We start from the raw sequence: 117,079 nt of genomic DNA, 5'->3' as shown, positions 1-117,079 counted from the left end.
TTTTACATGTCTAGACGTGAACTATATGACTGGTGTGACTGTCAGAGAACAATTTATGTGAGTTAAGTTTCACTGAACTCGGTAACCTTTAATTGTCTCACATCGTTGCAGCTATTTTATGCATTATTAACCTCTGCTCTGCCCTGTTCTTTTTTGCCCTGCTTCTAAATTAATAGCCACACAGTATACCTGTCCCCATAGATTCAGGTGATGACTCACCTCTGGACTCTCCTGTCAGCTCTGCTGGTGGTTTTGTCTGCAGCAGAGCCTGTGACCAGCCCCCCGGACAATGAAAACGAGGTCCTGAAACACCCTGAGGCACAGTTCACCAACAGCCAGGCAAGTGACGGGGGAACAAGGACGCTCATCACTATGCAAGAGAATCTGGTGTCTTATAGTCATTAGCGTGCTGCTGGATCTACTTTGCTGTAATTGTCTAAACTTATTTGCATTCACTGGGCATCATTAAGTGGTAACCAATCCATCTGCCACTGAAGAAGGGTAAAAGGGATCATGAAATTGGCTCAGCAGTTCCCTGTTTCAGTGTTGAACATTTGTATAATAGTCTGTGAAGTCCATGTTGGATGCTGACTGCATAAATAAAATTCGGTCTGTTCTCTTCTGTTTCAGAACCATGTGATTGAGAATGCTATTGGAAATCTCAGCGAAACTACACCAAGCTACAAACTTACTACACGTGAGCTTCTTTGCCTTTTGTTGCTTGCTCTTTTTACTTGCCAGGCATCTTATCCTGACGTTCATCTTTATTCTCATCATCTAAATCAACAGCCCTCCTCACTACCACAGTTTCCCCGGGCCCCAGTCCTGCCCCTCCGTGTCCAGGGAACCAGGTGGTGCTGGGCGACAGCGCTGGCTGCGGCTGTCCTTCTGGCACGGTGGAGGATGGAGACAACTGCACCTGCACTGTGGGCTTCACTCTGGAGGGAGCAGAGTGTCACGGTGAGAAGGAGCTCAGCAGAATCAGTGCTTAAAGGTGCTACATGTAGCATTTTAACATCACTAAATCATTAATTACACATTCATTTTGAGACATATAATTACTGGAAACAAATTAGATGATTGCCGAGAAGGGTTGGCAGCCTCTACTAGCTTCTACACTGCACTTTCAATTGTGTGCCACCGGGACGGATTTTGCAGAAGAAGCAAAGATCCTCTTTGCAACTGGAAGTAATGGCATTTATGGAGAATATGGTCTTAATTTGATGTGTGAGATAGCAGCTGCCAATTGTCTAGACAATTATCATGGTCTCATTTGTTTACTGTAATTATACCAAGGAATCACTATTAATTTGACAATGATATATTGATGTTTCCAAATGTTACATGTAGCACCTTAAACACAAAGCAAACATTTGAATCATGTTTTATATATCTTATTGTGTGCAGTGATCTGCGTTTAGTACAGTTTATTATCTTCTTTCTCCTTATCAGATGTTGATGAGTGTGAAGGAGAGGGGACAGGACTGTGTGGTCTCCACGCCAACTGCACTAATACCCCTGGCTCCTACTCATGTAGCTGTCTCCGTGGTTACCTGATTGGTGCTGCCGGATGCCAGGGTAAGTGTGTGTGTGTGTGTGGTGTGTGTGAGAGAGAGAGAGATTCTTCGTGTGTGTGTGTGTGTGTGAGAGCATGTTCGTTTCTGAGTTGGATGGAGAGTTTTGACAGATGCTAAATTCTTAATTTTTCCACTCTGCATATCCAGTGTATGCCTAGTCATAATGCATGTCTGCCTCATGTGTTTTACAGATATAGATGAGTGTGCACTGGCTGCAGTGACAGGTCTGCAGGCCTGTCAGGGTAATGCTGAATGCCAAAACACTCCTGGCTCCTTCACCTGCTCCTGCCCTTTGGGATATGTAATGGCTCCTAATGGACAAGGCTGTGTAGGTGAGGGTCGATTTTCCATTTTATTTTATTTTTTTATCTTATTTAGCTTAGATCCCATCTCTTTTTAAAGGGGGATCTGGCCAAGACAGCAGCAAAATGGAAAGTTGCAGACAGGGAAATTACATACAGAACAACAAAATGTAAAAGTAGCCTACAATAAAGTAGAGAGAATTAGAAGGAGATGGAAGGAGGGGAAAGCTGGGAGGTGAGAGGAAAGTGTGAGAGAGAGAGAGACAGAGAGAGACAGAGAGGGAAGGAAAGACAACCAAGAGGAGAGGGAGAGAGAAAGTTGCAGGTGATTAAGTGAAATGCGAATTCATAGCAAGCATCTTACTAATAACATTGGCAATTTCCAATAGAGTCATGTTCCAAAGACCTGACAATCTCTTCAAATTCAGTGAGAGTTCCAGTTGATTAAGTTTCAAGTCCTTTTGCAAAATATTCAAAGCAGAGGGGCAGCAACCATGAATGATTGTTTTCTCCAGCTCTGTTGGAGCTTTGGGTATGTTAAGCAAAAGAGAGTCTTGGGACCTCAGACTATAATGAGACCCACAGTTTATATACATATGACAAAAGCTTCCCTAAAATGGACTTATATATAAAAGTAAGCCAGTGACTGCGTCTAAGCATGGAAAGAGAAGTAAAACCAGCCCTAGCATACAAATTGCAATGATGAGTCAAGAACTTAAAATTTGTATCAAATCTCACAGCACCATGATAAACCATGTCTAACAACCACAGACACTGGGCTGATGCTTTGAAAACAACATCTTTGTTTTGTCTGCACTTAGGACAAGCTTGAGCTCACAAAAACTGAGACTGAATCAAATTAAATGCAACTTTCAAATGTTCAAGAGCCTCATTTGAATGGTATATAATCATGTCATCAGCATAAAAGTAGAAACATGCATTAGGCACATTTTGACCAAGACTATTGATATGAATAGTGAACAAAAGAGGACCCAGTACTGATCCCTGAGGCACACCCATGCAGACATTAAGAGATTTTAAAGTAAGTCCATCAACTAATCCAAACCAACTGTTACCGGGTTGACAGCTAAAACTGATACACCCATACTAATAAGCATTTCCCTCAATATAGTGTGGTCAACAGTATCAAATGCATTGTATAAAAAAGAGCTGCACAGGAGTGTTTATTGTCCAAGGACTCAATAAAATAATTTACAACCTTTAAGGCTGCTGTAATTATACTGTTGTGTTGTTAACTAAAATCTGATTGATTCTTGAATAATATATTGTCTGAGCCTAAAAACTCCTTCACTCACTAATGTTTCCAGTGTCTGAGCAAGGACAGGCAGTTTAGAAAGAGGCCTATAGTTATTTACAGGGGGAGGACATAGGCAGATTTCCAAATGCAGGGTATTTTGTTTACAATGTTGACCTCTGGTGTGCCTGACTGTGGAATGTGGATGTATCATGGTGTACAATGACAATTTTACATTTTTAAGCATTTTATCTGACACTGATACCAGTTCAACACAACAAATGGGAAATGCAGTTTCTGAATAATAGACAGACAGAGATTTAAACTCCAGAGATTTAAACTCCTTGTTTTTTTCTATAGATGTGGATGAGTGCAGCTTTGAGGAACAGTGTCGCCGTGAGCTGGGGAATGTGTGTGTGAACACTCCTGGTAGCTTTGTATGCCAGTGCCAGCCGGGTTTCAGAGCAGAGGCCCCTGCCTGTGTTGGTAAGTCTGCCATAAGCTTCACCACACCTGGTTAAGTTTGAGATCAAGATTTTTATCTGTTCTAATGAGTTCCTCATACCTGAGTTGCCCCAGTCCTAATAAGCCAGAGCACTGCTGACAGGATTGAATGCTTTGCAGGCATAACACGCTTTAATCTGCTGCTTTGTTGCATCTGTGCTTTGTTTCTCTGTGTGGTTGTTTATCTTTCCCAGCCCATCTCATCTCTTTATCCTTTACATTGATGAGAATGTCCTTTCCTTTCTGGCCCTCTCCAGTTTTGGCTCTGTTAATCTGACACTTTGTTTCATCTTCTTCTTTTTGACTTTTCCCTTTTGTTTTGTTTTTCCCTCTTCACTTCTGCACTTCTGGTCTCTGGTCCCTCTTAGGTCCTGTGTGTCCAGACTACTCTGTGTGTCAAGGTATGATACACTTTCTATGCTTAACACATACTGCTTGCTTAATAATTGCACAATTTGTCAAGATAACAGCCAAATGCTTTAGCCAAGCTTTCCCATTTGCCAGTGTTCTTGCTGTGAAAGATAATGTTTTCAGGTTTTTCTCTATATATGATGTCAGTTTTGATAATGACCATCGATGCTACTCTATGTTCTATAGCTGTTGTTCTCAAAGTGGGGTCCTGGGACCCCCTGGAGTCCTTGAGGGTCCCCACAATATGAGGAATAGTTTAATTCACTAGAAATTTCCTAATTAGACAATGTGGGTGTCCTGTTCAAATCATAGGTTTCAGTACAGTCAATACACAGTCATTACAAAATCATCAACAACAAAAATCTTCCCATATCAGAGCATTGTACTGGCGACAGTTGGTTTCTTTACTGGCAGTAGAATGTTTCATCACAACTAATTTCACAGCAATAAATAAAAATCCCCCATGTGCCGTTCTTAAAAGTGTTTCAAGTGCGCCCTTTCCCCTACTTCTCTCTGTCTCATTATGTCCCAGATGTGGATGAATGTAAGGAGAGTCCTGTGGTGTGCGATGGTCAGGGTGTGTGTGAGAACACGCTTGGGAGTTACAAATGTGTTTGCCGGCCAGGTTACCGGGGAAACGGCACACACTGCGAAGGTAAGCAATTAGTGTTGTCGTCCCTCTATGGAAAACTCAGTTTCCTGTACACTGGTTCAGCTTCCTTGTGTATTTTAATGCATGCTTTTATGCCTGCCACGAAAATTGCCCTGTGCGGATGAATAAAGTTTACGGAATAGAACTGAATAGAATTTTTAATTGAGTAAAAGGATCTCTGTGTTCTCTCTCTCTCTCCCCAGATGAAAATGAATGTGCATCAGGTTATCATGGTTGCGACACCAATGCTCGTTGTGGCAATATAATTGGCTCCTATTTCTGCCAGTGCTACCAGGGCTTCAATGGGGATGGCCACTCTTGTTTTGGTGGGTGAGCAGTGTGTGTGTGTGTGTGTGTGTGTGTGTGTTCACTTGTGCATGCTCACTTGCGCATGTATGTGTTGAGTGTCTGCCAACAATTCTTATGTCATGCAAATAATATATAGGTGTGTCAGTAGTACTTTGGTATGCAACATTTGCAAGACACCATGTCCTTCGGGATTGTCCTTGGTTACAGACATTGATGAGTGCGCACTGGGCAACGGCCATTGTGACCACAACTGTACCAATGAGCCAGGAGGATACAGCTGCCAGTGTGCCACAGGCTACCAGCTACACCGGGATGGACACAACTGCACAGGTAAAACAAAAGAAAGAAAGAAAGAAAGAAAGAAAGAACTTTTTGCAATGGACTAGGGTTTGTGTGTAAATGAAGATTATTCACTGTCACTGAAGGGTCAGCAGCTCCAGGAAGTAACATTAATCAGACAGCCAAGACCTGGGTCAAATAGTATAATCTCCGTCTTTTCTTTTAACCTACTTGGCGCACCAGATAGGTGAGATTTACCAACTTAAAATTCAGATAGTTTGGCATAAATTGTCAACCTCAGAAAAGTACACTAATTGGACTTTCAAATATTTCACACTATGCACTGTAGAAAACTCTAGACAGGATCCAGAGTTTGCGTAGTAGAGTAAAATAGTGGAGCAGGTGGAGCCATGCTGAAGCCCACAGCTGCAAAAAAGACCAGCCCATATTGCATTATATGTTCATGAAGCACGGCAGCATGAAGCCTGGGGTTGTCATTGCCAAGAAGAGGATTATGCAGACGTGCCCCATTACATGCAATACAATATCTTCTTAATGGCACAGTTATTTGAAAATCACCATATGGGAACTATTAGAAGAAATAAAATTAGCTATTGAGACTATAACTTCTGGGCCTTGGTCCCATTGACTTGTATTGAGGTGGGTGGAGTTCCAAGTTATACTTCTGGCAGTCAATAGAGGGCAATAGAGGAATTGTCTCTCCCAGGACTGCATTATCTCCAAAAGCCAAGGCCAGATTTGCCCCCCCCCACCATACGCTCTGTCTCTCATTGTATTATCCTCTGTGGGAAACCCCACCACTCATCTGGTGCTCCAAGCTGGTTGAAACAAGAGCTAAAACCTACTTGTAGATACTTTCTGACCCTGGCGTAGACTCTTTTTTTTGCCATGAGAAAATAGTTAACTGAACCTCCCTCGGCTCTCTTATATTCAGATGTGGACGAGTGCTTGGCACTGAATGGGACGTGTGAGCAGGTGTGCACCAACACTCAGGGATCCTTCCAGTGCTCCTGCAGGTCCGGCTACCAGCTGCACATCGATGGCCACAGCTGTGTGGGTCAGTTACTGACACTCATCCACTGACCTGTGTTTATGGATCCACTCATTACCAGTTTTAAGTCTGTTTTTTAAACTGGCTGAGCCTTAGCGATTTACCAGTATGGTGCAGATGCAAAAACTGCCATGAATGTGTTATCTCTCTGTCTTTCTCTGTCTCTCTCACTATCTCCGTTTGTGTGTGTGCACATGTATGTTTGTATACGTTAACAGTGAAGTGTGCGAACATGAAGTAAAAGAACATGCAGCGAGTTCCACAGAGAGATGAGGAAGAGGGTGAACTTAGTCAGGTATCTGTTGCACAGGAGCAATGAGGGAGTCAAAAAGAAAGAAGATGTTTACCTCAATGTCTCTGTATGTGTGTGTGTGTGTGTGTGCTTAGACATTGACGAATGTAAGCTCCAGAACGGCGGCTGTTCCCACGGCTGTACCAACACACCTGGAGGACACACGTGTCACTGTCCACCTCCACTGCTTCTACACACGGACAACCTCCGCTGCGTCAGTATGTTCCTCATTGTGTGTGTGTTTATTATGTAACCCGGCATGAAGGAAAAGTGTTAGAGAAGGTGCTACATGTAGCATTTTACCATCGATACATCATTACCACATTGATTTTGAGACATTAGTATAATTAGTATAATCAGTATAATCAGTAAAGTGAAGCTATGGATTGCCTCTTTGTGACAGGAGGCAACAGGGTTTATGGGAAATGTGGTCTTAATTTTGAGAAACATTAATACAAACAATACCAGTGGTGTGAGATAGAGGCTTCCAATTGTCTCGACCATTATTTTATGGTAATTATACCAAGGTATCACCCTTAATTTGACAATGATATATTGACATTTCAAATTGTTCCACATAGCACTTTTAACTCAGAGTAGACTTTTTTAATCATGTTTTATATTGCATGGCTTATCGTATACTGTACTGTATTATCTTTTCACTATTATCACCACTACTACTATTATCTTCTTTTCCAGATGATATATCAGATGATAGATTAATTTGACAATGATATATTGATGTTTAAAAATGCAACACGCAGCATCTTTAACACATTACAGTTATGTGTGAGTGTGTGTGTGTATTTCCCTACAAGAACAGCCTAATACTCTTCATTTGATTTTCTTACCGTAGCCTGTACTCTATCACTGTCAAAAAGTGTCCTCAGCCTGAGAGTTCAATTTCCCCAAACGAGGAGAGTGTTTTAATGGATAACATGCCGTGTATGTAATTTGTCCTTGTGCATATAGTAAATCTTTTTAATGATCACATGTTTCTTTCCCACCTGGTCAGATGTTACATCTTGTGAGCTGAGAAATGGTGGCTGCGACCACACATGCACTGTGAGGGCTGAGGGCCACCTGCACTGCAGCTGCAGAGCAGGATGGAAGCTGGGTGCGGACCTGAGGAGCTGTCTGGGTGAGGCTTCATTTTCACTTGATCAGTCGGTACGTCGCTCTGCTTGTTCACACTGCGAGCAACTTTGTTGATGGGTCGCTCTGTTCTGACTGATTGTGGGCGTTGCAAGAGGCTCTGATTGGATCTATGTAGTCGTCTCTGGCAGCTACAAAAGAAAATAAGCCATGTATTTATACATTGCAGGATATTCTCAGTGATTTTGTGTTGTGTTACTGTTGCTTTTATTGAACTGCTAACTTTATTTGATATTAGGTCATAGCTCTGCTGCCAAGTTTGATAGGCTATGTTAACATTACGCGCATATAATATTTAAAATTAAATAAAATAACTTTAGAGCTTACCATCAACTGTAATGATAGATGCAACCGACCAACCCAGCATAATTTTTTAGACATTTGCTCCTGTAGTCTTTCAAATAAAAGTTCTAGAGAACTGGAAAGCTTTGAATGGCTGTAATCAACTTCTCATCCATTTTGCACTTGCCAGGCAGAACAAACAAAATCACATCAGGAAGGATAGGAAGGTAGGAAAACAAAGAAGTGTGGGAATCTGATTGGCTTTAATTTGATTGGCCGATGACCGCAAAAGGTTCAGCTGTGGACAACTCTTGGCTGACCACTTCTTGGCAGTTTCCCTGGCCGCTCAGCTGTAAAGGAAAAGACTGGACCACCATCCAGTCTGTTCTTGTTGATTGTGTTGCGGTGTGGAAGCATGGACTGTCCGCCTGTCTAACTGTCCCTCTGTCTCTCTTTTTAAGATGTGGACGAGTGTGGGGACTTCACAAATGGAGGCTGTGAGCAGCAGTGTGTGAACCACCCCGGTGGGTTCAACTGCACCTGTAGGGAAGGGTATAATGTTCGAACTGACGACCTCACCAAGTGCCAGCGTGAGTCAAACGTTATACATCTATGTTAATGCACCAATCAGGATGAAATTTACAAAAAAAATGGTTGAATTTGTATTGCAATAGGAATTGCTCTTGGATGACATCATTTCTCACTTTATTTGGGTTTTAGTATCACCAGTTCATAAAGGAGTGATAATGTGTATAATAACCTTTCCACCTTTCCAGCGGTGTGTGACACTCCATGTCAAAACTACGGAGTGTGTGTTGCCCCAAACAGCTGTGACTGTCCTCCAGGCTATCCTGGTCTGGGCTGCTCAGGTACAAACCTACACATGTGTATGTTGTACGTGAATATACTGTATATATGGAATTGTCAGCATCATAACATTTGCCATTTGGTGGATGCTTTAAAGGATAAGGCTGGTGTTTTTTAATGCATTGCTTACCGTCAACAAATCCTATGAAAATAACAAAATCAACAATGCGTTTGCTGTACTCCCGTTACTTTCTGACTTCCCACGTACCGTTTTTAGCCGTGCGATGATGAAATATGTTGCCCAGAGCAACGGCATGGCTCTGTGACGTGTTTTTTATCCTTTTTTTTATACAATGGAGTTCTATGGCTGCTGGGACATGGCTGCATTGGGCACCGGCTACATGGACGAGACTTGTTGGCAAAACAAAATCATTGCTGATTTTGTTATTTTCATAGGATTTGTTGACGGTAAGCAATGCATTAAAAAACACCAGCCTTATCCTTTAAATAATGGACTTTATTTACCGAAGACCAATGACATGTCGTCGGTTGTAATAATCGTGTCAGAATGGAGGGGGTGAAATTTCATTGTTTTTCCACTGATAAAGACAGACATGACAATAATAAATGCAATAATTTATAAATGTAATATTATCTTATCTGTTTAGTAATTAGGAACATTTTTTTCCCTTGAAGATGAAGTACTTTTGGATAGTTTCACCCACCTTGAAGTGAAATACTGAACTGCATTGGTACTTTTTTACTCCTTAAGGGTTTTCACCGGAATACGGAGACAGGCTGTGAATAAGATGTAGCGTGTTATGTATATATCATGAAATGATAGATTGAGGAGTTTAACTGCAGACCTCAGTCATGTCAGCGATGTTGGTGGCAGAAAGCAAGGGTCACATCCTCCAAGGACTTTTTTAAATATCTTTCCTTTTCTTCCAAAGGTCCTAGTCGTGTTTATTTATATAGCGCTTTATCACAGTCAAGTCTCAAAGGGCTTTACATACCATCATATACATGTCATATACCACACTGTAAGTCATGGATATGTGAAGTGCATGTTGGTTGTGTGTTTCAGCCATGTGCTCCCCGCCCTGCGCCCATGGAGGAACCTGTATGCGCTGGAACAAGTGTTTGTGTCCTACTGGCTGGACTGGAGCTGGCTGCCACACAGGTGAACTGGCTCTGACATCATCACACAGTAGAGGCCCATACAAGAACTTTATTGCACCTTTTTTACGCTCGATCAAACTTATGACTCCTTGTCTGGTCTTACCAATTCAATTTGGTCTGTATGGGTATTTGTTGTGGTGATTAGTTATGTGTTTTATAGTGCTTTAATGCTATGTATTTTTATTGTTTTTATTGTGGTTTATTGTTTTTTTATGATGTGTTTATATTCTGCTGCAAACCAAAATTTCCCTTGTGCGACAATAAAGTTTGAGTTGATTTTTCTTTTATCTCCCTATTATTTCATCTTTATTTACCCTGGTCCCACATTTAATTTGTTTTCCTCTCTCTCCTGTTCATCCCTCTTTCACTCCCCTGCCTCTCTCTCTCTCTCTCTCTCTCTCTCTCTCTCTCTCTCTCTCTCTCTCTCTCTCTCTCTCAGCGGTGTGTGAGTTGCCGTGTGCTAATGGTGGTCGCTGTGTGGGGCCTGAGTTCTGCCAGTGTCCCTCTGACTACATCGGCCCCCAGTGCCTCTCGCGTGAGTAACAAAACTATCAACACATCTGGCATAGATGTATCCAGGCCATCCAGGTGCTTGTGGGTTGGCAGCTAACTTGCTATCACCTCTACCAGTCTGTCTCTATGCTTGTTAGCTATACCAAGTGATTCATTCCTACAATTTTATGGTGTTTTGTCAGTGGAGACAGTGAAAAATGTAAAATTTCACATGGCTAACACCATTACAGAGGGAAAAAAAATAGTTCACTAATCATCTAAAAACCTACAATCAGCTGATAAGTGTGTTACCTGCAAGTGTCATTTTCCTGCTTAGTGTGTGTGTGTGTGTGTATGTGTTTTTTCCAGCCCTCTGCACACCTGCCTGTCAAAACGGGGGGAGATGTGTGGATGTCAACAAGTGCACATGTGTCAGTGGGTGGCAGGGAGCTCGTTGCCAGATAGGTGAGGTGTCACACTCTGCTACTGTGTCTGTCCAGTGTCGCAAAACTGAAATATTACTGCTGGTCTGTGTCTCTCTTGGTGGTCCAGTGGTGAATACAACGGTTGGGTAAACTATGATCTCCAGCTGGTGAGCACCATGATGTGAATATAAAGAAAAACACAATTATATTTTCAGAGTAGTATTGAATTTGTTTTTCTAAAAACCCTAAAATCAGAAACTAGATCAGTCTGTGGGCAGAGGGAATTCATTCTACTTCCCTCTGGCCACTGATCACAGATAGAGGCCTACAAGGAAAACAAAACTCAACAGTCCTTTATCCCCATGGTCATATTACCATAAAACAAACACGCAGGAACCCATGGAGTCCAGCTGGTCTAGTCCACTGCTGTTTGGATTTGGATGTTACTCTGGGTCACTGTCCGCTGTAACCTGTAGGTTGTATTGATTTCCCAAATCAAATCAAACCAATTTTTCCAAACTAAAACTAAACTAAACTAAAATAAAATGATACTATACGAGTTTATACTATAAATATTTACTGTATATTGGCTTAAAAATGTTGGTAAATGTTGGTCCCTCTCTCTCCTCAGAGCCTGTGCAGTGTCAGAAACCATGTAAGAACGGTGGTGTGTGTGTGGGCCTCAACAGATGTCGCTGTGCTAGTGGATTTACTGGGAGTCTCTGTGAAACCGGTGAGTCTGTGTGTGTGTGTGTGTGTGCATACCTACCTGTATGTCTGTATGCGATAAGACCTTTGCCTTGCACTAAGACTGTTTGTTTTTCTGTGTCTGTAGCGGTGACCACGCCCTGTGTGCCGCCTTGTCAACATGGAGCCACCTGCAGTCCTCACAACACCTGCACCTGCCCAGAAGGCACCGCCGGCCTGCGCTGCGAGAGACTGTAAGTAGGAACAACAGCGACAGCAAGAAGAACGCTGTCTGAGGTGATAATGGCTTTTCTGTGATCCACTGTGAGTCTCCTGCTCACTGCTGGTCTGCTTTTTCAGTCAAGTTTTCTTTTGCCGCATCTTATCAGTAGTGTACAACTATTTAAAGGGGCAGTAAGTAATCTCGGCCTTTCATTGAACTCTTAAGGGATTGCAACAACATCAACAGGTCTCTGGCACAGCTTACAGTGGCCTGTAATTGACACTAACAATAAAGTCCCATTTTCACAATAGAGACGAGTAAGCCAGGTAATTAGAGCAGATATCCAACAGAAACGTCTACTGAAGAGGTAATATAGCACAATTAGGGATGGGACAATATATTGAAATTCAATATATTGTAATGGAAAAATGTGACATATATACATATCTTGGGGCAGAAAAATTAATTGCGATATTATCTACATTTTATTCTGCTGTAGTAATCACAAATGAGATGGCTGTCCCATCACAGTTTCACAAGCCTTCCATTGAAATTATATTATTTGCACTTTGTAATGACATTTTTAAATTATTACATTGTAGCAAGCCAATGCCCTTGCTAGAAAGATTTGTGGCCAACTAATCATGGTGGAGTCATTGGTATTGATCAAGGCAGTAAAAATATTACTTATCGCACCTTTAATTCTCATCTATTTGCCTCTCTGTGTGTGTGTGTGTGTGTGTGTGTGTGTGTGCTAGGACATGCCCTGTGGTCACCACGGTGGTGAGTATGGCTCGAGCGGTGAGAAAGGGGTTTAGGGAGAGTTATGTTGACCGCTGTGGACCCCTGGGAGTTCAGCTGTGCACCAAATACAGGTGACCAAGCATTCATAATCTCACATCCTCCAGATCTGGGTCAAATAGAGTAGAAATCATAAAATAATTCATTTTAATGTGCGTGGAGTGGAGTTCCAGATGGCTGGGGTTTATGACAAGATTGTTTAGTTAGTGTAAGATGAGATGTTGATAGTATACTAAATTGACTTTCATGTACATTCCTGTTGTATTTTGTCTTGTATCTGTATTATTCATGCACTAACCACCCATCTGACACCTAAGTAGGCTAAAGCACGCCATAAAAATATTTGTAAATAGTTCAAGTTCATTATAAACCATGGCATAAAAATATGAAATGAGATGCATGTTACAATAGAAATTTTAAGACCTGACATGAATACTAATTTAAAAATAAAATGATATACATAAAAGATTAAGTTAGATCACAATAAAACAACAGAACATGAGCTGTGGCAGCAGCATCATATTAGTTTGTACAAACAGCATCTAGCCTAATTCTGCAATTCTTTCAGTTACCAGGAAGCAATTAAATACGACTTGAGCCAACTCTGACACATTAATACAAATGTACACACACACACACACAAACGCAATAGTACTCAATCTACTGTGTGTGTGGTTGTGGTTTCAGGATAAACCAGGCACGTGTTTACCTGCAGGCCTACAGGGTGGGCTACAAAATCCAGTGTCCAGACAAGAAGGGGAGATGAATCGAACTGTAAAGACGCTTTATGTTGCTCCTCTAGCCGAGGAACACAACACAACACAACACTATGGCTGCACCCACCAGGCAACTTTTTGGGCAACATGACAAGGCAACATTCCTGCTAATGAGAATTGGAAGTGAGACAAAGGGTAAAATATGAAATAAAATATAACTGAATCAGTGCAAATGTGCTGTGGCATCACCTTGGGCAGTTTTGCCTTTCACTGTTGCCTGAAAAATTGCCCAGTGATCCTCATTGGGGAGATCAAATTCAAAGAAAAGTTTTTTTTTTTTTACTTTTTTAATTTTAATGGGACAATTTTCCTCACCAGACATTATGTATCATGTGGGAATGAGATTCTACATCTACCTAACTTGCCAGCTTTAAGGCCCATTCACATCTAGAACAATAACTATAAACATAACTATAAACTATAATGATATATTGTTGCTCAAGCATTCACACTACAACGATATCTCAGCAAACGAAGCATCACTGCGGTGAGCTCCTGAATTCTCCCGCCCCCATCTTTCTTACAACTTTTATTTGATTGGTTGAAAATGTTTTATCGTTGTCTCTGCATCTGAACAATCGCTCAGAGATTGAACCAGATATATAATTATAGTTATCGATTTGGATCTTATTTTAGTTATAGTTATCTTTATTTATCGTTTTAGATGTGAATCAGCCTTTACACTAGCATTCCCCCTGGGTTTCATTGAGGAATGGTTATCATGCTTACAGACATTTTATGAAAACTGAGCAATGAATGTAGAAACATTTTTCACACATTGAGACATTGAGTCTGCTGAAGAAAAACAGCCAACTAAAATGTTAAATGTTGAGGTATTTCTTTAAGACGGCCCCCTATGTTGAAGTGAAGAGACTTGACTGTACCATAAAGGCTGTTTAATTAGTCTGTGACTAAGTGGGTGGACAGATATTTGTTTCTAAAGTCTGGGCTGTATATTATCACATATAGTTTACATTTCATGAATTGTTCAATGAATTCATTATTTGTAATGTTTGTATATGGCAGCTGAAAGCGATTAAATGCAACATTTTTTTTTATCTTTATACAGAATGGTCTCTTAATACCCTGAAGGATTTTATATGAACACTAGATGAGGTTCAGTGTCTAATGATGGTGACAGTAAGAAAGAGTCTGTTAAGAGAATGTTACTGCAAGTTTCTTCTCAAGAGTTAAATTGGAGATATACTCAAAACGATAAAGATTAACTGTATTCACACAATTGGGACACTCATACCTTTGTGAGTTAACTGGGATGCCATACTTCATTGATATTGGCAATGGCAATTTGTATTTGCTCCATGTTATTCAAATTAGAATCCGAGCCATCTTCAGATTGAAGAGTTGCAATTTTAAATCCCAGTCAAATTATACAAAACCTCTCAGTTTGCCACTCAACACCCTTAAATTAATAATAATGCTATCACTCTAATATCCTGTTTGGAAGGTCAGTGGTTGATAACTTTGTTTTCAAACTACAGTACAGTTATTGTGTTGTTACTGTGTGCTTGACAGGATATCACAACCTCTAACCCAATTTATGTAAGCATCTTACATAACACACAATAGCAGTAAATCTCTTATGTGACTACTTATTAACCTTTGGATGATTAGCTTTGGTTTGACATAACAGAACTGCAGTGCATGTATGTGTAGCGTATCAGTACACAGTATCTGCCCTCGTATCCCACATATGGAAGTCCATGTCCTTGTTTGCCTTCCATATAAACTGTATTGTATCAGCAGGTCATAATGCTCTTTCCAGCCCTAACTGGAAGACAACTAACACACCATACACTGACACTGATAAGATCCAGAGGTTTGCAAACATTTTCCCCTCCACTCCCCTTCAGGATTTTACATAAAACATGTATTTTTCTCTAATTAAGCCTAAACAACAAAAAAAGCCTCTTAATTCAGTGTTAAAGTGAAATGCACACACAGATTGCTAAACCTGTGTAAGTTATTCTGATGTAGTGTTGTACTTGTGTTGATGTTGTGCCAGTGCCTGTGTTTGCTCTTGCTGGTTGGATGGCAAAAAATCTGCAAAATGCATGGAACAACTTGACATGATATGAAAAACTCTACATACCGATGCTGATGTGGAATTCCTTCAAAACTGATTTTTAGGGCCATCATTTTTTTTAACAAACACAGGCAATGAAATTTGATAACATTAGTAATGTATTTTCCTTGGTTTTGAGAAATAATAAATCAAAACTCATGAAATAAACACAAATACTACTGTTGCCAGCAACAACAACCTAAAAGCCAATTCCCCTTTAACTATTTTTTCAGTTTCATTCTGTTACACCATCCAGATAAGTTGCTTAAATCTCTGATGACAGTGTGGTGAGCCAATTTCTTTGTTTTGTTTTGTTTTGCTTTTGTGACACATCTTTTAAAGATGTGCACATTACTCCTTGACTAAGACCATGAAAAGAAAACAGTAAGCAAGAAGACAAATCTTCAAAGTATATCAGAAATATATTATACGATAATACATCATCTATAGAACGCAGTCTCAAAAAGACTATTCTGAAATTCAACTGGAAAGCACATGAAAAAGATTATGACTGGCGACAATCATAAAAGGAAGTGTGAGGGACAGAATCACACTTGACGCAGGGCGGCGCAGATTTCATAGAAGACGGGTGCCAGAGTGATGCCGAGTCCAAGACGGGCTTCACCCCGGCAGGCATGGAGAAGGTGAAGCTCTGCATGAGGGAGGTGAAGAAGAGGAACAGCTCCATCCTGGCCAGGCTCTCCCTGAGACACACTCGTTTACCTGGAGGGAAATCAAACAACAACAATAATAATTTATCAGTTAAATGCAAGTTTATAAAAATTTATTTTCAGTGACAGTACAGTAGATACAAATACAAAGTCTTCAACATATGAACTGAGCTATTAATGCAATGGTATTACGGAAGGTAATTTGTCTTCTGTACAAACTACATCTCATGCTACATCTCCTGTACTATATGAACTCATCTTTCACATTACTAATATCTTGTGTTGCTCCTTACCAGCAGAGAAAGGGAGGAATGCAGCTCGCTTCACAAACGTGCCCTCCTCATTCAGAAAGTGTCCTGGGTTAAAGGTGAAGGGCGTCTCCCACTGGCTCTTGTCGAACAGCACTGAGGTCAAATTGAGAATTATTGTAACACCCTGAGGATTGGATTGCAATAACAACTTATTAAAGAGTAACACGGTATATGGTGGGAAAAATCTGTCTGAATCTTTCTTTCTTTTAGGGGCACCAGGTAAAATATTAGGAATTAAGAATAATGCCAAAACACAGCTGAACTGTACTTTTGGACTTTAAACTTCAAATAATCTATAGCTATTAAAGAATTAGATTTTTTGCAAACTGCATGCCTGCACTTCCTCTCACGCCTTGAGGAAGTGAGCAGCCTACCTTGTGAATCTCATTCAGGTAGCAGTCGATGTAGTCTCTGGGCTCGGACGGGTCCCAGTCTTCCTTCGATCTCTATTCTCATCAAGTCCGTGATGTCAGCGTAAACGTGACGGATGGTGTGGTGCGGACCCGGCAAACGCCTCATCAGCACCGGAAAGGAGTTGTACAGCTGCACAGAGGAGAGGACAGCAAACAAGATTGTGGGCAAGAGACAGTGTAATTGTAAAACAACAGAGGTGGGCAGTCGAGTCACATGACTTGGACTCGAGTCAGACTCTAGTCATAATTTTAATTGCTTGAGACTTGACTTGATGCATGAAGAGAAGACTTGAGACTTGACTTGGGTTCTGGTGACTTGGGACTTGACTTTGACTTGTACTTTGATGACTTGGAAAGATTTAGAATTTAAATTCTGTTTTCTGAATTTGTTTGGAATGACTGAATTTATTGAAGCTGAAACTGATTACAGAAATCAAAGTCATGATGCTCTTGCCAAGTGTTTATACTAATAAAACGACATTACATTTAAAAATAAATTGATACTGGACTCTTGACTTGTTCTTTTGACTTGACTTGATATTCTACATTTAGACTTGGGACTTGACTTGAGACTTGTGCCTTAGAACTTGAGACTAACTTGGGACTAAGTTGACTTGGTCACACCTCTGTAAAACAATATTTAATGGTGGTAGCCTATGACATAAAATGATTAATCAATATTATTTAGGTAATCGCATACAGTAAAGTACATACAATTCGCACACATGCATGAATGATAAACTGTTTCCATGATGTGGGAAACATTGAGCTAGAATGGTATACAGCATTAAAGTTTCATGAATAACTTTGAAATACAACACCTGTGCCCAAATGGAGCCTTCAATCTGGAGAGCAGTGTCAAGCTTCCTCATCAGTTTCATCAACCTCTCATTCCCGTACTCAAAGCGATGACCAAACACCAGGGAGCAGATGATGTTGGAGACAGCATTGTTGATGATTAAGTGTGGATCAAAGGGCTTACCTGCACAGTCAAACGCACAATTATCAAATTAAATTGTGTGTAGACAAGATGGGTGAGATGCTTTCCACCCTACGTATGACGTCAGATCACTGTGACTCAACATTTCTGTAAAAGTTGGTGATTTTTGCATCTGATCTTTACCTTTATGGTCAGCAATTTCTTTGGACAAATACATAAATTCATCCACTATGGCAGATTCCAGGGATTGCTTGCCAACTCCAAAGTATTTGAGTGTGAAGAGGGCAAAGCGCCTTTGCTGTTTCCACATATATCCATTAGTAGTGAATAGTGATGACACCTGATGAGAAAAATGACCACGGCTGAAATCTAGATTAAGAAGAGACTGAGAAGAACAGGTGTTGATATAAAAGAGCTCAACATCTCTGTCTGTCTGTAGTCAGAGCTGGAAAGTAACTACTTACAACTACTCTATTAGTGTACCTTGAGTAGCTTGTTAGAGTAACATTACCTTTTGAATATCTTTATGTCTTAACATTATTAGTATTTACTTCTACTTAAGCTTAATTTTTAGACATAAGAGTAATCTTCTCATTAGCTTTGTTAATACGATTGAAAATATTTTCCCATCAAATTCCTGGAATGAACCACACCACAATAAAGGATTTTTTTTTTTTTTTTTGGGATAACAATTTTTGAATATGCACAAAAGATTGAAAATAAAAAAGCATTTGAGTACTTTTTAATAACAACCCTTTAAGTTCTCTTACTTTAGCTACATTCAACTGAACTACAGCACTTCCACCTAAAATGTCACTATTCCTTCTACCCCAAGTAGAAATTGTGCATCATCGCTGAACCGCAATTGCCCAAAAGATACTCTATCTTCTTTCTGCACAGTAAGAAACAAGTCTTCACCCTGACTGGGGGCCAGATCATCCTGGAGGGGAAGTATTGGGCGGTCTGCCAGGCTGTCTCCCTGGGTCAGCAGAGCCTTTCAGGATGCCGAGGCCATTCAGCACCACCATCCACGTGGGGCCCATTCTCAGGCTGTACACGTCTCCGTACTTCTCTGTTAACTGCCAGGAGAAGAATACATTAGAGGCAAAAAGGGTATACATGACTTACGCCTTGAGTTGTGAGTGTGTGGTTGAAAAGTGGCAGAAAGTTTCTGTACAATTTCCGTAAATCACTTTTAAATGTTTTTTTCCGACAGCCACAAAGCAAATTTTCCAGTGGTAATAAGTGTTGTTTTTGCAGTGACAATTAGTTGGAGTTTACGAGTGTTTTATTCATTCAGAGAGCTGATATGGCTCTGAGGCGAGTGCTCAAAACTATCTAAAGTGTTAAATTAACTTAAATTTTGCAGTGCAATGTGCATTCAGATGTGTAAGTGCCAAATAATTTGGAAAGTGAATGTTGCTTTCTGAAATCGTCTGTCCTTAAATTAGACTTTACACAACAATTTAAGCAGACCTGAAAACATCACATCCCAGAAGTTTCATTTTACACACAGTTCTTCATTTCTCCATACAGTATATTTGGGCCTGTAGTGGTAAAAATGATAAAACCCCATTTTCTACTGTGGGTAGAAATACTTGGCTACTGAAAGTCTAGTCAGTGTAGTTATATTTATTTATAGCCCTTTATCACAAGCATGTCTCAGAGGGATTTACATACCATCATATACATAATACATACCACATATACATCATCAAATACACACTACATCGTATACATCATATACATGAAAGTAGCACGATTCTTCATCTGAGCAGGTCTTACCTGAGTCAGATTCTCATGGGTCTTATTGAAGTCGACAGAGAAAATGTTCCCCACAAAAGGTAAAGCCCAAGGACTGCTGCCTTCACCTGCTCAAAGCTATATATCAAGCTACAGGGTTGGCCTGGTTTGGTCCTGGTCCTTATAGTATATCAGAATGGGCATCTATAAAAACAGGGGGCAATAAAAATTACGTTCATCCTTCCCTACGAAACATTGCGCTGCTGCGCCATGAATGAACATAAACACTTTTCCTGCGGAGTCTGAACTCTGACCTCGACTCAATCAACAAGGGGCGGAGCGTCGTAATTGAGCGGGTTTCCCATAGCAAGCATAGGATATCCTACTGCATGTTACATAACGCTTTACTTCACTGGTGAAAGTACAGTATGAGTCCCTGCTAAGAAAAAAAAAAAAAAAAAAAGTCTTAACAGTAATTACAGTGCTATTAAAGAAACGAAAGGAAAAACTTGTCTAGGCCGATATGAATCCTTAATATTTCTGGAACTCTATAAAGCCTTCTATCCTCAATGCAACTTCCATAAATAAAGCTAACGTTATCGGTGCTTGAAGCATGTTTTCTTTTATTTATTTATTTTTCTTTTTATGAAATTACCACCTAATCCAAAACATCTCTCTTGACACCTGCAGGTGTCAGTAGAGTAAAAATCATAGCCTATTTCTTCTGGTATAAAATAAAATTTCCCTAAAATGGACAAAATCTGCTTCAAAACTGTGTTAATTTTTCTTGTGTTGGCCTGAGGCAAATTGCTTAGTGATATTGTATATTTCCTGGTACTATAGGCTGCAATACACACCTGTTCCAACTATATAGGCCTAGTGTAAATGTCACTCCCCATGTGTAAATATTGACACTAATATCATGACCCGTGAATGTTTACTAATCTTATTCTAATGTATAAAGCTAATGGAATACACAGCATTACATTTACATTTTTAATTATAAGCATTATTAGGCATATTTATCCATATTATACTTGAAGATGGGAAGGACTACTGTGAAATATTTTCTCATGCATATGCATCCTGGGCGTTTTGTTTTACAGAAATCCAAAACAGTAAAACAAAAGACATGGCATGAAAAACATCATCAGAAACATTTAAAAAATATATCATATGTATCACATTTTTATGAAAGGAGACAGCAGAAATCTTTGAAACATGTATAATACAGAATAATACAAAGTGCCTGTTAGTAGTACCTAGTAGCAGTGAAGCCAGTATAGTGAAATTCAAAAGAGCCACAAATTGGGGTTCGACCGATATGGGCTTTTGAAGGCCGATACCGTTATTTTTTTAATTGATACTTGCAATAGCTGATATTTTATGTCTTTATATTTGCCATGCCAAAAAATTGTTCAGTGTTCAGTGTTTTCCCCAGAATTGTATTCCTGTCAGTGAAGTAAAGCTTCTGAAACAGCATTTAATCCATCATGGGACACTAAAACTCTCCACTGAAACTGATACTAATAAAAATCTTTCAGGGTTAGCGGCTCTTTAGGGCAGGGTGACCCACCACACCTATTAAATGGCAGGGAAACTCTGGGATACCTTACTACCTTTAAATTAAGAATGAATTTACAAAAATCATTATTGAGCAATAAAATTAATAATGTTCAAAGCACATTTCATTGCAGATATAATAGCCTGTTTTATGTAGCTGTGGTTATAAAAGAGACTCCATCAAATCAGCAGTTGATCACATGACTGGCTGACATCTGACCTCTAATAAAAGGGCTCAATGGCACAATCATACATGCTGACTACAACAAAAAAAGATGGTTGTTGGTTTTTGAAGGGCTTTTCCATTGGACAGAATTACTCTTGACGCAGGATAGCACAGATTTCATAGTGAGCCGGTGCCAGAGTGAGCCCAAAGCGGTAGTCAAGTGAAGGCTTCACACCAGCAGGCATGGAGAAGGTGAACCGCTGCATGACGGAGGTGAAGAAGAGGAAAAGCTCCATCTTGGCCAGGTTCTCCCCGAGACACACTCGTTTACCTGGGACAAAGAAACATCCTCAACTTATGAAAGAAACAAACTGAATGTTTATTTGACAATGGATGATTTCTGGCAAGTAATCACACTGATCATTGACAACCATGATGGTAATTCTCATAAGGGCGTTATGATTATTTTAACCATAATTTAAAGCTCTGGAAATTGTCACCAGCCTGGATTTATGGCAATAAAAGTAACATGAACAGCTTTCCATAATATACATACTGAATGTGTTGATATTTCAAATCAGTAATGATTGGCTCCAGTCCCCTGTGACCCTGAATAGGAATAAGCAGGTGAATGAATGAGTGAATCATTGTGTTGCTCCTTACCAGCAGAGAAAGGGAGGAATGCGGCTCGCTTCACAAACTGGCCCTCCTCATTTAGAAAGTGTCCTGGGTTAAAGGTGAAGGGCGTCTCCCACTCGCTCTTGTCGAACAGCACCGAGGTCAAATTGGGAATTATCATAACACCCTGAGGATTCGATTGCAATCAAAACTCATTAAAAAGCAATAAGGTATGTGACATAAAACTCCTTAAAATCATTGTATCTTTTACAGTGCTAAATACAGCACATTGTTTGAGAAATTACCTTTGGGACTGTGTATCCTCCCAGCTGGATGTCCCTGCTGGTGACACGAGGCAGGCTGAGAGGAACTATGTTGCCCATCCTCTGGACCTCATGGATGACAGCATCAGTATAGGGCAGAATGGTACGGTCCGCCATGCATGGCTGTCTGGATTGTCCAATCACTCTGTCTATCTCAGCCTGGACCTTTTCTATGGAGCAGGAGAGGAACAGATAAGAAGGGCATATTTCATCAAGAGGCTAGCTAGGCTAAAGAATTTCATGATCTATCTAAGTTTACTTTTCGACCTATTATAGCCTAAAGTAGGCTACTAATATTTTTTGTGCAACAAGCCAGTAATATTTTATTGGCTCTTGCACAAAATAGAGAGCCTAAGTCCCTCCCCTTCCGGTGGACCACCATGGGACCTTATTTCGGAACAGCGAGAGACAAATAATTGTTTGATCCCCTTTGAATTGTGCCATTAATTACACATATGATGTTTTATCAATTTAAAAGATAATTTTGCAAGTCAAGAAAGTCGCAGTTTGTTGTAAAACTGGTGAAGTATAAGACTGTAAAAATATGTAATTAGAAAGACTATACACCCAAAAGTCACGCAAGTGACGTCATAACTTTCTCTCGCCACAAGCTACCCAGAGCCCTCTCAAGTCCCTCTCAGATAGCAGTAGTATTATACACAACCTGGAAGGTAGACAGTAAGAACGGATTTAAACTGGTTTAGGATAGTTTTAGTACAGTGGGGGCTAACGTTAACGCGATGCCTGTGTGTTTCGTATGCTTCGTTCCATGTTGGTGTTGGTGACGTATATTGTGCGAGACGAGAGATGTCGTTCACTGAGCGGTTTCACACAAAACTAAATGTTACTTTACTGTTTTACGACAAACTGCGACTTTCTTGACTTGCAAAATTATCTTTTAAATTGACAAAACATCATATGTGTAATTCATGGCACAATTCAAACGGGATCAAACAATTATTTGTCTCTCGCCGTTGACTACCGTACATATTTTTTCCGAAATAAGGTCCCATGGGGGACAGCGGAAGGGGAGGGACTTAGGCTCTCTATATACAGCCAAGCTCCGCCCCCTGAACTACCCCTTTGCGTTTGGAACTTCTTTCAGTTTAATTGACACAACCATGGAAGAACATGCAGCTGCCAAACCATGGGCCAAACGGCCGGCTTTGCAAGATACCTCTGCAACAAAGCCAAAAAAAGCCTCAGTGTGAACCCAAAAAGGCCAATGACAAAGCCTGCTCCAAAAGCGGACATTGCTGCAGCATTTCAAAGGTGGACTTCCAAGACCGATGTAGAGATGGCCGTTTGACAGGTAAGCCACCTATGATGTAGCTAACGTTAGCCACACAAACTAGCTAGCGTTAGCTAACGTTTCTTGTTGATGCAACATAGCAAAAATTAGCTCGCCATAGCTTCGCTGTGCATCAATAAATATCCCTCAAGCAATATGCTCACAACCTGTTACTAAAGCGGCTAAAGGGTATTGGGTAAATTTGGTTAGTGTTAACAGCTTGGGCTGCTAGACCTCTGGGTTAGCTTATAGCACGACATAGCTACATTGGCTAGGTGGTGTCTGTTTATGTCAATTTCACGCAATGGTAGCTCAGGGAGATGGGAGGGGCGGCTGGGGGCTTTGGCTGAGGCTTGTGGAGGAGCACACAAGTTTGCTGATGTTGTTGTAGTTCGTATGGCTGCCGTTAGATGCTAAAGACTCCATATTACTGATTGTTCCTTAAAACAAAAAAGAACTGTAGAGAAGAGATTCTTCTAGTGGTGACAGTGCTTGCATAGATTGTCTGGAGCAGGAAGGAGAAAATGGAAACTGAAAACAATGCTGGAGTGTTTCAGGACATCAACTCCTGTGCACATCAGACCAAAGAGCTTCATTGGCTTGTTCATTGATCCTACCCTGAATCTCGGGGTACTTTGCCATGTAGAGGAAGGCCCAGCGCAGGCTGGTGGATGTGGTCTCAGAGCCGGCCACAAACAGATCCAAGGCACAAATCACCAGGTTATCCTCATCAAATGTAGTCTAAGCATCTCTGTTACTCTGAGAATGCAAATACTGAACATTCAATACTGTAACAGACTGTAAAAAAAACAAACAATTAGAACAATTAAATGTCATTGATATTCCGAATATAAGGTCATGATAGCTCGTTGATGGTAATTGTGAATTTACTTTCATGTCAGGGTTTTAACCCTTACTGGAAAGCTTTTTAAACCTTTTAATATTTTGCTTGGAAGTTCTACTATAAGTTAAAGGGGCAGATCATTGGTGTTAAACTGCCTGATCGGTCTCACATCTTCCATAAGAGAGCAACTTCTAAGGCTCGAGATATTTTACAATGTCCTCTTCATCCTTTGTATGGAGAATTTGAGCTCCTACCCTCCGGATGGAGATTTAGACTACCAAAGGCCAGGTCTAACAGGTTGAATAATTATTTTATTTCTCAGGCCACCAAACTGTTAAATGCTCATGATGATCCAGCTGATGATTAGTTTCCCATTTAACTACTGGGGGCTGATGATGGTTTTAGTGATGGCTAAACATACTCTAGGTTTCTTGTTGTCACTTGATGTATTCATGTATTCATGTATTTTATCATGTTTTTTGTATCTGAGTCCGTGTGCCTATGTCTCTGTGTGTTCTATGTTTTATCTGGCTGCAAGACAAATTTCCCCTCCGGGACAATAAAGTTGAAGTTGAAGTATGCTGGTCGTGTTAAGCGCTTACAAGAGTGCAAAATTGCACATTTGAGCTTTGAAATTTCACTACCACCTACTGGGAATGATGCCAAAATCAAAAGATGATATATCATCATAAGCAATGCATCACAAGCAAATTATTTTTTTACTCATGCTGTATATAAAGTTTAATTTTACGTTCAGTGTAATTGAAGTTTTCTATTGCTAGTCACCGTCTGAATCTCCGTCAGGTAGCAGTCGATGTAGTCTCTCGGCTCTGTGGGGTCCCAGTTGTCTTTGTGCTTTTTAAGCTCTGCTCTTATCAAGTCCTTCACCTCATTCCAGATGTGCTGGACTGTCTGGTGTGGCCCCGGCAAACATCTCATCAGCAGAGGGAATGAGTTGTAGAGCTGCAGAATTGAGTGATAACAACGTAATGATGAGAGATTTCTGCAAGCGGTTCTAACTAATTTGCGACAGCCTACTTAAATGTCAGTGCAATGCTAATGTATCCATTTACAAATCAGCCCTCATGCATCATGCGCGTTTTCCATAATATGAAGTAACATTGTCTTGAGCTGGGTATAAGTATAATACATACCTGTGACCAAATGGAGCATTCAATCTGGAGAGCCGTGTCAAGCTTCCTCATTACTTTCATGAACCTCTCATCCGCGTACTCAAAGCGATGACCAAAAATCAGGGAGCAGATGATGTTGGAGACAGCATTGTTGATGATTAAGTGTGGATTAAACGGCTTGCCTGGACAGTTAGACAGTTCTATGTAAATTGTGTATGTATTCATTGTGTATCTATTCATTCAAATGTATCATTATGCATTCACTATTTACCTTTATGGTCAGCAATGTTTTTAGCACAATATGTGAATTAATCCAAGATGGCAGGTTCCAGGGACTTCTTGCCAACTCCGAAATATTTGAGGGTAGAAAGTGCAAAACGCCTCTGCTGCTTCCACATATGGCCATTAGTGATAATTACACCTGAGGGGAAATTTTCAGGGGCTGAATAAATTTGTCATCAACAGTAGAAAAAGAACCTGAAAATAAACTATGCTTCACAGTTCATGCTTTTTAAAAAAAAAAATGTATCTTTTATTTTGTTTTAGTATTTATTATTTCAAGAGAAACTTCCTAATAGGATTTAAATTCATTGGACAAATTTTCATAATTCCAATCTATTGCTAGATTATTATATCTATCCATATCTGTTGTTATTATGCACTAAATGTACAAAATATTAGGGATGAGGTGAATCGAGCCATTATCCCTTATTAATTTCCCTTATTAAATTAATGTATGCATTCATCATTAAGGTTTAAGGCGCTACTGAAAACGATTTGAAAACAAATGTGCGCTTATCGTAAAGATAACAGATATATTTTAAACATCAGGCTCAAATTAAAATGGGAAGACAAATATGTGTGCCCACAACACACAAATACAGATTTCCCAAAGGTTAGAGGAAGGTTTGTTTGTTCCTCACAGCCTCACCTGTCTTTTGTCGACTCTCCCCTTCTCCACATTTCCTAGTGCCAAGTCAGTAAGATTTACTTTAGCGAGGGAAAGTTTTTAACCATCTTTCTATCCTTGTATTATCATTGTAAACTTTCTATCCTTGTACTTTTGGATCTTAGTGCTATATTTGACACTGTTCATCATGCAATACTATTAGATACACTAGAAAATTGGGTTGGACTCTCTGGCCCGGTCTTGACGTGGTTCAAAACCTTTGTCTTTGTCTCTATTGGTGACTTTGTCTCTGAAAGGGTCAGTAGGATGTGGAGTTCCACAGGGCTCAATCCTCGTCCCTCTTTCATTCAACCTCTATATGCTTCCCCTAAGTCATGTCTACAGAATTTGAATGGATAGAACGGTCCCTTCCATTCAAATCAATGCTCCTGGATGGTCGGAGCGGCGGCCATTTTTATGTGTACCATTCCATAATATAAAACCTCCTTGGTACCATTGGCCTAGCTTCCGTATAATCCAATTTACAGCAAGTCGCAGCAAGGACCAAGCAATGGAAACCAAGGAGGTTCTAAACCAAGGAGGTTCTACATTAACGTGGAAACTTTGCTTTGCTTTGATTGATTGATTGATTGATTGATTTTATTTGTGGATTAGCAGACAAAAACAAAACAAAAAATCCAAAGGATAACATGTTAAAGTGAAAAACACTTATTTCCAACATGGTCCCAAGATGTTAAAAGACTGAACATAAATCTGTTACCCTGTTCCATAAAAAAGTCCTAACCTGACTTCTATAAGCCCCTCTCATATTTAAAAACTTGATGTGTAACTGAAGGCTGTTCCACAACATGGCATCAGTGTAAAAAAAGGAACTTCTAGCTGCATTATTCACTCGAGGCACTTGACATGAACGCACACTGGCCCTGGTATTATAGTTATGCTGAGTATGGACCATTGTTATCTGAGAACACAAGTATTGAGGAGCGTACCCATTGATAATATTGTACATATGATATGTGTCTGACCGAGGAGGAAGCCTGATTGTCAGCGAGCTCTGCCCTCAGCTCCGCTCTCAGCTGCGCTATCCCCAAAACGTCTCCTGCCGCCGACCCTGGAGAAGCATTAGCAGTTGACTATCCACTGCGAATATTGGCTAGCCAGCTGCTAATATTGGCTGGCCAACTGCTAATATTGGCTAGCCAAATGCTAATGTTTCTCTCTCGGGCAGAGAGGAAACGGAGAGTGGGCAGGTGCCTTCCAGACATAGGTTACCCTCTTCACCGGGGTGGGAGGGCCAAAAGCACCTTTGCACTCTGCTCACAAAAATAAGCATATCTCAAAAACTAAAAGATGTAGGCTACATAGTTCAAATAAATTTTGGAGTGTTGAGAAATATTTTGTTCATGTTCCTAACATTTACAATTTCTGTGGCTAAATATGTTTAGTGTGTGTATTTGGCAAATTTTGGTCAAAAAGCGTGTCCAATTTTGTCAGATTTTTTATTTATGACACAATTTCAATATTTTTTCCAGTAATTATGGTTTATTGATTTACATAGCCTTTTAGCTTGGATTGTGCAGATTTTAGGGATATGAAACATTTGAAGATACTCCAAAAAATGACATCACAGTAAGCAAAAATACCAGTGTAGGCTCTGGCGGACCATTTCTATTGCAGAGTATAAAGGGTTAAAGAACATTTTTTATTGCAATGGCAAAGAAATGTAACAATATATAATAAATTAAACCAACCAAGTCAACTACAATAATTTAACAGTAAATAACAGTTACAATACTAATAAATAACAGCAAAAGAAATACCAAGTGCAAAATTCTAGACTTCGACTCTTTTACAAATTCTTCTACTCTTCTTCTTAAATAGTTCTTTTGCAGAAATATAACCATGTCTGCTTTGCTGGCAGAATATGACTCCTCTCCTGAAATCAACATCAACATTTTCTATTTATTGTGACATTCTAGTTATTAAAAGTTTTATATGAGCCAAACGCATTTGTCCTTAATTACTTTTCACGTGTTACATATTAACAAATAACTGACAGTTTGTATGTACCGGACGTTATCGGTACTGAAAACTTTTATGACCCGCTTCTTCTTTTATCTGATTGGCTAAGCGACCAAAATGTGACATTGACGAGCGGCGCTGCTGTTCTGACTTTCGTCCAAAAGTTGGAAGGCAAGTCGCACGGGAGAGGAAAGCGGCAGGTTTCGGAGCACCGGAGGGCGGATATTTCAATCGGCAGCTCAGGCATGGCACCGAAATGAGGCACCGAAATCTGCGTTGCAATTCGGTCCGGTAGGTACTGGTCGTACAAACCGATGCCATAGTGGTACCGGGTTTCGGTACCCAACCCTAGCTATATCACTGTTGGTAAGTCATCACATTTTATTCATTTAACGTTAGTCTTATAACATTACAAAGCTTACCCACTCAGGCTGTGTGGCAGCCGGTGTGACACACTTTACGGCCTTAATGGCCAAACTTCCGTTGTCACCATAGAAACTAAACATAGGCGCCATTTTTTGGTGTAGCCTACTAGCCAAAATACCATAGTGGAAACAGTGGAAAGGCCATTCTATCCATTCAAATTCTGTGGTCATGTCATACTGAAAAACAACATTCATTACCAAAATTATGCAGATGATACTCAGCTCTATATATCTCTTTTTCCTAGTGACTTTGGTCCTGTATATTCACTGATTTAGGGCAATGAGGAAATTAATGACTGGATGTGCCAAAACTTTTTTCAACTAAATAAGGACAAAACTGAGGTAGGCTAATTATCTTTGGTACTAAGGAACAGTTAAATTAGTTAAAGTTAAATTAGGGCTCACCTTGATTCCTTGACTTTCAAGAGTAAAGACCAAGCGGAATCTTGGTGTTATTGTGGATTCCGATGTCAATTTTAACAACCATATCAATAACATTACAAGATCAGCTTTTTATCATCTTAAAAATATAGCGAAAATAAGGGGTCTTATGTCAAAACCTGACTTAGAAAAGCTGATACAAGCTTTCAGTACCAGTAAGTTAGACTACTGCAATGGTCATTTGTCCGGTCTCCCCCCCAAAAAAACCTCTGGGGTGGATACAGCTCATTCAGAATGCTGCTGCCAGTGTTCTGACTATGGATTAGCCTCTATGTGCGTGATAAGTCCTCTCACCTCGACTGAGTGATATCTCCTCCTGGAGAGGAAGTATTGGGCGGTCTGCCAGGCAGTCTCCCTGGGCCACCAGAGCCTCTTTCAGGATCGGGAACCCATTCAACACCACCATCCACATCTGACCCATTCTCAGGCTGTACACGTCTCCATATCTCTCTGCTAACTGTAAGGAGGTTTGAGAGAGGAGGAATAGCATAGCCCCCCCAAAGATGTGTGTATGTGACTGGAGAGTAAACAAGTTTGATGGTAAAGGTAGTTACAGGCCGAGATGTGGTACAGCCAGGAAAAACAGTATCAAGAGACGGAAAAAAAAACATGCTGCTGAAGATCTTGGTTAACACGTGTAATAAGAATCAGATAGTTAAATGACAAAAAGATGTACCCTATCAATTAGCAGTGTTGACACAATTTTAACATTTGACATAACCTCTGTTAATACCTGAGTCAGATCCTCGTGGGCCCTGTTAAAGTCCACAGTAAATATGTTCCCCACAAAAGGTAATGCCCAGGGTCCAGGAGGGAAGCTGCTTGGCCGGCGGTTCTTGATATAATCTGCTATGAGGAAGAAGACCACAGTGAAGAGGAGCAGACTCTGAGCATCCACCCAACGAACAGAGGATCCAAATACAGAAGAGACTGAATCCATTTTGCAAACAAGGGCTTCGGCCCTTTTCGATGAAAACAGTTTTAACTTCCTGCTGTGTGAGAGAAGTTTGGTGTTGTTGCTCTTTGCCACACGACAAAGGCCTATGGGTATCTGCCAATCAAATGCTTCTTTTCCTTGACTTTGACCTCTTTGTTTGTGAAAATCGAACATCAAACATTGTTAATCAGTTGCCCTGTTATAATGCAACTATGATGGAGTCTAACTTAATAGTAGGTTAGTCTATATGGTGTGTTGCCTGGTGTTAACTGTGCAGACAGAATGTCAGCAGTTAAATAATGTTTGTTTATCAGCCAACAGCAAAGGAAATAATTGAAGTAATGGACTCTGTTTCCAAAATGTAGGTTCTCATTGTTGACATATCACAAACTAAGGTATATTGCCACCTGTTGCACAGGAGTGTGTATTGTTTTTTGCAGTCTGATGATCTCTTACATTACTTAACACTGGCCATATTAATTACTAATCCTTCTAATCCTGTATTTCTGTTATATCATAAAGCGAAATACCACTCATTAATTAATTTGTATTTTATGGTATGAGACAGACCAATCAATATTTGTTAATATGAGCATCTGTGTCCCAAAGCCAGAAACCAGAAAACTGAAATGATTGGCTAGTAATATAAACTAGTGATGTCATCAGGATGTAAATTAGGAGCTGTGCTATAGAGAACTAGAAGGGCACTCTCAGAGCGCAGACCTCCGCCAAGGTTCGTGCTATTATTGCTTGTTCGTGAGTCGGATCCGGATCCGCTCCAAAATTTAATGGGTTCTTCCTTGGCCCATGCTACACCCTTCCATGAAGTTTCATGAAAATCGGGCCAGTCGTAATCCTGCTAACAGACAAACAGTTTGGGTAGATTTTTCTGGTTTAGAAATAATAGAGCTGTAATTGAGCACAGCTCATTTGTCCAGGCTGTAAACACTCAAATGAGCACCGTGGATCTACAGCATCAGCCTCCTAATCAGCAATGGAGCAGCTCCAGGTTTTATATCTTGACAACATCTCAGGTTTGAGGTTTGAGGTTTAATATTCTGGTGATTTCTGCTTTGAGAAAAAGTGGTTCATTTCATTTGTTCATTTGTAAATACTAACAGGTAAATTCAAGGTAACAAAATTTAGGCTAAAATTTGATGATTTAAACACATACCAAATGACAGGTTAAAATGTGTTTCTTCATGATATCCCTCCAAGTGGTGTGGTATAAGCTAACGTTTGAGTTTGAGTAAGTGTCTGATGTTCTGGCAGCCATATATAGCTTACTGCATCTTGTATAGACCTATATGCCTATGCTGTGAAAACAATTTTTTTGGAAAAAATCAATTGCATTTTTATTTACCATTCTCATCCTTAAATGTAGTCTATACCTTGCACATGTATTACTCAAACAACGTTGCAACAAATGTTCATTAATATGGGTTTTATTTTGAAGGTTGTTACCAGAAGTTCCATGATTTTATTTTTGCTGACTTGATAGTGGTCCAGTGAACAACTTTGAACATGAAGACCCCCAACTTTGTACATGAAGACCTGCAATGCTCAAGGTGGTTCTTTCCAATCTTCTTCAAGAGGAGTCTGAACAGTTTAAATATCATGTAGGCCTACTGTTGGACCACTTGTAATTGAATGTCACCCTACCTTATGCCAACAGCCCTTTTCCTTTTACCAATGCCTTCGCTGCTCTCCAGCAGAGGTATGGCCAATCTCTGGGTAGTGGGTTCAAGTCACATGTTGGGTGGTTATAATGTTGTCCTTTATAGAAAAAGCAAGATAGCCTCCACTATAACCCCCTCATACTGAAAATATGTGTTCCTGGATCCATAGGAAGCGTTGGTGAAGTGCATCAATCAAATGTCATATACTAAATGTTGAATATTCTATTCTAGGATCCCTTTGAGACAATGTGACAGAAATGTGAAGAGGCAGAGCATTGCGGCCACACTCGGGAGCGACTGGAGCAATGTGAGACCAGAGTTGGCTCTCGGTCTGCGACTGAGGAGGACTGTACTGAGGAGCTCTTTGACTTCCTCCACGCTCGGGACCACTGTGTAAGTGTAATATCTGCTGGTATTCAACACTCACCATAAAATGGCAAACACACATGATGGAGTCAAGAGTCATGATTAGATGAATGTTTGACTGTCAAATTTCCAAATGTTGTGTTGTCCCTACCACAGCTAGGCCATCAGACGTCAGACTACTGCTGTTAGCAGTAGAATCAAAAGCATCTCACCAGAGATGTAAAGCTACTTTAACACTAGCTCTGGTATATGCTGTCCTCTCTTGTATGGAGAGAGCGTCATGCCAAACTAACACACTGGTATTTTAATGTGGCCATTTTTGATCAGCAAATGTTACATACCTCTTAGAATGTCATTCAAGACCTTCTAAAAATGTAGCATACAAATGATCCTCTAAGTAGCTTGTATTTCAGTAAAATCTCAATGTTTCTAACTCGTTGGCCTGTTATTCCTTCGTTGTCTTTGAATTTCTCCGAACTTTCAGCGTACTCATCATCCTATTGGGTCCCCAGTAACATTTATATTAAGGCTCTATCATTGGGGTTTTCAGGTGAAATTTTCTCCCTGTATGAAAGGAATAACTACGAGGGGGCTTCACAAACCAAATTTCCTTTAACAAGCAAAAACAGATACAAAACTTGACATTTTATTGAAAATGGAGGTATGTAGGACTTGCCAATAAGAAAGCCCACATAAAAATAAAATTGTCTTAAAATAAGTCTTTCACTCCCTGCACTTGATTACAGAAATTGGTCCTTTGTAGATATTTCTGTACTGGCATCAAATTTAGATGCAGATGAATTAGAAGTGGATGTAGGTATTTTTAGGGTTAGCAGCTCTTTAGGGCAGGGTGACCCACCACACCAATTAAATGGTAGGGAATCTCTGGGATACCTTCACCTACTACATTTAAATGAAGAAATAATATACAAAAGTCATTATTGAGCAACTAAATGAATAAATGAAATGTTCATAGAAAAGTTCATTGCAGATTTAATAGCGTGTTTCTATGTATCTGTGGTCGTAGAGGAACCTCCATCATATTGGCAGTTGATCCCATGACTGCCTGACATCTGACCTTTTAATGAAAGGGCAATATCGGCAGATTGCTGACTACAAAAAAAAAGATGGTTGTTGGTTTCTGAAGGGGTTTTCCATTGGACAGAATTACTCTTGACGCAGGATAGCACAGATTTCATAGTGAGCCGGTGCCAGAGTGAGCCCAAAGCGGTAGTCAAGTGAAGGCTTCACACCAGCAGGCATGGAGAAGGTGAACCGCTGCATGAAGGAGGTGAAGAAGAGGAAAAGCTCCATCCTGGCCAGGTTCTCCCCGAGACACACTCGTTTACCTGGGACAGAAAAACATCCTCAAATTATGGAAGACAAAAACTGAATGTTTATTTGACAATGGGTGATTTCTACTAAGCAATCACATGGATCAATGACAACCATGATCTCCAAAGTAAGTAAAAGTTAATTATATAGCGATTTTTTTTTTACAAAGCACTTCACAAAGAGAGAATAAAAAGAAAGACGACATGAAAGACAAAAGGACACATGGTAACAAAACAGCTTTAAATATAGGCAAACCCTTAAAAGGTATCTTAAAATAACACAATCATACACATATATAAAGTACACATGCAACATCAAACATTTACAAACCCGAGCCCAAACCTATTAAAATACATACACAAGATCATACATACGCACAAATCATAACCAAATAAAAAAAGAAACCCATACCACTTTCCATTAAAAGTCTATAAAAGTCCAGCGTATAAAAGTGGGTTTTTTAAGAGTTGCGTAAAAGAATCAGCAGACTTCGGTTGGGGGAGACGATTCCCAGAGAGCTGGGGCCAAAACTGCAAAGGCACAGTCTCCCTTAGTTTTGAGGCTGGGGCTGGGGATGACTAGTAGGCTTTGATTGGAGGACCTAAATGACCTTGCAGGCCTATACAGAGTCAGCAGTTCACAAATATAATATAATCAAGGCCTTGTAAGTGATTAAAATAATTGTTTTTTGGTGTGGCTTTTTGCCTTTTGACAGTGAAGCAGTACAGATTGACAAGAAAGACAGATGACATGCAGCAAAGGGCACAGGCCAGATTTAAACATGTGCTGGTGCGATTAGAACTGTCACTTACTGATATGCACTCTACCAGTTGAGCCACAGGGGCACCCTAAAAAAAAATCCTAGAATTAAATTTACTTGACGGGCAGCCACTGCAGTGAGGCGAGAATTGGAGTTATATGGGCCATATGGTTAGTCCTATTTAATAACCTGGCTGCCGCATTCTGGACCAGTTGTAGCCGAGCCAAGGCTGCCTGGCTAAGGCAAGAGAATAGGGCATTGCAGTAATCTAAATGTGAGAAAATGAAAACATGAATTAGGCGTTCCAGATCTTTGACAGATAGCACTGATCTAATTTTTACAATATGTCTTAGTTGGAGAAAACAGGATTGAACTAGCTTGTTGATATGTTGCTCAAAATTCATTGGTGCTGGTCAAACATAACGCCCAGATATTTAGCGGAGGCCTTAATGGTAGGAGCTAGAAGGCTAATATGATGTTGATGATGTTCGCTAGCCAAACGATCAGGGCTGATAACAAGGACCTCAGGTTTGTCTGACATCCAGTCCTTAATAGCACCCAAACAGTCATGAAGGGTGATTAGATTACCCAAATTATTGGTCTTAACAGATAAGTACAGTTGAGTATCAGCATAATATTTGATTTGAGATACAACCAAAACTATTGAACTTGACTATCTGACCCAAAGGAAGCATAGTGAGATATATTGAGAACAGAATAGGTCCAAGGATAGAACCCTGGGGAACCCCGCAAAGTAGAGGAGCAGATGAGGACATGGAAGTGCTACTGGAAACCATGAAATATCTGTTAGACAGGTAGGAGGAGAACCATTCAGAGCAGTGGCTGAAATACCAACCTATTTGCTAAGCCTATCAATGAAGATGGCATGATCAATGGTGTTGAAAACAGCGATTAAGTTGAGAAGCACTAAGTTGGAGTAATCACCGTTATCAGCACACATAAGGATGTCATTAGTAAGTCTAAGCAGGGCAGTCTCAGTACTGCGTTTTTGATGGAAACCAGATTGAAATTTATCAAAAACGTTGCTACTATTTTCTCCAGTATTCTGTAGATGAAAGGAAGCTTAGAAATAGGTTTGTAATTATTAAGAGGAGAGGGATCATAGTCGGATTTTCTAAAAAGGGCTTTATAGGAAGAGGAGCTGGTTGTTATGCCAACCGTTGTGGTAAAAAAGGAGATAGTGAATTAGTGGCATCACTATTACTTTAATCCTAACTTGAAGCTCTGCAAATCTGACTTCCTGGCCCCGGTCCTTTCTGTGTGGAGTTTGCATGTTCTCCCTTTGATCATGTGGGTTTCCTCTGGGTGCTCCGGTTTCCTCCAGCAGTCCAGATTGGAGACTCTGAATTGCCCATAGGTGTGAGTGTGAGTGTGACTGTCTATCTGTGTTCACTCTGTGATGGACTGGCAACCTGTCCAGGGTGTTTCAGCAGGCGAATGAATGAGTGAATCATTGTGTTGCTCCTTACCAGCAGAGAAAGGGAGGAATGCAGCTCGCTTCACAAACTTGTTCTCCTCATTTAGAAAGTGTCCTGGGTTAAAGGTGAAGGGCGTCTCCCAGTCGCTCTTGTCGAACAGCCCCGAGGTCAAATTTGGAATTATTGTAACACCCTGAGGATTGGATTGCAATCAAAACTCATTAAAAAGCAATATGGTACATGACGTGAAAACTCCTTAATTGAACATCATTATATCTTTTACAGTGCTAAGTAAGTCGCATTGAGAAATTACCTTTGGGACTGTGTATCCTCCCAGCTGGATGTCCCTGCTGGTGACATGAGAGGGCAGGCTGAGAGGAACTATGTTGCCCATCCTCTGGACCTCATGGATGACAGCATCAGTATAGGGCAGGTTGGTACGGTCTGCCATGGATGGCTGTCTGGATTGTCCAATCACTCTGTCTATCTCAGCCTGGACCTTTTCTATGGAGCAGGAGAGGAACAGATAAGAAGGGCTTATTTCACCAAGAGGCTTTCTGGCTACATCATAACAATTTATAGAGCAACTTTCTAGGACTGCATGGACAGTGCCATGTTGGATTCCTGCTAGTACCAAGTAGCCAAGTAGATTTGTCTCCCTGTTGATCTGCAGCAATCAACCAGTTTAGAAAATCCTTCTTGTTTTTTAACAGTTATATTTTTGAGTGAGTTCTTGCGGCATATGGCCATGCTACCACTGATGTACCATATAAGTCAGCATGGAGTAAAAAGAATTACATGATCTAAGTTTGCTTTTCAACCTATTCCCAGTAGGGCTGCACGATATTGGAAAAAACTGACATTGCAATATTTTTTTCTTCTGCGATATATATTGCGATATGAAAAAATACAGGAATTTTCACCAAATGACTTGAATAGCTCTATCAAGCCTTGCCCCTTTAAGAAGGTGGCCTTGTGGGTAACCTGCGCGGGTGACGTAGTAGGAAGTGAGTGTGTTTTTAGCCGCAGCCAGAGCGAGTTGCAGGATGCTAAGTGAGTAAAGTTACCATAGTTAGCGGGAAAAGAGCTTAGAACGTCACCGAGAGGCCGTGCATTATGTTCGCTGCTGTACCGAAATAAAGTGCCAGTTCTCCACTGCAGAGTTGGTCCAGACTCTTAGTAAAAAGCTTGTTACCAGCTACGAGCCAGGCTAAGCTAAAATAGGCTAGCACAACACCAGAGGCTTCCCAACTACGGTTCGGAGCCGCGAAAGCTGGAAAGGTAACATACGCTACTCTTATAACAAACCCTTAAATCGGAGAAAATTATGTTATATCAGACAGACTTCTCTTATAGATTAGTCATGGAAAATGAGAACCATGCGAGTTTTCCTTTTTGTATCAAGCAGCAAAAAAGTTGTAGCATGACGTGTTTGAGTTAATTTGCCTTACTTGACATCGCACGTCCTGCGATGTGACTATTGCGCATATAACGATATATCGTGCAGCCCTAATTCCCAGTACTAAACAGTTCAGTAGTCCAAACATAATTAAACTTTAAACAAAACAAAAAAACTGGAGAGAAGAGATGTTTCTTGTAATACTTGTGAGTGGCTTGCACAAACTCTCTGGAGCAGGCAGGAGAAAATGGGAACAGAAAATGACAATTACTAAACAAGGCTGGAGTGTTTCAGGACATCTGGCCAGCACATTTTCCAAAAAAAAGTGTTGATTTTTCAATGGCAATTTTATTTAGTGTTGACAAGTGTTGATTGGATAGTTGTTCGTCCACTCATAGAGCAGATATGGCTATGGAACGGCTTTTCAGAAATATCTAAAAATGTAAAATGGGTGTTAGATGGGTTTGGACTTTGGCCGCTGGACGCTGGCTTAATGTTGATTTTACACACTACACAGTTAAATTAATGCTGCCAATTTTGCTGTTTGGTCAACACCTGTGCACACCATTGAGTCAGACCAAAGAGCTTCTTTGGCCTGTTCAGTGATCCTACCCTGAATCTCTGGGTACTTTGCCATGTAGAGGAAGGCCCAGCGAAGGGTGGTGGATGTGGTCTCAGAGCCGGCCACAAACAGATCCAAGGCACAAATCACCAGGTTAACCTCATCAAAAGTAGTCTGAGCATCCCCTTTACTCTGAAAATATATCCAAATACATTAGAATGAACTGTTAAAAAAAAAAAAAAAAAAAAAGTCAGAACACTTACATGTTGGCATTAACCCATAACTACTAACTACAAGCCAAGGTCATGATAGCCTTGTTGATTGAATTTACTTTCAAGTCAGTGTTAAAAACCTTTTAATCCTTACTGGAAAGCTTTTTAAACCTTTTAATATTTTGCTTTAGTGGACTAAAGTTAAATATTAAAGGATAAGGCTGGTGTTTTTTAATGCATTGCTTACCGTCAACAAATCCTATGAAAATAACAAAATCGGCAATGATTTTGTTTTGCCAACAAGTCTCGTCCATGTAGCCGGTGCCCAATGCAGCCATGTCCCAGCAGCCATAGAACTCCATTGTATTAAAAAAACGATTAAAAACGCGTCAAAGAGCCATGCCGTTGCTCTGGGCAACATATTTCATCATCGCGCTGCACCGGGCCAGCCGACTTTTTCCTCAAACAACTTAATAAGCCGGCTGTAAAGACGTTTGCGATCTCAGGAAAGTAGTTTTGTAGCTCCGAAAATAGTCCCCAGCGTAATGAAGAATTTGTTCCCATTTGAATTTGATTTGGTAATAACTACAACAGCCTGACTTTTCGTGGTAACAGTTAGCGATTTTTAAAATTGAAACTATGTCTTTGTGAGCTGTATTTCAAGGTTTTTAGCTTACAATTGGAGCCAATGACATCCGGGTTGACGGCTAAAAACGGTACGTGGGAAGTCAGAAAGTAACGGGAGTAGAGCAAACGCATTGTTGATTTTGTTATTTTCATAGGATTTGTTGACGGTAAGCAATGCATTAAAAAGCACCAGCCTTATCCTTTAAGTATGCTGATAGTGATAAGAGTGCAAAATTGCACATTTGAGCTTTGGACTATCACCACCACCTACTGGGAATGATGCCAAATGTAAAAGCTATGTCAGTTTGATACCTTAGCAGTGGATAGGTCTACTATGTATGTGAAAACAAGAAACATATTGCAAAAATGTTTTGTTTTTTTCATATCATCTTAAGCAATGTATCACAAGCTTTCCGAATTTACTTTTTACTTATGCTGTATATAAAGTTTAATTTTACATTCAGATAGTGTAATTGAAGCTTTCTATTGCTAGTCACCGTCTGAATCTCCGTCAGGTAGCAGTCGATGTAGTCTCTCGGCTCTGCGGGATCCCAGTTGTCTTTGTGCTCTTTAAGCTCTGCTCTTATCAAGTCCTTCACGTCATTCCAGATGTGCTGGACAGTCTGGTGTGGCCCCGGCAAACATCTCATCAGCAGAGGGAATGAGTTGTAGAGCTGCAGAATTAAGTGACAACAATGTAATGATTAAAGATTTCTGAAAGCTGGATAAAAGTGTTTCAAATAAATTTGCGGCAACCTACTTAAATATCACTGAATATTGATAATGTATCCATTTACAAATCAGCTCACATGCACCATGCACATTTTCCATAATATGGAGCAACATTGTCCAGTGACCTTAAGCTGGGTATATACCATATACAGTACATGGCCAAAAGTATGTGGACACTTGCTCATCAAACATCTCATTCCAAAATCATGGGCATTAATGTGTAGTTTGTCCCCCCCTTTGCTGCTATAACAGCCTCCACTCTTCTGGGAAGGCTTTCCACAAGATGTCGGAACATTGCTGCCTTCCTATGACGTTGAAGGTCACTGAGCTCTTCAGTACGGCCCATTCTACTGCCAATATTTGTGTAAGGAGATTGCATGGGATTTTATATACCAGAATCCACTAATTAGCGCTGTCTGTATACTTTTTGCCATAGTGTATATATTACTTACCTGTGCCCAAATGGAGCCTTCAATCTGGAGAGCAGTGTCAAACTTCCTTATCAGTTTCCTGAACCTCTCATCCGCGTACTCAAAGCGATGACCAAAAACCAGGGAGCAGATCATGTTGGAGACAGCATTGTTGATGATTAAGTGTGGATTAAAGGGCTTACCTGCACAGTTAAACAGACAATTATATGTAAATGATGTATCTATTCATTCCAAATGTCTCACTATGCATTCGCTATTTACCTTTATGGTCAGCAATGTCTTTAGCACAATATGTGAATTCATCCAAGATGGCAGGTTCCAGGGACTTCTTGCCAACTCCGAAGTATTTGAGGGTAGAAAGTGCAAAACGCCTCTGCTGCTTCCACATATGGCCGTTAGTGAAAACTACACCTGAGGGGAAATATTCAGGGGCTGAACAAACTTGTCAACAGTAGAAAAAGAACCTGAAAACCTAAGCCTAATCCTAATGGGAATCAAATTCATTGGACAAATTTTCAATCTATTACTAGGTTATTAAATCTATCCATATCTGTTGTTGCTATACACCAAACAAAATATTAGGGACAATATTAGTGATGTTAGGGCTCTTTTCATGCTCTATACTGATGAGGTGAATCCAGGTGAAAGCCATTGCCCCTTATTGATTTCTCTTATTAAATCTATACCAATCACAAAGGAGGAGATATAGATAAAGAGAGGTAGACGAGTTAGAGAAGGATTTTTAAGCTCTGAGACAACTGAGATGTGAATTGTGCAAAAGGGGCTGCAACTAAATATCAGGAAGATGTCCCTAATATTTGGTATATTCAGTGTACATGACTAATGTAAGCATTCATCAATAAGTTTTAAGGCGCTATTGAAAACTTTTTGAAAACAAAAGTGTGCTTATCTTAAAGATGACATAGATATATCTTAAACAACAGGTTCAAATGAAAATAGGAAGACAAAGATGCGTGCACACAACACATAAATACAGATATTTCCCAAAGGTTAAAGGATGGTTGTCTGTTCTCCACACTTCCAAGTGCCAAGTCAGAAAAATTTACATTAGCAAGGGCAAGTTTTTAACCTTCTTGAAAGTGCAAACAACCTCACATTGTGTCAACTGTCACATTGACTGGGAGACAGAGCAATGTAATAAACAGTATATTCATTCATCAATGCTTTCCTATGGATACAGTATTATTAACCACAACAGTCACAAAATACTGTGTGGAGAACTGTCGATACACAAGATTAGCCTCTGTGTGCATTGTAGATGAACTATTAATATTGAAATTTCAATAATAATTATTCAATTATTAGTTGATATTCCAAGTTAACTTTATGAGACTGATATGAGACTGATTTTTCTTACGCCGCAGCCGAGGGCATCACGAGGAAAATTCAGGTCAGTCAGTCAGTCAGTCAGGTAACGCTTAGTGAGATGGCCTCTAGAGGGCATCTTTGACTAAGAGATGGCCTCTTGCCTATGGGCTAAATGCCACATTGACTCCCATACACTGATAATGCCATATTGGATCTCACACAGCCACACTCTTTGCCGTCAATTTACAGACATCCACATCTTCTGCTGTCCTGCAAACCATAACGGTAGGTAGCGTTATTACCTGTGGTATGCACTGGGACGTAATTTCCACTGGGGATGGGGGGGACATGTCCCCCCCTCTTTTCAAAATCCCGTTTGTGTCCCCCCCACTTTTTTAACCGCAAAAATCGTGCTTAATACGCTACTGTTTGGCCAGCTGTCAGATTCTGGCTGAGAAAGTGAATTGAGCTGCTGATTGTAAGGTCCTGATATACTCAAAAAAAATGCCACGGACGAGTAGCGGACACGGACAGCCTGCCTACACGGTTCTATAGTACATTTTGGCGTCAGTGTTGACAATTTGGCGACCTTGACGCTAGACTTAGCGACTTTTCAGAGCCCCCTGGTGACTTTATTTCTCAAAAGCGACTAGCGACAAATCTGGCGACATTTTCTGACCATGGGAAGCAATGTTAAAGTGTTGAATCCCAAAGCATTTGGCAATAAATTGGTACGGCTGATGCCGGTTTGCTCTACTTGCTTGTCTAATCAAGAGAGGTCTGATGGTCACAGTGTAGCCCCCCTCCCTCCGCTGAGAGCAGGGACTGTAAAATAGGGTCCACTTGTAATTTCTACTGGCGTACGCCGAAACTGGCCCGGGTGGGCGGAGTCAGCACTTATATTAAAACGGGCTACGCCGCGGCGTGCATAACAAGTGCAGCATTATATATTGATATGCAAATTATCGTATGACATCATCTGGTGACTTCTAGCGACTTTCTGAGCAGTATAGTATAGTATTGACAGTGCGTGACTTCTAAAAAACTTCTAAAAAAAAAGTTTCATATTCTTTGATACATTTTGTATATGTTTGTTGTGATTGAAGTTGCAAATGACACATCTATCGATAGTGCCACAATAATGTAGGCTACCATATATCTGTTAGTCCTATTCTTCAAAAATATATATATATCCATAATTGAATAACTCAACATGTGAAGTTCAGTAAAGTTGTGGGTTAAACAATACAGAAAGTTTTCTTATGCATATACTATTCTGGCAGAATTTAGCATGATGACCAACTTAATTATTTCCCGGATTTGGTTACCGTAGTCCCTAAATGTATGTAGAAATGCAGGAAATGGGATTCAAATAGCAAATTTTTTTCTGGGATAGTACCCCCAGACTCCCCGTTTTATTGTGTCCCCCCCACTTCTCAAACCAAAGTTACGCACTTGGGTATGCAGTGTTTCCCACACATAGACTTTACTTGGGTGGGCTGCCCAGGTATATTAACAGCCGCCGAAGTATATTTGGCGACCCATTTTAGCATTTTTTTATTTTTATTTTTTATCCGTCCGAGAGAACGACGCCATCCGCGATCGATTAACTAGTGGACAATCTCCCCTCGCTCTACCCCTCTAGGGTTTCCCACCAAGGAGGTTCTATATTCCACACACAGAAAACTTTATATGAAACTATATAATCATAAAACTGCGTGTAGCGCATTGATTCGCTCAGCCCCTAGAGCTGAGCGAATTTTTTGTTCTGTTTTTTGTTGTGAATCCATTTTGTAAACAAGGGCTTCGGCCCTTTTGGATGAAAACTGTTTTTCCTTCCTGCTGTGTGACAAAGGTAAATCTGATGTTGTTGCTCTTTGGCACACCACAAAGGCCTATGGGTATCTGCCAATCAAATGCTACTTTTCCTTGACTTTGACCTCTTTGTTTGTGCAAATCAAACATTGTTAATCAGTTGCCCTGTTATAATGCAACTATGATAGCTAACTTACAGTTTTTCACAATTGCTTACACACATTTTCTGAAACTAGGGCTCATTTTCTCAAAACTCTAAACACAAAACCAGTAGCACAAAATGCAAAACTCCACAAATCACTGGCTAAATGAAACACTTCATTCAAAACCATTTTATCTCTTTTCAAAATGTTATTGTGCAATAAAATGACACACACAACCATCAAATGAATACATCTTTCTAACAACCGACTACACACTGATGTGCTCAACAGAAAACACTACTATGAATATCTCATCAGTAGGCTTATGCCTTTTGCAAGTTCAGAGGTACACTCATGCACAGTAGCCTGTTGTAAAAGACTGTTACAGTATACAGTAATATACTGTAGTAACACACAAATACTTTATTTCAATCACAAATACTTTATTTCAACACTTGAATGTGTTGGATATGTGAAGTGCAGTAGGATAAAAACCAAAAAAAAGCTTTTCTGTAAAAAAAAAAAAAAAATTTGAAAAAAGACTGAAAAACAAATGAGGCTGCATCCTGCCTCCTGTTTGGGTCGGACAGCACCTCGTCTACATCACAAGCCAAGGCTTGTCGTCTGATCAGTTCTGCAGAAGGTCTAAAAACATGATGTGATTGGTTAGGGTACAAGAATAATTCTATTTTTCAATATGAAATGACACATTACTGTAACATTGGCCAACCATCACTGAGTAGCACAGGCCTACTGATGTGTAGGACTACTACTACTACTACTGCTACTACTACAGTATACTACAGTATAAAGAACAGTAACATGGTGTAGAGATTAGGCTACTTGCCTGTTCTCATTTCTAAATATCTGGATGATGGAAGCAGCAGTGAAGCTCAGGTTGGACTGGTCTCTCTGCCCAGCCTCCCTCATGCTCAACCCATGTGGACCACATGGTGAACCAAAGTGACCCGGATCTCATCTGAGATAACTGTTCTCCTTGCTCTTCTTTGTCCTCGTCCTCCTCTTCCTCCTCTTACTGTCACTCCTCTTCCTCTAGCTCTCACTGTAACATTGTTCTCAAAAACAAGAGAGCTCACCTGTGGCCTTTTTTATAGAGCTAAAGTTCTGATTTCTGAGTGAACAATTCAGATATTAGTGTTTATATGTGTGATGAGTGGATGTTGCCAATTGGTAAATGAATTTAGGCATTTGGGATGGCAGTGCTTCCAAATGAACACATGTGATTTTAGTTTTTCAATGTTGTGCCTAATGTAGAGAATGAGAGAAAACTACACATTACTGTGTGTAGTGTTTTGCAAAAAGTGTGATAGAGAATTGCAAACTGAGTGAAAAGCTGAAAATGTGCTTGTAGGTTTGCAGACTTGGTTTAGGGATTTGATACATGAGTTTCAGGTTTTAGTGATTGTGTCCGAAGTTCCAGTTTTAGTGTGTAAACAATTGTGAAAAACTGTAACAAGCAAAAACAGATGCAAAACTTGAGATTTTATTAAAAATTGAGGTATGTAAGACTTGCCAATAAGAAAGCCCACATAAGAATCACATTGTCTTAAAATAAGTCTTTCACTCCTTGCACTTGACTACAGAAATTGGTGTCATCCTTCAAGTCCTTTGTTGATATTTCTGTGCTGGCAGAAGGGGCAGGGTGACCCACAACACCAATTAAATGGTAGGGAATCTCTGGGATACCTTAGCCTACTACATTTAAATGAAGAAATACTATACAAAAGTCATTATTGAGCAACTAAATGAATAAATCAAATGTTCAAAGAAAATTGATTGGCAGTTGATCACATGACTGGCTGACATCTGACATTTAATGAAAGGGCAATATCGGCAGATTGCTGACTACAAAAAAAAAAGATAGTTGTTGGTTTTTGAAGGGCTTTTCCATTGGAGAGAGTTACTCCTGACGCAGGATAGCACAGATTTCATAGTGAGCCGGTGCCAGAGTGATCCCAAAGCGGTAGTCAAGTGAAGGCTTCACACCAGCAGGCATGGAGAAGGTGAACCGCTGCATGAAGGAGGTGAAGAAGAGGAAAAGCTCCATCCTGGCCAGGTTCTCCCCGAGACACACTCGTTTACCTGGGACAGAAAAACATCCTCAAATTATGGAAGACAAAAACTGAATGTTTATTTGACAATGGGTGATTTCTACTAAGCAATCACATGGATCAATGACAACCATGATCTCCAAAGTAAGTAAAAGTTAATTATATAGCGATTTTTTTTTTACAAAGCACTTCACAAAGAGAGAATAAAAAGAAAGACGACATGAAAGACAAAAGGACACATGGTAACAAAACAGCTCCCTGGGGGATGACTAGTAGGCTTTGATTAGAAGACCTAAATGACCTTGCAGGCCTATACAGAGTCAGCAGTTCACAAATATAAGGGGGCAGGCCATTCAAGGTCTTGTAAGTGATTATAATAATTGTTTTTTGGTGTTTTGACAGTGAAGCAGTACAGATTGACAAGAAAGACAGATGACATGCAGCAAAGGGCACAGGCCAGATTTAAACATGTGCTGGTGCGATTAGAACTGTCACTTACTGATATGCACTCTACCAGTTGAGCCACAGGGGCACCCTAAAAAAAATCCTAGAATTAAATTTACTTGACGGGCAGCCACTGCAGTGAGGCGAGAATTGGAGTTATATGAGCCATATGGTTAGTCCTATTTAATAACCTGGCTGCCGCATTCTGGACCAGTTGTAGCCGAGCCAAGGCTGCCTGGCTAAGGCAAGAGAATAGGGCATTGCAGTAATCTAAATGTGAGAAAATGAAAACATTAATTAGGCGTTCCAGATCTTTGACAGATAGCACTGATCTAATTTTTACAATATATCTTAGTTGGAGAAAACGGGATTGAACCAGCTTGTTGATATGTTGCTCAAATTAATTTGTGCTGGTCAAACACAACGCCCAGATATTTAGCGGAGGCCTTCATGGTAGGAGCTAGAAGGCTAATATGATGTTGATGATGTTCGCTAGCCAAACGATCAGGGCTGATAACAAGGACCTCAGGTTTGTCTGACATCCAGTCCTTAATAGCACCCAAACAGTCATGAAGGGTGATTAGATTACCCAAATTATTGGTCTTAACAGATAAGTACAGTTTAGTATCATCAGCATAATATTTGATTTCAGATACAACCAAAACTATTGAACTTGACTATCTGACCCAAAGGAAGCATAGTGAGATATAGTGAGAACAGAATAGGTCCAAGGATAGAACCCTGGGGAACCCCACACAGTAGAGGAGCAGATGAGGACATGGAAGTGCTACTGGAAACCATGAAATATCTGTTAGACAGGTAGGAGGAGAACCATTCAGAGCAGTGGCTGAAATACCAACCTATTTGCTAAGCCTATCAATGAAGATGGCATGATCAATGGTGTTGAAAACAGCGATTAAGTTGAGAAGCACTAAGTTGGAGTAATCACCGTTATCAGCACACATAAGGATGTCATTAGTAAGTCTAAGCAGGGCAGTCTCAGTACTGCGTTTTTGATGGAAACCAGATTGAAATTTATCAAAAAAGTTGCTCAGCTACTATTTTCTCCAGTATTCTGTAGATGAAAGGAAGCTTAGAAATAGGTTTGTAATTATTAAGAGGAGAGGGATCATAGTCGGTTTTTCTAAAAAGGGCTTTAGAGGAAGAGGAGCTGGTTGTTATGCCAACGGTTGTGGTAAAAAAGGAGATAGTGAATTAGTGGCATCACTATTACTTTAATCCTAACTTGAAGCTCTGCAAATCTGACTTCCTGGCCCCGGTCCTTTCTGTGTGGAGTTTGCATGTTCTCCCTTTGATCATATGGGTTTCCTCTGGGTGCTCCGGTTTCCTCCAACAGTCCAGATTGGAGACTCTGAATTGCCCATAGGTGTGAGTGTGACTGTCTATCTGTGTTCACTCTGTGATGGACTGGCAACCTGTCCAGGGTGTTTCAGCAGGTGAATGAATGAGTGAATCACTGTGTTGCTCCTTACCAGCAGAGAAAGGGAGGAATGCAGCTCGCTTCACAAACTTGTTCTCCTCATTTAGAAAGTGTCCTGGGTTAAAGGTGAAGGGCGTCTCCCACTCGCTCTTGTCGAACAGCCCCGAGGTCAAATTTGGAATTATTGTAACACCCTGAGGATTGGATTGCAATCAAAACTCATTAAAAAGCAATATGGTACATGACGTGAAAACTCCTTAATTGAACATCATTATATCTTTTACAGTGCTAAGTAAGTCACATTGAGAAATTACCTTTGGGACTGTGTATCCTCCCAGCTGGATGTCCCTGCTGGTGGCATGAGGCAGGCTGAGAGGAACTATGTTGCCCATCCTCTGGACCTCATGGATGACAGCGTCAGTATAGGGCAGGTTGGTACGGTCCGCCATGGATGGCTGTCTGGATTGTCCAATCACTCTGTCTATCTCAGCCTGGACCTTTTCTATGGAGCAGGAGAGGAACAGATAAGAAGGGCTTATTTCACCAAGAGGCTTTCTGGCTACATCATAACAATTTATAGAGCAACTTTCTAGGACTGCATGGACAGTGCCATGTTGGATTTCTGCTAGTACCAAGTAGCCAAGTAGATTTGTCTCCCCGTTGATCTGCAGCAATCAACCAGTTTAGAAAATCCTTCTTTTTTTTTAACAGTTATATTTTTGTTGCACAGAGTGAGTTCTTGCGGCATATGGCCATGCTACCACTGATGTACCATATAAGTCAGCATGGAGTAAAAAGAATTACATGATCTAAGTTTGCTTTTCAACCTATTCCCAGTACTAAATAGTTCAGTAGTCCAAACATAATTAAACTTTAAACAAAACAAAAAAACTGGAGAGAAGAGATTTTCCTTGAAATACTTGTGAGTGGCTTGCACAAACTCTCTGGAGCAGGCAGGAGAAAATGGGAACAGAAAATGACAATTACTATACAAGGCTGGAGTGTTTCAGGACATCTGGCCAGCACATTTTCCAGTCTTAAAAAGTGTTGATTTTTTTCAATGGCAATTTTATTTAGTGTTGACAAGTGTTGATTGGAGAGTTGTTTGTCCACTCATAGAGCAGATATGGCTATGGAATGGCTTTTCAGAAATATCTAAAAATGTAAAATGGGTGTTAGATGGGTTTGGACTTGCATAAACACTGGCTTAATGTTGATTTTACACACTACACAGTTAATTAATGCTGCCAATTTTGCTGTTTGGTCAACACCTGTGCACACCATTGAGTCAGACCAAAGAGCTTATGTGGCCTGTTCAGTGATCCTACCCTGAATCTCTGGGTACTTTGCCATGTAGAGGAAGGCCCAGCGAAGGGTGGTGGATGTGGTCTCAGAGCCGGCCACAAACAGATTCAAGGCACAAATCACCAGGTTAACCTCATCAAAAGTAGTCTGAGCATCCCCTTTACTCTGAAAATATATCCAAATACATTAGAATGAACTGTAAAAAAAAAAAAAAAAAAAGTCAGAACACTTACATGTTGGCATTAATCCAAAACTATTTTCAAGCCAAGGTCATGATAGCCTTGTTGATTGAATTTACTTTCAAGTCAGTGTTAAAAACCTTTTAATCCTTACTGGAAAGCTTTTTAAACCTTTTAATATTTTGCTTTAGTGGACTAAAGTTAAATATTAAAGGATAAGGCTGGTGTTTTTTAATGCATTGCTTACCGTCAACAAATCCTATGAAAATAACAAAATCAGCAATGATTTTGTTTTGCCAACAAGTCTCGTCCATGTAGCCGGTGCCCAATGAAGCCATGTCCCAGCAGCCATAGAACTCCATTGTATTAAAAAAATGGTTAAAAACACGTCAAAGAGCCATGCCGTTGCTCTGGGCAACATATTTCATCATCGCGCTGCACCGGGCCAGCCGACTTTTTCCTCAAACAACTTAATAAGCCGGCTGTAAAGACGTTTGCGATCTCAGGAAAGTAGTTCCGTAGCACCGAAAATAATCCCCGGCGTAATGAAGAATTTGTTCCCATTTGATTTGGTAATAACTACAACAGCCTGACTTTTCGTGGTAACAGTTAGCGATTTTTAAAATTGAAACTGTCTTTGTGAGCTGTATTTCAAGGTTTTTAGCTTACAATTGGAGCCAATGACATCCGGGTTGACGGCTAAAAACGGTACGTGGGAAGTCAGAAAGTAACGGGAGTAGAGCAAACGCATTGTTGATTTTGTTATTTTCATAGGATTTGTTGACGGTAAGCAATGCATTAAAAAACACCAGCCTTATCCTTTAAGTATGCTGATAGTGATAAGAGTGCAAAATTGCACATTTGAGCTTTGGACTATCACCACCACCTACTGGGAATGATGCCAAATGTAAAAGCTATGTCAGTTTGATACCTTAGCAGTGGATAGATCTACTATGTATGTGAAAACAAGAAACATATTGCAAAAATGTTTTGTTTTTTTCATATCATCTTAAGCAATGTATCACAAGCTTTCCGAATTTACTTTTTACTTATGCTGTATATAAAGTTTAATTTTACATTCAGATAGTGTAATTGAAGCTTTCTATTGCTAGTCACCGTCTGAATCTCCGCCAGGTAGCAGTCGATGTAGTCTCTCGGCTCTGCGGGATCCCAGTTGTCTTTGTGCTCTTTAAGCTCTGCTCTTATCAAGTCCTTCACGTCATTCCAGATGTGCTGGATAGTCTGGTGTGGCCCCGGCAAACATCTCATCAGCAGAGGGAATGAGTTGTAGAGCTGCAGAATTGAGTGATAACAATGTAATGATTAGAGATTTCTGAAAGCTGGATAAAAGTGTTTCTAATAAATTTGCGGCAACCTACTTAAATATCACTGAATATTGATAATGTATCCATTTACAAATCAGCTCACATGCACCATGCACATTTTCCATAATATGGAGCAACATTGTCCAGTGACCTTAAGCTGGGTATATACCATATACAGTACATGGCCAAAAGTATGTGGACACTTGCTCATCGAACATCTCATTCCAAAATCATGGGCATTAATGTGTAGTTTGTCCCCCCCTTTGCTGCTATAACAGCCTCCACTCTTCTGGGAAGGCTTTCCACAAGATGTCGGAACATTGCTGCCTTCCTATGACGTTGAAGGTCACTGAGCTCTTCAGTACGGCCCATTCTACTGCCAATATTTGTGTAAGGAGATTGCATGGGATTTTATATACCAGAATCCACTAATTAGCGCTGTCTGTATACTTTTTGCCATAGTGTATATATTACTTACCTGTGCCCAAATGGAGCCTTCAATCTGGAGAGCAGTGTCAAACTTCCTTATCAGTTTCCTGAACCTCTCATCCGCGTACTCAAAGCGATGACCAAAAACCAGGGAGCAGATGATGTTGGAGACAGCATTGTTGATGATTAAGTGTGGATTAAAGGGCTTACCTGCACAGTTAAACAGACAATTATATGTAAATGATGTATCTATTCATTCCAAATGTCTCACTATGCATTCGCTATTTACCTTTATGGTCAGCAATGTCTTTAGCACAATATGTGAATTCATCCAAGATGGCAGGTTCCAGGGACTTCTTGCCAACTCCGAAGTATTTGAGGGTAGAAAGTGCAAAACGCCTCTGCTGCTTCCACATATGGCCGTTAGTGAAAACTACACCTGAGGGGAAATATTCAGGGGCTGAACAAACTTGTCAACAGTAGAAAAAGAACCTGAAAACCTAAGCCTAATCCTAATAGGAATCAAATTCATTGGACAAATTTTCAATCTATTACTAGGTTATTAAATCTATCCATATCTGTTGTTGCTATACACCAAACAAAATATTAGGGACAATATTAGTGATATTAGGGCTCTTTTCATGCTCTATACTGATGAGGTGAATCCAGGTGAAAGCCATTGCCCCTTATTGATTTCTCTTATTAAATCTATACCAATCACAAAGGAGGAGATATAGATAAAGAGAGGTAGACGAGTTAGAGAAGGATTTTTAAGCTCTGAGACAACTGAGATGTGAATTGTGCAAAAGGGGCTGCAACTAAATATCAGGAAGATGTCCCTAACATTTGGTATATTCAGTGTACATGACTAATGTAAACATTCATCAATAAGTTTTAAGGCGCTATTGAAAATTATTTGAAAACAAAAGTGTGCTTATCTTAAAGATGACATAGATATATCTTAAACAACAGGTTCAAATGAAAATAGGAAGACAAAGATGTGTGCACACAACACATAAATACAGATATTTCCCAAAGGTTAAAGGATGGTTGTCTGTTCTCCACACTTCCAAGTGCCAAGTCAGAAAAATTTACATTAGCAAAGGCAAGTTTTTAACCTTCTTGAAAGTGAAAACAACCGCACATTGTGTCAACTGTCACATTGACTGGGAGACAGAGCAATGTAATAAACAGTATATTCATTCATCAATGCTTTCCTATGGATACGGTATTATTAACCACAACAGTCACAAAATACTGTGTGGAGAACTGTCGATACACAAGATTAGCCTCTGTGTGCATTGTAGATGAACTATTAATATTGAAATTTCAATAATAATTATTCAATTATTAGTTGATATTCCAAGTTAACTTTATGAGACTGATATGAGACTGATTTTTCTTACGCCGCAGCCGAGGGCATCATGAGGAAAATTCAGGTCAGTCAGTCAGTCAGTCAGTCAGGTAACGCTTAGTGAGATGTCACTTTGTGAGATGGCCTCTAGAGGGCATCTTTGACTAAGAGATGGCCTCTTGCCTATGGGCTAAATGCCACATTGACTCCCATACACTGATAATGCCATATTGGATCTCACACAGAGCCACACTCTTTGCCGTCAATTTACAGATATCCACATCTTCTGCTGTCCTGCCCACCATAACGATAGGTAACGTTATTACCTGTGGTATGTGACGCTGGTGGAATAAGTAATTTAACCGATAAATGTGTTGCGCTAGCCGAGCATTGCTCCCACACACACCGAGCCCTACTCTCTGCCGTTAATTTACCTACATCCACGTCTTCCGTTGCCCTATAAACTTTAACGTTACGTAACGTTATCACCTGTGGTATCTAAGTGACGTTAGTTGAATTATTTAACCGATAACCGTGTCGTAATACTTCAGTGCATTGAATTGAATTGAACACGTGCCGTGGGTCTGTACAGGATCTGTGCTTGTTTGATATTGTAGGAATATTTATCTTATCACCCAACAACAATTAATAATTCTTCACAATCAGTACCACTGTGTGTAAAGACACATATTCCTTACATTAATATTACCCACATGGGAGGACATTTTCTCAGCATTACAAGTCCTCTCACCTCGATTAAGCATCATCTTCTCCTGGAGAGGAAGTATTGGGCGGTCTGCCAGGCTGTCTCCCTGGACCACCAGAGCCTCTTTTAGGATCTGGAACCCATTCAACACCACCATCCATGTCTGACCCATTCTCAGGCTGTACACATCTCCATATCTCTCTGCTAACTGTAAAGAGGTGTGAGAGAGGAGGAATAGTATAGCTCCCACATATTCAAGATGTTTGATGGTAAAGGTAGCTACAGGCCTAGATGGGGTACAGCCAGGAAAAAGAGTATGAAGAGATGGAATAAAAAACATGCAGCTGAAGATCTTGGTTAACACGTGTAATAAGAATCGGACAGTTTAATGACAAAAATATGTACCCTATCAATTAACAATGGTGACACAATTTTAACATTTGACATGTAACCTCTGTTCATACCTGAATCAGATCCTCGTGGGTCCTGTTAAAGTCCACAGTAAATATGTTCCCCACAAAAGGTAATGCCCAGGGTCCAGGAGGGAAGCTGCTTGGCCGGCGGTTCTTGATATAATCTGCTATGAGGAAGAAGACCACAGTGAAGAGGAGCAGACTCTGAGCATCCACCCAATGAACAGAGGATCCAAATACAGAAGAGACTGAATCCATTTTGCAAACAATGGCTTCGGCCCTTTTGGATGAAAACTGTTTTTCCTTCCTGCTGTGTGACAAAGGTAAATCTGATGTTGTTGCTCTTTGGCACACCACAAAGGCCTATGGGTATCTGCCAATCAAATGCTACTTTTCCTTGACTTTGACCTCTTTGTTTGTGCAAATCAAACATTGTTAATCAGTTGCCCTGTTATAAGGCAACTATGATAGCTAACTTACAGTTTTTCACAATTGCTTACACACATTTTCTGAAACTAGGGCTCATTTTCTCAAAACTCTAAACACAAAAGACAAAACCACTAGCACAAAATGCAAAACTCCACAAATCACTGGCTAAATGAAACACTTCATTCAAAACCATTTTATCTCTTTTCAAAATGTTATTGTGCAATAAAATGACACACACAGCCATCAAATTAATACATCTTTCTAACAACCGACTACACACTGATGTGCTCAACAGAAAACACTACTATGAATATCTCATCAGTAGGCTTATGCCTTTTGCAAGTTCAGAGGTACACTCATGCACAGTAGCCTGTTGTAAAAGACTGTTACAGTATACAGTAATATACTGTAGTAACACACAAATACTTTATTTCAATCACAAATACTTTATTTCAACACTTGAATGTGTTGGATATGTGAAGTGCAGTAGGATAAAAACAAAAAAAACTTCTGTTAAAAAAATTTGAAAAAAGATTGAAAAACAAATGAGGCTGCATCCTGCCTCCTGTTTGGGTCGGACAGCACCTCGTCTACATCACAAGCCAAGGCTTGTCGTCTGATCAGTTCTGCAGAAGGTCTAAAAACATGATGTGATTGGTTAGGGTACAAGAATAATTCTATTTTTCAATATGAAATGACACATTACTGTAACATTGGCCAACCATCACTGAGTAGCACAGGCCTACTGATGTGTAGGACTACTACTACTACTACTACTGCTACTACTACAGTATACTACAGTATAAAGAACAGTAACATGGTGTAGAGATTAGGCTACTTGCCTGTTCTCATTTCTAAATATCTGGATGATGGAAGCAGCAGTGAAGCTCAGGTTGGACTGGTCTCTCTGCCCAGCCTCCCTCATGCTCAACCCATGTGGACCACATGGTGAACCAAAGTGACCCGGATCTCATCTGAGATAACTGTTCTCCTTGCTCTTCTTTGTCCTTGTCCTCCTCTTCCTCCTCTTACTGTCACTCCTCTTCCTCTAGCTCTCACTGCAACATTGTTCTCAAAAACAAGAGAGCTCACCTGTGGCCTTTTTTATAGAGCTAAAGTTCTGATTTCTGAGTGAACAATTCAGATATTAGTGTTTATATGTGTGATGAGTGGATGTTGCCAATTGGTAAATGAATTTAGGCATTTGGGATGGCAGTGCTTCCAAATGAACACATGTGATTTTAGTTTTTCAATGTTGTGCCTAATGTAGAGAATGAGAGAAAACTACACATTACTGTGTGTAGTGTTTTGCAAAAAGTGTGATAGAGAATTGAGTGAAAAGCTGAAAATGTGCTTGTAGGTTTGCAGACTTGGTTTAGGGATTTGATACATGAGTTTCAGGTTTTAGTGATTGTGTCCGAAGTTCCAGTTTTAGTGTGTAAACAATTGTGAAAAACTGTAACAAGCAAAAACAGATGCAAATTAGATTACAGATTTTATTAAAAAATGAGGTATGTAAGACTTGCCAATAAGAAAGCCCACATAAGAATCACATTGTCTTAAAATAAGTCTTTCACTCCTTGCACTTGACTACAGAAATTGGTGTCATCCTTCAAGTCCTTTGTTGATATTTCTGTGCTGGCAGAAGGGGCAGGGTGACCCACAACACCAATTAAATGGTAGGGAATCTCTGGGATACCTTAGCCTACTACATTTAAATGAAGAAATACTATACAAAAGTCATTATTGAGCAACTAAATGAATAAATCAAATGTTCAAAGAAAATTGGCAGTTGATCACATGACTGGCTGACATCTGACCTTTAATGAAAGGGCAATATCGGCAGATTGCTGACTACAACAAAAAAGATAGTTGTTGGTTTTTGAAGGGCTTTTCCACTGGAGAGAGTTACTCCTGACGCAGGATAGCACAGATTTCATAGTGAGCCGGTGCCAGAGTGATCCCAAAGCGGTAGTCAAGTGAAGGCTTCACACCAGCAGGCATGGAGAAGGTGAACCGCTGCATGAAGGAGGTGAAGAAGAGGAAAAGCTCCATCCTGGCCAGGTTCTCCCCGAGACACACTCGTTTACCTGGGACAGAAAAACATCCTCAAATTATGGAAGACAAAAACGGAATGTTTTTTTTACAAAGCACTTCACAAAGAGAGAATAAAAAGAAAGACGACATGAAAGACAAAAGGACACATGGTAACAAAACAGCTCCCTGGGGGATGACTAGTAGGCTTTGATTAGAAGACCTAAATGACCTTGCAGGCCTATACAGAGTCAGCAGTTCACAAATATAAGGGGGCAGGCCATTCAAGGTCTTGTAAGTGATTATAATAATTGTTTTTTGGTGTTTTGACAGTGAAGCAGTACAGATTGACAAGAAAGACAGATGACATGCAGCAAAGGGCACAGGCCAGATTTAAACATGTGCTGGTGCGATTAGAACTGTCACTTACTGATATGCACTCTACCAGTTGAGCCACAGGGGCACCCTAAAAAAAAATCCTAGAATTAAATTTACTTGACGGGCAGCCACTGCAGTGAGGCGAGAATTGGAGTTATATGGGCCATATGGTTAGTCCTATTTAATAACCTGGCTGCCGCATTCTGGACCAGTTGTAGCCGAGCCAAGGCTGCCTGGCTAAGGCAAGAGAATAGGGCATTGCAGTAATCTAAATGTGAGAAAATGAAAACATTAATTAGGCGTTCCAGATCTTTGACAGATAGCACTGATCTAATTTTTACAATATATCTTAGTTGGAGAAAACGGGATTGAACCAGCTTGTTGATATGTTGCTCAAATTAATTTGTGCTGGTCAAACATAACGCCCAGATATTTAGCGGAGGCCTTAATGGTAGGAGCTAGAAGGCTAATATGATGATGATGATGTTCGCTAGCCAAACGATCAGGGCTGATAACAAGGACCTCAGGTTTGTCTGACATCCAGTCCTTAATAGCACCCAAACAGTCATGGAGGGTGATTAGATTACCCAAATTATTGGTCTTAACAGATAAGTACAGTTGAGTATCAGCATAATATTTGATTTGAGATACAACCAAAACTATTGAACTTGACTATCTGACCCAAAGGAAGCATAGTGAGATATAGTGAGAACAGAATAGGTCCAAGGATAGAACCCTGGGGAACCCCGCAAAGTAGAGGAGCAGATGAGGACATGGAAGTGCTAATGGAAACCATGAAATATCTGTTAGACAGGTAGGAGGAGAACCATTCAGAGCAGTGGCTGAAATACCAACCTATTTGCTAAGCCTATCAATGAAGATGGCATGATCAATGGTGTTGAAAACAGCGATTAAGTTGAGAAGCACTAAGTTGGAGTAATCACCGTTATCAGCACACATAAGGATGTCATTAGTAAGTCTAAGCAGGGCAGTCTCAGTACTGCGTTTTTGATGGAAACCAGATTGAAATTTATCAAAAACGTTGCTACTATTTTCTCCAGTATTCTGTAGATGAAAGGAAGCTTAGAAATAGGTTTGTAATTATTAAGAGGAGAGGGATCATAGTCGGATTTTCTAAAAAGGGCTTTATAGGAAGAGGAGCTGGTTGTTATGCCAACCGTTGTGGTAAAAAAGGAGATAGTGAATTAGTGGCATCACTATTACTTTAATCCTAACTTGAAGCTCTGCAAATCTGACTTCCTGGCCCCGGTCCTTTCTGTGTGGAGTTTGCATGTTCTCCCTTTGATCATGTGGGTTTCCTCTGGGTGCTCCGGTTTCCTCCAACAGTCCAGATTGGAGACTCTGAATTGCCCATAGGTGTGAGTGTGACTGTCTATCTGTGTTCACTCTGTGATGGACTGGCAACCTGTCCAGGGTGTTTCAGCAGGCGAATGAATGAGTGAATCATTGTGTTGCTCCTTACCAGCAGAGAAAGGGAGGAATGCAGCTCGCTTCACAAACTTGTTCTCCTCATTTAGAAAGTGTCCTGGGTTAAAGGTGAAGGGTGTCTCCCACTCGCTCTTGTCGAACAGCCCCGAGGTCAAATTTGGAATTATTGTAACACCCTGAGGATTGGATTGCAATCAAAACTCATTAAAAAGCAATATGGTACATGACGTGAAAACTCCTTAATTGAACATCATTATATCTTTTACAGTGCTAAGTAAGTCACATTGAGAAATTACCTTTGGGACTGTGTATCCTCCCAGCTGGATGTCCCTGCTGGTGACATGAGAGGGCAGGCTGAGAGGAACTATGTTGCCCATCCTCTGGACCTCATGGATGACAGCATCAGTATAGGGCAGGTTGGTACGGTCTGCCATGGATGGCTGTCTGGATTATCCAATCACTCTGTCTATCTCAGCCTGGACCTTTTCTATGGAGCAGGAGAGGAACAGATAAGAAGGGCTTATTTCACCAAGAGGCTTTCTGGCTACATCATAACAATTTATAGAGCAACTTTCTAGGACTGCATGGACAGTGCCATGTTGGATTCCTGCTAGTACCAAGTAGCCAAGTAGATTTGTCTCCCTGTTGATCTGCAGCAATCAACCAGTTTAGAAAATCCTTCTTGTTTTTTAACAGTTATATTTTTGTTGCACAGAGTGAGTTCTTGCGGCATATGGCCATGCTACCACTGATGTACCATATAAGTCAGCATGGAGTAAAAAGAATTACATGATCTAAGTTTGCTTTTCAACCTATTCCCAGTAGGGCTGCACGATATTGGAAAAAACTGACATTGCAATATTTTTTTCTTCTGCGATATATATTGCGATATGAAAAAATACAGGAATTTTCACCAAATGACTTGAATAGCTCTATCAAGCCTTGCCCCTTTAAGAAGGTGGCCTTGTGGGTAACCTGCGCGGGTGACGTAGTAGGAAGTGAGTGTGTTTTTAGCCGCAGCCAGAGCGAGTTGCAGGATGCTAAGTGAGTAAAGTTACCATAGTTAGCGGGAAAAGAGCTTAGAACGTCACCGAGAGGCCGCGCATTATGTTCGCTGCTGTACCGAAATAAAGTGCCAGTTCTCTACTGCAGAGTTGGTCCAGACTCTTAGTAAAAAGCTTGTTACCAGCTACGAGCCAGGCTAAGCTAAAATAGGCTAGCACAACACCAGAGGCTTCCCAACTACGGTTCGGAGCCGCGAAAGCTGGAAAGGTAACATACGCTACTCTTATAACAAACCCTTAAATCGGAGAAAATTATGTTATATCAGACAGACTTCTCTTATAGATTAGTCATGGAAAATGAGAACCATGCGAGTTTTCCTTTTTGTATCAAGCAGCAAAAAAGTTGTAGCATGACGTGTTTGAGTTAATTTGCCTTACTTGACATCGCACGTCCTGCGATGTGACTATTGCGCATATAACGATATATCGTGCAGCCCTAATTCCCAGTACTAAACAGTTCAGTAGTCCAAACATAATTAAACTTTAAACAAAACAAAAAAACTGGAGAGAAGAGATGTTTCTTGTAATACTTGTGAGTGGCTTGCACAAACTCTCTGGAGCAGGCAGGAGAAAATGGGAACAGAAAATGACAATTACTAAACAAGGCTGGAGTGTTTCAGGACATCTGGCCAGCACATTTTCCAAAAAAAAGTGTTGATTTTTCAATGGCAATTTTATTTAGTGTTGACAAGTGTTGATTGGATAGTTGTTCGTCCACTCATAGAGCAGATATGGCTATGGAACGGCTTTTCAGAAATATCTAAAAATGTAAAATGGGTGTTAGATGGGTTTGGACTTTGGCCGCTGGACGCTGGCTTAATGTTGATTTTACACACTACACAGTTAAATTAATGCTGCCAATTTTGCTGTTTGGTCAACACCTGTGCACACCATTGAGTCAGACCAAAGAGCTTCTTTGGCCTGTTCAGTGATCCTACCCTGAATCTCTGGGTACTTTGCCATGTAGAGGAAGGCCCAGCGAAGGGTGGTGGATGTGGTCTCAGAGCCGGCCACAAACAGATCCAAGGCACAAATCACCAGGTTAACCTCATCAAAAGTAGTCTGAGCATCCCCTTTACTCTGAAAATATATCCAAATACATTAGAATGAACTGTTAAAAAAAAAAAAAAAAAAAAGTCAGAACACTTACATGTTGGCATTAACCCATAACTACTAACTACAAGCCAAGGTCATGATAGCCTTGTTGATTGAATTTACTTTCAAGTCAGTGTTAAAAACCTTTTAATCCTTACTGGAAAGCTTTTTAAACCTTTTAATATTTTGCTTTAGTGGACTAAAGTTAAATATTAAAGGATAAGGCTGGTGTTTTTTAATGCATTGCTTACCGTCAACAAATCCTATGAAAATAACAAAATCGGCAATGATTTTGTTTTGCCAACAAGTCTCGTCCATGTAGCCGGTGCCCAATGCAGCCATGTCCCAGCAGCCATAGAACTCCATTGTATTAAAAAAACGATTAAAAACGCGTCAAAGAGCCATGCCGTTGCTCTGGGCAACATATTTCATCATCGCGCTGCACCGGGCCAGCCGACTTTTTCCTCAAACAACTTAATAAGCCGGCTGTAAAGACGTTTGCGATCTCAGGAAAGTAGTTTTGTAGCTCCGAAAATAGTCCCCAGCGTAATGAAGAATTTGTTCCCATTTGAATTTGATTTGGTAATAACTACAACAGCCTGACTTTTCGTGGTAACAGTTAGCGATTTTTAAAATTGAAACTATGTCTTTGTGAGCTGTATTTCAAGGTTTTTAGCTTACAATTGGAGCCAATGACATCCGGGTTGACGGCTAAAAACGGTACGTGGGAAGTCAGAAAGTAACGGGAGTAGAGCAAACGCATTGTTGATTTTGTTATTTTCATAGGATTTGTTGACGGTAAGCAATGCATTAAAAAGCACCAGCCTTATCCTTTAAGTATGCTGATAGTGATAAGAGTGCAAAATTGCACATTTGAGCTTTGGACTATCACCACCACCTACTGGGAATGATGCCAAATGTAAAAGCTATGTCAGTTTGATACCTTAGCAGTGGATAGGTCTACTATGTATGTGAAAACAAGAAACATATTGCAAAAATGTTTTGTTTTTTTCATATCATCTTAAGCAATGTATCACAAGCTTTCCGAATTTACTTTTTACTTATGCTGTATATAAAGTTTAATTTTACATTCAGATAGTGTAATTGAAGCTTTCTATTGCTAGTCACCGTCTGAATCTCCGTCAGGTAGCAGTCGATGTAGTCTCTCGGCTCTGCGGGATCCCAGTTGTCTTTGTGCTCTTTAAGCTCTGCTCTTATCAAGTCCTTCACGTCATTCCAGATGTGCTGGACAGTCTGGTGTGGCCCCGGCAAACATCTCATCAGCAGAGGGAATGAGTTGTAGAGCTGCAGAATTAAGTGACAACAATGTAATGATTAGAGATTTCTGAAAGCTGGATAAAAGTGTTTCAAATAAATTTGCGGCAACCTACTTAAATATCACTGAATATTGATAATGTATCTATTTACAAATCAGCTCACATGCACCATGCACATTTTCCATAATATGGAGCAACATTGTCCAGTGACCTTAAGCTGGGTATATACCATATACAGTACATGGCCAAAAGTATGTGGACACTTGCTCATCAAACATCTCATTCCAAAATCATGGGCATTAATGTGTAGTTTGTCCCCCCCTTTGCTGCTATAACAGCCTCCACTCTTCTGGGAAGGCTTTCCACAAGATGTCGGAACATTGCTGCCTTCCTATGACGTTGAAGGTCACTGAGCTCTTCAGTACGGCCCATTCTACTGCCAATATTTGTGTAAGGAGATTGCATGGGATTTTATATACCAGAATCCACTAATTAGCGCTGTCTGTATACTTTTTGCCATAGTGTATATATTACTTACCTGTGCCCAAATGGAGCCTTCAATCTGGAGAGCAGTGTCAAACTTCCTTATCAGTTTCCTGAACCTCTCATCCGCGTACTCAAAGCGATGACCAAAAACCAGGGAGCAGATGATGTTGGAGACAGCATTGTTGATGATTAAGTGTGGATTAAACGGCTTACCTGCACAGTTAAACAGACAATTATATGTAAATGATGTATCTATTCATTCCAAATGTCTCACTATGCATTCGCTATTTACCTTTATGGTCAGCAGTGTCTTTAGCACAATATGTGAATTCATCCAAGATGGCAGGTTCCAGGGACTTCTTGCCAACTCCGAAGTATTTGAGGGTAGAAAGTGCAAAACGCCTCTGCTGCTTCCACATATGGCCGTTAGTGAAAACTACACCTGAGGGGAAATATTCAGGGGCTGAACAAACTTGTCAACAGTAGAAAAAGAACCTGAAAACCTAAGCCTAATCCTAATAGGAATCAAATTCATTGGACAAATTTTCAATCTATTACTAGGTTATTAAATCTATCCATATCTGTTGTTGCTATACACCAAACAAAATATTAGGGACAATATTAGTGATGTTAGGGCAATTTTCATGCTCTATACTGATGAGGTGAATCCAGGTGAAAGCCATTGCCCCTTATTGATTTCTCTTATTAAATCTATACCAATCACAAAGGAGGAGATATAGATAAAGAGAGGTAGACGAGTTAGAGAAGGATTTTTAAGCTCTGAGACAACTGAGATGTGAATTGTGCAAAAGGGGCTGCAACTAAATATCAGGAAGATGTCCCTAACATTTGGTATATTCAGTGTACATGACTAATGTAAGCATTCATCAATAAGTTTTAAGGCGCTATTGAAAACTATTTGAAAACAAAAGTGTGCTTATCTTAAAGATGACATAGATATATCTTAAACAACAGGTTCAAATGAAAATAGGAAGACAAAGATGCGTGCACACAACACATAAATACAGATATTTCCCAAAGGTTAAAGGATGGTTGTCTGTTCTCCACACTTCCAAGTGCCAAGTCAGAAAAATTTACATTAGCAAGGGCAAGTTTTTAACCTTCTTGAAAGTGCAAACAACCTCACATTGTGTCAACTGTCACATTGACTGGGAGACAGAGCAATGTAATAAACAGTATATTCATTCATCAATGCTTTCCTATGGATACAGTATTATTAACCACAACAGTCACAAAATACTGTGTGGAGAACTGTCGATACACAAGATTAGCCTCTGTGTGCATTGTAGATGAACTATTAATATTGAAATTTCAATAATAATTATTCAATTATTAGTTGATATTCCAAGTTAACTTTATGAGACTGATATGAGACTGATTTTTCTTACGCCGCAGCCGAGGGCATCACGAGGAAAATTCAGGTCAGTCAGTCAGTCAGTCAGGTAACGCTTAGTGAGATGGCCTCTAGAGGGCATCTTTGACTAAGAGATGGCCTCTTGCCTATGGGCTAAATGCCACATTGACTCCCATACACTGATAATGCCATATTGGATCTCACACAGCCACACTCTTTACCGTCAATTTACAGACATCCACATCTTCTGCTGTCCTGCAAACCATAACGGTAGGTAGCGTTATTACCTGTGGTATGCACTGGGACGTAATTTCCACTGGGGATGGGGGGGACATGTCCCCCCCTCTTTTCAAAATCCCGTTTGTGTCCCCCCCACTTTTTTAACCGCAAAAATCGTGCTTAATACGCTACTGTTTGGCCAGCTGTCAGATTCTGGCTGAGAAAGTGAATTGAGCTGCTGATTGTAAGGTCCTGATATACTCAAAAAAAATGCCACGGACGAGTAGCGGACACGGACAGCCTGCCTACGCGGTTCTATAGTACATTTTGGCGTCAGTGTTGACAATTTGGCGACCTTGACGCTAGACTTAGCAACTTTTCAGAGCCCCCTGGTGACTTTATTTCTCAAAAGCGACTAGCGACAAATCTGGCGACATTTTCTGACCATGGGAAGCAATGTTAAAGTGTTGAATCCCAAAGCATTTGGCAATAAATTGGTACGGCTGATGCCGGTTTGCTCTACTTGCTTGTCTAATCAAGAGAGGTCTGATGGTCACAGTGTAGCCCCCCTCCCTCCGCTGAGAGCAGGGACTGTAAAATAGGGTCCACTTGTAATTTCTACTGGCGTACGCCGAAACTGGCCCGGGTGGGCGGAGTCAGCACTTATATTAAAACGGGCTACGCCGCGGCGTGCATAACAAGTGCAGCATTATATATTGATATGCAAATTATCGTATGACATCATCTGGTGACTTCTAGCGACTTTCTGAGCAGTATAGTATAGTATTGACAGTGCGTGACTTCTAAAAAACTTCTAAAAAAAAAGTTTCATATTCTTTGATACATTTTGTATATGTTTGTTGTGATTGAAGTTGCAAATGACACATCTATCGATAGTGCCACAATAATGTAGGCTACCATATATCTGTTAGTCCTATTCTTCAAAAATATATATATATCCATAATTGAATAACTCAACATGTGAAGTTCAGTAAAGTTGTGGGTTAAACAATACAGAAAGTTTTCTTATGCATATACTATTCTGGCAGAATTTAGCATGATGACCAACTTAATTATTTCCCGGATTTGGTTACCGTAGTCCCTAAATGTATGTAGAAATGCAGGAAATGGGATTCAAATAGCAAATTTTTTTCTGGGATAGTACCCCCAGACTCCCCGTTTTATTGTGTCCCCCCCACTTCTCAAACCAAAGTTACGCACTTGGGTATGCAGTGTTTCCCACACATAGACTTTACTTGGGCGGGCTGCCCAGGTATATTAACAGCCGCCGAAGTATATTTGGCGACCCATTTTAGCATTTTTTTATTTTTATTTTTTATCCGTCCGAGAGAACGACGCCATCCGCGATCGATTAACTAGTGGACAATCTCCCCTCGCTCTACCCCTCTAGGGTTTCCCACCAAGGAGGTTCTATATTCCACACACAGAAAACTTTATATGAAACTATATAATCGTAAAACTGCGTGTAGCGCATTGATTCGCTCAGCCCCTAGAGCTGAGCGAATTTTTTGTTCTGTTTTTTGTTGTGAATCCATTTTGTAAACAAGGGCTTCGGCCCTTTTGGATGAAAACTGTTTTTCCTTCCTGCTGTGTGACAAAGGTAAATCTGATGTTGTTGCTCTTTGGCACACCACAAAGGCCTATGGGTATCTGCCAATCAAATACTTCTTTTCCTTGACTTTGACCTCTTTGTTTGTGCAAATCAAACATTGTTAATCAGTTGCCCTGTTATAATGCAACTATGATAGCTAACTTACAGTTTTTCACAATTGCTTACACACATTTTCTGAAACTAGGGCTCATTTTCTCAAAACTCAAAACACAAAACCAGTAGCACAAAATGCAAAACTCCACAAATCACTGGCTAAATGAAACACTTCATTCAAAACCATTTTATCTCTTTTCAAAATGTTATTGTGCAATAAAATGACACACACAACCATCAAATGAATACATCTTTCTAACAACCGACTACACACTGATGTGCTCAACAGAAAACACTACTATGAATATCTCATCAGTAGGCTTATGCCTTTTGCAAGTTCAGAGGTACACTCATGCACAGTAGCCTGTTGTAAAAGACTGTTACAGTATACAGTAATATACTGTAGTAACACACAAATACTTTATTTCAATCACAAATACTTTATTTCAACACTTGAATGTGTTGGATATGTGAAGTGCAGTAGGATAAAAACCAAAAAAAAGCTTTTCTGTAAAAAAAAAAAAAAAAAATTTGAAAAAAGACTGAAAAACAAATGAGGCTGCATCCTGCCTCCTGTTTGGGTCGGACAGCACCTCGTCTACATCACAAGCCAAGGCTTGTCGTCTGATCAGTTCTGCAGAAGGTCTAAAAACATGATGTGATTGGTTAGGGTACAAGAATAATTCTATTTTTCAATATGAAATGACACATTACTGTAACATTGGCCAACCATCACTGAGTAGCACAGGCCTACTGATGTGTAGGACTACTACTACTACTACTGCTGCTACTACAGTATACTACAGTATAAAGAACAGTAGCATGGTGTAGAGATTAGGCTACTTGCCTGTTCTCATTTCTAAATATCTGGATGATGGAAGCAGCAGTGAAGCTCAGGTTGGACTGGTCTCTCTGCCCAGCCTCCCTCATGCTCAACCCATGTGGACCACATGGTGAACCAAAGTGACCCGGATCTCATCTGAGATAACTGTTCTCCTTGCTCTTCTTTGTCCTCGTCCTCCTCTTCCTCCTCTTACTGTCACTCCTCTTCCTCTAGCTCTCACTGCAACATTGTTCTCAAAAACAAGAGAGCTCACCTGTGGCCTTTTTTATAGAGCTAAAGTTCTGATTTCTGAGTGAACAATTCAGATATTAGTGTTTATATGTGTGATGAGTGGATGTTGCCAATTGGTAAATGAATTTAGGCATTTGGGATGGCAGTGCTTCCAAATGAACACGTGATTTTAGTTTTTCAATGTTGTGCCTAATGTAGAGAATGAGAGAAAACTACACATTACTGTGTGTAGTGTTTTGCAAAAAGTGTGATAGAGAATTGCAAACTGAGTGAAAAGCTGAAAATGTGCTTGTAGGTTTGCAGACTTGGTTTAGGGATTTGATACATGAGTTTCAGGTTTTAGTGATTGTGTCCGAAGTTCCAGTTTTAGTGTGTAAACAATTGTGAAAAACTGTAACAAGCAAAAACAGATGCAAATTAGATTACAGATTTTATTAAAAAATGAGGTATGTAAGACTTGCCAATAAGAAAGCCCACATAAGAATCACATTGTCTTAAAATAAGTCTTTCACTCCTTGCACTTGACTACAGAAATTGGTGTCATCCTTCAAGTCCTTTGTTGATATTTCTGTGCTGGCAGAAGGGGCAGGGTGACCCACAACACCAATTAAATGGTAGGGAATCTCTGGGATACCTTAGCCTACTACATTTAAATGAAGAAATACTATACAAAAGTCATTATTGAGCAACTAAATGAATAAATCAAATGTTCAAAGAAAATTGATTGGCAGTTGATCACATGACTGGCTGACATCTGACATTTAATGAAAGGGCAATATCGGCAGATTGCTGACTACAAAAAAAAAAAGATGGTTGTTGGTTTTTGAAGGGCTTTTCCATTGGAGAGAGTTACTCCTGACGCAGGATAGCACAGATTTCATAGTGAGCCGGTGCCAGAGTGATCCCAAAGCGGTAGTCAAGTGAAGGCTTCACACCAGCAGGCATGGAGAAGGTGAACCGCTGCATGAAGGAGGTGAAGAAAAGGAAAAGCTCCATCCTGGCCAGGTTCTCCCCGAGACACACTCGTTTACCTGGGACAGAAAAACATCCTCAAATTATGGAAGACAAAAACTGAATGTTTATTTGACAATGGGTGATTTCTACTAAGCAATCACATGGATCAATGACAACCATGATCTCCAAAGTAAGTAAAAGTTAATTATATAGCGATTTTTTTTTTACAAAGCACTTCACAAAGAGAGAATAAAAAGAAAGACGACATGAAAGACAAAAGGACACATGGTAACAAAACAGCTCCCTGGGGGATGACTAGTAGGCTTTGATTAGAAGACCTAAATGACCTTGCAGGCCTATACAGAGTCAGCAGTTCACAAATATAAGGGGGCAGGCCATTCAAGGTCTTGTAAGTGATTAAAATAATTGTTTTTTGGTGTTTTGACAGTGAAGCAGTACAGATTGACAAGAAAGACAGATGACATGCAGCAAAGGGCACAGGCCAGATTTAAACGTGCTGGTGCGATTAGAACTGTCACTTACTGATATGCACTCTACCAGTTGAGCCACAGGGGCACCCTAAAAAAAATCCTAGAATTAAATTTACTTGACGGGCAGCCACTGCAGTGAGGCGAGAATTGGAGTTATATGAGCCATATGGTTAGTCCTATTTAATAACCTGGCTGCCGCATTCTGGACCAGTTGTAGCCGAGCCAAGGCTGCCTGGCTAAGGCAAGAGAATAGGGCATTGCAGTAATTTAAATGTGAGAAAATGAAAACATGAATTAGGCGTTCCAGATCTTTGACAGATAGCACTGATCTAATTTTTACAATATATCTTAGTTGGAGAAAACGGGATTGAACCAGCTTGTTGATATGTTGCTCAAATTAATTTGTGCTGGTCAAACACAACGCCCAGATATTTAGCGGAGGCCTTAATGGTAGGAGCTAGAAGGCTAATATGATGTTGATGATGTTCGCTAGCCAAACGATCAGGGCTGATAACAAGGACCTCAGGTTTGTCTGACATCCAGTCCTTAATAGCACCCAAACAGTCATGGAGGGTGATTAGATTACCCAAATTATTGGTCTTAACAGATAAGTACAGTTTAGTATCATCAGCATAATATTTGATTTGAGATACAACCAAAACTATTGAACTTGACTATCTGACCCAAAGGAAGCATAGTGAGATATAGTGAGAACAGAATAGGTCCAAGGATAGAACCCTGGGGAACCCCGCAAAGTAGAGGAGCAGATGAGGACATGGAAGTGCTAATGGAAACCATGAAATATCTGTTAGACAGGTAGGAGGAGAACCATTCAGAGCAGTGGCTGAAATACCAACCTATTTGCTAAGCCTATCAATGAAGATGGCATGATCAATGGTGTTGAAAACAGCGATTAAGTTGAGAAGCACTAAGTTGGAGTAATCACCGTTATCAGCACACATAAGGATGTCATTAGTAAGTCTAAGCAGGGCAGTCTCAGTACTGCGTTTTTGATGGAAACCAGATTGAAATTTATCAAAAAAGTTGCTCAGCTACTATTTTCTCCAGTATTCTGTAGATGAAAGGAAGCTTAGAAATAGGTTTGTAATTATTAAGAGGAGAGGGATCATAGTCGGTTTTTCTAAAAAGGGCTTTAGAGGAAGAGGAGCTGGTTGTTATGCCAACGGTTGTGGTAAAAAAGGAGATAGTGAATTAGTGGCATCACTATTACTTTAATCCTAACTTGAAGCTCTGCAAATCTGACTTCCTGGCCCCGGTCCTTTCTGTGTGGAGTTTGCATGTTCTCCCTTTGATCATATGGGTTTCCTCTGGGTGCTCCGGTTTCCTCCAACAGTCCAGATTGGAGACTCTGAATTGCCCATAGGTGTGAGTGTGAGTGTGACTGTCTATCTGTGTTCACTCTGTGATGGACTGGCAACCTGTCCAGGGTGTTTCAGCAGGCGAATGAATGAGTGAATCATTGTGTTGCTCCTTACCAGCAGAGAAAGGGAGGAATGCAGCTCGCTTCACAAACTTGTTCTCCTCATTTAGAAAGTGTCCTGGGTTAAAGGTGAAGGGCGTCTCCCACTCGCTCTTGTCGAACAGCCCCGAGGTCAAATTTGGAATTATTGTAACACCCTGAGGATTGGATTGCAATCAAAACTCATTAAAAAGCAATATGGTACATGACGTGAAAACTCCTTAATTGAACATCATTATATATTTTACAGTGCTAAGTAAGTCACATTGAGAAATTACCTTTGGGACTGTGTATCCTCCCAGCTGGATGTCCCTGCTGGTGGCATGAGGCAGGCTGAGAGGAACTATGTTGCCCATCCTCTGGACCTCATGGATGACAGCATCAGTATAGGGCAGGTTGGTACGGTCCGCCATGGATGGCTGTCTGGATTGTCCAATCACTCTGTCTATCTCAGCCTGGACCTTTTCTATGGAGCAGGAGAGGAACAGATAAGAAGGGCTTATTTCACCAAGAGGCTTTCTGGCTACATCATAACAATTTATAGAGCAACTTTCTAGGACTGCATGGACAGTGCCATGTTGGATTTCTGCTAGTACCAAGTAGCCAAGTAGATTTGTCTCCCCGTTGATCTGCAGCAATCAACCAGTTTAGAAAATCCTTCTTTTTTTTTAACAGTTATATTTTTGTTGCACAGAGTGAGTTCTTGCGGCATATGGCCATGCTACCACTGATGTACCATATAAGTCAGCATGGAGTAAAAAGAATTACATGATCTAAGTTTGCTTTTCAACCTATTCCCAGTACTAAATAGTTCAGTAGTCCAAACATAATTAAACTTTAAACAAAACAAAAAAACTGGAGAGAAGAGATTTTCCTTGAAATACTTGTGAGTGGCTTGCACAAACTCTCTGGAGCAGGCAGGAGAAAATGGGAACAGAAAATGACAATTACTAAACAAGGCTGGAGTGTTTCAGGACATCTGGCCAGCACATTTTCCAGTCTTAAAAAGTGTTGATTTTTTTCAATGGCAATTTTATTTAGTGTTGACAAGTGTTGATTGGAGAGTTGTTTGTCCACTCATAGAGCAGATATGGCTATGGAATGGCTTTTCAGAAATATCTAAAAATGTAAAATGGGTGTTAGATGGGTTTGGACTTGCATAAACACTGGCTTAATGTTGATTTTACACACTACACAGTTAATTAATGCTGCCAATTTTGCTGTTTGGTCAACACCTGTGCACACCATTGAGTCAGACCAAAGAGCTTATGTGGCCTGTTCAGTGATCCTACCCTGAATCTCTGGGTACTTTGCCATGTAGAGGAAGGCCCAGCGAAGGGTGGTGGATGTGGTCTCAGAGCCGGCCACAAACAGATTCAAGGCACAAATCACCAGGTTAACCTCATCAAAAGTAGTCTGAGCATCCCCTTTACTCTGAAAATATATCCAAATACATTAGAATGAACTGTAAAAAAAAAAAAAAAAAAGTCAGAACACTTACATGTTGGCATTAATCCAAAACTATTTTCAAGCCAAGGTCATGATAGCCTTGTTGATTGAATTTACTTTCAAGTCAGTGTTAAAAACCTTTTAATCCTTACTGGAAAGCTTTTTAAACCTTTTAATATTTTGCTTTAGTGGACTAAAGTTAAATATTAAAGGATAAGGCTGGTGTTTTTTAATGCATTGCTTACCGTCAACAAATCCTATGAAAATAACAAAATCAGCAATGATTTTGTTTTGCCAACAAGTCTCGTCCATGTAGCCGGTGCCCAATGAAGCCATGTCCCAGCAGCCATAGAACTCCATTGTATTAAAAAAATGGTTAAAAACACGTCAAAGAGCCATGCCGTTGCTCTGGGCAACATATTTCATCATCGCGCTGCACCGGGCCAGCCGACTTTTTCCTCAAACAACTTAATAAGCCGGCTGTAAAGACGTTTGCGATCTCAGGAAAGTAGTTCCGTAGCACCGAAAATAATCCCCGGCGTAATGAAGAATTTGTTCCCATTTGATTTGGTAATAACTACAACAGCCTGACTTTTCGTGGTAACAGTTAGCGATTTTTAAAATTGAAACTGTCTTTGTGAGCTGTATTTCAAGGTTTTTAGCTTACAATTGGAGCCAATGACATCCGGGTTGACGGCTAAAAACGGTACGTGGGAAGTCAGAAAGTAACGGGAGTAGAGCAAACGCATTGTTGATTTTGTTATTTTCATAGGATTTGTTGACGGTAAGCAATGCATTAAAAAACACCAGCCTTATCCTTTAAGTATGCTGATAGTGATAAGAGTGCAAAATTGCACATTTGAGCTTTGGACTATCACCACCACCTACTGGGAATGATGCCAAATGTAAAAGCTATGTCAGTTTGATACCTTAGCAATGGATAGGTCTACTATGTATGTGAAAACAAGAAACATATTGCAAAAATGTTTTGTTTTTTTCATATCATCTTAAGCAATGTATCACAAGCTTTCCGAATTTACTTTTTACTTATGCTGTATATAAAGTTTAATTTTACATTCAGATAGTGTAATTGAAGCTTTCTATTGCTAGTCACCGTCTGAATCTCCGCCAGGTAGCAGTCGATGTAGTCTCTCGGCTCTGCGGGATCCCAGTTGTCTTTGTGCTCTTTAAGCTCTGCTCTTATCAAGTCCTTCACGTCATTCCAGATGTGCTGGATAGTCTGGTGTGGCCCCGGCAAACATCTCATCAGCAGAGGGAATGAGTTGTAGAGCTGCAGAATTGAGTGATAACAATGTAATGATTAGAGATTTCTGAAAGCTGGATAAAAGTGTTTCTAATAAATTTGCGGCAACCTACTTAAATATCACTGAATATTGATAATGTATCCATTTACAAATCAGCTCACATGCACCATGCACATTTTCCATAATATGGAGCAACATTGTCCAGTGACCTTAAAGACGAGATGAAATGAAAAATGCCTTTTTAACCCTTTTAGATCACATCCCCGGTCATACTGTGCACCTATTTAACAATATATGCCAAAAAAAATACCAAAAATCAATTTCATTGTATTCTTATATCAAAATTCAATCATGTTTTCTTCCTGTAAAACAAAATATGCCGTGTGCTTACGTAAGCATGCCCGTAACTAATTTCAACCAATAATATCATGACATCCACCCATCAATCAATCTTCAACTTTTAGCGCACAGAGCTAAGAGGCTAAGATTCATTAGTTAGCTAGCTAGCAACAGCACACCCACTTTTCAACGTTCAAATCAAATTCCTCCCAACGTTATGTCCCGCCTGTCTTTCCTGTTTCACTCGGAAATACGTCACGATACGGAAGTTAGATACTCTCGAAATGCCGTTTCATCTCGACTTTAAACTGGGTATACCATATACAGTACATGGCCAAAAGTATGTGGACACTTGCTCATCGAACATCTCATTCCAAAATCATGGGCATTAATGTGTAGTTTGTCCCCCCCTTTGCTGCTATAACAGCCTCCACTCTTCTGGGAAGGCTTTCCACAAGATGTCGGAACATTGCTGCCTTCCTATGACGTTGAAGGTCACTGAGCTCTTCAGTACGGCCCATTCTACTGCCAATATTTGTGTAAGGAGATTGCATGGGATTTTATATACCAGAATCCACTAATTAGCGCTGTCTGTATACTTTTTGCCATAGTGTATATATTACTTACCTGTGCCCAAATGGAGCCTTCAATCTGGAGAGCAGTGTCAAACTTCCTTATCAGTTTCCTGAACCTCTCATCCGCGTACTCAAAGCGATGACCAAAAACCAGGGAGCAGATGATGTTGGAGACAGCATTGTTGATGATTAAGTGTGGATTAAACGGCTTACCTGCACAGTTAAACAGACAATTATATGTAAATGATGTATCTATTCATTCCAAATGTCTCACTATGCATTCGCTATTTACCTTTATGGTCAGCAATGTCTTTAGCACAATATGTGAATTCATCCAAGATGGCAGGTTCCAGGGACTTCTTGCCAACTCCGAAGTATTTGAGGGTAGAAAGTGCAAAACGCCTCTGCTGCTTCCACATATGGCCGTTAGTGAAAACTACACCTGAGGGGAAATATTCAGGGGCTGAACAAACTTGTCAACAGTAGAAAAAGAACCTGAAAACCTAAGCCTAATCCTAATAGGAATCAAATTCATTGGACAAATTTTCAATCTATTACTAGGTTATTAAATCTATCCATATCTGTTGTTGCTATACACCAAACAAAATATTAGGGACAATATTAGTGATGTTAGGGCTCTTTTCATGCTCTATACTGATGAGGTGAATCCAGGTGAAAGCCATTGCCCCTTATTGATTTCTCTTATTAAATCTATACCAATCACAAAGGAGGAGATATAGATAAAGAGAGGTAGACGAGTTAGAGAAGGATTTTTAAGCTCTGAGACAACTGAGATGTGAATTGTGCAAAAGGGGCTGCAACTAAATATCAGGAAGATGTCCCTAGCATTTGGTATATTCAGTGTACATGACTAATGTAAACATTCATCAATAAGTTTTAAGGCGCTATTGAAAACTATTTGAAAACAAAAGTGTGCTTATCTTAAAGATGACATAGATATATCTTAAACAACAGGTTCAAATGAAAATAGGAAGACAAAGATGCGTGCACACAACACATAAATACAGATATTTCCCAAAGGTTAAAGAATGGTTGTCTGTTCTCCACACTTCCAAGTGCCAAGTCAGAAAAATTTACATTAGCAAAGGCAAGTTTTTAACCTTCTTGAAAGTGAAAACAACCGCACATTGTGTCAACTGTCACATTGACTGGGAGACAGAGCAATGTAATAAACAGTATATTCATTCATCAATGCTTTCCTATGGATACGGTATTATTAACCACAACAGTCACAAAATACTGTGTGGAGAACTGTCGATACACAAGATTAGCCTCTGTGTGCATTGTAGATGAACTATTAATATTGAAATTTCAATAATAATTATTCAATTATTAGTTGATATTCCAAGTTAACTTTATGAGACTGATATGAGACTGATTTTTCTTACGCCGCAGCCGAGGGCATCACGAGGAAAATTCAGGTCAGTCAGTCAGTCAGTCAGTCAGGTAACGCTTAGTGAGATGTCACTTTGTGAGATGGCCTCTAGAGGGCATCTTTGACTAAGAGATGGCCTCTTGCCTATGGGCTAAATGCCACATTGACTCCCATACACTGATAATGCCATATTGGATCTCACACAGAGCCACACTCTTTGCCGTCAATTTACAGATATCCACATCTTCTGCTGTCCTGCAAACCATAACGATAGGTAACGTTATTACCTGTGGTATGTGACGCTGGTGGAATAAGTAATTTAACCGATAAATGTGTTGCGCTAGCCGAGCATTGCTCCCACACACACCGAGCCCTACTCTCTGCCGTTAATTTACCTACATCCACGTCTTCCGTTGCCCTATAAACTTTAACGTTACGTAACGTTATCACCTGTGGTATCTAAGTGACGTTCGTGGAATTATTTAACCGATAACCGTGTCGTAATATTTCAGTGCATTGAATTGAATTGAACACGTGCCGTGGGTCTGTACAGGATCTGTGCTTGTTTGATATTGTAGGAATATTTATCTTATCACCCAACAACAATTAATAATTCTTCACAATCAGTACCACTGTGTGTAAAGACACATATTCCTTACATTAATATTACCCACATGGGAGGACATTTTCTCAGCATTACAAGTCCTCTCACCTCGACTAAGCATCATCTTCTCCTGGAGAGGAAGTATTGGGCGGTCTGCCAGGCTGTCTCCCTGGACCACCAGAGCCTCTTTCAGGATCTGGAACCCATTCAACACCACCATCCACGTCTGACCCATTCTCAGGCTGTACACATCTCCATATCTCTCTGCTAACTGTAAAGAGGTGTGAGAGAGGAGGAATAGTATAGCTCCCACATATTCAAGATGTTTGATGGTAAAGGTAGCTACAGGCCTAGATGGGGTACAGCCAGGAAAAAGAGTATGAAGAGATGGAATAAAAAACATGCAGCTGAAGATCTTGGTTAACACGTGTAATAAGAATCGGATAGTTTAATGACAAAAATATGTACCCTATCAATTAACAATGGTGACACAATTTTAACATTTGACATGTAACCTCTGTTCATACCTGAATCAGATCCTCGTGGGTCCTGTTAAAGTCCACAGTAAATATGTTCCCCACAAAAGGTAATGCCCAGGGTCCAGGAGGGAAGCTGCTTGGCCGGCGGTTCTTGATATAATCTGCTATGAGGAAGAAGACCACAGTGAAGAGGAGCAGACTCTGAGCATCCACCCAATGAACAGAGGATCCAAATACAGAAGAGACTGAATCCATTTTGCAAACAATGGCTTCGGCCCTTTTGGATGAAAACTGTTTTTCCTTCCTGCTGTGTGACAAAGGGAAGTCTGATGTTGTTGCTCTTTGGCACACCACAAAGGCCTATGGGTATCTGCCAATCAAATGCTACTTTTCCTTGACTTTGACCTCTTTGTTTGTGCAAATCAAACATTGTTAATCAGTTGCCCTGTTATAAGGCAACTATGATAGCTAACTTACAGTTTTTCACAATTGCTTACACACATTTTCTGAAACTAGGGCTCATTTTCTCAAAACTCTAAACACAAAAGACAAAACCACTAGCACAAAATGCAAAACTCCACAAATCACTGGCTAAATGAAACACTTCATTCAAAACCATTTTATCTCTTTTCAAAATGTTATTGTGCAATAAAATGACACACACAGCCATCAAATTAATACATCTTTCTAACAACCGACTACACACTGATGTGCTCAACAGAAAACACTACTATGAATATCTCATCAGTAGGCTTATGCCTTTTGCAAGTTCAGAGGTACACTCATGCACAGTAGCCTGTTGTAAAAGACTGTTACAGTATACAGTAATATACTGTAGTAACACACAAATACTTTATTTCAATCACAAATACTTTATTTCAACACTTGAATGTGTTGGATATGTGAAGTGCAGTAGGATAAAAACAAAAAAAACTTCTGTTAAAAAAATTTGAAAAAAGATTGAAAAACAAATGAGGCTGCATCCTGCCTCCTGTTTGGGTCGGACAGCACCTCGTCTACATCACAAGCCAAGGCTTGTCGTCTGATCAGTTCTGTAGAAGGTCTAAAAACATGATGTGATTGGTTAGGGTACAAGAATAATTCTATTTTTCAATATGAAATGACACATTACTGTAACATTGGCCAACCATCACTGAGTAGCACAGGCCTACTGATGTGTAGGACTACTACTACTACTACTGCTACTACTACAGTATACTACAGTATAAAGAACAGTAACATGGTGTAGAGATTAGGCTACTTGCCTGTTCTCATTTCTAAATATCTGGATGATGGAAGCAGCAGTGAAGCTCAGGTTGGACTGGACTCTCTGCCCAGCCTCCCTCATGCTCAACCCATGTGGACCACATGGTGAACCAAAGTGACCCGGATCTCATCTGAGATAACTGTTCTCCTTGCTCTTCTTTGTCCTCGTCCTCCTCTTCCTCCTCTTACTGTCACTCCTCTTCCTCTAGCTCTCACTGCAACATTGTTCTCAAAAACAAGAGAGCTCACCTGTGGCCTTTTTTATAGAGCTAAAGTTCTGATTTCTGAGTGAACAATTCAGATATTAGTGTTTATATGTGTGATGAGTGGATGTTGCCAATTGGTAAATGAATTTAGGCATTTGGGATGGCAGTGCTTCCAAATGAACACGTGATTTTAGTTTTTCAATGTTGTGCCTAATGTAGAGAATGAGAGAAAACTACACATTACTGTGTGTAGTGTTTTGCAAAAAGTGTGATAGAGAATTGCAAACTGAGTGAAAAGCTGAAAATGTGCTTGTAGGTTTGCAGACTTGGTTTAGGGATTTGATACATGAGTTTCAGGTTTTAGTGATTGTGTCCGAAGTTCCAGTTTTAGTGTGTAAACAATTGTGAAAAACTGTAACAAGCAAAAACAGATGCAAAACTTGAGATTTTATTAAAAAATGAGGTATGTAAGACTTGCCAATAAGAAAGCCCACATAAGAATCACATTGTCTTAAAATAAGTCTTTCACTCCTTGCACTTGACTACAGAAATTGGTGTCATCCTTCAAGTCCTTTGTTGATATTTCTGTGCTGGCAGAAGGGGCAGGGTGACCCACAACACCAATTAAATGGTAGGGAATCTCTGGGATACCTTAGCCTACTACATTTAAATGAAGAAATACTATACAAAAGTCATTATTGAGCAACTAAATGAATAAATCAAATGTTCAAAGAAAATTGATTGGCAGTTGATCACATGACTGGCTGACATCTGACCTTTAATGAAAGGGCAATATCGGCAGATTGCTGACTACAAAAAAAAAAAGATAGTTGTTGGTTTTTGAAGGGCTTTTCCATTGGAGAGAGTTACTCCTGACGCAGGATAGCACAGATTTCATAGTGAGCCGGTGCCAGAGTGATCCCAAAGCGGTAGTCAAGTGAAGGCTTCACACCAGCAGGCATGGAGAAGGTGAACCGCTGCATGAAGGAGGTGAAGAAGAGGAAAAGCTCCATCCTGGCCAGGTTCTCCCCGAGACACACTCGTTTACCTGGGACAGAAAAACATCCTCAAATTATGGAAGACAAAAACTGAATGTTTATTTGACAATGGGTGATTTCTACTAAGCAATCACATGGATCAATGACAACCATGATCTCCAAAGTAAGTAAAAGTTAATTATATAGCGAATTTTTTTTTTTTACAAAGCACTTCACAAAGAGAGAATAAAAAGAAAGACGACATGAAAGACAAAAGGACACATGGTAACAAAACAGCTCCCTGGGGGATGACTAGTAGGCTTTGATTAGAAGACCTAAATGACCTTGCAGGCCTATACAGAGTCAGCAGTTCACAAATATAAGGGGGCAGGCCATTCAAGGTCTTGTAAGTGATTATAATAATTGTTTTTTGGTGTTTTGACAGTGAAGCAGTACAGATTGACAAGAAAGACAGATGACATGCAGCAAAGGGCACAGGCCAGATTTAAACATGTGCTGGTGCGATTAGAACTGTCACTTACTGATATGCACTCTACCAGTTGAGCCACAGGGGCACCCTAAAAAAAATCCTAGAATTAAATTTACTTGACGGGCAGCCACTGCAGTGAGGCGAGAATTGGAGTTATATGAGCCATATGGTTAGTCCTATTTAATAACCTGGCTGCCGCATTCTGGACCAGTTGTAGCCAAGCCAAGGCTGCCTGGCTAAGGCAAGAGAATAGGGCATTGCAGTAATTTAAATGTGAGAAAATGAAAACATGTATTAGGCGTTCCAGATCTTTGACAGATAGCACTGATCTAATTTTTACAATATATCTTAGTTGGAGAAAACGGGATTGAACCAGCTTGTTGATATGTTGCTCAAATTAATTTGTGCTGGTCAAACATAACGCCCAGATATTTAGCGGAGGCCTTAATGGTAGGAGCTAGAAGGCTAATATGATGTTGAACTTCACTAGCTAAGCGATCCAGTCCTTAATAGCACCCAAACAGTCATGGAGGGTGATTAGATTACTCAAATTATTGGTCTTAACAGATAAGTACAGTTGAGTATCATCAGCATAATATTTGATTTGAGATACAACCAAAACTATTGAACTTGACTATCTGACCCAAAGGAAGCATAGTGAGATATAGTGAGAACAGAATAGGTCCAAGGATAGAACCCTGGGGAACCCCACACAGTAGAGGAGCAGATGAGGACGTGGAAGTGCTAATGGAAACCATGAAATATCTGTTAGACAGGTAGGAGGAGAACCATTCAGAGCAGTGGCTGAAATACCAACCTATTTGCTAAGCCTATCAATAAAGATGGCATGATCAGTGGTGTTGAAAACAGCGATTAAGTTGAGAAGCACTAAGTTGGAGTAATCACCGCAAGCACACATAAGGATGTCATTAGTAAGTCTAAGCAGGGCAGTCTCAGTACTGCGTTTTTGATGGAAACCAGATTGAAATTTATCAAAGAAGTTGCTCAGCTACTATTTTCTCCAGTATTCTGTAGATGAAAGGAAGCTTAGAAATAGGTTTGTAATTATTAAGAGGAGAGGGATCATAGTCGGATTTTCTAAAAAGGGCTTTATAGGAAGAGGAGCTGGTTGTTATGCCAACCGTTGTGGTAAAAAAGGAGATAGTGAATTAGTGGCATCACTATTACTTTAATCCTAACTTGAAGCTCTGCAAATCTGACTTCCTGGCCCCGGTCCTTTCTGTGTGGAGTTTGCATGTTCTCCCTTTGATCATGTGGGTTTCCTCTGGGTGCTCCGGTTTCCTCCAACAGTCCAGATTGGAGACTCTGAATTGCCCATAGGTGTGAGTGTGACTGTCTATCTGTGTTCACTCTGTGATGGACTGGCAACCTGTCCAGGGTGTTTCAGCAGGCGAATGAATGAGTGAATCACTGTGTTGCTCCTTACCAGCAGAGAAAGGGAGGAATGCAGCTCGCTTCACAAACTTGTTCTCCTCATTTAGAAAGTGTCCTGGGTTAAAGGTGAAGGGCGTCTCCCACTCGCTCTTGTCGAACAGCACCGAGGTCAAATTGGGAATTATTGTAACACCCTGATGATTGGATTGCAATCAAAACTCATTAAAAAGCAATATGGTACATGACGTGAAAACTCCTTAATTGAACATCATTATATCTTTTACAGTGCTAAGTAAGGCACATTGAGAAATTACCTTTGGGATTGTGTATCCTCCCAGCTGGACGTCCCTGTTGGTGGCATGAGGCAGGCTGAGAGGAACTATGTTGCCCATCCTCTGGACCTCATGGATGACAGCGTCAGTATAGGGCAGGTTGGTACGGTCCGCCATGGATGGCTGTCTGGATTGTCCAATCACTCTGTCTATCTCAGCCTGGACCTTTTCTATGGAGCAGGAGAGGAACAGATAAGAAGGGCATATTTCACCAAGAGGCTTTCTGGCTACATCATAACAATTTATAGAGCAACTTTCTAGGACTGCATGGACAGTGCCATGTTGGATTTCTGCTAGTACCAAGTAGCCAAGTAGATTTGTCTCCCTGTTGATCTGCAGCAATCAACCAGTTTAGAAAATCCTTCTTTTTTTTTAACAGTTATATTTTTGTTGCACAGAGTGAGTTCTTGCGGCATATGGCCATGCTACCACTGATGTACCATATAAGTCAGCATGGAGTAAAAAGAATTACATGATCTAAGTTTGCTTTTCAACCTATTTCCAGTACTAAATAGTTCAGTAGTCCAAACATAATTAAACTTTAAACAAAACAAAAAAACTGGAGAGAAGAGATTTTTCTTGTAATACTTGTGAGTGGCTTGCACAAACTCTCTGGAGCAGGCAGGAGAAAATGGGAACAGAAAAAGACAATTACTAAACAAGGCTGGAGTGTTTCAGGACATCTGGCCAGCACATTTTCCAGTCTTAAAAAGTGTTGATTTTTCAATGGCAATTTTATTTAGTGTTGACAAGTGTTGATTGGAGAGTTGTTTGTCCACTCATAGAGCAGATATGGCTATGGAACGGCTTTTCAGAAATATCTAAAAATGTAAAATGGGTGTTAGATGGGTTTGGACGTGTATAAACACTGGCTTAATGTTGATTTTACACACTACACAGTTAAATTAATGCTGCCAATTTTGCTGTTTGGTCAACACCTGTGCACACCATTGAGTCAGACCAAAGAGCTTCTTTGGCCTGTTCATTGATCCTACCCTGAATCTCTGGGTACTTTGCCATGTAGAGGAAGGCCCAGCGAAGGGTGGTGGATGTGGTCTCAGAGCCGGCCACAAACAGATCCAAGGCACAAATCACCAGGTTAACCTCATCAAAAGTAGTCTGAGCATCCCCTTTACTCTGAAAATATATCCAAATACATTAGAATGAACTGTAAAAAAAAAAAAAAAAGTCAGAACACTTACATGTTGGCATTAACCCATAACTACTAACTACAAGCCAAGGTCATGATAGCCTTGTTGATTGAATTTACTTTCAAGTCAGTGTTAAAAACCTTTTAATCCTTACTGGAAAGCTTTTTAAACCTTTTAATATTTTGCTTTAGTGGACTAAAGTTAAATATTAAAGGATAAGGCTGGTGTTTTTTAATGCATTGCTTACCGTCAACAAATCCTATGAAAATAACAAAATCAGCAATGATTTTGTTTTGCCAACAAGTCTCGTCCATGTAGCCGGTGCCCAATGAAGCCATGTCCCAGCAGCCATAGAACTCCATTGTATTAAAAAAACGATTAAAAACACGTCAAAGAGCCATGCCGTTGCTCTGGGCAACATATTTCATCATTGCGCTGCACCGGGCCAGCCGACTTTTTCCTCAAACAACTTAATAAGCCGGCTGTAAAGACGTTTGCGATCTCAGGAAAGTAGTTTCGTAGCACAGAAAATAGTCCCCAGCGTAATGAAGAATTTGTTCCCATTTGAATTTGATTTGGTAATAACTACAACAGCCTGACTTTTCGTGGTAACAGTTAGCGATTTTTAAAATTGAAACTATGTCTTTGTGAGATGTATTTCAAGGTTTTTAGCTTACAATTGGAGCCAATGACTTCCGGGTTGACGGCTAAAAACGGTACGTGGGAAGTCAGAAAGTAACGGGAGTAGAGCAAACGCATTGTTGATTTTGTTATTTTCATAGGATTTGTTGACGGTAAGCAATGCATTAAAAAACACCAGCCTTATCCTTTAAGTATGCTGATAGTGATAAGAGTGCAAAATTGCACATTTGAGCTTTGTACTATCACCACCACCTACTGGGAATGATGCCAAATTTAAAAGCTATGTCAGTTTGATACCTTAGCAGTGGATAGATCTACTATGTATGTGAAAACAAGAAACATATTGCAAAAATGTTGTAGTCACCGTCTGAATCTCCGCCAGGTAGCAGTCGATGTAGTCTCTCGGCTCTGCGGGATCCCAGTTGTCTTTGTGCTCTTTAAGCTCTGCTCTTATCAAGTCCTTCACGTCATTCCAGATGTGCTGGACAGTCTGGTGTGGCCCCGGCAAACATCTCATCAGCAGAGGGAATGAGTTGTAGAGCTGCAGAATTAAGTGATAACAATGTAATGATTAGAGATTTCTGAAAGCTGGATAAAAGTGTTTCAAATAAATTTGCGGCAACCTACTTAAATATCACTGAATATTGATAATGTATCTATTTACAAATCAGCTCACATGCACCATGCACATTTTCCATAATATGGAGCAACATTGTCCAGTGACCTTAAGCTGGGTATATACCATATACAGTACATGGCCAAAATCTCATTCCAAAATCATGGGCATTAATGTGTAGTTTGTCCCCCCCTTTGCTGCTATAACAGCCTCCACTCTTCTGGGAAGGCTTTCCACAAGATGTCGGAACATTGCTGCCTTCCTATGACGTTGAAGGTCACTGAGCTCTTCAGTACGGCCCATTCTACTGCCAATATTTGTGTAAGGAGATTGCATGGGATTTTATATACCAGAATCCACTAATTAGCGCTGTCCGTATACTTTTTGCCATAGTGTATATATTACTTACCTGTGCCCAAATGGAGCCTTCAATCTGGAGAGCAGTGTCAAACTTCCTTATCAGTTTCCTGAACCTCTCATCCGCGTACTCAAAGCGATGACCAAAAACCAGGGAGCAGATGATGTTGGAGACAGCATTGTTGATGATTAAGTGTGGATTAAAGGGCTTACCTGCACAGTTAAACAGACAATTATATGTAAATGATGTATCTATTCATTCCAAATGTCTCACTATGCATTCGCTATTTACCTTTATGGTCAGCAATGTCTTTGGCACAATATGTGAATTCATCCAAGATGGCAGGTTCCAGGGACTTCTTGCCAACTCCGAAGTATTTGAGGGTAGAAAGTGCAAAACGCCTCTGCTGCTTCCACATATGGCCGTTAGTGAAAACTACACCTGAGGGGAAATATTCAGGGGATGAACAAACTTGTCAACAGTAGAAAAAGAACCTGACAACCTAATCCTAATCCTAATAGGAATTAAATTCATTGGACAAATTTTCATAATCCCAATCTATTACTAGATTATTAAATCTATCCATATCTGTTGTGGCTATACACCAAATGTACAAAATATTAGGGACAATATTAGTGATATTAGGGCTCTTTTCATGCTCTATACTGATGAGGTGAATCCAGGTGAAAGCCATTGCCCCTTATTGATTTCTCTTATTAAATCTATACCAATCACAAAGGAGGAGATATAGATAAAGAGAGGTAGACGAGTTAGAGAAGGATTTTTAAGCTCTGAGACAACTGAGATGTGAATTGTGCAAAAGGGGCTGCAACTAAATATCAGGAAGATGTCCCTAGTATTTAGTATATTCAGTGTACATGACTAATGTAAGCATTCATCTATAAGCTTTAAAGCACGATTGAAAACTATCTGAAAACAAGTGTGCTTATCTTAAAGATGACATAGATATATCTTAAACAACAGGTTCAAATGAAAATAGGAAGACAAGGATGTGTGCACACAACACATAAATACAGATATTTCCCAAAGGTTAAAGAATTGTTGTCTATTCTCCACACTTCCAAGTGCCAAGCAGAGCATGTGAGCGGAGCGGAGCGGGGAGCGGGGAGCGGGAGCGGGAGGATTTTGGGTGGAGCGGTGACAGGATTTTTTTTTCTTTTTTGGAGCGGAGCGGTGAGCGATTGGAGCAGAGCGGGATGAAATCTGTGTTGAGCGCGGAGCGGTATGGAGCGGAGCGGAGCGGAGGAGCGGAGAGAACTGACCGCTCCATCAGCGAGGAGTGGAAATTCTCACCGCTCCGCTCACATGCTCTGGTGCCAAGTCAGAAAAATTTCCATTAGCAAGGGCAAGTTTTTAACCTTCTTGAAAGTGAAAACAACCGCACATTGTGTCAACTGTCACATTGACTGGGACACAGAGCAATGTAATATACAGTATATTCATTTATCAATGCTGCATCAATGGAGAACTGTCGATACACAAGATTAGCCTCTGTGTGCATTTTAGATGAACTATTAATATTGAAATTTCAATAATAATTATTCAATTATTAGTTGATATTCCAAGTTAACTTCATGAGACTGATTTTTTCCAGCCGAGGGCATCACGAGGAAAATTCAGGTCAGTCAGTCAGTCAGTCAGTCAGTCAGGTAACGCTTAGTGAGATGTTGCTTTGTGAGATGGCCTCTAGAGGGCATCTTTGACTAAGAGATGGCCTCTTGCCTATGGGCTAAATGCCACATTGACTCCCATACACTGATAATGCCATATTGGATCTCACACAGAGCCACACTCTTCGCCGTCAATTTACAGATATCCACATCTTCTGCTGTCCTGCCCACCATAACGATAGGTAACGTTATTACCTGTGGTATGTGACGCTGGTGGAATAAGTAATTTAACCGATAAATGTGTTGCGCTAGCCGAGCATTGCTCCCACACACACCGAGCCCCACTCTCTGCCATTAATTTACCTACATCCACGTCTTCCGTTGCCCTATAAACTTTAACGTTACGAAACGTTATCACCTGTGGTATCTAAGTGACGTTAGTGGAATTATTTAACCGATAACCGTGTTGTAATACTTCAGTGCATTGAATTAAATTGAACACGTGCCGTGGGTCTGTACAGGATCTGTGCTTGTTTGATATTGTAGGAATATTTATCTTATCACCCAACAACAATTAATAATTCTTCACAATCAGTACCACTGTGTGTAAAGACACATTTTCCTTACATTAATATTACCCACATGGGAGGACATTTCCTACAGCATGACAAGTCCTCTCACCTAGACTGAGTGATATCTCTTCCTGGAGAGGAAGTATTGGGCGGTCTGCCAGGCTGTCTCCCTGGACCACCAGAGCCTCTTTCAGGATCTGGAACCCATTCAACACCACCATCCACGTCTGACCCATTCTCAGGCTGTACACATCTCCATATCTCTCTGCTAACTGTAAAGAGGTGTGAGAGAGGAGGAATAGTATAGCTCCCACATATTGAAGATGTTTGATGGTAAAGGTAGCTACAGGCCTAGATGGGGTACAGCCAGGAAAAAGAGTATGAAGAGATGGAATAAAAAACATGCAGCTGAAGATCTTGGTTAACACGTGTAATAAGAATCGGATAGTTTAATGACAAAAATATGTACCCTATCAATTAACAATGGTGACACAATTGTAACATTTGACATGTAACCTCTGTTCATACCTGAGTCAGATTCTCATGGGTCCTGTTAAAGTCCACAGTAAATATGTTCCCCACAAAGGGTAACGCCCAGGGTCCAGGAGGGAAGCTGCTTGGCCGGCGGTTCTTGATATAATCTGCTATGAGGAAGAAGACCACAGTGAAGAGGAGCAGACTCTGAGCATCCACCCAATGAACAGAGGATCCAAATACAGAAGAGACTGAATCCATTTTGCAAACAATGGCTTCGGCCCTTTTGGATGAAAACTGTTTTTCCTTCCTGCTGTGTGACAAAGGTAAATCTGATGTTGTTGCTCTTTGGCACACCACAAAGGCCTATGGGTATCTGCCAATCAAATGCTACTTTTCCTTGACTTTGACCTCTTTGTTTGTGCCAATCAAACATTGTTAATCAGTTGCCCTGTTATAATGCAACTATGATAGCTAACTTACAGTTTTTCACAATTGCTTACACACATTTTCTGAAACTAGGGCTCATTTTCTCAAACTCAAAACACAAAACCAGTAGCACAAAATGCAAAACTCCACAAATCACTGGCTAAATGAAACACTTCATTCAAAACCATTTTATCTCTTTTCAAAATGTTATTGTGCAATAAAATGACACACACAGCCATCAAATTAATACATCTTTCTAACAACCGACTACACACTGATGTGCTCAACAGAAAACACTACTATGAATATCTCATCAGTAGGCTTATGCCTTTTGCAAGTTCAGAGGTACACTCATGCACAGTAGCCTGTTGTAAAAGACTGTTACAGTATACAGTAATATACTGTAGTAACACACAAATACTTTATTTCAATCACAAATACTTTATTTCAACACTTGAAGGTGTTGGATATGTGAAGTGCAGTAGGATAAAAACAAAAAAAAAGCTTTTCTGTAAAAAAAAAAAAAAAAATTTGAAAAAAGACTGAAAAACAAATGAGGCTGCATCCTGCCTCCTGTTTGGGTCGGACAGCACCTCGTCTACATCACAAGCCAAGGCTTGTCGTCTGATCAGTTCTGCAGAAGGTCTAAAAACATGATGTGATTGGTTAGGGTACAAGAATAATTCTATTTTTCAATATGAAATGACACATTACTGTAACATTGGCCAACCATCACTGAGTAGCACAGGCCTACTGATGTGTAGGACTACTACTACTACTACTGCTACTACTACAGTATACTACAGTATAAAGAACAGTAGCATGGTGTAGAGATTAGGCTACTTGCCTGTTCTCATTTCTAAATATCTGGATGATGGAAGCAGCAGTGAAGCTCAGGTTGGACTGGACTCTCTGCCCAGCCTCCCTCATGCTCAACCCATGTGGACCACATGGTGAACCAAAGTGACCCGGATCTCATCTGAGATAACTGTTCTCCTTGCTCTTCTTTGTCCTCGTCCTCCTCTTCCTCCTCTTACTGTCACTCCTCTTCCTCTAGCTCTCACTGCAACATTGTTCTCAAAAACAAGAGAGCTCACCTGTGGCCTTTTTTATAGAGCTAAAGTTCTGATTTCTGAATGAACAATTCAGATATTAGTGTTTATATGTGTGATGAGTGGATGTTGCCAATTGGTAAATGAATTTAGGCATTTGGGATGGCAGTGCTTCCAAATGAACACATGTGATTTTAGTTTTTCAATGTTGTGCCTAATGTAGAGAATGAGAGAAAACTACACATTACTGTGTGTAGTGTTTTGCAAAAAGTGTGATAGAGAATTGCAAACTGAGTGAAAAGCTGAAAATGTGCTTGTAGGTTTGCAGACTTGGTTTAGGGATTTGATACATGAGTTTCAGGTTTTAGTGATTGTGTCCGAAGTTCCAGTTTTAGTGTGTAAACAATTGTGAAAAACTGTAACAAGCAAAAACAGATGCAAAACTTGAGATTTTATTAAAAAATGAGGTATGTAAGACTTGCCAATAAGAAAGCCCACATAAGAATCACATTGTCTTAAAATAAGTCTTTCACTCCTTGCACTTGACTACAGAAATTGGTGTCATCCTTCAAGTCCTTTGTTGATATTTCTGTGCTGGCAGAAGGGGCAGGGTGACCCACAACACCAATTAAATGGTAGGGAATCTCTGGGATACCTTAGCCTACTACATTTAAATGAAGAAATACTATACAAAAGTCATTATTGAGCAACTAAATGAATAAATCAAATGTTCAAAGAAAATTGATTGGCAGTTGATCACATGACTGGCTGACATCTGACCTTTAATGAAAGGGCAATATCGGCAGATTGCTGACTACAAAAAAAAAAGATAGTTGTTGGTTTTTGAAGGGCTTTTCCATTGGAGAGAGTTACTCCTGACGCAGGATAGCACAGATTTCATAGTGAGCCGGTGCCAGAGTGATCCCAAAGCGGTAGTCAAGTGAAGGCTTCACACCAGCAGGCATGGAGAAGGTGAACCGCTGCATGAAGGAGGTGAAGAAGAGGAAAAGCTCCATCCTGGCCAGGTTCTCCCCGAGACACACTCGTTTACCTGGGACAGAAAAACATCCTCAAATTATGGAAGACAAAAACTGAATGTTTATTTGACAATGGGTGATTTCTACTAAGCAATCACATGGATCAATGACAACTATGATCTCCAAAGTAAGTAAAAGTTAATTATATAGCGATTTTTTTTTTTTCAAAGCACTTCACAAAGAGAGAATAAAAAGAAAGACAAGACATGAAAGACAAAAGGACACATGGTAACAAAACAGCTCCCTGGGGGATGACTAGTAGGCTTTGATTAGAAGACCTAAATGACCTTGCAGGCCTATACAGAGTCAGCAGTTCACAAATATAAGGGGGCAGGCCATTCAAGGCCTTGTAAGTGATTAAAATAATTGTTTTTTGGTGTTTTGACAGTGAAGCAGTACAGATTGACAAGAAAGACAGATGACATGCAGCAAAGGGCACAGGCCAGATTTAAACATGTGCTGGTGCGATTAGAACTGTCACTTACTGATATGCACTCTACCAGTTGAGCCACAGGGGCACCCTAAAAAAAATCCTAGAATTAAATTTACTTGACGGGCAGCCACTGCAGTGAGGCGAGAATTGGAGTTATATGGGCCATATGGTTAGTCCTATTTAATAACCTGGCTGCCGCATTCTGGACCAGTTGTAGCCGAGCCAAGGCTGCCTGGCTAAGGCAAGAGAATAGGGCATTGCAGTAATTTAAATGTGAGAAAATGAAAACATGAATTAGGCGTTCCAGATCTTTGACAGATAGCACTGATCTAATTTTTACAATATATCTTAGTTGGAGAAAACGGGATTGAACCAGCTTGTTGATATGTTGCTCAAATTAATTTGTGCTGGTCAAACACAACGCCCAGATATTTAGCGGAGGCCTTAATGGTAGGAGCTAGAAGGCTAATATGATGTTGATGATGTTCGCTAGCCAAACGATCAGGGCTGATAACAAGGACCTCAGGTTTGTCTGACATCCAGTCCTTAATAGCACCCAAACAGTCATGGAGGGTGATTAGATTACCCAAATTATTGGTCTTAACAGATAAGTACAGTTTAGTATCATCAGCATAATATTTGATTTGAGATACAACCAAAACTATTGAACTTGACTATCTGACCCAAAGGAAGCATAGTGAGATATAGTGAGAACAGAATAGGTCCAAGGATAGAACCCTGGGGAACCCCACACAGTAGAGGAGCAGATGAGGACATGGAAGTGCTAATGGAAACCATGAAATATCTGTTAGACAGGTAGGAGGAGAACCATTCAGAGCAGTGGCTGAAATACCAACCTATTTGCTAAGCCTATCAATGAAGATGGCATGATCAATGGTGTTGAAAACAGCGATTAAGTTGAGAAGCACTAAGTTGGAGTAATCACCGTTATCAGCACACATAAGGATGTCATTAGTAAGTCTAAGCAGGGCAGTCTCAGTACTGCGTTTTTGATGGAAACCAGATTGAAATTTATCAAAAAAGTTGCTCAGCTACTATTTTCTCCAGTATTCTGTAGATGAAAGGAAGCTTAGAAATAGGTTTGTAATTATTAAGAGGAGAGGGATCATAGTCGGTTTTTCTAAAAAGGGCTTTAGAGGAAGAGGAGCTGGTTGTTATGCCAACGGTTGTGGTAAAAAAGGAGATAGTGAATTAGTGGCATCACTATTACTTTAATCCTAACTTGAAGCTCTGCAAATCTGACTTCCTGGCCCCGGTCCTTTCTGTGTGGAGTTTGCATGTTCTCCCTTTGATCATATGGGTTTCCTCTGGGTGCTCCGGTTTCCTCCAACAGTCCAGATTGGAGACTCTGAATTGCCCATAGGTGTGAGTGTGACTGTCTATCTGTGTTCACTCTGTGATGGACTGGCAACCTGTCCAGGGTGTTTCAGCAGGTGAATGAATGAGTGAATCACTGTGTTGCTCCTTACCAGCAGAGAAAGGGAGGAATGCGGCTCGCTTCACAAACTTGTTCTCCTCATTTAGAAAGTGTCCTGGGTTAAAGGTGAAGGGCGTCTCCCACTCGCTCTTGTCGAACAGCCCCGAGGTCAAATTTGGAATTATTGTAACACCCTGAGGATTGGATTGCAATCAAAACTCATTAAAAAGCAATATGGTACATGACGTGAAAACTCCTTAATTGAACATCATTATATATTTTACAGTGCTAAGTAAGTCACATTGAGAAATTACCTTTGGGACTGTGTATCCTCCCAGCTGGATGTCCCTGCTGGTGGCATGAGGCAGGCTGAGAGGAACTATGTTGCCCATCCTCTGGACCTCATGGATGACAGCATCAGTATAGGGCAGGTTGGTACGGTCCGCCATGGATGGCTGTCTGGATTGTCCAATCACTCTGTCTATCTCAGCCTGGACCTTTTCTATGGAGCAGGAGAGGAACAGATAAGAAGGGCTTATTTCACCAAGAGGCTTTCTGGCTACATCATAACAATTTATAGAGCAACTTTCTAGGACTGCATGGACAGTGCCATGTTGGATTTCTGCTAGTACCAAGTAGCCAAGTAGATTTGTCTCCCCGTTGATCTGCAGCAATCAACCAGTTTAGAAAATCCTTCTTTTTTTTTAACAGTTATATTTTTGTTGCACAGAGTGAGTTCTTGCGGCATATGGCCATGCTACCACTGATGTACCATATAAGTCAGCATGGAGTAAAAAGAATTACATGATCTAAGTTTGCTTTTCAACCTATTCCCAGTACTAAATAGTTCAGTAGTCCAAACATAATTAAACTTTAAACAAAACAAAAAAACTGGAGAGAAGAGATTTTCCTTGAAATACTTGTGAGTGGCTTGCACAAACTCTCTGGAGCAGGCAGGAGAAAATGGGAACAGAAAATGACAATTACTATACAAGGCTGGAGTGTTTCAGGACATCTGGCCAGCACATTTTCCAGTCTTAAAAAGTGTTGATTTTTTTCAATGGCAATTTTATTTAGTGTTGACAAGTGTTGATTGGAGAGTTGTTTGTCCACTCATAGAGCAGATATGGCTATGGAATGGCTTTTCAGAAATATCTAAAAATGTAAAATGGGTGTTAGATGGGTTTGGACTTGCATAAACACTGGCTTAATGTTGATTTTACACACTACACAGTTAATTAATGCTGCCAATTTTGCTGTTTGGTCAACACCTGTGCACACCATTGAGTCAGACCAAAGAGCTTATGTGGCCTGTTCAGTGATCCTACCCTGAATCTCTGGGTACTTTGCCATGTAGAGGAAGGCCCAGCGAAGGGTGGTGGATGTGGTCTCAGAGCCGGCCACAAACAGATTCAAGGCACAAATCACCAGGTTAACCTCATCAAAAGTAGTCTGAGCATCCCCTTTACTCTGAAAATATATCCAAATGCATTAGAATGAACTGTAAAAAAAAAAAAAAAAAAGTCAGAACACTTACATGTTGGCATTAATCCAAAACTATTTTCAAGCCAAGGTCATGATAGCCTTGTTGATTGAATTTACTTTCAAGTCAGTGTTAAAAACCTTTTAATCCTTACTGGAAAGCTTTTTAAACCTTTTAATATTTTGCTTTAGTGGACTAAAGTTAAATATTAAAGGATAAGGCTGGTGTTTTTTAATGCATTGCTTACCGTCAACAAATCCTATGAAAATAACAAAATCAGCAATGATTTTGTTTTGCCAACAAGTCTCGTCCATGTAGCCGGTGCCCAATGAAGCCATGTCCCAGCAGCCATAGAACTCCATTGTATTAAAAAAATGGTTAAAAACACGTCAAAGAGCCATGCCGTTGCTCTGGGCAACATATTTCATCATCGCGCTGCACCGGGCCAGCCGACTTTTTCCTCAAACAACTTAATAAGCCGGCTGTAAAGACGTTTGCGATCTCAGGAAAGTAGTTCCGTAGCACCGAAAATAATCCCCGGCGTAATGAAGAATTTGTTCCCATTTGATTTGGTAATAACTACAACAGCCTGACTTCGCGGTAACAGTTAGCGATTTTTAAAATTGAAACTGTCTTTGTGAGCTGTATTTCAAGGTTTTTAGCTTACAATTGGAGCCAATGACATCCGGGTTGACGGCTAAAAATGGTACGTGGGAAGTCAGAAAGTAACGGGAGTAGAGCAAACGCATTGTTGATTTTGTTATTTTCATAGGATTTGTTGACGGTAAGCAATGCATTAAAAAACACCAGCCTTATCCTTTAAGTATGCTGATAGTGATAAGAGTGCAAAATTGCACATTTGAGCTTTGGACTATCACCACCACCTACTGGGAATGATGCCAAATGTAAAAGCTATGTCAGTTTGATACCTTAGCAATGGATAGGTCTACTATGTATGTGAAAACAAGAAACATATTGCAAAAATGTTTTGTTTTTTTCATATCATCTTAAGCAATGTATCACAAGCTTTCCGAATTTACTTTTTACTTATGCTGTATATAAAGTTTAATTTTACATTCAGATAGTGTAATTGAAGCTTTCTATTGCTAGTCACCGTCTGAATCTCCGCCAGGTAGCAGTCGATGTAGTCTCTCGGCTCTGCGGGATCCCAGTTGTCTTTGTGCTCTTTAAGCTCTGCTCTTATCAAGTCCTTCACGTCATTCCAGATGTGCTGGATAGTCTGGTGTGGCCCCGGCAAACATCTCATCAGCAGAGGGAATGAGTTGTAGAGCTGCAGAATTGAGTGATAACAATGTAATGATTAGAGATTTCTGAAAGCTGGATAAAAGTGTTTCTAATAAATTTGCGGCAACCTACTTAAATATCACTGAATATTGATAATGTATCCATTTACAAATCAGCTCACATGCACCATGCACATTTTCCATAATATGGAGCAACATTGTCCAGTGACCTTAAAGACGAGATGAAATGAAAAATGCCTTTTTAACCCTTTTAGATCACATCCCCGGTCATACTGTGCACCTATTTAACAATATATGCCAAAAAAAATACCAAAAATCAATTTCATTGTATTCTTATATCAAAATTCAATCATGTTTTCTTCCTGTAAAACAAAATATGCCGTGTGCTTACGTAAGCATGCCCGTAACTAATTTCAACCAATAATATCATGACATCCACCCATCAATCAATCTTCAACTTTTAGCGCACAGAGCTAAGAGGCTAAGATTCATTAGTTAGCTAGCTAGCAACAGCACACCCACTTTTCAACGTTCAAATCAAATTCCTCCCAACGTTATGTCCCGCCTGTCTTTCCTGTTTCACTCGGAAATACGTCACGATACGGAAGTTAGATACTCTCGAAATGCCGTTTCATCTCGACTTTAAACTGGGTATACCATATACAGTACATGGCCAAAAGTATGTGGACACTTGCTCATCGAACATCTCATTCCAAAATCATGGGCATTAATGTGTAGTTTGTCCCCCCCTTTGCTGCTATAACAGCCTCCACTCTTCTGGGAAGGCTTTCCACAAGATGTCGGAACATTGCTGCCTTCCTATGACGTTGAAGGTCACTGAGCTCTTCAGTACGGCCCATTCTACTGCCAATATTTGTGTAAGGAGATTGCATGGGATTTTATATACCAGAATCCACTAATTAGCGCTGTCTGTATACTTTTTGCCATAGTGTATATATTACTTACCTGTGCCCAAATGGAGCCTTCAATCTGGAGAGCAGTGTCAAACTTCCTTATCAGTTTCCTGAACCTCTCATCCGCGTACTCAAAGCGATGACCAAAAACCAGGGAGCAGATGATGTTGGAGACAGCATTGTTGATGATTAAGTGTGGATTAAAGGGCTTACCTGCACAGTTAAACAGACAATTATATGTAAATTATGTATACATTCATTCCAAATGTCTCACTATGCATTCGCTATTTACCTTTATGGTCAGCAATGTCTTTAGCACAATATGTGAATTCATCCAAGATGGCAGGTTCCAGGGACTTCTTGCCAACTCCGAAGTATTTGAGGGTAGAAAGTGCAAAACGCCTCTGCTGCTTCCACATATGGCCGTTAGTGAAAACTACACCTGAGGGGAAATATTCAGGGGCTGAACAAACTTGTCAACAGTAGAAAAAGAACCTGAAAACCTAAGCCTAATCCTAATAGGAATCAAATTCATTGGACAAATTTTCAATCTATTACTAGGTTATTAAATCTATCCATATCTGTTGTTGCTATACACCAAACAAAATATTAGGGACAATATTAGTGATGTTAGGGCTCTTTTCATGCTCTATACTGATGAGGTGAATCCAGGTGAAAGCCATTGCCCCTTATTGATTTCTCTTATTAAATCTATACCAATCACAAAGGAGGAGATATAGATAAAGAGAGGTAGACGAGTTAGAGAAGGATTTTTAAGCTCTGAGACAACTGAGATGTGAATTGTGCAAAAGGGGCTGCAACTAAATATCAGGAAGATGTCCCTAGCATTTGGTATATTCAGTGTACATGACTAATGTAAACATTCATCAATAAGTTTTAAGGCGCTATTGAAAACTATTTGAAAACAAAAGTGTGCTTATCTTAAAGATGACATAGATATATCTTAAACAACAGGTTCAAATGAAAATAGGAAGACAAAGATGCGTGCACACAACACATAAATACAGATATTTCCCAAAGGTTAAAGAATGGTTGTCTGTTCTCCACACTTCCAAGTGCCAAGTCAGAAAAATTTACATTAGCAAAGGCAAGTTTTTAACCTTCTTGAAAGTGCAAACAACCGCACATTGTGTCAACTGTCACATTGACTGGGAGACAGAGCAATGTAATAAACAGTATATTCATTCATCAATGCTTTCCTATGGATACGGTATTATTAACCACAACAGTCACAAAATACTGTGTGGAGAACTGTCGATACACAAGATTAGCCTCTGTGTGCATTGTAGATGAACTATTAATATTGAAATTTCAATAATAATTATTCAATTATTAGTTGATATTCCAAGTTAACTTTATGAGACTGATATGAGACTGATTTTTCTTACGCCGCAGCCGAGGGCATCATGAGGAAAATTCAGGTCAGTCAGTCAGTCAGTCAGTCAGGTAACGCTTAGTGAGATGTCACTTTGTGAGATGGCCTCTAGAGGGCATCTTTGACTAAGAGATGGCCTCTTGCCTATGGGCTAAATGCCACATTGACTCCCATACACTGATAATGCCATATTGGATCTCACACAGAGCCACACTCTTTGCCGTCAATTTACAGATATCCACATCTTCTGCTGTCCTGCAAACCATAACGATAGGTAACGTTATTACCTGTGGTATGTGACGCTGGTGGAATAAGTAATTTAACCGATAAATGTGTTGCGCTAGCCGAGCATTGCTCCCACACACACCGAGCCCTACTCTCTGCCGTTAATTTACCTACATCCACGTCTTCCGTTGCCCTATAAACTTTAACGTTACATAACGTTATCACCTGTGGTATCTAAGTGACGTTCGTGGAATTATTTAACCGATAACCGTGTCGTAATACTTCAGTGCATTGAATTGAATTGAACACGTGCCGTGGGTCTGTACAGGATCTGTGCTTGTTTGATATTGTAGGAATATTTATTTTATCACTTGTGCCACCCAACAACAATTAATAATTCTTCACAATCAGTACCACTGTGTGTAAAGACACATATTCCTTACATTAATATTACCCACATGGGAGGACATTTTCTCAGCATTACAAGTCCTCTCACCTCGACTAAGCATCATCTTCTCCTGGAGAGGAAGTATTGGGCGGTCTGCCAGGCTGTCTCCCTGGACCACCAGAGCCTCTTTCAGGATCTGGAACCCATTCAACACCACCATCCACGTCTGACCCATTCTCAGGCTGTACACATCTCCATATCTCTCTGCTAACTGTAAAGAGGTGTGAGAGAGGAGGAATAGTATAACTCCCACATATTCAAGATGTTTGATGGTAAAGGTAGCTACAGGCCTAGATGGGGTACAGCCAGGAAAAAGAGTATGAAGAGATGGAATAAAAAACATGCAGCTGAAGATCTTGGTTAACACGTGTAATAAGAATCGGACAGTTTAATGACAAAAATATGTACCCTATCAATTAACAATGGTGACACAATTTTAACATTTGACATGTAACCTCTGTTCATACCTGAGTCAGATCCTCGTGGGTCCTGTTAAAGTCCACAGTAAATATGTTCCCCACAAAAGGTAATGCCCAGGGTCCAGGAGGGAAGCTGCTTGGCCGGCGGTTCTTGATATAATCTGCTATGAGGAAGAAGACCACAGTGAAGAGGAGCAGACTCTGAGCATCCACCCAATGAACAGAGGATCCAAATACAGAAGAGACTGAATCCATTTTGCAAACAAGGGCTTCGGCCCTTTTGGATGAAAACTGTTTTTCCTTCCTGCTGTGTGACAAAGGGAAGTCTGATGTTGTTGCTCTTTGGCACACCACAAAGGCCTAGGGGTATCTGCCAATCAAATGCTACTTTTCCTTGACTTTGACCTCTTTGTGAAAATCAAAGATCAAACACTGTTAATCAGTTGCCCTGTTATAATGCAACTAGAGTCTAATTTAATAGCAGGGTACAGTATGTGTTGCCTGGTGTTAACAGTGCAGACAGAAAGTCAGCAGTTAAATAGTGTTTGTTTGGAAATAATTTAAGTCAATGGAGTCTGGTTCCAAAATGTGCATTGGCATATGGTAACCTGGTGTGTATTCTTCTTTACAGTCGGATGATCTCTTAACTTTTTCATTAATAACAATAGCCATATTAATTACTAATCCTTCTAATCCTGTATTTCTGTTATATTATAAAGCAAAATACCACTCATGAATTAATTTGTATTTTATGGTATGAGACAGACCAATCAATATTTGTGAATATGAGCATCTGTGTCCCAAAGCCAGAAACCAGAAAACTGAAATGTAAACTAGTGATGCCATCAGGATGTAAATTAGGAGCTGTTCCATAGAGAATGAAGAGCAATTAGAGGGATTTGGGTATGTTTTCTGGTTTAGAAATAATAGAGCTGTAATTGAGCACAGCTCATTTGTCCAGGCTGTAAACACTCAAATGAACACTGTGGATCTACAGCATCAGCCTCCTAATCAGCAATAGAGCAGCTCCAGGTTTTATATCTTGACAACATCACAGGTTTGAGGTTAATAATCTGGTAATAATCTGGTGATTTCTGCTTTGGGAAAAAGTGGTTCATCTTTCCTAGACCATGGAAATAACATGTATGAATTCTTAAACTGATTGGAATCCCCCTTTCATTGCCATTCATTCTGTCTTTTTTTCTGAAGATCTTTTCCTGCTGCATCATTCATATCCAGAAACCGTTTGGCAGCCACTAAGATCTCTATCCTCCCTGTGGGCTTCTTCCTCCATACAGTTAAAACAATGAATTTCCTTTCTCTTTCTTCAAGTTGACTTCACGTCACATTCCAACTTACTTTATCTTCTACAGCCATAATTATTTACGTTTTCTCTCCATGTTCTTGTGATCCTGGTGCAGTCACACCTTCCAAGCAAGTGGTGGCAGTAGAGTTCCATAATGTTGACAGGTGACGACAGAGGGAAGTGCCGTGACGACAGCATTCCAGTTTTTTAGCTGCGTCAAGACAGCCGGAGACAACTAGAATTAGACCGGAAGCCCGGTGATTGTGCCTTCAAAATAAAACAAAAATTGTCACAAAAAGAATAGGATTTGGATTGTACAGAAGAAAAATCCCAATGAAATAAAGCAATGGAATCAAAACCCTATCTGTAAAACTAATAAGATTATACTACATGGAAATTCATATTGAAAGATTATGAATGTCAATTGGCTGAGGGCTATATTGCCCTGCTATGGGTTAAAATTCACCTTTTCAAGATATCCCTCATAGTCTTATAACTTTTGAGTTTGAGCAAGTGTCTGACGTTATGGCAGCCATATAGTGTACTGCATCTCACATAGTCCCATATGTCTACAATGTGAAAACAACACTTTGGAAAAAATAAATTGCATTTTTATTTACCATTTTCATTCTTAAATGTAGTCTCAAGTATTACTCAAACAACGTTGCAACCGGTTGCAACAAATGTTCATCAATAAGGGTTTTATTTTGAAGGTTATTACCGGAAGTCCTTTGCTTTTTTTCGCTGACTTGATAGCGGTCCAGTGAGCTTGTGTGACCTGCTGCGTCCTCCACAAATACCCAAGATTTGACAGCCGGTCACCTTAGAACAGGAGCATCAGAATCATGGTTTTCGAAGAGAAAATGATCATGAACGGAGAACCCGACGATGTTAGTCACCTTTTCGGATACCAAGTTAATTCTATGTTGATGATAACGTTTGGTAATGTGAGCTAGCTAGCTAGCTAGCTAGCTAGTTAGTCAGTCATAGCTTAGCTAGCATTAGCATTAGCTAACGTAAACGTCAGCTAGCTTATGTTAGTGTTAGCCAATGTTAACTCGTCTTCGTCATTCAGGAGGATGTTGTTTGTAATTTGTGCAGCAAACCATAACCGTCTAGTTGCAGTTTAACATAGATCTGTTAATTTGCCTGACGGTGAAATTGTAAATCATGTAGTTGCAGTAGCTAACTGGTGGTATCACCGGGTGAATCTGAATGTTTTTTTGTGACTGTCAGGAGGAGGAAGAAGAAGAGGAGGAGGAAGAGGAAGATATGGTGGTATGTGCAACAACTAACATTAGTATGATTGATCCTCTGTATTAGTACCCGATGACTGTCAACCTGTGTTTGAATCTAAGCCCGGCTAGCTCAGTCGGTAGAGCATGAGACTCTTAATCTCAGGGTCGTGGGTTCGAGCCCCACGTTGGGCGGTTGCAATTTTGTGGTTCCCTATAGATAAAACAAGGTAGCCCCCACTGTAACCTCCCATACTGAAAATAAGTCTTCTTTGATCCATACAAGGTGTTGGAGAAGTGCAAAGGCAAATACTAAATGTTGAATATTCTATCCTAGGATCCCCTTGAGACAATGCGACAGAAATGTGAAGACGCAGAGCATTGCGTCCACACTCGAGAGCGACTGGAGCAATGTGAGACCAGAGTTGGCTCCCGGTCTGCGACTCAGGAGGACTGCACTGAGGAGCTCTTTGACTTCCTCCATGCTCGGGACCACTGTGTAAGTGTAATATCTGCTGGTATTCAACACTCACCATAAAACGGTAAACAAACACGATGGAGCCAAGAGTCAAGATTACCCAGCTAACACGTGGCGAACCAGCGATGTAACCTATTTACCTAAATTTCAAAAAGTATTGTGTTTGGCTTATTATTCCTTCATTGTCTTTGAATTTTCCCCAACTTTCAGCGTACTAACCACCCAACTAGGTTGCCTGTAACCTTTATATTAAGGCTGGTTCATTGGGGTTTTCAAATTGTCACCCTGTATGAAAAGAATAACTACAAGGGAGCTTCACAAACCACATTTCCTGTAACAAGTATAAACGGGTACAAAACCTGAGATTTTATTGAAATATGAGCTGCTTTGTGGATCCTTCGTTCAATTCAGACGTGGTCTTGAGTGATGTTCTAGGAGGTATGTAAGACTTGCCATTTAGAAAGGCCACATAAAAATAACATTGTCTTAGATGGATTTTTGCATGTCAACCAGTAATTCAAGTCAAGTAATTCAGTTGACATTAGCAGTGATATGTCATTTTAAAATGTCTAAAAATAATATTTTGAAAATTACATGACTTTAAAATAAATCTTTCATTCCGTGCACCTGATTGCAGAAATTGGTGCGATCCTTCAAGTCCTTGGTTGAAATTTCTGTGCTGGCACCAAATTTAGATGCAAATGATTGATAGAAGAGGACGCAGGTTTTTTCAATCTCATCATGTGATGTCATTGCAGGTTTAAGTACATTTTGGAACAAAGCAAGAGGACATCTAACACTGTAGGTCCCAAATTAATTCCCATGAAGCCTCGGTGATCTTTGGACATTTGACGAGAAACGGCAAATAATCTGTTCTAACTTGCTTACTGATTGGCTTGATGAAGTGAGATTTCATCAAATGCTTTGTTTCAGAATGCACCTAAACCTGCAGTGACATCGAATAAGATTAAAAATACATGCCTCCCACTTGTAACAAGCACTTGCATCTAAATTTGACATTGACGTAGAAATATCAGCAAAGGACTTGAAAGATGGCACAAATTTCTGCAATCAAGTGCAAGGAATTAAAGATTTATTTTAAATTCAATGTATCATATCATTTTTAGACATGGCTCACGGCACAGTGGCTCGATGGTTAGCACTGTTGCATCACAGCAACGAGGTCATGTGTTCGAATCTTGGCCGTGGTCCTTTCTGTGTGGAGTTTCTCCCCATGTTGGTGTGGGTTTCCTCCCACAGTCCAAAAACATGCTAGTCAGCTCGATCGGAGACTATATTGACTTCCGCTCAGTGCATGCTGGGATAGGCTCCAGCCCCCTGTGACCCCAAATAGGAATAAGCGGGTAAATGTGAAATAAATGAAATAATTTTTAGATAAAAATGGCATGTCATAGCTGATATTAACTAAATTACTTGCTGTTTTTTTTATTTGTGGTTGACATGGTAATGTTAGCCATAAAACAAGAAGATATGTAATTGTTAATTTTAAAATAAGACAGTAATAACAAACATAAAGCAAGTTTCAGAATGAGGAAATAAACACATTATCAAGTAGCTGTTATTAATTAACATTCATTTACAAATGGTATTGGCCATCATATGACTGGGAAAACTTGATTTGACAGTCAAAATTGAGGATACCGAATTGTCAATCTTTTTCCTTTTGCATCTGTCTTTGTCCCTCCATGTCACACTCTTCTACGACTACGCCCCTCCCCTTGTGAATGTGGCTGTAGTTTATGCTGCGTTCATGTGATGTGGGAATATTCGTTGGAGCGACTTATGACTTAGAAGTGTTCATGAAAGTGGTGAACTTGTCCTCTGCTCATTCCCTCTGTTCTTTAACTGTTTATCCTTTGAACCAAATTTAGCCTTAGAATGTTTTTGTAGTGACATTAATGGCCTAAACCTTTTTGACCCCTGTATTTGCAGCCCTGTGTGGTGGTTATTGTGTAGAGTTAACTTCTCACCTCAGACCTTAGAAGAACTACCGTGGAAGGATTCACCCTCTCTGAAAGACAAATTTCCTTAATCATGTGCCTTGGTCATTGTTAAAGGTTTCAGGTTTTATCCTTGCCTGCTTTAATTTGCAATCTACACGGTGTTGTTTTGAATGATATGCAGAATTTTATGACTCACTATTGCATTGGGTAGTGCCAAGTTTTCTAAGAGAAAGCCTGGTCCATTTATGAGCCCAGATTTTCCAACTTGTAATTACCTCTTTGAGCGCGGAGTGATTTTTCTGAGCTGGGAACTCTTATTTACTGTTACCTCCATATAAAGTGACTTTAGCAGCACTGTGACCGCTTCAAATGTCCTTTTTGGAATGGCCAACAAAAAATCTAGCTGTGGAATACATAATACTCTGTTTGAAATATAAAAAGACCACCTAGTAACGTTTTTTTTTTCCAGTTGCAGAATATTTTGCCTGAAGCCTGCATAATTTTTCCTACCAAGGAGTAATGTGATTAATATTATTTGATGTGATTAAGATTTGAGTTCAGATTTGAGTTCCATTGCAAAGCTTTCTGAGGCTCACTAATTTGGGACAAACAATTATTTGTCTTACACATCCAGTATGTTTGTATTACGGAATTGCCTCTTATTTCCCTTTCACTCTAGGTGGCGCACAAACTCTTCCATTCTGTCAAATGAAGTCCTTCCAGATTGTTGCTCTACTGGCTGATGGCATTCTTCAAATACTGAAACATAAGAAGAACATGGTTTTAAAAAGATCCACATATATGGATCTGCTGTATGTTGTAATTTAAAGTGCACACTGTATCTGCTTATGTGAACAAATTGTAAATTAAGTATTGAAACAAGGTTGTGTCAGCATTTCATTAAATTGGATGGCTTGAAAACCACTTACCTTGTGTCATGTGTCCATATTTTATACCTATAAAACAAGTATGAGATTGTAAAGTGATCATGTCAGCGTTTGATGTTTGAAATCAAATGTTATCACACAGTTTATTTAAACACGACTGGCTGCATTTCCATATAAAGCCTATCTGTAGTGGCTGCAGTTGCTTGTGGGCTGCTAAGGATCAAATACAGTTTTTACAAGATTTTATTGCAGTGGCCTTATTGCGGGTTACAGTTCATAGCTTTAGCTGTGCAAAAATGCCTGTTCGTGCAGTTAATTATAAAGGAGAAATCATTTTATTTGACAATGGGGAATTGAGCAGGAATTAATTCAACTAGCAAGTTGAGTATCAGCATTGGACTGTCCAAATAAAGTGTTACCTGATTATCTTCTGTTTGATAAACTGATGGGTGTTTTAAGCAAAATGACTAGTATTTCTGTTGGTTAGATGATTATGAAAGACGTCTTGTATAAATGTGGGTTATGTGGCGGCAACATACTTTGTATCATACTCGAGTTTGATTGCACAACAATGAAACCGTCAAACCAGATGCAGCAGGTCGTCAGAAGTTGAAAAGGCACGAGCGCCCTCCACCAATCTCTCGTTGCACTGCATCAAGCAAGCTGTATGAGTTCACCGGTAATAGGCTGTAACATTTACAGCACTTTCCCCCAATTGTTAGGAACCCAAATCCGCGACGAATATGCAAAAATGCCGCGCCAGCCCAGCCTACTTTACCTGTGATGCTTTTAAATGATCTGACATCGAGCTAGCTACTTCAACTGCGGACAGTCTGTTCTTGCTAGCCGGTTAGCTAACTGCTTAGCTTGAGTCTGACAGGAGAGTTACAGTATCATGGAAAATACAAAGCCACTTCTGCCGGGAGCGGAGCTGCTCAACTGGACAGTGATACTAACGGCTGCTGCCTGCGGGATGGGAGCGCTGGTCCTGGTGGTGAAGAGGTTCAGCCACCAAAAAGTCCAAAATAAAATCCTGAAAGCGAGAAACCGAAGAGCTGAGAGCCTGCAGCGAGCCGTGCGAGCTGTGAGCCAGTACAAGGACACGGTAAGATTTAATTTGACGTTAGACAACGTTTAGGACGTTTATATGTTCACTAAATCTTAACGTATAAAATCCCTGCATCTGTCATTTGCCACCAAAACGCCGAAACTTGCCTGGCTATACCACCAGCTATAGCTAAATAATTAACTCCAGACCTACAAGTTTCCATGAACAGGGTCAAAATTAATGTCACTCTCATTGAAATTGAAATTTAATAAATTCTTCAACTTAATGACATAGCCTACATTTATGCATTGACCTTTTAGAGATGTTTTAATTATGTTTATTCATCACGTCAGCAGGGCTTAGGCTATTTAACACTTGGAAACAAACTGTTCAGGCACACTCTAAAGCAGTGGTTCTCAACGTGGGGTCCGGGGACCACCAGGGGTCCTTGAGGGGGTTCCAGGGGGTCCCCAGCAAACTGATGAATTGTTCAACTTCAGCATTATTTCATTTACATGAAGTTAACACAGTTAGAGAATGTAGAAGAATGACTGTTCTGATCATAGTTTCTCTGTTATCTCTCTACCTGCAATGCAGACAGTCATGGAGTTCTGGACAAAATCATATCTGACAATAAAAATATTCTCAGATTTGGGTCCGAGAGACAAAATCTCATCAAATGAGGGTCTGTGGCTCTAATGTGGACTGAATTTGGGGTCCTTGATATGAAAAAGGTTGAGAATCACTTCTCTAAAGGATGTTAAAAAATGACACAAATCATGTCAAATTCCTACACACAAATTCCTTGTATTTTTGGATGATGTAGGCTATTAATGTTGACATAACCAGTGTGTTAAGGATATTAACTCAGGAACTGTGTCAGGTAAGTTAACACAAATGTGTAAACTGTTAATAGTACTGTCGTAGACAGCACACTGTTAAAAAACATACCAAAAACCCAATACAATAATGTGTTATTCTTCAGCACAAAACTAGTTCACTGCTATGAAAACACAATAGATGGTACTTTAAACTTTGTTAATTTAATTAATTTCTTGAAACAACCTAACAAGGCATAACACAATGCCACCCCACTTCACCTCATTTCACTTATTGCAAAACTGTAAATGGGTTGATGTAGACTTGAGGGGAATATGCTTAGCTTCAAACCTCATACACCAGAGTTTTGGTAGTGGTCCAAGTGTGATCAACATGCCTGGGCAATAGATCATAAAATGGTGCTTAAAAAAATGGGATGAGTTTTCTTTCAGGATAGCGTTCTTGGAACAGTCTGTCATGTTATATGATGAACAGTTTAGGAAAACACTGCAAGTCCTGTGGCTACAACATGAGTCAATTTATGATGCTGCATATCTTGTGTAACAAAATGAACAACTGCCAATACTGGCTTTCTTGATTCACGAGGTCGCCCAAAAGATAATAAGGCAAGTTTTGCATGAGACTCCAAGCTGCCGCTTGTTTAATGGCAGTCTCATTTGTATTCAAATTGAGAATGGCATGTTCTTTTTTTCCATTTGAATACCCATAATCCAAACTGACTGTTCTTTGACTTAACTGCTCCAGATGCAACAGTTTTTCCTTATAAATATAGTGTCGAAGTAGAAGTTTAACCCCTATAAAGGTGCAACACCCTCGAGGACATCATGCATTGGGCTACGTCAACACCTACACTTTGTTACATTAAAGTGTTTCCATGTATTCAAGCATGAATTGTCTTTGATTTCTGTAATAGTTCCATCGTCCAACACAACATGTTACTGGTAATTGTGCCTGTCTCCTTTCAGCACAATATGAGTTAATATTGGGGGGGTTGAGTGCCTTTTTATTCTTGTATTCTCTTATATTGTCAATATATAGGCTAATATCAATAAAGGATCCAATTACCTGGATGGCTGAAAAATTATCTAATGTACTCCATTTTAAATAGTTCCATTTGTCAAACAAATAACTAACCTGTATATATCTAAAGTACTTTGTGTCAAAGATAACATAACTTAAAAATATAAACTGCTACACTGTTCTGTTTGTTGCTTGCTTTTGTCTACAAGGTGAAGAATAGAAATGAGACCCTTTTACAGAGAAATCTGCTTTTCTGCCCCTCTGCCCTGCTACATCTCTCTGTGCTGTCAGTTTCACCTGTATCTTTACATCGTTACATTACTAGCCTTTGACATTATTATCTACTCTGTTTTACTGCTCAGCAGCTCCTCTGGTCCAGACTGTCCTGCTCCTCCTCAGGACCAGTCCTTTTCCTTCTTTGAAAATATTTTCACTCAGTGGATACTAACTAGCAGCTAGGCTATACAGCGTGCTAATCTCGGAAACTCAGCTGTATTCCGAGTAACTGTTAGTTCTTCTTTTCGGGAATTCAGTCGGCTGTCTTCTTGGCATGGAAAAAAAATATCCCTCGCGTGTGCAGTGGGAGGCGAACAGACGGGTCCGGTGAGAGAGAGAGAGAGAGAGAGAGGGAGAGAGAGAGAGAGAGAGACCGAGCAACCGGGTTTAGTCGTCCTCCACCGGTAACGTTAGATCTAAAAATAGCTTCGCCAGCTAAGCGTCACGCTTTTAAAACCTTCTGGAAGCTGTCAGATTGTGCTGTGAGACAGAACCTGACCCGCCGTATGTAGTGGAAAGTTACGAAGACATTGTGAGTTGAAGTCTTTTGATCGAAATCGCTTGTTCTTGCTCGATAAAACAAAACACAAGATCACCTTCACTAAACAGCGGGACCTACCTGGATCTCACCGCCGGAGACGGATGCTGTTTTCCGGGAGGCAGTGCGCCGAAGAGTCGGTAGGAGGACTGGCCGGGTCGCCGCGACTTTTATCCATATAACGTTAAGTTTTGCAGCTTTTTCCATATTTGTTTGGCGACTGTTACTGTCTGATCTTACAACTGTGTGCGCTGGAGGTTTTGTATGTATTTTGAAAGCTTATCATTAGCCAAGATAGGAAGGATCTGTTTTGTTGTCATACTGTGAATGACACGCCCTGAATCGCCTTGCCATGTATTTGGTACCAAATTAAAGGGAAAGTTGTGTTTTTTTTAATGGAAAAACTTGTGATTGTCAATTTCTTTTTATTTTTGAGATATAGCTGTTTGTTTGGAATGAGCAAGAAAATGCTGATTTAAGTGAGAATTCCCAGTGAACTGCAGCAACATTCTAGAATTCTACTGGGGTCTACATCTTTAATAAGCCTATGAATAAAAGGAAATGTGAAATCCCAAAACATGGGACATTTACCAGGTTTAATTTGCCTGGAATAGCACAAAACAATGTCATACCAAACTCCATTCAAAAATCTGCTAAATTAATTCTGCCCTATTTAATGCCAAAAAGTTACATGCTGCATAATATGTGACATAGGCTATGTGACATGTCACTCGCACAAATCTGTTAGTTGGCATTCAATGACATGCTTTTTAATGACACAGAATAATCATCATACTAATAATAATAATAATAATATAATAATAAGAAGAATATAAATAAAGAATAAATATATAGGCTTAATATAAATATAATAAATTATATAAATAATAACAATAATAATAATCAGCGTAATAATAATAATAATCATAATAATAACCGGATAATAATCAACATTCATATTTAGGGAAGACAATTAGCCTACATTTTATTTGATGGGGGGCGGTAAGGGACCTGGATAATGGATAGGGGGGCGCTGGCCCAAAAAAGGTTGAGAACCACTGTACTACAAGGACATTTGGCTCCAAGTGTCAATTGTTACATCAGCTATCAGGCATATGGAGACATGCAGGAGCCATGTCTTGTCATTTTGTCTGTCATGTACATACTTGACCACTATATAGATCACAGGTCTCTCTCACTACGAGTAGAGACTAACATCACTGACTGTGTTCATGTTGTTTCTCTCCAATGATGCATCATTAAATGTCTGCCAGTTGATCAGATCGACTCCTGTCTGTTCCTGTGCTCCGGTATCAATATCACCATACAACAATTAGTACACACACAGCTTTAGTACCAGCAGTGCAAATGTTTCCCATAGGAATCAATGTATTCAAATATAATGGAAGTCAAAACTAAATACTTCCACTGTCTCTCTCTCAGAAATGAGAAGTCCAAAACACATGAAACTTTGCACAGACATACTCACACATCCTATGAACATTATGCAAATAGCCATGAGTCCAACAAAAGTCTTTTACATTAAAATGAATGAGTCATTTTGACCGTGCTCATGGAAACTTGGGGTACTAACACAAAAACAATTTTCTGTACTAAAGATTAATAAAAAAATGTATATAGGTAAAGATAACATACAACAGTTTTGAGGAATACAAGGAATATCAAATCATAAAATATTTTTCTTGAGAAAATATTGCAAAACCACCACAGAACAGGGTAATTTTGACCGAGTGCATATATCTTGCCATACCCAAATGACTTGCATGTGTGTGTTTTCACTTTGCTGGCTTCCTCTCTTGGCCAAACTAACTTTTCACTTGTCTTCCAGCATCCAGGGACAGACACTCCTCTCATCCTTTCGCTTTCCCTGCCTGAGTTGACAAAGCAACTGAAGCAAGGGTCGCTGAGCCCTGAAGAAGTGTTTTACTCCTATATGGAAAAGGTTGTGTAAAAGTTCTCCTACATAATACAGCTCATTCAATGCAGGCAAAAACTGGGGCAGCCCTACAGGCAACTCCCAAACGTTTAACAATTTTCTATCCATGCCCTTCACTGACTTAGCTCAGCATTGTTCAGTGCATGTGTTTATTGTTTTTACTTGGCTGTGCCCTCCACTTCCAGTGATCTTTGACCTAAACTATCCCTGATGTCTGCAAATCTTTGTTTGAAGCAGATAGGGGCTGTAAACTAGAAAGCTACACATTGTCAGACACCCTGAGCCTTGAAAAAGTAACTGTTTACAACATTGTGGCAACTGTGTCAAAGTCATCAGCCACTTAGGTTTTCTACAAGATCCCACTAAAGCTTATCTGTTGTCCTTTTGAATGCCTTTGTTTGAATCTTTCCATGCTGATTTCCCCACAGGCCTTAGATGTAAACAAAAGACTTAACTGCTGCACAGAAGTTTTGCTGGAGAGTTTTGACCAGTTGAAAGTTGTTGACTCCAGTAAGGAAGGTCTCTTGTATGGGGTCCCTGTCAGCATCAAAGACAACTTTGGATACAAGGTAATCTGTGGTTATGCATTACCATTATAATTCAAGCATGGCACTAGCACTGCCAGGGTTAGGGAATCAATTTCTATTGGGGCCAGTAATGCTAAATATATATGCACTTATGGCACTGTAATTGCATTCTTAATATGACACAAGTTTATTTCTAAAATACAAGGATCATGACTCTTCGTGCGGCCTGATCGGCAGGTTGGACCAGCCTGCCTCGAAGGACAGTGTGCTTGTCGAAGTGCTGAAGAGACAAGGAGCCGTTCCCTTTGTGAAGACCAATGTGCCCCAGGGCCTGTTAAAGTAAATAATTTCCCAACTGAATCGTCAGAAAATCACACGGATAGGCTATGGCACCTTTGTTACAGACGTTATTTAATCATTGTTTGTTAACAGAACACTATGTGATGATTTTATCTGGTTTGGTTTGGCAAACTGACACACGGTGACTGCAACAGTGTGGTGTCATGAGTAAAGGTCATGATGTTCCTTGCTTCTTTGTGTTTTCCCCTTCATTTCCCTACCTCCAGTTATGACTGCAGTAACCCCATCTATGGGCAGACTCTGAACCCCCACAACCTGCAGAAGACCTCCGGAGGTTCGTCCGGTGGGGAGGGGGCTCTCATCGGGGGAGGAGGCTCTATACTTGGCTTCGGCACTGATATCGGAGGCAGTATCCGTATTCCTTCCTCCTTCTGTGGGATCTGTGGGATCAAGCCCACATCAGGTCGGCTGAGGTAGGTGCTTCTTCTCCAGTCACTGTTATGGCTTATGATTGTTTTACAGCCACAAACCAAGCTTGATGACACAGAATAAGCTTTAAATTTCTTTAACTTTCCTTTGGTTATATATTAAATGTTTTTTTTTTGTGTGTCACTCAGTTCACAAGGTATAAGCTGCGGCACTCCGGGGCAAAAGTCAGGTAAGGAGAACTGAAATTGTTCCTCTGGCACATGTACATATAACTTACGTAATCTTTGCATAGCAATACCACCTGAGGTGTCTAAGAGATTTGAATTTGTCTTCCTTATTACCTCAGTGCTGTCAGCTCCTGGGCCCATGGCGAGGGATGTGGACAGCCTGGCTCTGTGTATGCAGGCTCTGCTCTGCGACCACATGTTTTCCCTGGACCCCACCGTGCCGCCCATGCCTTTTAACTTGCAGGTGTGTCCGCTAGCCCAGGATTCATATCATAGCTCAGTATTCATATCAACTTTATTGCCATTCCACTTTACACAAGTGCACAGGGAAATAAAAGTTGCAGGGCATACAATACAAGAAACAGTGCAACAAGACAACATAGTACAACAATGCAATGGCAATTTGGAATTCAACTGTTTAGTATTAATATTGGGTATTACTCAGCAGGAATAACAAGGTGCTTGGGAGTACAGGATGTAGGTATAAAGTGACTGGTGCGTCAAAGTTCAAGTATTGCAGTGTTAGCAGTTGATAAAGTGCCTGGTGCATAGTAAAGTTTAAAGTGACTGATGAATCAGACAGAAATGATGTTCAGCTGGGTGTGTGTTTGTGAGAGTCCTGTAGCTTCGGGGTAAAAGTGTTCCTGAACGTATATTTGCTGGACCAATTGCTGCAGTACCGGTTGGGTGGGGATATATGAGCACTTCTTCTTACACTGCTTGTTGTAAGTGCACAGTGTGGGTGAGAGCGAGGACCCAGTAATGGTTTAGGCCGCTTTCACCACCCTTTGCAAGGTGTTGCAGTCAGACGCTGTTAGGGTTGGGGTTCGAAAGCATTTTATTGAATCTGAATCCTGTATCGATTCTACTCATCAAATCCGAATCCTTTCAAATCGTATTGTCAGTAGAGCTACTCCAGGTCTCATCTGGACAATGTCAAAATTATGCCTTAAAATGACAAAATTCAACCTAATATTCACCAATATTATTGATTGGTTATATGAAAAACGTGAATTCTGTTTTTCAGGGTGTATTTCCACTCGTATATAGCTCCCTACTATTCTGTTACAAATGAAAATGTTTTTGTCTTGTCTAGGTGTACCAGAGCTCCAGGCCTCTGAGGATTGGTTACTATGAGAACGACAGCTACCTGCAACCATCTCCAAGCATGCTCCGAGGCCTCAGAGAGGTCAAAGCTCTGTTAGAGAGAGCAGGGCACACTGTAAGACACACACACACACACACACACACACACACACACACACACACACACACACACACATAAACACCACTCTCCATGGGCCACCTGTTTTTAATACAGACTTGTGATTCATTATAATGACTTTGTTTCTCTCTGTTATCTGTGTCTGTAGCTGGTGCCCTACTTTCCCCCTAAGATCACATTTGCCATGCAAGACCTGATTCTAAAGGGTGTCCTCGCAGACGGAGCTGTCACCCTGCTCAGCAACCTGTGAGTTCCCTTTGAACAAAAGAATATTACACCTTTAAAAAAAAAAAATGAAACAAACGGTTGTTGGCATGCTGTTTAATGATGGGAATTTAGGCTCTTGCTTGACGTCACATTGAGATATTTCCAGCGCAGCTACAATGGAGTTGGATAGTAGAAAAGGTTTCACGTATCTAAAACATCAACAGTAAATGTTAGGTTTTGGTGTCAGTCCCTCAGAATCAAAGAGCGAGGGCTTATTTCAAAACTCACCGTTTTGCACTGACAATCGACAATCATACAGGGAGAAATCCATCATAGAAGAGGCAGAGAGACCAGTTTCTTCACTGACAGTAGCGTCAATAGACCAGACTGCAATGCAGCATCTAGACGTGTTGTGTTTTGAGTAACAGGCGTGATTCTTGACTGGAGAAAATTTACTCTGTTGCTCTTATTATATCGCTATTGCTCTCTTCCACCAACACATATGCAGCATAGAGAACCACATTCTCTGGTTGTTATCAAAAGGCATTCTGGGAAATGTAGGAAATCACTAATTGAAGTAGAAGTAGACGAGGCAGGTGGAGGGGAAAAAAGTAAATTATAACACTTTACAAAATAACTCCTGGCATGCAATGAAAATCAGAGATTAATGATATATAACAGCGTCAGAGTATCCGAGTGTAGATTTTTTCTTTAAAAGAGCCATTCAACTTTGGTTTGACTCACAGTTCTTTAATAATATCTCTCTTTTTTTCAAAACTACTCTAAATCTCTGATCTTTGTCTTTTGCTTAAAAAGCTGATATTTGACAATTGCATCTAGCAAAGGGCTCATTCCTTTGCTAGGCTGGGTTCACTCATTCTATCAAAAGAAGCAGAGTTTGTCAATTGTCTGTCATTGCTGCTGTTTTAGGAAGGAAGGCCCTGTGGACCCCTGTCTCGCCCCACAGGTTTTGCCTTACTATCTGCCTCACTCAGTGAAGAAACTCCTCTCCATCCTCCTCAAGCCACTGGTGAGTTCCCACATAAATACAGCCTTAACTGAAGAAACATGTAATTCTGCCTCATTGTCTTTGCCTCATCTGGCAAGTTCCCAAAAAAACAATTGACAGAGACAGCACTTAAAATCAACAGTTGGCATAAACAACAGCAATGACAATAAAAACATCTAAAATTATAGCAAATTGAATACATAGAATAGAGTGAAACCAAAGTGTTTCAGTGCATGGTACTGTTAGTCCAGTACAGAAAGGTACAAATGTCTTGCTGAGTACAAGATGAATTTGTCCAGGAACTTGTACAGTTACAGTATGTTTTACCATAATGATACTTGACGTGTTTTATGTTGTCTATCTTCTCTTCCCCAGTATCCTCGTATCGCTGAATGCATCGGTGCTACCGGTGGAGTTGGGTGAGAAAAATCTAGAAGTTGTGTAGATTGTGCTCCAGTATTTGTTACCTAATCTCACATGGCATGATGGGGGGGGAAAAATCCAGACGAATATTGATCCTCTCCCTGCCTTGTTTTCAGGTCTGTTGCAAATCTGTGGAAACAGCATAGCAGTGTTGAGGTACGGATAAACCTTTTAATGAGTTATTACCCAGCTGTGAGTGGGCTGTCAACCAGTAATGCTTGTGCATGTATAATTTGTTTTTATTAGGACTACATCCAGGACACTATAGCAGAGTGGAGGAGGTGTGAGATGGACGTGCTGCTGTGCCCCATGCTCGGACCGGCCTACAACTTCTTGTACTGTGGCAAGCTCACCTGTACGGTACACTCATCAGTTGTGTGTTAATATAGCAGTAATACCCAGAAGGCCACGGTAATGGGTAAAACAGTGAGGTGTGAGGCACAGCTGAGTGTGTGTTGTCTGAAATATTTTCTACTTAATTTGGTCAAAGAGGTGTTCCGACTTGGCTGATAATTCCCATAAATCATGGTTACCTGTGTGCCATTAAAACTAGATTTGTTTACTATACTAACTGTTGTAGTAGTAAGCAATCTTTCTTGCTCCCTCCTGTTTTTAAAGGTGTCATATTATTCAATTTTCATGATTTGGTTTTCAAATATGCTATGGCTCAGGACAAGAGTAACGTTCTTCATGTTTTGCAAATAAACATAGTTTAGTCAAAAGGGGATTATTGAATGGATTCCTCACAGGCAGAACAATCACAGTACTGGATTCTGATTGGCCGACAACAGCAGGTCCTCTAATTAAAATCTGAGGCGAGACTTTCCAGTTCAAATGCTGCAAACTGGCCTGACTGGAAGGATTTTAATGATTGTTAAATGAGGAGAGACAATCAAGACCAAGGCCAGTTGTGATGAGTTGACTGGAGTTAGTCTGAAACTGCCTGTAAAAAAGGATGAATTTTAGAAAATGCAATGTCTACTTTAATCATCTTTATTAATCATCATACTTTAATCATACATGTATGTAAATAGAAGACAATTTGAAATCCAGTAATGTATTTTTTATTTATGCATATGACTATTTTCAGACAGTACACCTAGCGCTTCATACCTAGTTTCATCACCCTCATACCCATAATCGCGGTAAAGAGCGCCCTCTTGGGTATTATTGCTGTAATATAAAGTCTATTATAATACAATGAATAATATAGTGTAACAGTTCTCTTCTTCTTCCTTTCTTTTTCTCTCCTGCCAGCTGTTCTCTCCAACACCATGCTCTACAATCTCCTCAACTTTCCCACCGGTGTTGTACCTGTTTCCACGGTGACGGCAGAGGATGAGGAGGAACTCAAACACTATAAGGGCAACTTTAGGGACCTTTGGGACAAGTTATTCAAATGGGTAAGAAAGAAATCTGTCAGAGGCGATTGATTAAATATATCTTTTGGGAGAAATACAGCGTGGGCTCTTTATCTGTCTGTCAATGTAAATGAGTTTAATTTCTAAATGAATTTTGAATTATTGAACACTTAAAAAAAAGTTATTTTGTCAACCAAGGACTTTTCCTATTATGCTTTACAAAGCACATTTTTTTAAACAGACTGGATCCACAGTGTTTACTCTGTATTTGGGAAACTCAAAGACCAAATTGTCTAAAAGGAAAAATTTGAGATTGTTGTCTGTACACTACACTTAACACCATGAAGTGTGAAGTGTGTCCATGTATCAATCTAAGCTTTGTATTGGTGCTCCAGCATCGCTGTCAGGCCGTCTTTCTTACACCCAACTCTTCAGTACAATCAGCTTATTGGTGAATTGCAAACTGTAGTTCCTCTGTTGGTCAGTAGGTGGAGGCAGCAGCCTGGCAGTGGGGCTTGGTGCTGGATGACAGGGTTGGGGTCAATTCATGAATAAACTCATCAATTCCAATGCAACTGAGGAATTGGAATTGGAATTTGAACTTACAGGAAACAGAATTGGAATTCAGTTTGAATTTCAGGAAGTTGAATTTAATTCAATGAAATTCTGTGAAATTCCATGTTTTTTTTGTTTTTTCTTACCACATATGAGATTACACATAGTGTTATATATTATCAATACTGAATATCGTAAAATGTTACAGGTACCTTTCAGGTGGTAGTTGATGCACAGTATGTAATCGTAACAGATACATGATTCATAGGATTGAATGTATTTGATTTGTTTAACTGTCTTTTATTTGATTCACAATGTTTGATTTATAATGTTTAACAAGTCAAGACAACCTCTCTTCGAAGTGGAATTTAATGGAGTTCAATTCTGTTTCCTGTCATTCCATTCAATTCCAATTCTGTTTCCTTAGAGCTGGGTGACATTCCAATTCCAACTCCAGGAACTGAATTGGAATTTACCATGCATTCTCAATTCAGTTCATGAATGGCCCCAACCCTGGTAGATTGGTATTGACTGGCTGACTGGCTGACTGACTGACTGGCTGCTGTGTTTGTGTGCAGGCGGTGGCTGGAGCGGAGGGTTTGCCCGTGGCTGTTCAGTGTATCACTCTGCCCTGGCAGGACGAGCTCTGCCTGCGTTTCATGAGGGAGGTGGAAGAACTGGTCAAACAGAACAGAAAGTGAGAGAGGAGGGAGAACTGACAAAAGAAGAACGTGAGAGAAACGGCTCCTTCTGGTATTTTAGAGGCCTTTAGTTAACTTTGCTTGGGATACAGTCAGTGAATGTCAACCCACCAGAAATGGGTTGTTTTACTTCTCTAACCTCTCAATAATCAATAAAAATGACCTTGCTGTGACATCACACCAAACTAACAAAACCTGCCTTCAAAGGAAAATTATTTAAAATAATATATTATAAATATACGAAAATTATTTTATACGGTCCTGTGTTATAACCTTTTAATTTTACCATCTTGTTTGACCAAACTTCTTATCATCATGAATTGTTTGATGTATTTCGAATACATTGACCTAATCATTACGCTTACAGTGGCCTTTAAACATCCAGTGATTGTTACCTCTAAACTAACGGAGAAATCCTAGGGTGTGTTTGCAGGGTCAAGAAATCAGTTTAACTTTAAGTCTGAGTGATGGTAATGTCTGGTAAGGTGGTAAGATGGTAAGGTGTAACAGCAAGGTGGAGAATTGTTCAGCATTGCAGGAGGTTTGCACTCCCTGTTTAATCAGTGACTTGTTGACAACTTGAACACAGTAAATGGTAATAACATTGTAAAATAGCTTTAGAAAATGTTGTCAAGTATTTAGAAAGCTTGCTTTTTTCTATGTCTCACTATGCTATCCTACAAAGACAAACAGCAGCAACTGCTTTTTGTGTGATTTCAAGATCAAACGTAATGAGTAGGGTTTAGATTACATCATGTCAGCAAAAATGGTACCTATGAATGCTGCTAAACAATACACAGTCTACTTCTGTACCATCAATACTTGAGTTTGGACTTGATGTAAATGATGAAGTGATTTATCTCAGGGCTTTTCACTACTCATTCAGAGACTGTAATTTGGATTTGTCTGGCAGTATAAAGACCTAAGATCACTCCAAACATTTTGGTTGTCAGGCAACATTCACCTTTATTTACAGGAAAGGTACACTCCTTTTTTTCGTGTCGGTTGGCAGTTAAACTAATTCTGAACATTCTAAATCTAAAACATTTCCCTGTTCTTTCCTGTTGTAGCTATAGCAGACACTCCTACAGTTTTAAATGTTTTCATCGTGTTCCTTTCAACTCTGTTTAGTTTGACTTAGACTACATTATTACCTCTGCCAAGGAGGTTATGTTTTCGGTGCTGTTTGTTTGTTTGTCTGTTTGTTTGTCTGTTAGCAGGATTACGGAAAAACTACTGGCCCTATTTTCATGAAACTTCGTGGAAGGGTGTAGCATGGGCCAAGGAAGAACCCATTCAATTTTGGAGCGGATCCAGATCCGACTCACAAACAAGCAATAATAGCACGAACCTTGGCGGAGGTCTGCGCTCTCCGAGTACCCTTCTAGTCTATAGTCTGCTTTTGGTGCAGTTTGCGACCTCAATTGAGTCTTTGTGTTCAGATTTCACTTTCTGTTAACAGACAAATGCAAGGCTCTTTGGTTGCAAGCGTGATTTTAGATGTTTTAAGCTTACCTCCAATAAAAATGCATGGTACGGTTTTGGGAGAGACCCTGTAAGTGTCAGTCAGGATCTGATGCACAGCATGGCTGGACAGCGTACAGGAAGGAGCTGCTGGAGAGGGAAATCAGGTTTATGATGGTCCCGAGCCGAAGGGCTAAGTGCCTTGCTTAAAAGGCACATCGGCATTAACATCGGCATTAACATCGGCATAACAACTGAGTTGTTAACGCTCATTTCCCACCAGCTTTGATCTCAACCCTGAAATTTGAACCAGAAACATTTTCTGTTATATCCTTTTTTTGTAAACTTCACACCTTTTTACTTAGAAACTGTGATTCACACAGAGTTGGCTATATGTCTGTACATCAGATTAATATACTTTTGAATGAGACTTTTGTCTTTTTTTTTACAAGAATTGACAGCTTTCCTGTAATGTGAATACTAAAAATAAAATGAAATGAATGATTGGTCACAGAGAAGCCACTGCTGTTTTTTCCACATATTGTAATAATGTACTGTAGTTTGTTTCAGATGTTAAAATAGCACAAGTCCACAATAACAAGCTCTTTGCACCTATAATATGACCCATTGTTTAGCTCTCTCACTTCCCACTTCCCCTGCTCATCATTTTATCAGATTTATCAGTCATGATAATTTCTGTAATGTGCTATGCTTTTGATTTGACCTTTACAGCTTTTCAACCCTATAAAGTAAATACATTTTCACATTGACCGTCCCCTTCACCTTCTTTGACCATAATGAAACCAGGAGAATGTCTTTGTACTGTTTAATGGAATACTTCCTGAGATATTGGTAAAAATATCTTCACAATGTGGTGCATCTTCATGGCATCTCATCAACTAACGGCACAAAAATATCTATCTTCACCTTCTTTACCCTCCACTTGTCCCCCTCCATCACTATGCCACAGATGAGCGCAGATCATTTTCATTCTTATTGTGAGTGATTACTGCGTTGATGCCATAACAGGAAACAGAAAAGAGATAAAGGAGACTAATGACACATGGCGCTTCCATCTACAAGGCCAGCGCACCATGTCCTCATATTGTGATTACCCTGTAACATTGTAAATATGTGTTTCTGTTGGGTTTACATAAATTTACATATGTTTTAAAACTCTCCTGGGATGGGAAGCCATTAGGGACAATGTTAGTATTTTCCATTACAATCACCCACGCTTTCGCTGCTGTCTCACTGAATGGAAATAGCCCTGTGTGTGTGAGTGTGTGTGGGTGTGTGCGGTAGAGTAAGGAGGGCACATTAGGCTAGGAGGAGAGCTGAAATTGAGAGGTTGTTCTTAGCATTATCTGTGGCACATAGAGAGAGAGTGTCTGGCTCTGGCTGTGCCACTCAGTCAGGGAGCATTAAGCTTTAAGAGGCAGTGAAGAGACTCAGGTCTTCAGAGGGAACTTGACATTGTTCGTAAATCCCTCAGGATCTGAGACAGTAGCAATGACACACACACACACATACGCAAAATCACTGCTCTCAAATTGGCCCATTAAATGCTTTTACCAATTGCAATATGGCAGCGAAGCGTGTTTTAATTAAGTTTTGTGTTATGCCTTTAACACTGTGTAATCACGTTTATCCTTAGAACAAAAATCAGAAAAAGGGATGATCAGAGAGGGAGCTGAAAAAGTCCCTTCACCACTGACATGTGTAAAAGCTTTCAGAACAATAAAGAAAACACATATACAGTACTGTGCAAAAGTCTTAGTCACATGTAAAAAAAAAATCCATAAAGCGAAGATGCTTTCATAAATAATGAAATGAAAAGTTTCTACACATCGAATACCTTAAAGAGCAGTGTACTAACACACTAATGCAGAAAACAAGTAAATAAGAATATAGGACAAAATATATATTAAAACATTTTGCACAGTCAAATGTTATTCATTTTCATGTTTTAACTTAATTTGAACGATTCCATGGTTCCT

General features: G+C 40.1%; 9 protein-coding genes, 1 non-coding gene and 2 pseudogenes across 12 annotated transcripts; 4 read left to right on the top strand and 8 right to left on the bottom strand.

Moving 5' to 3' along the window:
- The first annotated feature begins 210 nt into the window (after positions 1-210).
- On the top strand, positions 211-14,513 carry LOC139926062 (uncharacterized). Its single transcript, XM_071917636.2, has 22 exons — positions 211-339; positions 631-697; positions 790-960; positions 1,453-1,578; positions 1,769-1,909; positions 3,495-3,620; positions 4,007-4,039; positions 4,582-4,704; positions 4,905-5,027; positions 5,218-5,340; positions 6,245-6,367; positions 6,749-6,871; positions 7,669-7,794; positions 8,552-8,680; positions 8,867-8,959; positions 9,985-10,080; positions 10,519-10,614; positions 10,941-11,036; positions 11,628-11,729; positions 11,832-11,937; positions 12,665-12,781; positions 13,395-14,513. The coding sequence occupies exons 1-22, from the start codon at positions 211-213 to the stop codon at positions 13,471-13,473; spliced, it is 2,448 nt and encodes an 815-aa protein (XP_071773737.1). The 3' UTR covers positions 13,474-14,513.
- A 1,601-nt stretch (positions 14,514-16,114) lies between these two features.
- Positions 16,115-19,900, bottom strand: LOC139926063 (cytochrome P450 2J6-like; annotated as a pseudogene).
- A 1,622-nt stretch (positions 19,901-21,522) lies between these two features.
- LOC144539728 (cytochrome P450 2J6-like) lies at positions 21,523-30,320 on the bottom strand. The gene is given in 9 exon segments (XM_078285650.1): positions 21,523-21,704; positions 22,037-22,178; positions 22,297-22,484; positions 24,223-24,364; positions 25,236-25,412; positions 25,604-25,764; positions 25,854-26,003; positions 29,675-29,837; positions 30,114-30,320. Coding segments are annotated over 9 exon segments (1,512 nt in total).
- A 3,209-nt stretch (positions 30,321-33,529) lies between these two features.
- LOC144539727 (cytochrome P450 2J4-like) lies at positions 33,530-41,469 on the bottom strand. Its single transcript, XM_078285649.1, has 8 exons — positions 41,436-41,469; positions 40,121-40,291; positions 39,881-40,041; positions 39,194-39,370; positions 37,908-38,049; positions 36,210-36,400; positions 35,948-36,089; positions 33,530-33,711 (listed from the first exon to the last, which is right to left on the bottom strand). The coding sequence occupies exons 1-8, from the start codon at positions 41,467-41,469 to the stop codon at positions 33,530-33,532; spliced, it is 1,200 nt and encodes a 399-aa protein (XP_078141775.1).
- Positions 41,470-45,067: 3,598 nt separating this feature from the next.
- On the bottom strand, positions 45,068-53,072 carry LOC139926064 (cytochrome P450 2J6-like). Its single transcript, XM_078285648.1, has 9 exons — positions 52,866-53,072; positions 52,447-52,609; positions 50,631-50,780; positions 50,391-50,551; positions 49,704-49,880; positions 48,432-48,573; positions 47,418-47,605; positions 47,156-47,297; positions 45,068-45,249 (listed from the first exon to the last, which is right to left on the bottom strand). Exons 1-9 carry the CDS (start codon positions 53,070-53,072, stop codon positions 45,068-45,070), a joined length of 1,512 nt encoding a protein of 503 aa, XP_078141774.1.
- A 2,079-nt stretch (positions 53,073-55,151) lies between these two features.
- On the bottom strand, positions 55,152-62,667 carry LOC144537836 (cytochrome P450 2J4-like). The gene is made up of 8 exons (XM_078285647.1): positions 62,634-62,667; positions 61,319-61,489; positions 61,079-61,239; positions 60,392-60,568; positions 59,107-59,248; positions 57,401-57,540; positions 57,139-57,280; positions 55,152-55,333 (listed from the first exon to the last, which is right to left on the bottom strand). Exons 1-8 carry the CDS (start codon positions 62,665-62,667, stop codon positions 55,152-55,154), a joined length of 1,149 nt encoding a protein of 382 aa, XP_078141773.1.
- A 3,603-nt stretch (positions 62,668-66,270) lies between these two features.
- Positions 66,271-74,708, bottom strand: LOC144539726 (cytochrome P450 2J6-like). The gene is made up of 9 exons (XM_078285646.1): positions 74,502-74,708; positions 74,083-74,245; positions 72,267-72,416; positions 72,027-72,187; positions 70,910-71,086; positions 69,639-69,780; positions 68,625-68,812; positions 68,363-68,504; positions 66,271-66,452 (listed from the first exon to the last, which is right to left on the bottom strand). The coding sequence occupies exons 1-9, from the start codon at positions 74,706-74,708 to the stop codon at positions 66,271-66,273; spliced, it is 1,512 nt and encodes a 503-aa protein (XP_078141772.1).
- Positions 74,709-76,482: 1,774 nt separating this feature from the next.
- LOC139918854 (cytochrome P450 2J6-like) lies at positions 76,483-84,824 on the bottom strand (annotated as a pseudogene).
- A 2,089-nt stretch (positions 84,825-86,913) lies between these two features.
- Positions 86,914-95,357, bottom strand: LOC144539725 (cytochrome P450 2J4-like). Its single transcript, XM_078285645.1, has 10 exons — positions 95,151-95,357; positions 94,732-94,894; positions 92,907-93,056; positions 92,667-92,827; positions 91,550-91,726; positions 91,483-91,487; positions 90,281-90,420; positions 89,267-89,454; positions 89,005-89,146; positions 86,914-87,095 (listed from the first exon to the last, which is right to left on the bottom strand). The coding sequence occupies exons 1-10, from the start codon at positions 95,355-95,357 to the stop codon at positions 86,914-86,916; spliced, it is 1,515 nt and encodes a 504-aa protein (XP_078141771.1).
- Positions 95,358-97,165: 1,808 nt separating this feature from the next.
- On the top strand, positions 97,166-101,009 carry uqcrh (ubiquinol-cytochrome c reductase hinge protein). 3 transcript variants are annotated; one of them, XM_071917625.2, is made up of 4 exons: positions 97,166-97,298; positions 97,648-97,686; positions 97,981-98,142; positions 100,765-101,009. In XM_071917625.2, the coding sequence occupies exons 1-4, from the start codon at positions 97,254-97,256 to the stop codon at positions 100,795-100,797; spliced, it is 279 nt and encodes a 92-aa protein (XP_071773726.1). In that variant the 5' UTR covers positions 97,166-97,253; the 3' UTR covers positions 100,798-101,009. The 3 variants fall into 3 exon arrangements, with proteins under 3 accessions (XP_071773726.1, XP_071773725.1, XP_071773729.1); XM_071917624.2 differs by having other exon boundaries at positions 97,645-97,686; XM_071917628.2 differs by lacking the exon at positions 97,648-97,686.
- On the top strand, positions 97,766-97,838 carry trnak-cuu (transfer RNA lysine (anticodon CUU)). Its single transcript has one exon. It is a non-coding gene; the product is annotated as a tRNA-Lys (tRNA).
- A 711-nt stretch (positions 101,010-101,720) lies between the features above and the next one.
- faah (fatty acid amide hydrolase) lies at positions 101,721-114,182 on the top strand. Its single transcript, XM_071917619.2, has 15 exons — positions 101,721-102,077; positions 106,544-106,657; positions 107,080-107,220; positions 107,384-107,517; positions 107,745-107,951; positions 108,096-108,136; positions 108,254-108,378; positions 109,231-109,356; positions 109,508-109,605; positions 110,497-110,596; positions 110,951-110,994; positions 111,115-111,154; positions 111,245-111,353; positions 112,256-112,401; positions 113,493-114,182. The coding sequence occupies exons 1-15, from the start codon at positions 101,868-101,870 to the stop codon at positions 113,613-113,615; spliced, it is 1,758 nt and encodes a 585-aa protein (XP_071773720.2). The 5' UTR covers positions 101,721-101,867; the 3' UTR covers positions 113,616-114,182.
- Positions 114,183-117,079: the final 2,897 nt, after the last annotated feature.

Source organism: Centroberyx gerrardi, chromosome 9, assembly GCF_048128805.1.
Source record: "Centroberyx gerrardi isolate f3 chromosome 9, fCenGer3.hap1.cur.20231027, whole genome shotgun sequence".
In the NCBI taxonomy this organism is placed as follows: Eukaryota; Metazoa; Chordata; class Actinopteri; order Beryciformes; family Berycidae; genus Centroberyx; species Centroberyx gerrardi.
Note: the sequence above shows the minus strand (reverse complement) of the source record. Positions and strands in the feature narration are given on the sequence as shown.

Excerpts from the sequence above, each read along its gene's own strand:
- faah (XM_071917619.2), top strand. The coding sequence starts at position 101,868 with ATGGAAAATACAAAGCCACTTCTGCCGGGAGCGGAGCTGCTCAACTGG. Across the intron at positions 106,658-107,079 it reads TTTACTCCTATATGGAAAAG|GCCTTAGATGTAAACAAAAG; the intron begins GTTGTGTAAAAG and ends ATTTCCCCACAG. Across the intron at positions 111,155-111,244 it reads AACAGCATAGCAGTGTTGAG|GACTACATCCAGGACACTAT; the intron begins GTACGGATAAAC and ends TGTTTTTATTAG.
- LOC139926064 (XM_078285648.1), bottom strand. The coding sequence starts at position 53,072 with ATGGATTCAGTCTCTTCTGTATTTGGATCCTCTGTTCATTGGGTGGAT. Across the intron at positions 50,781-52,446 it reads GAAGATGATGCTTAATCGAG|GTGTAGTTTTCACTAACGGC; the intron begins GTGAGAGGACTT and ends ATTTCCCCTCAG. Across the intron at positions 47,606-48,431 it reads AAAGTACCCAGAGATTCAGG|AAAAGGTCCAGGCTGAGATA; the intron begins GTAGGATCACTG and ends CCTGCTCCATAG.
- LOC144539726 (XM_078285646.1), bottom strand. The coding sequence starts at position 74,708 with ATGGATTCAGTCTCTTCTGTATTTGGATCCTCTGTTCATTGGGTGGAT. Across the intron at positions 74,246-74,501 it reads CCCACGAGGATCTGATTCAG|TTAGCAGAGAGATATGGAGA; the intron begins GTATGAACAGAG and ends ACCTCTTTACAG. Across the intron at positions 69,781-70,909 it reads ACCTGGCGGAGATTCAGACG|AGTAAAGGGGATGCTCAGAC; the intron begins GTGACTAGCAAT and ends ATATATTTTCAG.
- LOC144539727 (XM_078285649.1), bottom strand. The coding sequence starts at position 41,469 with ATGGTTTGCAGGACAGCAGAAGATGTGGATGTCT. Across the intron at positions 39,371-39,880 it reads AAGGCTCCATTTGGGCACAG|CTCTACAACTCATTCCCTCT; the intron begins GTAAGTAATATA and ends TTAATTCTGCAG. Across the intron at positions 36,401-37,907 it reads AAAGTACCCAGAGATTCAGG|AAAAGGTCCAGGCTGAGATA; the intron begins GTAGGATCACTG and ends CCTGCTCCATAG.
- LOC144537836 (XM_078285647.1), bottom strand. The coding sequence starts at position 62,667 with ATGGTTTGCAGGACAGCAGAAGATGTGGATGTCT. Across the intron at positions 59,249-60,391 it reads ACCTGACGGAGATTCAGACG|AGTAAAGGGGATGCTCAGAC; the intron begins GTGACTAGCAAT and ends ATATATTTTCAG. Across the intron at positions 57,541-59,106 it reads AAAGTACCCAGAGATTCAGG|CCATGGCAGACCGTACCAAC; the intron begins GTAGGATCACTG and ends CCAGACAGCCAT.
- LOC144539725 (XM_078285645.1), bottom strand. The coding sequence starts at position 95,357 with ATGGATTCAGTCTCTTCTGTATTTGGATCCTCTGTTCATTGGGTGGAT. Across the intron at positions 94,895-95,150 it reads CCCACGAGGATCTGACTCAG|TTAGCAGAGAGATATGGAGA; the intron begins GTATGAACAGAG and ends ACCTCTTTACAG. Across the intron at positions 91,727-92,666 it reads AAGGCTCCATTTGGGCACAG|CTCTACAACTCATTCCCTCT; the intron begins GTAAGTAATATA and ends TCAATTCTGCAG.
- uqcrh (XM_071917624.2), top strand. The coding sequence starts at position 97,254 with ATGGTTTTCGAAGAGAAAATGATCATGAACGGAGAACCCGACGAT. Across the intron at positions 97,299-97,644 it reads TGAACGGAGAACCCGACGAT|GAGGAGGAAGAAGAAGAGGA; the intron begins GTTAGTCACCTT and ends TGTGACTGTCAG. Across the intron at positions 97,687-97,980 it reads AGGAAGAGGAAGATATGGTG|GATCCCCTTGAGACAATGCG; the intron begins GTATGTGCAACA and ends ATTCTATCCTAG.
- LOC139926062 (XM_071917636.2), top strand. The coding sequence starts at position 211 with ATGACTCACCTCTGGACTCTCCTGTCAGCTCTGCTGGTGGTTTTGTCT. Across the intron at positions 4,040-4,581 it reads AGACTACTCTGTGTGTCAAG|ATGTGGATGAATGTAAGGAG; the intron begins GTATGATACACT and ends ATTATGTCCCAG. Across the intron at positions 11,938-12,664 it reads GGCCTGCGCTGCGAGAGACT|GACATGCCCTGTGGTCACCA; the intron begins GTAAGTAGGAAC and ends TGTGTGTGCTAG.